This window comes from Caretta caretta, chromosome 4, assembly GCF_965140235.1.
Source record: "Caretta caretta isolate rCarCar2 chromosome 4, rCarCar1.hap1, whole genome shotgun sequence".
In the NCBI taxonomy this organism is placed as follows: Eukaryota; Metazoa; Chordata; order Testudines; family Cheloniidae; genus Caretta; species Caretta caretta.
Genome location: NC_134209.1, coordinates 92789409 through 92933587, shown reverse-complemented (window position 1 = coordinate 92933587; position 144179 = coordinate 92789409). Strand labels below are relative to the sequence as shown.

Here is a 144179-nt window from a genome sequence, read left to right as displayed (position 1 = left end):
ACTGAGAAAGCGGGATGATCAGCGAGTTATCTCAAGTGCCTATACACAAACGCAAGAAGCCTGGGAAACAAACAGGGAGAACTGGAAGTCCTGGCACAGTCAAGGAATTATGATGTGATTGGAATAACAGAGACTTGGTGGGATAACTCACATGACTGGAGTACTGTCATGGATGGATATAAACTGTTCAGGAAGGACAGGCAGGGCAGAAAAGGTGGAGAAAGAAGTGGTTCGGGACTATTTAGAAAAGCTGGACGTGCACAAGTCCATGGGGCTGGATGTGCTGCATCCGAGAGTCCTAAAGGAGTTGGCGGATGTGATTGCAGAGCCATTGGCCATTATCTTTGAAAACTCATAGTGATCGGGGGAGGTCCCGGAGGACTGGAAAAAGGCTAATGTAGTACCCATCTTTAAAAAAGGGAAGGAGGAGGATCCGGGGAACTACAGGCCAATCAGCCTCACCTCAGTCTCTGGAAAAATCATGGAGCAGGTCCTCAAGCAATCAATTCTGAAGCACTTAGAGGAGAGGAAAGTGATCAGGAACAGTCAGCATGGATTCACCAAGAGCAAGTCATGCCTGACTAATCTAATTGCCTTCTATGACGAGATAACTGGCTCTGTGGATGAGGGGAAAGCAGTGGACATATTGTTCCTTGACTTTAGCAAAGCTTTTGACATGGTCTCCCACAGTATTCTTGCCAGCAAGTTAAAGAAGTATGGGCTGGATGAATGGACTATAAGGTGGATAGAAATCTGGCTAGATTGTCGGGCTCCACAGGTAGTGATCAATGGCTCCATGTCTAGTTGGCAGCCAGTATCAAGTGGAGTGCCCCAAGGGTCGGTCCTGGGGCCGGTTTTGTTCAATATCTTCATAAATGATCTGGAGGATGGTGTGGATTGCACTCTCAGCAAGTTTGCAGCTGACACTAAACTGGGAGAAGAGGTAGATGCGCTGGAGGGTAGGGATAGGATACAGAGGGCCCTAGACACATTAGAGGATTGGGCCAAAAGAAATCTGATGAGGTTCAACAAGGACAAGTGCAGAGTCCTGCACTTAGGATGGAAGAATCCCATGCTCCGCTACAGATTAGGTACCGAATGGCTGGGCAGCAGTTCTGCAGAAAAGGATCTAGGGGTTACAGTGGACAAGAAGCTGGATATGAGTCAACAGTGTGCTCTTGTTTCCAAGAAGGCCAATGGCATTTTGGGATGTATAAGTAGGGGCATTGCCAGCTGATCAAGGGACGTGATCGTTCCCCCCTATTCAACATTGGTGAGGCCTCATCTGGAGTACTGTGTCCAGTTTTGGGCCCCACACTACAAGAAGGATGTGGAAAAATTGGAAAGAGCCCAGCGGAGGGCAACAAAAATGATTAGGGGCCTGGAACACATGATTTATGAGGAGAGGCTGAGGGAACTGGGATTGTTTAGACTGCGGAAGAGAAGAATGAGGGGCGATTTGATAGCTGCTTTCAACTACCTGAAAGGGGGTTCCAAAGAGGATGGCTCTAGACTGTTTTCAGTGGTAGCTGATGACAGAACGAGGAGTAATGGTCTCAAGTTGCAGTGGGGGAGGTTTAGGTTGGATATTAGGAAAAACGTTTTCATTAGGAGGGTGGTGAACACTGGAATGTGTTACCTAGGAGGTGGTGGAATCTCCTTCCTCAGAAGTTTTTAAGGTCAGGCTTGACAAAGCCCTGGCTGGGATGATTTAGTTGGGGATTGGTCCTGCTTTGAGCAGGAGGTTGGACTAGATGGCCTCCTGAGGTCCCTTCCAACCCTGATATTCTATGATTTTGTGGGGGGAAGAAGTTAGGTGAGAGGGGCTGGAGCTGGTGGTGTTGCTGTCGTTGTTAAAGTCCGATCCTGTTTCATCCCAGGTGGTGGTTAGGATTCATCTGGAGCTGATAGAGGTGGCGGTGTCATCTGGGTCCCTCTTTGGCCCTGTCTGGTAAGGACATCTCTCATGATTATGATGATGAAGGCCCAGGGCCCTAAGACATGATGAAGGTGGCAGCCAGGATGGTGAAGTTTTCTTCAGTAGACTCCGTCTGTTCTTTTTATTCCCCTCCGCCCCCAAAATCTCTTTCAGGACCCAAAAAGGGAGTGGAACTTGCACTTACTTTTTAACAGTTGAATTTGCAATTAGGATAGGCTCCATTATCACTGCAGTTTGTTCTGAGCATGCTCCACTCCTCTTTCCACAGACTAGGCGATGGCTATTGAGTAGGGAGACCAGTTCTTCAAAACAAAAAATTCTCTCTGTTCCTTACTCCTTCTGTCTCTATATTCCTCATTGCTGCCGTGTGTTTTCACTTGCGTCCTTGGCTGACTTTCTTCTCTGCTGGTCACCCTTCTCACTTTCCTTTTAACCTAATGTGACCCGAAAATGTTCAGATACATTCCCCTCCTGCTTCTCCCTTCCCCCAAGTCTGTCACCTCTTTCTTGCTTCTTCTGCTTTTGCTTCTTCTTATCTTTACTCCAATTTTCTTTTCCTATATTCCCTGTATTTCTCCTCCCCCCGGTTCTTTTTACCCCCCACACTCTTTTCAGCATCCTTCTTTCTGATTTCTTTTCCTACCCCTTGTTCTCCTTTCCTTCTCCAGTTCTCCTTGCCCCCTTTCCTCCCCTCAACATATTTTCCCACTTCAGAACTTCAGCTCTCTTTCTGAGGCTCAGAATGGCCCAAAGATTCTCTCCTAGCACTGGGCCAAAAGTGGCTCAAAGATTTTCTAGGAGCACAGGTGTAGCTTCAAGATGCTTTCTATCTAGTTGCCAGAGCCAGTCTTAGGAATGTAGAGTCCCTCAGCTCTCATGCACATCAAGAAGAATGAATTGACTTTCCCCTGGCCCCCACCCCAACAAAAATTGGCATAGTTTATAGGAACTGAGTAGTATTCCTTTAAATAATTTGTGAGCCCTCAGATAGCATCCACTGTGGTCTGTGTACATACACCTGCCAGAGAAGCAATGTATATTGTAGCTGATCCTTGTATGTTGTACAGTAAAACCTCGGAAATGGAGGTTGTTTGTAACTCTGAAATGTTCGTAACTCTTAACGAAATCTTATGGGTTTTTCTTTCAGAACGTTTACAACTGAACATTGACTTAATACAGCTTTGAAACTTTACTATGGAGAAGGAAAATGCTGCTTTTAACCATTTTCATTTAAATGAAAGAAGCACAGAAACAGTTTCCTTACCTTGACATATCTTTTTTAAAACTTTCCCTTTATATTTTTAGTAGCTTATGTTTAACACATTACTGTACTGTATTTGCTATTTTTTTGCTCTCTGCTGCTGCCTGATTGGGTACTTCCAGTTCCAAATGAGGTGTGTGGTTGACCGGTCAGTTTGTAACTCCGGGGTTCTACTGTATATAGTTAGTAAATATGGTTATTTTGACCCCACTGTGCCTGTTTGAGTCCTTCATATTATATTTATTGTGTAAAGAACAAAAGACACACCAATTAGTGACAAGGATGGGATCCTAATCCAGGAATACAGTGAAACTGAGAGTGCCACTAGAGGGCTCACACTTTATTTAAGGGGATACTACCAAGTTGCTATATAAGTGGAAAAGTGACAAAAATCACAGACTGAAAAACACCACCAAACCTAATCAATTCTCTTCCTCTCCCCATGAAGTCAATCAGTTACTGCTGCTTCTTTGCTGGGCTTCTGCTGCCCTGCTCCTACCCTGAGTATGCCCCAGCTCCTCTTGAATTTTGGCCTTGTGTGCCTGATTCCCCTCTTCTTAGAGCTACTGCTTCTAGCTCCTCATGTCCCTCTGGAAAACCAGTGCTAAGCAGCTTTACTGTCTGCCTCCTTCCTCTGATCCATGGAGCGGGCTGAGAGGAGAGGTGACCAAATGTCTCCAAAATCTATTTCACTAAAGCTGACCAAGCAACACAGAACTGTTCTGGTCATCCTGGACCCATCTGGAATGGCAGATTGAAATCTGAGACTTCTCTATTAGCTGATTCCCTTTCTCCCTCCCTCCCTCCCTCGCTGCACCAACATGGCTCCTCTCCCCATTTGAAATGAATTTGGCATCAAGCACATTTCTCTACATACAAATAGTCCTTTTGAATGAATTTGGAGAAGGGAGGACTCCAGATTTTAAGAGTAGACTTCTTTGAAACTGGCTGGACAGGATCCATCATTCTTTTCCTCTTCTATACTATTCCATGTCACTTTCAATTGTTGCAGCATCTGCAGAAGAGCCACTTGTGATCTGCACTCCCAATCTGCTTGAATTGGCCCTGCCTAGAACTGCATGTAATATATGTATATTATAACTGAAGGGAAAGGCATGTTGCATTCTTTATTATCTTTATAATATTTGTCCTGTATTTTACCAGGTAGTTTCTGAATGGCACCTAAATTAATGTTGTTTCAGAAATATACACACATGTTTAAAATCACACTCACATACTGGTGTTGTAAAGAAAAAGCTCATGCCAACCAAACCAAGGAAGTCAGAGGTGTATGGTTAAATTCCAGGGCAAATTCTGTGCTCATTTAGACGCTGTCCAGTCCTACTGACATCATAATGTCAACAGGGTTTCCCAAGATGCAAATCAGTGGAGAATTTGTCTTTGTCGTTAACTCAGCCTGTTTTAACAAAATATTATCACTCATATGGCCCTCTAGCTCTATGTCTGGGGAGACTACAGGGCATTAGGAAATCTTTCATAATATTCCAGATGCACTTAATAATAATGTAGGCTAATAAGCACAATAGAATGAGTTAAATTAAAGGCTTTCAGGTTTAGAATCATAGAACTGGAAGGGACCTCAAAAAGTCATCTAGTCCAGTCCCTTGCACTTATGGCGGGGCTAAGTATTATCGAGACCAGTGGTTCTCAAAGCCGGCCCGCCGCTTGCCCAGGGAAAGCCCTTGGCGGGCCGGACCGGTTTGTTTACCTGCCGCATCAGCAGGTTCGACCAATCACGGCTCCCACTGTCTGCGGTTCGCCGCTCCAGGCCAATGGGGGCTATGGGAAGCAGTGTGGGCCAAGGGATGTGCTGGCCACCCTTCCCACAGCCCCCATTGGCCTGGAGTGGTGAACCACGGCCGCTGGGAGCCGCGATCAGCCGAACCTGCAGACGCGGCAGGTAAACAAACCAGTCCGGCCCGCCAGGGGCTTTCCCTGAACAAGCAATGGACCAGCTTTGAGAACCACTGATCTAGACCATACCTGACAATTGTTTGTCTAACCTGCTCTTAAAAATTTCCGATGATGGAGATTCCACAACCTCCCTAGGTAAGTGCAGTGCTTAGCCACCCTGACAGTTAGGAAGTTTTCCTAATGTCTAACTTAAACCGCCATTGCTGCAGTTTAAGCCCATTGCTTCTTGTCCTATTCTCAGAGTTTAAGGAGAACATTTTTTTCCTTCTTGTAACAACATTTTATATACTTGAAAACTGTTATGTTCCCTCTCAGTCTTCTCTCCTCCAGACTGAATAAACCCATTTTTTTAAATCCTCCATCACAGGTCATGTTTTCTAGACTTTTAATAATTTTTGTTTATCTTCTCTGGACTTTCCTGAAATGTGGCATCCAGAACTGGACACAATACTGCAGCTGAGGCCACAGAGTAGAGCAGAAGAATTACTTCTTGTGTCTTGCCTACAACACTCCTGATAATACATCCCAGAATGATGATTGCTTTTTTGGCAACAGTGTTACACTGTTGACTCATATTTAGCTTGTGAGCCACTATGATCCCAGATCTGTTTCTGCAGTACTCCTTCCTAGGCAGTCATTTCCCATTTTGTAAGTGTGCAGCTGATTGTTCCTTCCTAAGTGGAGTACTTTGCATTTGCCCTTATTGAATTTCATCCTATTTAATTCAGACTTTCTCCAGTTTGTCCAGATCATTTTTAACTTTAATCCTATCCTCCAAAGCACTTGCAATCCCTCCCAGCTTGGTATCATCCGCAAAGTTCATAAGTGTTCTCTCTACGCCTTATCTAAATCATTGATGAAGACATTGAAGAGCACTTTGCATTTATTAACATTGAATTTCATCTGCCATTTTGTCACCCAGTCATCCAGTTTTGTGTGTAACTCTTCGCAGTCAACTTTGGACTTACCTGAGTAATTTTATATTGTCTGCAAATTTTGCCACCTCACTGTTTACCCCTTTTCCAGATCATTTATGAATAGGTTGAATAGCACAGGTGCTAGTACAGATCCCTCGGGGACACCACTGTTTACCTCTCTCTGAAAACTGATAATTTATTCCTACCCTGTGGTTCCTATCTTTTAACCAGTTACTGATCCATGAGAGGACCTTCCCTCTTATCCCATGACTGCTTACTTTGCTTAAGAGCCTTTGGTGAGGGACCTCATAAAAGGCTTTCTGAAAGTATAAGTACGCTATATCCACTGGATCACCCTTGTTCACATGTTTGTTGACCCCTCGCCCTTCAAAGCATTCTAATAGATTGGTGAGGCATGATTTCCCTCATGAAAGGGCTGGCCAAAATTCCAGCTTCTGAACATAGATGAGAAGATCCTTAGTGAGGTGTAATCATCACTCCTTGTATTGCACATCAAAGGAATTGCAGAAATGTTCTGTCTGTCTGAGACACATTGTCTCTGGACGATGCTCCCCAGGTGCGCCTCCACACCATTACTTGCCACAGGCTGTACCTATGAAGCACTGTTTTTCCCTTACGAAACAATATACCAGCACTTCAAAGTATATGTTACACAAGCACCTGGGCTGCCAAAATAACACTTTGATAAAGCAAGTACAGTAACGGTGTTTTCCCCATAAATGAGTTTAGCAAAAAGCTGTATTGCCTTTGTATAGCTGTTAGAATGAGTCCACATTTCTGGGGCATCTTGGAGGATTCTGTAGCACATGGAACCGTACAATGTACTTATGTGAGAGGAAAATCTGTGTTGTTAAAACCAATGAATGAGTCACAAGGGATGCTGTGTGCTAAGATCTCTGAATGTTGTCTTGTTAGTCGAGGAAAAACTGGAAAATGTTGAACTTTCAACCCAGCTTTAAAAGCTCAGTGTATATGGTGATTAGTCAACAAGCAGGACAGAGTTGAGCAATTTAAGGAAGGGAACTCTCACCAGTAAGAACAAACTGGAAAATTTCATTGCTGTTCTGAACCTATGTGAAGTAAACATGGAAAGAGGCTTTCTCTAACAAGCTAGTCAAACAAGGCGATTAATTAGGGTGAGAAAGACAAGCCTTCAAGGATAATGTGTTATTGTTGTAGCTTATTATTTTGTGAGTGCCCAAAAATATGCAAGTAAAACCAAACAAACAAACAAATGTAAAGACATGGTTCCAGTCCAGAAGCGAATACACTCTAAATTCAGCATGACTATAAAGGAGACTCAGAACTCGACAAAGGTTATAGACAGGTTAATAAGGAGAAGAGAGATGGTAGCATTATCCTGTAGCTACTGTGTGAGATGTATACACAACGTGATGGCTCCATAATAATTTTTTATTTTAAAATGTTATGAATCTATGTATTTAATATCCCTCTCCTCCCTCACTTTACACAGGTGTGATGGCAGAAGTGAATCATTGAAGGAAGGATTTGAATGAGGCAAGGAAGATAGCTTGGACAATAGATTTAGGGAACACATTCCCAGCGCAAGGGGCAGCATGGAAGAAAGCAGGGAGACATTTGCCGAGGAGGAGATGAAAGAGGCATCAAGGCTGTCATCACTGCTGAAGAAGATAGCGTGACAGGAATGCAAAAGGGGACAAGACCAGTGCTGTAGGCAGGGCCTGTGTGGTGTGGGACCATGGAAGCAAGGACAAGAAGTTTGAAATTGATCTACAGTATTAGAATGAGCTAGAGGAAGGTGTCAAAGAGATGGAGGATATGGCTGAATCAATGGATGAGAAAGATGATAATGGCAGCAGCATTTTGGATGGACCAGAGCAGCAAGTTTAGTTTACAAATGTAAGAAGAGAGATTTTAACTCTCTTTAGTAGGGTATGGGGATGAAGGGGATTAAATCTGTAATACTTTTACATGTTCTAAATAGTTGTTGTTTAGATGGTGGTAAGAATAGTGTAAAGGCTTTGAGAGATCATGGAGGCATCCATAGTAGCTATTAGCCTCTCCCTAGTTAGCATTGTGTTGCAATTTAATGTTTAGAGGTAGAAAGAGAGAGAAATTTAATGTTGCTTGAAAGTTTAATCCCTTGTGATACTCTGCAATATCTATTGTGTCATACGAATGTTTGACTTTGTCAATATCTCTAAATAGTAAATATTATTATATCATTTCAAACCTTCGCCCTCCTTTTCTGCTCACACTGATGCCAAATCCTGTTAGTTTTTTCTCCCCATCATCTCCAAAAATCCACCTGCTCCTTCCCATTCTTACCATAGCAACCCTTGTCCAAACCCTGATCATCTTTCTTATATTATTACAATCTTTTCATCTCCGGCCTTCCTGATTCCTACCTTGTTCCATTCCACTCTTCCCAAAATGCTATTGCAAAACTAGCCACCCCTCTCATCCTGGTTAGCCCCTCTTCAAATCACTGTCTAACCAACTCATGAGTGTTTTTCTTCCACTCATGCTTTCTTCCAAGCAGCACAATACACCTGAAACTCCTTCCTTCACCTAGTCTGTCACACTCTCTCTCAGATCCCTGCTCAACATCCACATATTCTATATGGCCTATGAATTCTAACCTGGTTTTCTAGGACAGGTATCAAAGGGGACATATACCAAACAAAATCATGAAACTACCAAAGATACAGGCTTAACACAAGTTCTCTCCTCCTTTTTGCTTGTCCCTTCTGGGTGCCATATGAGTGATAAATTACCATAGTAATTAATTATTTTTATTTCACTTGATAGTTTTAAGTGATGTATCCTGTGGTTTGACCCTTGTTGGTTTTTTAAATGCCTGATTCTAACCATCCCTCATGGAGACAAGATTACATGTAATGATCCCATGACTATGTTATGCCATTCTGCTTCTGCTCTAGTTTCTCACCACTATGAAGAATCTTCCAGCCACATTGACCACATAGGCTAGGGACTTCTTGTTTTAATGGAAATAACCAAACATGTAATGCCACAATTAATGCAATTTATTCCTCAATATAATTCTATCTTCTTCCATGCAGTTCTTTCATGGAGATCCATTTAATTGTCTAGACTTTATCTGAGCAGTGTAGTACTCAAAGAAAACACTGTCCAGTAATCCTAGTCTTTATCGGGGTAGACTCTGGATACCTATATATCATTTAACTCATTTTGCAGACGGTGCTAAGCACCAACAGAGAAGTAGAAGCAAAAAAACAGATGTAGTTCCTTCACTTCCACTTTAAACCTCTGTTCTGGACGTCTGACACCACAGCTGCATCCATTCCCAAATTATCTCATAGTTAAACAACATTGTTAATTGTCTTTGGGTTAACACTTTAAGCTTAGCTTGGACCAGAAACACAGAAAAAGTTCCCAATAGCCTATTTCTTCTGTCAATACCTTTTCTGTCCTAGATTCTACATTTCTGGAACAGCTGCATTTCTCCCTCACGAAAACAATACCTGCATCCTCTTGAGTTTTCATTTATTTCTCTCTTCCTCACAGCGGAAAGATTTCCTCCCTACTTGATGCACCAGGCGTCCAGCACTATCTTGCTGTATCACTTGCAGTTTCACTAATTCAGAGTGGCATGCCATCTGCACCATCTATTTAAGGGTCAGCTCAGACATTACTTGTAATTCTGTAACTTCCAGGAGTGCTGCTTGTCCCTGCTATGAACCAATCCCCTGTGTACTCTGTTGAAGCTGTTGTAATGTCCAATTAAAAGCATCTAGTTCTCTGCAGTCTGAGGTGATAGCACGTGTATCAATGAATTTGATGGGTGTACCTCAAAACTTTAGGTACTTCTCCAAAGCTCACCTCTTTTTCTTTGGTCCTGACATGGAACTGGAAGTCTCAGGAGTGCAAACTGTCTCACAGCATTTCTGATATATTATCGTTTGTCCTAGTCAGAGAATTCCAGAGGGATGCCCTTTCACTGTATTCCATTGCTTCTGCTTCCAGCCCTGGCCCAAACCAGAGAGGGTAGTGGTGCATGAAAATGAGGAAACAAACGATAGCTGGACTTACTCGAACTGCAGTAAAGGTTTGATCTGAATTCTGAGGAAAGGTGCAGTCCAGTTCTTATTACATCCAAAACTGGTTTGCCTATCCCTCATTTTTATGTAGCAACATTTGTATCAAACTGTTTAAGCTCAGAACTGATCCTCTTTCACAGCACAGTTAAATAGTATAAAACTGTCTTCAGCTTCATTTCCTACTGCATAGTTACTGATATCATCTGTACATCCCAGCTAGGCAGCTTGTTTCATTATGATGCTAAGGGCCAGGTCCTCAACTGCTGCCAACCAGTGTTGCACCACGGACTTCAAAGGAAGGCCATCAGTTTACACCAGCTGAGCATCTGGCCTTAAGCGTGGTTATACATGGTTTCCATACAATCTAGCCTGCTGGCTTGTTAAATCTGAGGATTTAAATGGCATTTTCGTTATCCAAAAATTATTATTTTCTCTGCTTTGCCAGAGGAACTCAAAATCTGACATTGCAGAACATGCCAAAGACACAGAATGAATACAGTCCCGTTAATTCTCTCCTATAAATGAGTATTAACAGTCTCAAGAAAAAAAATGAATCGCTGGGTGGCAGAACTGTTTTCTTCCTCTCCAGAGCTATGTCTACACTACAGCCTTGCAGTGGCACAGCTGTACTGCTGCAGCTGCACTGTTGTAAGGTTCCCACACCGCTCCGTGCTGGCAGGAGAGAGCTCTCCTGCTGGCATACTTAAACCACCCCCAACGAGCAGCGGTTGGAGAGTATGTCTCCCACTGACATAGCACTGTCCACACCAGCACTTTTGTCAGTGAAACTTAGGTTGGTCAGGGGCGTGCTTTGGTTTTTTTTCCACACTCCTGACCGACAAAAGTGCTAGTGTAGACAAAACCTTAGATTTGCTCAATCCTTCTCTGGCTCTTTCTGCTTCACTTGCTGAATAGGGCTACGGGAAAATTCTCAGGGCAGGGAAACCAATGGGATAGAATGGTAATGTTTTCTTTTGTTCAACCTAGAACATGTATACATGTCTCTTTATCAATACTCAGAACAGATGTTCTGTATATTCCAAACTCAAACTTAAGTCCTTCAGCTTCAAAAATGCAGCCCTTTGTTCAGTGCGGTGGAGGAGCTGCTTCAGCATGTACTACACAAGCGAGTACATCACATGAGCTTCAGTCTTGAAAACTCTTGCAATGTTTTCCTAAATCCATGAAATTTGGTGTTTTTTCTTAAAGCCCTGGTCCCTGGAATCAGGTGAATGCATGAAAACCTCAGTTCCCATTTTTTTAAAGTACACTGTAGCCCTCATGGCAACACAAAGAAAAGTTTGAAAAAGTAAAAGGCTAAAAACAGAGAAGGCAAATGCAAAGAACCCCAACATTATTATTTTTAAACCAGAATCCAGGGGTGATTATGGATGCTGTGATCCTTGAACAGTTTCTACAGAGCCTCCCTCAGAACACCCATGTATGGGTCAGGACACATCAGCCTGCCACACTGGAGGGGGTGTTAAACTGACAGAATCCATAGGGGCAGCCGTCCCCAGGAAACAAGGCTGACCATTTCGGGGGGTGGGAGGGGGCAGACCAGGGGAGTAAGGCAGGGGAACTTGCCCCCAGAAAAGGCCTGGAAGGAAAAAAGAAGAGCCCAGAAGAACCCCCAGCGGGGGCTTGGGTCATCCTGCTACCAGTGTGGGCATCAGGGATACATAAGAAGAGACAACTCATCCCAGCAACATTGCATGTATGAGCAATGTGGTTGTGCTGGGACCACTTGGCAGGGAAAGCAAAAAAACTGTCAACCACATCCATCATAGTGGGGAAGAGGAAGCTAAGAGACTTAGTGGACACAGCCTTGAGCTGTTTACTAGTCCAGCAGGAGCTGATGAAACCCCACTGGATGATTCCAGGATGGGGATTAGAACTGGAATGTATCCATGGGGAGAAGTGGTGCTACCCTTTGGCCCAGCTACCCCTGGAGATCCAAGGAAGGTTTGGGTGGAAACAGCTTGGGGTAGTAGACAGGTTGCCCTCCTCACTGTATTGGGCACAGATTGGATCCTATTCCCATTTAGGGCACAGTGTGGAACCAAGGAGCCCAAGCAGTGGAAAATGAAACCAAGGTGGGAGGAAATAAAACTGAGAAGAAGAAATACCAAAACTGAAAGTAGGTGGATGGGCAAACAATGGGCGTTAGGACAACAAGCCATCAGGAAGGGAATGAAAGCAGCGTCCCTTGAGAAACAGAGAGGGAGGAGAAGAAAAATATGGTATTTGAGGCAGGGGTAGTAAATAGCCCAAGACTGGTAGCTGGGGTTGAGTGGTCATCAGAACCTCCCCCACCCCACATGGCAGAACACCAAGGAGACCGAGCCCAGACAGTTTGGAGGGTTTGGAGAAACATGGACCCTGCGCGACCAGGTGGAGGAGGAGAGGCCTCAGGCCCCATAACAAAGTGAATGGGTCAAGAGTAGGGAGGCTGGTCCCCTAGGTTGCCCCCAAGTGTGAGGACTTGTGGGCAGAAACAGAATTGTGGGGGTGACCTCCACCCACCAAACGTGATTTCTGTGGGTTAGACCCCCACAAGGGGACCCCAGATGACCATCCTGGGGTGAGAAGAGACTCAGGTGGCGTAACACCTATGGCAAGGGAGGGAGAGCCCAAAGAAATTAAAAATAGGATCAACAGGCAAGACACGATGGTGTGTTACAGAGTGCTGGGAACTAAAAGCTGAGCCAGCATTCTGGTCACAAAAACACGAATTAATTCCCCCTAGGGTGGACTTGATGGGGCCTAATTAGTGTGTTAGAATGGGCTGGGGAAGGACTAATGAGCAAATTAGTCCATGAACACAGGAGATCTAAGAAGGCATAGGAAGGAAATACAGTCTTCCAGAGTTAGACTATGAAGGATCTCTGGGAAGAGAGTGCTCATCCCGGTCTTTGGCAGAGAACTTAGGAGAAAGTGGAAATAGTTATTGTGTAAGAACAAATGTAAGCCAACTTCCCTGGGCTGTTTAACAACTGAAGGTCTCTGAGTCTGTGAAGACAGAAGCAGGATGTCACCCTGTTGCAAGCCCCATGATTTTGCAGCCATAATATTGGCTTCTTGTGCTTTCACAAGAAGTTCCTGGCAGCTCAGAATTTCTGCATCAGCTGTAAGAGATGTTGCAATTCTGGCTGCAGCTACTAGAGGCTCTGTTGGGAGCAAGAGGGTAGGCATTGGGCTGTAGTTCTGGATGCAGCCTGGAAAGGATGCTGCTGCACTGGCTGCCTCCTCTGTAAAGCCTGGGAGCAGCAGCCTAGGGTGATAGAGACAGCATTGGGATGTCAGTTAGTGGAAGAAGGCAGCAGGGGCACATGAGCAAAGGGGTGGAGGAGTTGGGGAATCCCAGGAGTGTCTGCCCCCTTCCTCTCTGGCCTGCAAAGACTCAGCTCCAGCCCACTTGCACTCTCCTCTGTGTATCCCACTGCTACTGAGCTGCTATATGGAAGAGACATATCCAGAAGATGGGAACTAGGAGGACAATTGGTCAGGGAAGTATCCAAGGGGAGAAAGCTGGGTGAGAGCCAGGGGTAATGGCTGGGCAGGGATCAGCAGTCACTGTGCCTGGGGTGGGTGTGGAGGGAACAGGGGGAGATGTTGGGGAGAACCAATGTCCAGATTTGGGGGGGGGGGAAGGGAGGATATTGGTTGGCAGGGGAGTGTATCCATGGGTGGGAGCTAGAGGGGCAAATATCCATGTAAGAAGAAAGTGCAGTGTCGGGGGAGACTGTCAGGGGAGGGGGAGTCATTCCTAGAGCTGAATTTGGAATTTTTCAACAAAAAAGGAATGGGTTTTTGTGTGTGTGAAAAGTTTAATAAAAATGTTCCCATTTATTTTAATCAGCCCCATGAGTGTCCATTGGAGGTGCTGCAGGCCTAGGGCATAGCTGAGAGAGGAGGGGGGATCAAGGAAAGATATTGAGGAAGTAAAAGGGAATCCTCTCCCCGCATTTAAAAGTATTATTTTGTGCATTTTAGACTGAGTTTTCTGAAATACAACCAGGAAAATCAGAAAACAGACCAAAAAATGAGAATTTAAAATAAAAAATAAATCTCATAATTTGCAAGCCAGTTTCACGATTGGCCCATAATTTTTGAGCAGGGGGAAGGGGTTGGCAACATTGCTTGTTGCTCTTGCCTGCTGTCCTGAAATTGCTAGTCCTTCACTTTCCTGGGCCCTAAAACTCACATAATTGAAATACAAATGTAAGAAGAATGAGAGTGGACCAAATTCTGCCCAGGTATAATTCCACTGGCAGTCAAAGGAGTTGCACCTGGAATGGATTTGGCTCTGTGTATCTAGATGGAATGAAAAATTTCCCTGAGTGCTAAACGAGTTTCTCTAAATAAAAGCTGACAATTAATGGTGTTTGGAATTGACACTTTTGAGAAGTGTTTGGAAATAAGCAACTTCAGACCTTAATTCTTCTATAATATGTTCCTGCCTTGGTAGTATAAATAACTGTAAAATTAGTTTTTTCAAGCATATTCAGACTCTGCAGACTCAAGACCTGTGGCTTTGGATAATGAGCTTCAGATTGTAGAGCCTGACACCATCTTTAGTTATGCTGTCAATCTGTGCAATAAATTTGTAGCCTTAGACATGAGTGGAATGGGAGAAAGAATAGAGGTTTACTAGAGCTGATATTCTAGGCAGAGCAAAGAGCCTTGAAATTACAATTAAAGCTTTGCTACAAATAGCTAAGCTTTTTAAAAATGAGGAACTAACAAGGGAGGTGCCAAACATGAAGAAAGTCATTGGTTCTGTGGCATCCTCCCTTCCATTGCCTGCATTATTTCTAATTTAGATGCTAAGCTTCTTGAGGGGAGGGTCTGTTATTGGGGTGTCTTGTTGGTTTTGATAGCCAGGAAAGTGAGGGCAGCCTTATGTTATGGGACCTTGCAAGGCTGTTGGCATTGGGATAGTGTGGCTATGAGATATGCAGAGGTGTGGCTGGAGAACTGTGTCAGGAAGGTGAGCAACAGCAAGGGAATTTGGGCAAATGGGAGAGTACTCTTCCCTGGGATTCTTGCAGCTGGTATGTGGGCAGCTGGGGTGCCTGGCTATGAGTGGCGGGTGGGTTTTGGCAGCTGGGAGGAAGTTCAGTTAAGAGTAGCTTAACACTGGAAGTTGTCATAAAGTCATAGTGTTTAAGACCAGTGTTTAAAACATCTAGTTTGACCTCCTGTATATCACAGACCACCAACACCCACATAGGTTGTAGGATGGATTTTGGCAATAAGGGTGTTTGGGAATTTGGCAGCTAGAATGGAGGTCATATCAGGTCATGGGGTAGCTTTGGGAGCTACAAGTACTGTTGGTCTGAGTGGTTGGCATCTCAAGTAGTAGGAGAATTTTGGCATTTGGTTAAGGGTATTTGTCACAGGATAGAGGTCTGAGGATTTGGAGGCTAAGAATGATGTATGTGGGTCTTCCTGAACAAGGAAAAGTTTACTAGAGTGATGAATTGGCTGAGCAGTGTTGGAAAGGGCAGAATGATGAACCTGCTAATGGTGATTCAGTGGCTGCTCTTTTCCTCCTGTGGGGGGTGGGGAAGGATACGTCTCTGACAGTTAGGAGCAGGGTGTTTGGGGCCCTGGGAGAAGCATGGTGTTGAAAGATGTTGGGAGATGTTATTGGAACACACCAGGTGCTAGAGGCAAAAAGACGTTAGCTGCTAAAGCATATACGATACTTGCCTCAGCTGTGGTCTACCTGACACTAGGGACTGACTAAGTGAGGTATGGAATCCTGTTAGCTGGGGATTCCACAAGAGACCTACAGTTATGCTAGATGTTGGGAAAGATGGATGGTCTGGAATTGCTCCTTGACAATGGGAGAAGCAGTTGATGTTCAGGTTGGTGGTCAGGCTCTTTGTCTCTCTGTCCAATTGCACTGGTGGTACAAGAACCTGCAAACTCCAAGTTTGAAAAAGTCCCACTGACATTTGATCCCAAACTACTGAACCTATTTAATGTATATTTTGAACATAATTACTCCCAGAAAAATTTCAAAGACACCATGAGGAACAGATGCGAAAATTCAAGCATCTGCAAACAGCTGAGTAGCTCTTCACAGTGGTGAAGTATTTATCTAGGTGCCTGAGTACTTATCCGAAAAGCTGTTAACATGCCCCTTGGCTTTTCCTCCTCATGTTGCAATGTTTCTAGGAATAATCACAGGGCCAGTTGTCAAGTACTGTAAGCAGAGGACACGTTATTTCATGTAATTTCACTAGAAGGAGAAATAAAAGTATTCAGCCAAGTCACTGGTAACCTATTTCATCCTGGAGTGGCGGTGTAGCTTGTACAGTACACCCACACAGTGTGAGCTGAGGGGGAAAAGATGTGAACGCAGCAATACCTGCTTGTAATACCAACACAAAGAGGGACCAGGGAGAGGATGCTGTGGGAATTCCTTGTACTCTGGTGCTGCACACCAAAGTGAGCAGCTCAAGAATAAAAAAAATTTTTTTGTGGGGAAAAATTACAAAAAGTCGCTGTTAAGTACTTAATAACCTAAAATCGTCCTAATGGGTCAGACCAAGGGTCTATGTCTCCTGACAGTGGACAGTGCCAGATGCTTCAGAGGGAATGATGAGAACAGGGCAGTTTCGAGTGATCCATCCCCTGTTGTTCAGTTCCAGCATCTGGCGGTTGGAGGAGGTTTAGAGATGCCCAGAATATGGGTTTGTGTCCCTGACCATCTTGGCTAATAGCCATTGATGGACCTATCTGCCATGAACTTATCTAATTCTTTTTTGAACCCAGTTATACTTTTGACTTCACAACATCCTCTGGCAATGAGTTCCACAGGTTGACTGTGCATTGTGTGAAAGAAGTACTTCCTTTTGTTTGTTTTAAACCTGATGCATATTAATTTTGTCAGTTGACCCCTAGTTCTTATCTTATGTGACGGAGTAAATAACACTTTGCTATTCCCCTTCTCCATACCATTCATGATTTTATACACCTCTATCATATCCCCCTTGGTCATCTTTTTTCTAATCTGAACAGTCCCAGTCCTTTTAATCTCTCCTCCTGTAGAAGCTGTTCTATACCTCTAATCACTTTTATTGCTCTTCTCTGTACCTTTTCCAATTCTAATATCTTTTTTTGAGATGGAGCAACCAGAGCTGCATAGAATACTCAAGGTGTGTGGGTTCTGTAGGTTTATATAGTGGCATTTTCTGTTTTATCTATCCATTTGCTCGAGGTTCCTAACATTTTATTAGCTTTTGTGACTGCTGCTTCACATTGGGCAGATTGTTTCAGAGAATTATTCACAATGACTCCAAAATCTTTCTTGAGTAGTAACAGCTAATTTAGATCCAATCATTTTGTGTTTGTAGTTGGACTTGTTTTTTTCCTGATGAGCATCACTTTGCACTTATCACCATTGAGTTTCATCTGCCATTTTGTTTTCCAGTCACCCAGTTTAGTGAGATCCCTTTGCAGCTCTTCACATTCAGTTAAGACCAAAGCACTTTTTGTCGTCCTGCACATTTTGAAATCCTTATTTGTGCCGTAATCATTTTGCACTTTAACAATTGCAATTCCTTCTTTAAAATAACATGTCAGTTATTTCAGAGTTAAGAACATTTTAATGTTTTACTTTAAAAATATATTTTCTGGTAAGGATTGATAACAATTATGGATAATCAGATCCTCAGCTCATGTAAATCAAAACAGCTCCACTAAAATAAATTTACACCAGAATAGGTACATAACTATGATTAAGGGACTAACAGTAACTGGTCCACATGCTATTGCACAAGGGACCAAAGGGGGTATAATAATGTATAAGGACAGACCCTGCTCAACACGGAACTTCTAGAGGCGGCACGCTTCTTTTCCAAAACAGAATATAAAGTCCTAAACAGAATTTAGATTTCCGTAGCTCAACCTGGGTTAAATTATAACTAAAATGCGTAGGTTGCCACTCTCAATTATTCTTCAAGGGCTTCACTTTCTCACTTAAGGTTTTATTTTCTTTCACGAATGCTAGTGACAAAGATCTATGACTTTGAAGTGCATTTTAAATAGATTCTCTCATCTGGTCTCACTGTAATGACTGTGAGGTTCTGATATATTGACTGTGCCTTTGATTTCAATGAGATCAAGATTAGGCAATCGCTTCATTAGGGACAGAAGGCGATCCAGTGTCCAATTTCCACAACTTAGAGGTAAGAGTATCTGTTAGTCTCTGTGGACAAATTCTCTGATGTCTGTTACTCCTGGAGGAATTTTGTGTAACTGTGCATGAACAGAATTTTTGCGTTTCCCCCTCCCCCCCCCCCGCTGCAGATTTCTTTGTTTCCCTGAAAAAAAAAAATGAATTCTGATGGGGAAGCAAAGGGAAGCCACTAGAGTGGTCACGCGCCCCTCTCCAGCAGCGCAGAAAGGTCGGTTCAGGTATTTGGAGCAGCCAGTAGAGACGTAAATCATTGCTGGCGGTGGGGAGGTCTGGGCAGTTGTGCGTGTATGAGAGAGACACTCTGTCCTTGCTTGCTTGCTTTTGCAGCATGCTCAGCATGGAGGAGCAGGGCATCAGGGTGTTTCTGAGGAGATAGGTGTGGAGCAGACTCTGTCCCCTCAGGCGGAGCAGAATATAGCAGCCTGCCTGCTTAGTAAATTCTTCCCATTGTCTCTGTGAATTTCCTCAGGAGTATAAAACAGGTGTAAAAGTTTTAAGGCTCCTTTACATGGCCAGAGTGGTGAAAAGAACAGTGTGGCCTTATAAATGCTTATGATGCTTTAGTGATTAGAAATGAAATAAATTTTTGGACTGAAAAAATTTCCTATCAAACTCTGCTCCATGAACTGTTTGCTACTGACCTTTCTGGAGGTGGTGAGCAGCCAGTATAAATTGTAAGTTTGATTCCCCATTTGCTCTTCAATTTCTGTGCTGTAACACTGAGCATATGGCTGCATCTATCTGTTGACAAATAACTAGAAATAAAGGGTCAAACCTAGCTACATTACTATTCAGCAAGGGAATTTGCGGATTTTCTCCAATGCTCCCCACTCCCATTCTACATCCATTGTATTGTAGTTTAAATAAATTATCAAAATAATTGAAATTAGCATGATTATATTGCATTATTTTGATAAATAAAATATGCAGAATTTTAAAATATTGTGTGCAAAATTTTTAGGTACCAAATTTTTAATTTTTTGGTGCACAATTCCCCCAGGAGTAGTCTATGCACCATACAACCTCTAAGTCAGTAGGAATGAACAGTGTAAATCAGTAAAGAATTTGGCCCCCAGGGCTCTACATACAGCGGGGGAAAGGGAATTGCAGGATGATCTCAGGCCCCAAATAGATTAAGTGTTCTCTCCGGGTCCCTCATCTTGTTTAACTGGAGTGATGAGCTCTAAAGGAAGACTGTTTGGTGGACACTCCTTCCCCAGTACTGAGACACATTAACTTCAGGTACCAGTTAATCACCTGAAGAGTTTTTGCCCTCTTGGATATAACACACACACACACACACACACACACACACACACACTCTCTCTCTCTCTCTCTCTCTCTCTCTCTCTTTAAAGGGAGTCACAATTCCTTACAAACACAGCCAAGCTGGCTAAATAAATCATTATCAGCTATAGATGGGGAAATAAAATCATGGGAGGCTGAAAAAAGCCTCTGTCTAAAGGCAAGAAAGCACTTGGGCTGAGAAATGTTTAGCAGTAGACCGTAGTGTAACTGTACAGTTCAAATGGTGGAGCATTGCACCTAACATTCTGTTTTTAAAGTAAATTTAGTATAAGATAAGCACAATGAAACAAATAACAAGAGTGCAAATTCCAGCATTCATTACTTCCTTAAACTCAAAAGTACCACTTGTTTTCTCCTTCAGTGTGCAGGATATCCAAGAAATAAAAAGGGAATTCTACTGCAAAAGAAGCTAATTGTGCATCGTGTGAGACTTGGATTTAAGTGTCTCCTTTTTTCTATGTTACAGCAGAGCCAGGCATATAGCTAGAAGGGGCTATGGGTGGGTGTTTGGTTTGTTGACATATAGCTATGGATGGGCGTTTGGTTTATTTGACATTTTTACTGAAACTGGAAAAAGTTTTATATCTGAAAAAGCCAGAAATGATATCTGTTTACGTATTAGTTTTGGGTACTTTGTTGTTGTTGTAAGGGAGTGAATCCTTGTTGCTCCGTTCATTTCAACTTGACTTTTTTCATGGAGTACAAAAGAGTTGGTATTGGCCTGTGTGGTTTCAAGAGCTCTAAAGATTTCTGAGAGCTGTAAATAGAAGCATTTTGCCATATTAGAGGAAGAGGGTTTTTAATTCTGTAAATGGATTTATTTAAATAACAGTATAGGAACTCAATCCCGCTTACACATGTGAGTAATCTTATGTGAGTATTCCCAAGTATTTTCAGGATCAGGGCCTCTGAGTACAGTATTCTTCTGTAAACAGCTGGAAATTAACCTTCATGTGAACAATACCCAGTGCTAATTGGGTCAAATCGTTCAAAATTAATTTGGAATCAGTGGGGTTTTTGTTGCATTATTTGTTTTCACCGTTGCTTTTTGCTGTTTGCATTTCATAATTAATTCCTTTGTTTTAAAAAGTTAAGTAGTTATAAAGAATACAGAAATGTGGACTTTAAACACAAGGATTGCTTCGGACATGTTCCTTGTAAAACCTCTAATCTATTAAACGTAATTGGCCTATGCTTAATGATGATTGTATTCATTGTGAGTGGTAGTTAGTGACTTATTAGTTGTCTTTACACTTCTGTGTTGGTTTTAATGTATTATCTTTTGCTGTGACATTCATCTCTTCTGTACAGATTCGAGTGGATCGTTTGCTGACAGTCTAGGGGGACTAACATGAAAAAATAGCTTATGGAGGAGTAGAGAGCCCTAGATAATCATTGATAATATGTGGCATTTATATAGCACTTTACCAAAACACTAATCTACATTCTTATTACGTGCCCATCACCATTGAATCTGATCACCAAATCCTCATAAACTTGTGCAGTAGGTAAGAAAGTATTTTATTGCCATTTTGCATGTAGGGAACATGAAACTGAGGTTATACGACTTGGTTAAAGCCACCCTGCAAATCATTGGCATAGCTAGAATTAAAACTCAGGAGTCCTAATTCCCAGTCCCATGTGAAGACTTTCACCTCTAGTTCACCTTTTCAAATTTAGCATAGGTCAGTACTGTCCAAAATTTCATAGCTGATTGATGGCTAGTGTGAACTGGGAGAACTAAGTACTCTGATCTCAGATTATCAGCATGGTCTAAGAACCTGAATAGAATAAAATAGATTTATCTCCTGGCAGATCCGAGCATACCACTGTTCATTTCAATATAACCACTATCACAATTTGTAGTTTCAGCAGAGATGCCAAGGGCTGAATCAGCATGGAGACAGAACTACCCTCTCATCCCTATAAATTGTCCCTTTAGTAGAAGTTCAGGCACATTGACAATGGAGTCTGTACTACTACCCACTGTGTACACTGTATCTTTTCTATGTATAGAAGACTTCAGTCTTCAGAACTGTCAGTGAGGTACCTTTAAAGAGCACTGAATTCACTTTACAAAGAAAAGGATCCTTTGATTACTGAGCACTGCGGGATGTGGTGCTTCCATTTTGAAGTCACTCAGGTGTGTTATTTGTGTGGTCACTTGGTGAGACGCAGATGAAGATTTTTGACCTTGAGCCACTAAAAGATTTAATAACCATTCCAATGTTTTTCTCAGCTGATGAGCAGAGCCTACTTTGTGGTGGTGCTTTACATTGTCCCATGGACTGCTAACTAGCAGAAGGGGTATTACATAAGAATAACAACAAAAACCAATGCATTGTATTGAGGAGGAGGTGATGAATAGGTTACTGAAAGAATTGTCATGAAGCCTGGTTTTATCTGACATCTTTATTAGTGATCTGGAAATAGCAGTAACTATCAAGAAAATGAAATGTGTTAACAGAGACATTAGGTAAAGTATGTGGAATAAATTACCAAAGGCAGCAAGAAAGTTGTCAGGAGATGATCAAGTACTTGGAAGAAAAAACTCTGAGGGGCACAATTGATATCTTTAGAAAACTGACCTACTTGGGTTTCCAAGCTTCCATCTGTTCGTACAGATTTTCTGTTCTCTTAGGAAAAGTTTAGAAAATGCTCACAGTAGTATACCACCTGTCTGAATCTGTAGAAATTGTGTGCTACGCATATGGTTATTTTCACAGGTGCAGCGTGAAAGGCAAAACCACCCATGTGAAGCTTTACACCCATTTTCAAAATTTATCCTGGCCATATGGTATGTTTATTTTAAAGCCAGTAGTGTCTACTGTCATAATAGGTTCAGTCCATGCTAAAATCTAAGGTACACTGTAGACAAGGAAGATGTAGGGACAGGATTTTATAATTGTACTATAAAAATTGATGTAAACTTTGAATTAATTCTGCCAGCCACCCTTTTTGAATAAAAGAAAGGAATGACTGTCTGAGACTGAGATCTTGTTTCCTATATGCATTATAAACTTCCCTCTAGTCATTTCTTTGGTTTAAGATTTAGTGAGTAAAAGACAGGATCTTGTGTTGTGTCTATGTTAATTAGATTAAAGGAATGTTAGAGACCTGAGCCACAATGTAAACTGTTTTGACCACAAGATTTAGTGAAGTTTAATTTACAATGTATTCTGCTGAATATAAAATACTGCTGTCTTCTCTGTGAGAGATGGTTTGTGTGAATGAGGAAGGCATGCATCAGGAAAAGATAAGGTGTGAAAGCCATCACAAATGTCCAGATGGTCAAGAAAAAGTGAGAGACTTGGAAACACCAGGAGACAATCAGAAAACATCCATTGTATCAGATGCTAAACATGTTAGCAGCATTGATGGCCTCAAAGGTGAGGCAACCACCCCCGAAGGAAAGACAACAAATGGGAGATAACGATGGGAAGCCCGACAATAACCATCAAATGATAACAGCGGAAAACCGCAAGATTACCACCACTTAAAGACTAATGATTACAGGATGACATTGCAAAATGATGGACTCAAATGGGAATTTACAAGTATAAAGCTGGGGTGTTTTGACATGAAACTCTGGGTTCAGTCCTGCCAAAACCTCGGAGCATCGTGACCGACAGAGCCCAGCTCCTCAACTCGTATTCAGTCTAACTGGCCATTAGATTGACTCAAGCTACAACAGAATCGTAACTATAAAAACATCAACTGGCAGGACTGTGTGCATGATGTGTATGTGTGTCTGACTGAAAAGCACATGCTAACTGTTGTATTCCCAATAAATATGGTGTATTTGCCTTCTCTCTTATAAAAGATCCCATGTGCTTTGTATAGCATAACAAAGATATTATTAAAGCACCCTTTACTGATGAAGATATTCTAAATCATGCAAATGGCTCAGCATATGTTTGCTGGATGAAGTTAAAAAAAGCAGCCATGGCATGGTTTCCTTTTTTGCTGGGTTCTGTCAAAGGTTGGTTAACACATGATGCAACCTCAGATGATTTTAATTCATATTTTCAAAATCTGTTAGTGATTTTTCTACTACCATATTTGTTTACATATTTCTTGTCTCAGTAATGTCCAATGCTAGATATTCTATAGATTTACTTCCAAATAAACAGAACAGGCCTGATTCACCACAGTTTTACTCCAATTTTATGCCAACGTACTTCCACTGAGCTCAATGGTGTATCGGAGGCATAAAACTTAAATACTGCAGTGACAACTTAGGCCCTTTGCATCTCATCCAGTCTTAAATACTACTATTTCCTTCTCTTTTCCTGCTGACTGATATTCTCATCAAACTTGGTTTGAGTCTTATCCTCCCAGATCTTCCCATTCTCCCTCACTACCTTCATATTTCCTTCCCCATTCACTTTACTCTGAGCCAATATCTAATTTTCCACCCTTCACCATTGGATGGGAAATTGAACTGGCTGAATTTTGATAGCTAGTACCAGTTGCGTTAGCAATCTCTTTCCATTCAGTAACCTTCAACTCTAAACACGGTCCCCTGGCTCTTCCGCAAAAGCACAAAACTCAGAAACTAGTAACTGGATTGAGTAAACAGCTTCCATTGAAAAGAATTCAAGGAAAAACAAGATGCTGTTGCAGTTTCTGAGGAGAAAGAAGACTACCACTGAAAGAAAAATAAAAAGGCAAGTAGTAAAGAGAGAACTTGCTGTTGCTGAATTCAATAAAATTGCTTAGCATGTTTCTCCTGTTATGAAAGGAACGGTTCTGGCCCTAAATATATCAGCCTCTTGCCCCAAATCACTTACTCCTTCCCATGAGCAGCAAGCCCCCTGCATCTGGTCACACACAGGGAGAAAACTAGACAATAAATCTGTGAGTAGGAGGCAGTATGCACTCCAGAGTTTATAAGGTAGCAAAGCTAGATACTCCTAGGCAGGCAGCAAAGCAGCCTGATAGGTGGATGGGAGAGTTAATAAACTAGACGTGTTGGGACAGAGAGAGTTTCAGTTAGGCTTACCAGATGGTTAAGCTGTTGATTCAGTACCTTAGCTTCCACAGTTAGTAAAAGTGGATTCTGTGTGTTAGGGTTGCACAACAAGCATCCAGAACTGCCACTGTAAAGACCATATCTGGCCACCAAAGGAGGACATGTCATGACATCAAAGAGATGCCAAGTCACCTGAAACCCCCATTGATATCTTTGTAGGGTGTCAAATGGAGAATGCAGGAGGTGGCCAAAAGATCACAGCAGCATTACTGTAGGGTTCCATCAACTGTTTCTGACTATAACCACCGTAGCACACAGCGATACATGCTACCAGGTATCCAGAACCCTTGGTTCATCTGGACTAAACAACAAGCTTACAAGTCCCAGTAAACTACAATCAACTCCTAAGGGTGGACAACAGGAGCCAGTAACGTGTAGGAACACAGTACACAGATATACACAGAGCAGGCTCACAACTCCAGGTATCACACAAGTTGGTTATTTAGATGGGTAATGAAATAAATGCACTCTGTTTATTTAAATCTCTTGTCAAATAGAATAATGTAAGTTCTGCCCTTGACATAGACCATTGAAACAGTAAAGTTGTGAATAATGTTGTTGGTCTTTCAACAGCAAAAGAAAAGCATTATATAAGGAAAGCTTTTTTTATAATTGATTTTTAAGAACTCCACCAACGTCAGTGGAAACAAGGTGCTGAACATTTCTGAAAATCAGGTACACTTCATCCTTGTGACTAGATTTTTCAGTGTAAGCAACTATACTAGGACAGAGTTCTGGAATCATCCACCTGAAATGAAAGATCAAAGCTCAGAGAAGACCACGTAGCTGTAACTCTAGAGCTGGGCCCAATTTTTCAGTGAAAAATACTGATTCAGCAACACCAAAACATTTCATGAATTCATGTCGGTTTTTCTGAATTGTTTCAGTCAAAAGAAACATTAAAAATATCAAAATACCTTCGTTTAACACCTTTGAAATGAAAAATGCAATGTTTTTAATTTGAAACTACTTTTTATTTAACAATTTTCTTTAATTTTATTTAAAAGACTAAATATTAAAAATGCTCAAAATCAAACATTTTGTTTGACCGGAAACCATTTTTTTGGGTAATGACCAAATACTAAAACATCCATTATTCACACAGATCTACATAATTCCTTCATCCAGTTATCATGCCCTCTATCCCAGGCAGGGTCAGAATGGTCATATAGAACATAGAACTATTTATTCAATCTTAAGCTTAAAAATATTCCAGGTGCTAGACCACTGCTATGTTGATCCTCTTCTAGTGCAGTGGTTCTCAAAGCCAGTCTGCTGCTTGTTCAGGGAAAGCCCCTGGCGGGCTGTGCTGGTTTGTTTACCTGCCGCATCCGCAGGTTCAGCCGATCACAGCTCCCACCGGCTGCGGTTTGCCGCTCCAGGCCAATGGGAACTGTGGGAAGGGCAGCCAGCACATCCCTCGCCGCTTCCCGCGGCCCCCATTGGCCTGGAGCAGCAAACCGCGGCCAGTGGGAGCCGTCATCGGCCGAACGTGCGGATGCGACAGGTAAACAAACCAGCCCAGCCTGCCGGGGCTTTCTCTGAACAAGCGGCGGACTGGCTTTGAGAACCACTCTTCTAGTGTACTCACATTTTGTTGTAAAATGATGGTGGGAGTTATACAAGATACTTCCTTTTTCACCGTAAGGGAAATTATGTATAGTGCAGTGCTTAGGAGACTGTGGTTCAATACTGTGCTCTTCATTTCAGAAAATTTGTTTAAAAAAAGGTAAGTTTTGTTTGGAAACACAATTTTCACTTCAAAATGTTTTACATTAATTTACTTACTTATATGTTGAACATTATTTCGACACATCATGAGTAGTGGATAATGTTATATGCTACTGTTATACCAATAAAGTAAAAACCAGCAGGATCTTATTAAAGGGGAAAAGGCAAAATACCACATTTATTGTGAATACAGAAAGAATCAAAGTAAGTAGTTAGTTATAGCTATAACATTCCATTCAATCTCATATTTATTCACACACACACACACACAGAGGTTCTGCAAGGTTGTTACCATAGTTACCAGCCTTAGAGTTGCTCATGCCAAGCCACTGGCCAGGTATGAGGAGGGAGAAGGGCCTTGTCAGATGCACATCTGATGCTCCTGGAATTTGGTTTGCAGAATTAGCCCCCCAAAGTTCTTACTTTCTAGAGTCCATTTTTATAGGAATTTCTTCCTATGCCAGTCTATTGAATTGCTTCATCATGCTGTTGCTGAATCAATCAGCAGATGGCACATTCCTGACAGCTCCGTGCTGCCAGATGTTATCTTGTTCTTTGGTTCTCCCATTCTTGAGGCTGTTGGGTGGATTCCAGTCTGCCCTCCGGGGGTCCTCTGGTTATTTCCACTTGACGCCTTCTTCAGCCAATGGACACTGGATTCTTAGGCTGGCACCTCCCTGATTATTCAGTTATTATCCACACCAAGCATCCATCCACATACATCCTTTATCTCCATTTTAATCACAATTGTTAACACAGCGAGATGAATACAACAAAATGGCGGGGAGTCTCTGGGTGCTGTTTCTATTGTTACAGAGTATTGCTCTGAGTCTCTCTCTGTGTGAGTAGTTGTTGTTACAAAGAATTGCTTTGAGAACAGACTCTGTCTTAGAATGTACTAACACAATTAGCAGCTTGCAAGTTTCACACACAGAGGGAGAGAAACAGTACCAAAAACCAAGAGTCCTCTTAATTAGTAATACCCTGGAATTTAAACTATGGGGAATCAAACTCATTTGTGATTTTAATACAGAACTTCTTTAATATGATCCAACACTACTACTGATGTGACATGATGAGACACTGTAATCAAAACATTTTATTTTTAAGGTTGTCAAGGCGTTTCAATCTGTACTTCATATGGATTGAAATGCCTTAACTTATTTCCTAGATCAAAGTGTCTCCTGTTTGTATCATAATGAAACAGTTTGATACTTTGATCTAGGAAATAAGTTAAGTACTGTGTTCTAGTGAGAGATGCAGCTGTGTTCAATATCCTTATTAGCCTGGAATCATTTGTCTATTTACTGTTCACTTTCGTTCTACCATTGTACAGTAACTGGAAAAATATTTGGTTTTGTTCTGACTTGGAATGAAAACAAATTTCCTGTAAAATGAAAAGTGGAATTTCCTATCAGCATCTCTGAAAGTAGGGCCATAAGGGCTCAATCTTGTAAGGTGCTAACACCTGTGAGAATTGCTAAAGGCACTCAATCTCACAGGATGTGTTCAGTGTCATGTGGGAGGGAGTATTTATCAATGGACGCTATGCTTTTCAGAAAAGCAGCCACAGACTCACTTCTTTGCTATACAAAAGGCAGAACAGCCCCCTAACTACTACTGTATAGTATTATAGACCTATGCATAATTCCTTGTCCTCTTTATGGGCCCAATCCTACAAGCCTTACTTGCATTTGACTTGATACTGCATAACATAGTGATCAAAAAATTAGAACAAAATAAAATTAACCATGGCACACATTTAATGGATTAAAAACTGGCTAACTGACAGGTTTCAATATGTAACTGTAAACAGGGATTCATCATTGAGAGAGTGTTTCCAGTATGGTTCCACAGGGATCGGTTCCTGGCTCTATGCTGTTTAACATTTTTTATCAATGAGTTTGAAGAAGCCATTAAAGTTTGCAGAAGACCCAAAAATTGGGGGCAGTGGCAAATAATGAAGAGGACAGGTCATTGATTCAGCACAAACTAGATCGCTTAGTAAACTGGGTACAAGTAAACAATATGTGTTTTAATATGGCCAAATGTATACATCTAGGAGCAAAGCATGTAGGCCCAACTTAGGGGACTCTATCCTGGGAAGCAGGGACTCTGAAAATAATTTGGGGCCTGTAGTGGATAATCAGTTGAACATGAGATCCTAGTGTGATGCTGTGGCCAAAGAGCTAATGCCCTCCTGGGATGCCAAAACAAGGAAATCTTGAGTAGGAATAGAGTGGTTATTTTACCTCTGTATTTGGCATTGGTGTGACTGCTGCTGGAATAGTGTCCAGTTCTGGCGCCCACAATTCAAGAAGGATGTTGATGGATTGGAGAGGGGTCAGAGAAGAGCCAAACGAATGATTAGAAAACATTCCTTAAGTGATAGACTCAAAGAGTTCACTTTATTTAGCTTAACAAATAAAAGGTTAAGGGATGACTTGATCACAGCCTATAAGTATCTACAGGAGTTTGAATATTTAATAATGGGCTCTTCAGTCTAGTGGAGAAAAGTATAACATGATCTGATGGCTGGAAGCTGAAGCTTGACTAATTCAGTCTGGAAATGAATAAATTTTTTACAGACTAATTAACTATTGGAACAATTTACCAAGAGTGGATTCTTCATCACTGACAATTTCTAAATCAAAATTGATGATTTTCCTAAAAGATATGTTGTAGGAAATATTCTGCAGAAGTTCTTTGGGCTGTGTTATACAGGAGGTCAGACTAGATGATCACAAATGGCCCCTTCTGGCCTTGGAATCTATGAATCTACTCACAAGTTACCTCATCATGTGTGTAGTCTTGCTGTAATAAATGGGTACATCACCTGCCAGGGATACTCGGGCAGCTTCATTGACCTACTTTTCATACACCAACAAGTCAAATCAGTGATATTTATGACGTGTTATTTAATGCATTAAAACAAAATTGCCAAAGGCTTGGTTCTGACCTCACACTTATTAAATGCATTGATCACAGTGTAGCTTGTCCTGATTTGCACAAATATAAGTGGAAGAATCAGGCTATAAGTAAAAATCTCAAACCTGATTCTCTCAGTTATGCACTTTCACCAACCATTACTGTATCACTTCCTTGTTACTCATTTCAAGTCTGTCTGTACTTCATTAGGTCACATTGTGGAAAATCACAAATCCAAAATGCAAAACTGATTTAGGGGTGGTAAAACAGAGAGTTTCAGTTTTCCAAAACACTAACTAGAGAGGTTATAAAAGGACAAGAGCAATGCACATGATGTGGTTTGTTTGGCAGGCAGAAATCATAATATCACATGCACTGTCCATGATACTGCCTGACTTGTGTTTTCAAACTCTTGTGAATTAGAGAGTTTTTATTTTATTTTATTCGTGACATTTTCATATACTGCTTATCAGGTGGCATCTAAATGATTTGTCTGTCTACAACCCTCCAAGAGTAGCAGTAACAACTTCTGAAGGGTGAGATGTCCTTCTCAAAAACTGCCACCTCACAGCAATGGGAATGAAAACAAGTGTGAATAGGAATTTCTGAGATGAGCCAGAGAAACCTCCAAAATGGCTCCCTGTTGAGATCAAATGGGGGTTTGGGGCCAGTAACTATGGAAGACTAGAATTTGCACCCAGAGATTTTCCACTGCAAATGCTTGAATATGTATGTTCAAAGGCCACTCTGAAGTGAAGTCGAATCTAGCAGTAAGTCCCATCCTGCTCTTTTTGGAAGGCAAGGAAGTCAGCCCCCAGCAGCCTCCTGAAAGGATCTGCAGCTTCGGGCATACAAAGCTGCCCCTTAGAAGATACCTACTGCAGCAGAGCATGCAGGCACCTGCCATTTCAATAGCTCTTCAATCTATCCATTTAATCTTTTCAGTGGTGTCTACTGGCCAAGACACTCAGATCCTTAAGCGCTGAAGGATAGTAAGATAAGGACATCTTTAGTTCTCTTTTTGGATGTTGTCCTCTGAGCAATTCTCTCATCAACTGTTGCATTTAATACTGCACTTGCATTTGGTTAGCAGGAGGAGAATGCTCCCTTCACTTTTTCAGTGCAAAGTATTTGCAAGCATTTGGCCAGGCCTAAAGCACTATCACCTGTGTTGCATCTAGAAAAATCTTACAGTGCTCAGTGGCTGGGATCCACTTTTTTTCTTTAGTTAAATACCAGGTCAGTCCTAACCTCAGTCTAACATTCTTAGGTCTAGTCTCCAGTGCAGACTTAACTCAGGCTGAACTGCCAGTTTTTTCTCCTTACTATGTTCTGTGTTCATACGTCCACATGCCTCTATACGAGCTACATTCTGATGTAGCCACTGCTGCCTATGCTATGGGGCAGACCCCGAAGCAGCTACAGTGAATAAGTTCAACTAAGGGCCATCACAACACAGACAGGATGTCCTCCAATCCCTTCCCGTAAGCCCTCTGACCAGAAGTGGACTAGAAGTGGCTCCTGGGAAGCCAGGATGGCTTACTGGGCTCTCCTCACCCCTGTCCCCTCCCACCATGCATGACAGAGCTATGAGAGGCAGGAAAGAGAATGGGGGATGGGCAGGGACATTTGCAGGGTTTGGAAATAGTGATGGGGGATTTTCCAGATCCTAGTGTCTGGAAACTAAGGGGTAGTGAAGCCTGGTACCCTGCAGGACATGTATAGTTTGCGCTGCAGCCAACGGAGTGGGGGAATCTTCTACAGGCACCATGTTACTGATCAGCCAGCTTTGATCTAACTTGGAGAGGAAATTCAGGGCCAAAGGCCATTGAGAGTGCAGCCCCCCTGCGTGGAGAAGGTGTATGGTGTGGCAAGTGCCCCACCAGGTAGGAGTCTCAGTCTCCAGTGTGGCAGGTTTAAGGAAGAGTGGTGCTTCACACAGATAATACAGGGAAGGTGTGAGAAAGCTTACCCAAATCCCAGTAAGAGGTAAGACAACTGCCTTCCTTTACCAGGGAAACTGAGGCACAGTTAAGTAGTGCAATGGAAGACCCCAGGCAAAAGGAGGGAAGCCAAAGCAGATACAGACTACTGCATAAGATGTGATATCTATTGCTTCACATTCTGGGTCGTGCCCTCAGGATGGGTATTTTGTACTTGGCAGTCAGCTACTTCCTCAGTCGCAGCCATACTCCATGAACTAAGGGCAAATTAGGAGATGGAGAATTTATTGAGGGGTGGACAGTCCCTTCATCAGTGAAAGAGGATTCTTGGAATGGATGATTAGATGCCAGAGTCAGACTTAAAACTTGAAAGGAATGCAGTGGGAGGCATCAGGTCTGGTACGAAACAAACAAACAAAAGTTGCCTTCAAGTAAGGCCAGCAGGATTTTAGCCTTAAACACGATCCACCACAGAATTGTCTCTAGGGCTTGCTCCTCTCAGGTGTTGAGCACCCTCAGCTCATAGGAACTTCAATGGGAGCCAAGGGTTCTCAATGGGATTGCACTCTAACAGCTTTTGCAGCTCTGGTATAAATTAGTCCAATCTTACTCCAATGGAAGTCAGTGGGAGTTTTGCTATCAGACTTCAGTGGAAGCAGGATAAGGCACCTGTAGCTTTACTGTTGAGGTTTTTAATGTGAATATCTGTCAACATTATCATCAAAACATTTTGAAAAACAGGGAGTGAATTTTCTACCATTGGATTCTATTTTTATTTTAATTTCTTCATAAATGAGGGGTCACAATCTGGCAAACAAAGGCTACCTAAAACATTGCTTATTTTAAGGTAACTTAGTTTCCGAGTAAAATATATGACTCTTTGTGACTGAAGTGGTTTATGGATCCATAATTACGTTGCTACTGCTCAGCAAGGACTTCAAAAAGTGCACATTCCATTATAATCATAAAATCATAACCAGCACACTATCAAATGCAGAATATTTAATGCAATTTGAAAACAGCAATTTCCCAAATTACACAAATAGAACTAATGACAGTTGTCATTCTTCACAATGTAACTTTGTGTAGAAGACTTTAGGCTTCCATCATCTCTTCCCCCGCTCGATTTCACGTCCACGAAAGAGACAGCTCCCGGCTGAAGGTTTCAAGATAAATTTCAGGGGCTGGCGATCGTTCATGGCTGTTTGAATAGTGTAAATACTGGGTTTGAGCCACTACTGTGGCATGGCATTTATCACAACACAACGTGAATTACCATTTTCAATCACAGCTGATAGGTCCCGAATAGAAGTATGATTTCTAGGACATTTTGTGCAGATCAGTTTTCTCGGGTTATATATTTTAGTCTCATGCGACATACCATCACATAAACGAGGTATTTCAATACAGCGATTGACATTCAGCAGAAAACACTTTCTGGGGGCTGAGAAGTTCCTATTATAGAAGCCAATGTAACTACGCACGATAAACAACACGTTCACTAAAATCAGATCCTCGCTCTCTTTTTAGCAACGGCACCTCGTTTTGTCTGTCGTGCTTTTGGGGAGCGGCGAAGGCAGACTGTGTCAGATTCGTATATTTGCCCATGCATTCCCCCCCCCCCTCCGCCCCGAATCACGTTTTGGAAAGGAGATGAGGCTGCATTGCAAAAGAAGAACCGTCTCCACTGTGTATTTTCATGCAAAGCTGAGACGGTCGGGTGCCATCTCTCGCTCTGTCTCGCTTTTCTGTGAAGCAATGGCATGTTCTGCTCTGGGGATTCGGGTCCTGAGGTTCCCCGCCTCTTCTTCCCCACCCCCCAGCCAGCAGCTTCGCAAAGAGCTTTTCATAGCTCCCAGAGCAGATCCAAGCTCTCCTCGTCGGCTTCACTTTCGTGGCTGAGTTCGCTTGTCCGTCAGTAAAGGGTGCAATTTAGTACGAGTGCAATTACCAAGAGCTATTAACGCAACCGGTAAAAAAAAAATAAGTAAATAAAAAAGCAGCCCCAAATACTGTCACACGGAGCTCGAAGGGCACCGACCTCGGCTTACAGCGCCAGGGGAGGAAGGACGGGTGCCTACGCTTGCACCGCGCGCGCGGCGTTGTCCAGAGGAATCAATGAAGGAATGAATGAATGGGGAGAGCCGGGAAAAGAATGAATGGGGCCCGGCTGCGCAGCCACACGCCGCCCGCTCGCAATGAATGAACCGCCCCTCGGCCGCGGCGCCCCAGCGCCGCACCGGGGCGCTGTTGCCCCGCCGCGGCGGCGGCGGCTGGTGGAATCCCCCGGCCGCGCACGTGGCCGGGGCGGAGGAGGCCGAGCGCCGCCAACGCTAGATGTCACCTGGAGGCAGCGGTGGCGGAGGCCGCTGCTGTGGTGGGGGTGGGGGCGGGGGCGAGGGGAGGCTATAAAAGTAACTCCGCGGCACGTGCAGACTTCAGGGAAACTTCAGAGCCCGGCCGCGGCCGTAGAAGGCGCTGGGGCTGCCTGCGGCGCGCCGGGCACCCTCCCTGTGAGCCGGGCGGGCGGATCCCCGAGGGCTGCAGGCGAGCCCGCTCCTTGCCCCAAGGTGGCCCTGGGATGTTGGGCGAGTGAGGCGGGGGCGAGGAGGAGCAGCAGCATGAGCGGCAATGGGAGCGGGCTGAACGCCTCCCACCCGCCCGCGGAGCTCAGCCTGGACCGGCCCGCCTGGGTGGCTTCCACTTTGGCCGCCATCCTCATCTTCACCATCGTGGTGGACGTGCTGGGCAACCTGCTGGTCATCCTGTCCGTGTACAGGAACAAGAAGCTGCGGAACGCTGGTAAGGAGAGGGGAGGGGTTGCTCAGTGGTTTGAGCATTGACTGGCCAAACCCAGGGTGGTGAGTTCAATCCTTGAGGGGGCTATTTAGGGAGCTGGGGCAAAAATTGGGGATTGGCCCTGTTTTGAGCAGGGGGTTGGACTAGATGACCTCCTGAGGTCCCTTCCAACCTTGATATGAGTCTAAGGGCAAGGGGGGGGGGCAGTGTGTGTGTGGGGGGCTTGCCAGCTCCAACGCCTTCACCCCAGCTGACCAGCTTCGCTCAGGCGTCGGGCGCTGCTAGCCCGCGGCTGTCTCACGCCAACCTGACGGGCACGGAGAGTTCGGGCCCCGGGAGGGCTGGTCCTCATTGCCTTGGCGCTGCGGCGTGGGAAGCTTGTGGCAAACGCGTCCCGCTCCGCAGCGTTGCAGAACGCGAGCCTCCGGTCAGCCCACTTCTGCAGAGCTATTTTTAACCGGCCTCGACAGGAGCTTTTCTCGCTGTTGGAGCCTTGCTCGTTTGTAGATAAAACTCGGGATGGGTATTCGGGGGGTGGGGGTTTAAAAGTCCCTGCAAGACCGCGGATACAGTATGCGACAGATGTTTCACGGCAAATCGGCGCTCAAGCTCTGTGATGTGTATTTTTAGCAATTGCAACCAAACCGTGGTGCTATTTAAAGCTTTCGTTCAGTAAAAGTGTGAGCCGGTATAACAAACAAGCTTTGCTTTGCAAAGAATGAAACGTGGAGGGAGGATGCCGGAGCTTGTAGTAGTATATGAACAGACCAGATGTCACGCTACCGATCTCTAAGTTGAATATTACTTAATACGTCTCTCTGCATAAAATAACAGGGTTGTGACATCTGACAAAGTCCAAAGGTTTAGTTATGGCTGATGCATAATTCAGAATAAAAGCACAAAGTTGATCAGCATCTCTCTTTATTCACCAACTACTTGCTGTTTACTTCTGTTAAAGACTGAAGCCATCTGACAGAAAATCAGATTTAGGCATGCCTCAGAAAAGTGGATTTTTGACAGGATAGGATCTGTGACGGGCTATTGGGTAAATCCCTCTTAGTTTACTGATTATTGGTCCGACAGACAGGAACTTCTCCTTCAGAGGCTCTGCTTTATCAGGTCAGACCAGCTGCTGCGCACGTGTACCAAATCTGTGCACTCAAAACCGTTTCGAAACTGTCATTGAAAAAAAAATAAAGAGGGAATATATGCAGGGAGCTGCGGTGCTAAACAAAACAGCTATTTCTGTGTTGCTATTTTTTTCCTCCCCCCTAAACCAGAGGTCTCCAAACTTCATGAGAGGAGGGCCATATTAGATTTTTTGAAGGGGCTTCTCAGGCTGAAGTAACTGTGAAATAAATTAAATATTTGCAAAATCATTAAGAAAAAACACTACTCTACTCTGTGTCAGTGTTGCATTAAATTCTAAATCAGGTGTAAAAGTTAATCAATGCAGGTACTGTGAAATCACACAATATTTGTTGATAGGTTAAAAATCATTTCACATTTTTTTTATTTCTAAAAACTCACATTTGTATCATACAAATACACATATTCAAAAATAAAGAAATATTATTTTAGAATTAGTGAGAAGTATGGGACTGATGTTTTTCTGACAACACTGCATTTAGCTGTGGTTCAAAGTTAGCGTTCCCTAGCACCAAAATTGATTGTAAATATTCATCAGACAAGGTCGATCTGTAGTGGGATTTCACATATTTCATCATTGAAAATGTTTTTTCGCACACATAAGTAGTGCCAAACACTGACATTAATCCACAGAGTTTTTTACATGAGCGTATTGGTCACTTGACAGGCATTTATAGAACTCTACCAGACTTCCTTCCTTATGTTTGTCCTTCAACATGTCCTAGGATTGCAGGTCAGTCACTTCCATTTGAAGTTCAAGTGACCACTCCGCGTGCCTACTCAGCTGCAGCCTGCCTGCTTTGTGCTGATGGGAATCTGTGCCCGCCTGTTTGCTTCTCCTGCTTGGCTGCAGCAACAACTCGCCCCTAAGTTGGCTCCCAGAGGCACTCACCCCTCTGCACAGCTCAGCTGTGCTGCCCTCACCCCTGCATGAGCTCCTGCCGCGGCCGCTCCTCCTGCCTACTCAGCTGTTCGCCGCTTCTCCCCTGTTGGCCGAAGGGCGGACAAATGGAAGCCTGGGGCCGCAGTTTGGAGACCCCTGCCCTTAACTGTTGTAAAGGGCTGGTTCCGGTTATTGATGAATGGCCTGCAGAATTTTCGTGTTCACGCCACAGAAGTCAGCTGAGTTAGACTGGCTTGAGACTGGTGTTAGAGATGAAGCTTGGTTTTGAATCTAGACAATTGCCATGTAACTGTTCTCTGTTTGTATTATAAATCTAACTGACACTGCATAAAAGGTTTCTAAGGTCACTTTCTAAGTAAGGTAATTAAAATCGTTTATAGTTTTCATTTCAAGGAATAAAGAAGAGGACGACTTGTGGCACCTTAGAGACTAACCAATTTATTTGAGCATAAGCTTTCGTGAGCTACAGCTCACGTCATCGGATGCATGCTGTGGAAAATACAGAAGATGTCAATAAGCATGATTAAAATGAAGGCAAACTTCTTTTCTTATGTAGTTATCACTGATCTGAGCCTTCTGTCACTTACCTTGATGTAAATAAGGAGTACTTCCATCAAAACCAAAAGTGGTGTGAGATCAGAATCAGATTCTAGAATTCCAAGTCAAGCTGAACTTTGTCTTACCATTTTTTCTCATTTAGACCTTTCTTTTTATCTTAGGGATTTTTTGTTGAAGTAGGTGTATATTTTTAATGGGTCTGTGGGTGAGAGTTAATGGATTTAGATAAACCCCTCATGTTAATTCACATTCCTCAGTTCTTCTCTTGGGAATTTGAAGACTAGAGATCCATAGTAACAGACCCACAAAATATAGTGATGTGTACCCGAGAGTAGAATTGACTCCTTAGACTCTTATATCTATATTTGTTCTGCTTTAGCTCTCAGCACATCCCACTCATATTCTTTCAAATGCTCACTTTTCACGTTTCTCACTCTCTGCCTTTTTCTTTCTCAGTGCCTATTGAGAACTGCAGCAAACTATAATAACATAAAGTTAAGGCCAGAGAACGTTTTGGGGATATTGAATTGTATTAGGCTAGGTTGTGGGACAGATACTGCTGTAATTTAACTAAGAAACTGGTTTATAGTAGGAAATAATTCATATTGTGTTTTAGGATATAATTTACTAGTAAAACAAAGTAGTTTCCTAGGAGATAGATTAAAACTTCTGTCCTGTAAGAAAAACTTTGAATACTTTGATGAAAGAAAATGTATGGACTTCAGGATCTTGGGAAACATAGAAAATGGTTAAACGAACAAATTTTATAATCCTGTAACTTTTTAGGCCCCACCCAGCGAAAATTTAAGCTGATCCGTAATGATGTGAGTAGCCCCATTGAACGTTACACTGAATTCAGTGGGACCACTCATGAGTAAAGTTATCCATGTATGTAAGTATTTCCAGGATCTGGGCCTAATATTATTTTGATTGGGGAAAGGAGGATTTTCTTTAATTTTAGTGCTGTTAAATCAGGATATTTAGTAACAGGCTAAATTTTAAATGCCAGGTTATTGATACATCTTATTTATAATTTGTTAATTATAAGGAAAGTTGCAACTAATTGCAGAGCCATAATGAGAAAGAAACTTCTGATTTTGCAGCATCATATATTAATGAGTCATTTGCTGACCCATTCCTTGAGGAAAAAAGGACATGGGCTGAAAATTCCACCTGAAACAGGTCATGGAGGAGCAGAAGATGCCTTCTGAAGAATATGTATTTCAGTGAAGATTACTCTTCCTTCTGAAAAAGAGGACAAACTGAACTATGGAATATTTAACATTGTACCAAAATAGGTGGATGTGGTGGGGGAAAATATCTTGCATCTCCATCTCTCTATTATATATATATATATATATACACACACATACGTACACACACACACACACGCACATTTTTTTGGAAGATCACTACAACGTCAATCTGTGGACTTCTTTTATTGCTAAAATATGCCCTGGGGAATAGTAGGAAAACCTAGAAAAACCTTCACAAGAAGTGGTATCACCTGCCTGCCAGTCAGAAGGTTAGTGAGGTACTGTGATCAAAGCAAAGGAGTTAGTATCTCAAAGAAGCTTTGTCTCAGCACGCGAGGAGTGTCTGATACAACAGACTCCTTCATAGTCACAGACGTGGCTTCAGTAGATGCTCTTCTAGACACAGAAGCCGATGATGCAACTGGTAGGATCCTCTTTTATTTAATGTACTTGACTGTAATGAATTTCATAGTTCTGACCTAATGTTATGGTGATTTTTACGATCAACATATTACTAGGCCAAGTTCAGTCTTGGTGCAAGCAGCTGTGATCTAGGTCGCATTGGCTTACACCACTGCTGAATTTGGCTCCTGATGTCTTTTAACTTTGGCACAGATTTAATGGGAAACATTCAAGGCATAAGGATTCTGATGTTTTAAGTCTTGACCTGATGTCCAGGTCAGTGAAACTTAAGAAAGCAAGCACATGAATGGCTTACTAATTTTTTTATAAAGAGGTTCAGTATAAATCATGGAATGTATTTCATGGTTCTTTGTTAATGCTTATAGCTCTGCCTGATAAATTCTTTTAACAAAAGTCCTCAGTTGAAAAATTAAAGACACAGATTTTTGCTGAGTTGCTCTGCTCAGTGTTGCAAAGGCTAAAGTGACTTAGGCTCTTAAGTGCGTAAGGCCCAGATTCTCAAAGACATTTAAATTCTGAAATCAGGGGGAGTTAGGTGCCTAAATAGCTTTTGAGGCTCTAGCTAAATCACTTGTGAATATGAGACTTCGACTCCTGAGTCACTTAGGCCTTTCAGCACTGAGTAGAGCAATGCCTAAATAGTTTAAAAATCTGGGCCAAAGTGACTGGCCTCAGGGAAGGTAAGTGGGGAAATACAGATAGTTTTCAAACCATTGCATAATGTTATTACTAAAAAAGCAATATATTAGAGCACCTCAGTGAATGTAGAAAGCAGGTAACTTAAAGAAGTTTATAAAATGGTATAAGTAAGAATTCATATGATTGACTGTCCTTATGCCTTCATTGTTCTCCTTGTCAAGAAAACAATGCATCAAGAACAAGGCGATGAAGCAGTTGTAAAAATTAGCTTATTACGTGGTAAGTTAAAAATGATTTCTCCCCTATTAGGGTCTCATTCTACACTCTTTGCACATGCACAAAACGACCATTGTAATCACTGGGAGCTTTGCATACACAAGGACTGCAGGTTTGGGACCTTACTAGTTAATGAAGGGAGCTGCTTTCAGTCTTATCCCTCTTGATCTTCCTCTTCCCCTTCCAAACTGTATTATTTTGGCCAAGTTAATTGTTTTTGCATGGCTACTTGGAGGAGCCAGCATAAAGGAGTCATAAAGTGGTCTTAAGAGCCACCCACTGAATTCCTGGGGAGCTAAATTGGGTTCAGGGAGCATAGTTTGTAAAGACAGGACCAAGAATGTCAGTGTGTGAGGTTGAGAGCAGCCCCAAATTAAATTTGTATGTTCATTTGGGACATCTAGGAAAAAACAAAGGAGGACAGCTACTTATGTGAAATGTGTTTTTAAAAAGTCCCTTTAAATAAAAAATAACCTGAAGTATTTTTATTAATACTGTTGTATTTTTAGAATCCGGGGCACAGTCATTTGGAATCCTGCATGTGGAGGGCTTACAGAATTGGGCTCTTGCTTTTTAAAAATTAAATATGTTGCATAGCAGCATATTAATCTGGTTGGTGAAGAGACTTCTTAGTTTCAGTATTTACATTTATTGGAAATATTATACACGGGGGTTTTCAGATGATCAGAGAGCAGCTTTCATTCAGCCTTTTCATTCTGTTAATTGTTCTTGATGATCTGTTTTTTTTATGTCAAGACATTCTTCAACAGAGTATTTGTCATGTTCTGTTTACAAAAAGAAATGAAACTTCTTCTGTTGTGAAACAGACTAAAGGAATTATTGTCTTTATTACAGATTTCCCTGGATGACTTTTGCATACCCTGGGAGAAAATGGGTAGCCCAAGAAATGTTTGGATCATCAGAGAGAACAGCTGTAGAAGACCAAATAATAGCACGTGAAATAAGGGTCTCGAAGAAAATTGACTGACATATTGATGGCAGTAAACATTGGTATTTCAGACTTGAGTTACTTCAGGTAGCAAAAATGGTAAGCCAATTGGGGGTGGAGGGGGAAATGTCTAGCTGAGTTGTTGAACTTGTCCACCTGATGGACAGAATTACAAAGCAAAATGTACAGTTTTGGACAAAGCAATTCCTTTAGAGTAGTAAATGGTGATTTTTGGTTAATAATTTGTTCAAGCTTAGGGTTCACTTCAGAAACTTGTTGAAGTGGGACCTTGTCCTTTCAGTAACCAAAAATTAGGGGTAAGCATTTTAAAAAAAAGTGTGGGGTTGGTTTTTTTTTTTTTTTTAGTTTTTGTCCTTCCTTACTCTTCCTGCCAGTTTTTAATTTTATGAACTGGCTTACCTTTTTGGAGGCACTGCTTCTTGTCTCTTGCTGTCATGAAACACTGTTTCTGGTTGGAAACACTTTTCTTTGTCTCTTCTAGATTTTGGTTCACCCCTTTTCTGTTTTTTCTTCGGGTTTTATTTTTCTGTTCTTCGTCTGTTGTCTCTAGTCTCTTTTCACTTCCTCTCTGCCTCCACTCCCCCCCAGTACTCTGCTTCTCTTTTTCTTTTACTCTTTGCTGTTTTTTCTTTTCCTTCACCACTATACATGTTTCTAGCATAATGACAATTCTAGTTTCTAATGATAGAAATGCTACCAGCAGTAGATATCAGATACCAGTAGGACCACTAACAAACCCTCTTAGACATTGTGGCTTGCTTTCATAGGGAAATAAAAATTCTGCAATGTCAGACCAGGATTCAGAGTAGCAGCCGTGTTAGTCTGTATCCACAAAAAGAAAAGGAGGACTTGTGGCACCTTAGAGACTAACACATCCAGAGTGCAATTTTGCAGTCTGAAAAAACACCTTGCACCCTTTCTGTTGACAACCTCTTTTTCTTATGTACTTGCTTCAGAACTTCCTGAAATATCTCACTAAAGTTCCACTTTTGAGTAATGGAACTCCTCCAGGAGGACGTGATTACTAAATGAGCTCTTTTTTGGAATGAGACACAAATGTGTGTTAATAGCTTTTAAAAAAAATGTATGGGTCTTTTGTAAACTAATAAACATGTATTTAATATGTTTGTAAATAATGCTTGAGCCTTTATTATATAAATACTACCAAGAGAATAGTACCCTTTCAGTAGGGTAGCCCTTCCAAAGTCCACCTGCACTGGGGGCAATGATTGAGCTGAATAGGGTTGTAAAGCTGTGTATCTTTCATGCTGAAATGAGTCTCCCCATTCTTTTGAACTATGTCATTTTAAGGATGGAAAATACAATGAAACAAACTAAATAAGAATCCTATGGTATGCCAGAGAACAGATTTGTCAACCCTGTGGGCATGCTGCAAACCCCATCTTCCTCTCCTATGTTAGGCTATAGAGGAGGGTGTGGGTTGGAAAAAATATATTTAGGGGCAATCTTTGATTTATATTGTGATTTGTAACTTATGGGATGGGTTACTTTGAGCACTGGATGGACACCTTTCATTGTGCAGTAATATGTGCAGTAATAAATAATACAAAAGCTCCAAGTTCAGTATTTTTTTAAAAGCGCAAAACCATGTCAGTTTCCATTTAAAAGCAGTTTTCCACCAGAAATGTCTCCAACCAACTCACCCCAATAGCTAGAAGACTGAAACAAAGAAATCATACCTGACTATCACAGCTTCTGGTTCCACACTCTTTCAGGCAGGGTTAGCACCTGCTCAGGAATTCTGTTCTTGATTCTTCTGTGCTTACTGCCTTGTTTGGCGTACCTTGTAAAGCCACAGTTACAGAAATACGGAGATACTGCATTACTTTGTTTGCATACTGCTACCTTCTTTTCCCTTCAGCCCCAAAGATTTCCCATCATCCTCCCTTTCTCTGTCTCTCTCCTCAAGTTTCTTCCTCCCCAACATCCATGGCTTGTTTTTCCCCATTCAGACACTCCTGTTTCCCTCCATAACATACTAACTATATAGACTCTTCCTAAGGCATGGTCCCTAACCTACACATGATTACGGAGATGTGGCTTTAGTGATTACTTCACACTATGCAGTGCTACATCCATGTGATTAGATTAGGGACCATTCTCCAAACTCCTGGAGGACTCTGAACAGTCTTTATAACTTAGAGTCCTAGGACATACCTAAAGGACTCAAAATATAGAGATTGCAGCTTGGAGCACCTCTCCCTCACGCCCGAGCTCTTCCAGCAAAAACAGGAGATAAAGGCAGGGCCGGCTCTAGGCACCAGCAAAACAAGCAGGTGCTTGGGGCAGCGCATTTCTAGGGGCGGCATCCTGGCGCCGGCCATGCCGCCCCTAGAAATGTGCCCCCGCCGCCCCAGCTCGCCTCCACTCCACCTCTGCCCACTCCCCTGAGCATGCCGCCGCCTCTCCGCTTCTCCCCCCTCCCTCCCAGGCTTGCCGTTTCGCACGGGGGAGGCAGCGGTGGTGGAGCGGAGGTGAGCTGGGGCAGGGAGCGGTTCCTCTTCCCCCCCTCCGTTACTTCCTGCGCTCTCCCCCACCCCCGCTCCCCTCGGCTCCGCCTGCTCCCCTGAACGCGCTGCCTCTCCCTCGCCTGAGAGAGAAGGGGGAGAAGCAGAGCAGCGGCATGTTCAGGGGAGCAGGCGGAGTGGAGGTGAGCTGTTGCGGGGCGGAGCCACAGGAAGCAATGGGGGGGGGGAATGCGGCACGCCCAGAGGAGGAGACAGCGTGGGGATTTGGGGAAGGAGTTGGGGTGGAGCCAGGGGGTGGGGGGACACGAAATAAAAGCAGGGGCGGCCAAAAGAGTTTTTGCTTGGGGCTGCAAAAATCCTAGAGCCAGCCCTGGATAGAGGCATATGCTCATGAAACCAATAGGGAGTGTCCTAGCGGGGTTCAGGAAATTGACCTCTGGTTTGGTAGTTTCCACCAGTACAAATAAAATGAGATTAAAATGCTATCAGTTTAGAATAGGGGCATTTCCCCACACTTTGCATGTGTGTGACTAAGTGACTGTACATGTTACATGACAGTGGAGAAATAGATCTTCCGCCTGTTGGTTTAGAAGTTGAAGTCCAGGTACAAAATTTGAAGAGGATGCACGATCATTTTCTCTTCTAATGACAAAAAGGAGATCCAAAAAGTAATTGTATTTCAAATGTACTTTTTATGGTTTATCGGCTTTTCAAAGTTTTTTTTAAATTTTTATAACATACTTCTGTAAAGCCAATGAGTTTTAAACAGCTAACATTTGGAGCAACTCAGAATTGAAAAGTTTATTTTGATCATAAAATCATGTTACATAGATATTTTATAGAGATTATGTATGTACTATGCATTAAATGTATAACATCCATTTTTCAGTCATTAAAGATGACATTCCTTGCAAAGGTAGAAAACAGGATACAAACTATTCTTTCCTTTGACTCATGTCTCCACATTTACTCATAAGATTCTCATTGATATTAATGAATGAATGAATGAATGAATGAATTAGCTAAATCCCCTTTGGCAATGCAATGTATGTGGTTGACGGCCCTCTTCCCCCTTCACTTCACTTAACTGGCCTATATGACAATCAGATTTATGGGAATAGTGCTTCATGGTGGCTGAAAGGCAAACAAATCTGGGACTCCTATAAAGCTATTCAATTGGGTTGCCATCTGCAAGGCCCAAGATTCATGTGTATACTTCTCTCTGGACCCTACATCTTCACCCTTCTTCAAATAACTCTGCCATAAAAACAGGGGGAAGGTTTGTGATCCAGAGGGTGAGGTCCAATTGGGAATTTGATCAAAATTAATGTGTTTTCCCAGGGGACTCAGTTTACGTCCACAGAGCTCTCATTCCATACCACGGGCACTGGAATGTGAATGGTAAACTGCATTATCACCTTAGCCTGTCACTGTTGGGATGGAGCGCACTTCAGCTGCAGGTTTAGCAGTATTTTCTGAGCAGGACTTCCTTGGGTTAGGACTTTCCAAGTAAATAAATCCTCCCCATGTCCTAACACAGGAATCAGTTCTTATCTTGCTGATTGATATTCCATGTGACTAATCAAGAACATAGCTTTTGTTAGTAGGCCATGTCAACTAAACCTGAATAGGAGTACAGTATTACTGTACAATCTTGTATTAGTCAGCCACAGAAAGCATTTAGGGCCTGATTTTCAGACATGCTGAACACTCAAACTCCATTTGAAGTCAATGGGAACTCTGATAATTCGTTACCTTTGACAAATAGGTAAAAAAGCCCATGCAGGTCTTTCCTTGTCTGACCACTCAGGAGCTATTGGTCAAGCAGATGGAGGGGTAAGTGCCATGTACAGTCTTGAAGATTTCCATGCAGTCTTTATATGGGAGATGAAGGTAAAGAGTGTGTGGAGGAGGAATACTGGAAGTCCCAGAAGCAGACTGCTTATGTGAATAGTAGGAAATTTGCTACAGTAAATTTCAACAAAAGTGGGGTTTTTTTATCAAAATTTTCCCTGAAGTGTTTTTTGTCAAAACACCAAAAACTGACATATTTTGTCCAAAATGAATGTTTTTCCATCCAAAAACTGCAATATTTCAGTCCAAAGCTAAAAACTTCTTGCCTTTCAGGCATTTGTTTCCTAAAATTTTCCCCCAAAAGCAGGTGCTTTTCATGAAAAAATTTGTTTAATGCAAACCGCAATTTTCAACTGAAAAACAGTTTCAGTGGAAAACTTTGAGCAGCCCTTGTGGGTAGTCTCCTCTCCATTGTCAGCAGCAACAAACTTAATTAATGCCTCTACTGTCAACATCAATAAGGTAGATTGAGTGAGCCTTCCTACTTCCAGCTAATTATAAAGACCTGTTCCTTTCCCAATCTGTCTTGGGGGCAAATAAGTGAATTTACTTCACCCCTAGAGTTGACAGAGTGGTATGACCCAATTGGAGGTGGGGAAAGAACAAGTTTAGCATGTACACCTGGAAAGCCTGAAAGGACAAAAGTTACTTCCACGTTCACTTCTCATTACATGACACCTTTCACCCCTTCACTCTTTGAGCAGCTCTGTAATTCCTGGCTGTTGAGCTAGAGCGGTGTATTAGCATTTTTGCTTTTCTTCAGCTCCCCTTGGATAGGTTAGCCTGTGTCAATATCCACAGTCTTATTTTGAGACAGTGGTGATGCTTTGCTAGGATAGGACCCTAAGATCTTTTAGGTTTGGTGAAGAGCTAGACACTGGCCATTAACTTTAAATAAATGTTCTCTGTATAAATTCATATGGATTAAATTCATTCCTGGTACAACTTCATTGACTTCAAAAGGAGTTTCTCTAGTTTAGGCAACTTTCTAATACTGAATGGGGAGCAAATTAGTATGGGTGATCTACAAATAAAATGTTTTTAAACATTGTTTTTATTTTATTAGTAATGTGCATGCATTTGTCATGGCTCAATTATGGGAAATCTTTACATAGAAAGTATCTCTTCAGATTATCTTTTGTTGAATTCATTTTTACTGGGATTCCATCTGATTATAATACTTCAGCAGTGTAATACTGTTAATCTAACATTCAGGTTCATATGATTATGATTTACTAACAATCTGTGTTAATGTTTTAGTAATGCAGTGGTTAATAATAGGGCATTTAGATAATTACAGTTTTTAATATGATTCAATTTGCAAATTGTTTTTAATTACTGATATATTTACAGGCTGGAAGTGTAAAATTTTTGTAACTGTGGGATTCCAGGATGGCTTTTTCTACAGTTAAAACATACCAACCCAACCTTTTGTTGTTACCATGTGAATGGTTTTAAAGAAACAAAATAAATGTTTTTCCATATTCCAATTGAGCATGCGGATGTTCATTAATCTGTTTCTTTAAACACATTTTTTTGAGATCATGAAATTTGAATATTTTTGGCTCCGAGCTAAGTGAAACTAAAACTACATGGCATGGAGCAGAGCGGACCTCATCAAATCATGAAAATTATGCTACAAAGCAGGGGAGTGGACTCTTGTAGTGTGCTTTCCCGGCACCTGAGCTGTGAAGCCCTCCACACGAAGAAAACGTGTTTGGGGCTCTGCAGCTTTTGGGAGGTACTGTGACTGGCTGAAATATCATGGGTCTGGGGAACAGTTTCTCAACACAGAATGTTCCCCTTCAGAACCTGTAGATTTTCCCACCGAAAGCTCAGCAGAAGTTAATAGTATTCATTGGAGCCTTGAATTCCATTGTTTCTACCTTAGATAGAGGGACCAAAGCAACGTGGCTGCTCAGAGATGCCAGCATTTCAAAAAATGATCCTGATAACAAGCTGGGATAATCTGGAGTCTGCTCAGGGGAAGTGGGAGGGAAAGGGTACGTGCATGCTTTCTGAAGAGAATTTGAAGTGATTTGCAACATGAATATTTTAATTCTCAAGGCCTCAACTGGCTTTGAGTTCAGCTAAGCAGCCAGAACCCATGAAGATCCCACTTCACCCTTTAATTAAAAAAAAAAAAAATTCTGACTCATAACTGGTGCCCCCTCACCTACAGATGATTCTCTTCTTGTGGGGAGGCCCAGTGACCTTCAATTCCCTCCTCAACTGGCATCATCAGCAACCAGTTTCTCACTTTGATATCTAATTAATCTAGCTTCTGCATTCTTTTTCTCCAGTGGAGGGCTGTGTGCGTGATGTCTCTGCTACTTTGGTCGTCTTTTTCTAGGGATTGGAAAGGTTTGGGGTTCCCCTATTCTTGTTTTATTACGGTCTCCTCTCCCCCCTCAGTATGTGCCCATCTGCCCAGCTCTGTGTCCCATGAGTATTCTGGGAAATGAGTACTCCCTGGGAAATATTTTCTTTACAAATTCCCCCATCCCTCTTCACCAGTCCCAGCAAACTCAGGGTGAAAACCTGGCTACAGTGAAGTCAATGGGAAAACTCGGAGTTCAAGGTTTCCCACTCAACATCTATATGGGGCAATAATTGGTCTATGAAAGGCAGGAATCTTGATCTGCCATAGTCAGGATCCAAATACTTACCAGGCACTGGGGATCCTGCCATCACTGCCCTTTTTATGCATGAATAGTAACTGCAATAAGGGACCAAGACATAACATCTTTCTCCCCATCCTTTGTGTGCCCTGGGACCATCTTTAAAAATGTAGAACTGTCCTGGCTAGACTATCACCACCAAGCCAGCTGTGCTTTCTGGTCCCCCTTCTCCTTACACAGCTCACAGTGGGGCTGATGGTCAGTGCAGATGCCCAGAGAGCTATATAGTTGGGACTAGTACACTTAGTGGAAGTACATGGCTACATACCTAGCCATATATACTCTAGCTGTCTATTAACCCTTCACCAATCCCTTTACCCTTTGGGCAGTATATATTGGAAAGTCAGTTGAAATTTCATATATGTTAGACAAACAAATTATGACTCAGATGTTGATGATTCAAGATTATCTCGGCAGGGAGAAGACCACAGACTATTGCAATACCTCCCTTGTCTAACCATTTCAGTAAGTGGATTTTGTGTTCAGTGGATCAAGGACAGTTTGCCTGGCCCATGTTGTCTGGATGGATAACATCAATCTGTTCTTGATGTTCTTTGCCCCCCTCTGCTTTCTACTCACAGGAAATGCTCCAGATTATCAAATTTTGCAAATGTATGAGCTGTTTGCATAAAACTGCTGGTGTGAGTGTATATGTACATGATCTGCATATATATATGCATTTGTGTTTGCATGCATGTGTGCACACAGAGTCTATCAGGGATGGGCTCAAGAATGGGTGCTGTAGAGCCAACAAGGATAATTTCCAGATGGCTGGTTTTCCATCCTCTATGCATAGCTTGGACAGAGTGGAGTGGAGCAGGGCCAAGGATGTGTCCCAGTATCTGGTGTTAACTGATGTAAAGCTCATAAGATTCTCGCACTTGCTGTTTCCTACAAAAAAAATGTGTTATTTTAAACATTATTTTTAACGAGCATTATTTTTAGTTTCAGAGGAACAGCCGTGTTAGTCTGTATTCGCAAAAAGAAAAGGAGTACTTGTGGCACCTTAGAGACTAACCAATTTATTTGAGCATGAGCTTTCGTGAGCTACAGCTCACTTCATCAGATGCATACCGTGGAAACTGCAGCAGACTTTATATATACACAGAGAATATGAAACAATACCTCCTCCCACCCCACTGTCCTGCTGGTAATAGCTTATCTAAAGTGATCAACAGGTGGGCCATTTCCAGCACAAATCCAGGTTTTCTCACCCTCCACCCCCCCACACAAATTCACTCTCCTGCTGGTGCTAGCCCATCCAAAGTGACAACTCTTTACATAATCAAGTCGGGCTATTTCCTGCATAAATCCAGGTTTTCTCACATCCCCCCCACCCCCATACACACACAAACTCACTCTCCTGCTGGTAATAGCTCATCTAAACTGACCACTCTCCAAGTTTAAATCCAAGTTAAACCAGAACATCGGGGGGGGGGGGGGAAACAAGAGGAAACAGGCTACCTTGCATAATGACTTAGCCACTCCCGGTCTCTATTTAAGCCTAAATTAATAGTATCCAATTTGCAAATGAATTCCAATTCAGCAGTTTCTCGCTGGAGTCTGGATTTGAAGTTTTTTTGTTTTAAGATAGCGACCTTCATGTCTGTGATTGCGTGACCAGAGAGATTGAAGTGTTCTCCGACTGGTTTATGAATGTTATAATTCTTGACATCTGATTTGTGTCCATTTATTCTTTTACGTAGAGACTGTCCAGTTTGACCAATGTACATGGCAGAGGGGCATTGCTGGCACATGATGGCATATATCACATTGGTGGATGTGCAGGTGAACGAGCCTCTGATAGCGTGGCTGATGTTATTAGGCCCTGTGATGGTGTCCCCTGAATAGATATGTGGGCACAATTGGCAACGGGCTTTGTTGCAAGGATAAGTTCCTGGGTTAGTGGTTCTGTTGTGTGGTATGTGGTTGTTGGTGAGTATTTGCTTCATTATTAAGGATCTACAACCTATCCTAAAGGATGACCCAACACTCTCACAAGTCTTGGGAGACAGGCCAGTCCTTGCCTACAGACAGCCCCGCAACCTGAAGCAAATACTCAATATACATGAGGCCCTAAAAAAAGATGTTGGACCTGATTAATGTAGGTATGTTGGTTGAAGTTAAGGTAATGGTAAGTAAGCTGTGTTCAAGGATCTAAGGAAAGGGTGAATTGGCAATCCAAGTGCCTGTATGTATTTGTTTTCTCTTCAGGATATCACTCATTTGTCACAGCCCTTTTACATGACTTCATTGTAAGTTTTTGTTAGTGGGTGTCCCTCTTACTTCCCTCGAGCTCTAGCAGCTACAGCATGGCTGACAGCATGCTGACTGGAGTCAATGTCTCTGAGCATGTTACTCTTGTGTTGAGAGAATGTCACAGATTACCAGCAGATCTTCTATTATATTTGCTTATATTCAGAACTCTCCATTATCTTTTCCTACCATATTTCCTCATAAAACCTTCTTAATCATCATTCCATTATGTTCACCTGTCTCTATATTGAACTGCTGACAATTCCTTGTGATAGGGCAAAAATATTTGTGTCTACATCTTTTGCTTACCTTATTTAAAAACATCAAACCTGCTTCCTTCACAAATTGATCTTCAAATCATTTACTCCTTCAGAGCTGTTCTTTCCTGCTACATCCTTAATGGATATTCAATGGAAATTCAGGAGCTACTATGTAAGTAACATGGGGCAGCAGTTGCATCATGTGGTTAAGTTTAAATATGGCTTTTAAATTTTTATTTCTTTTTTTATATTAGAGTGCCTGTATGAAAGGTGCTTTTGAAGTATGAAGTATGTGACTGATCGTTTCTTCTATAAACTCTCAGAAATATGTATGCTTTAGCATGTTACTAAAAATAGAGGACTCAAACACAAATATCTTAAATATATAAGCACTGCAGGCATTTCATACTTGTTAAATAGCAAAAAATCTGAATTTACAGAGAACACTTCATGATTGACATTACACTCCCAATTTAGCTGATTAGTAAGGGCTAAATTGTGGCTTAGATTACATAGCCACACAAAGGACTAAGGCCTAGATCCTCAAACGTCCAAATCCATTGACTCCAATGGCTAAATACCTTGGAGGATCTGGGCCTAAGTGAACTAGGAATTCTGTTTACATCATTTTGTGATTACCTGGACCTTGGGATTTGATGCCTATATATAAGTGCACGCCTGCATACTCCCTTCCTGGAACAGGTGGGCAGGGAATGGGTAAGCGTTGGTTCCATCTCAACCCTCACTGGGTAGAGAAGTTGACCTAGCATGAGTAGAGATATGGGAGGGGGTAATCATTTAGTGCTGGGGCAGGCCAATAGTCAGTTACTACCCCCACTGAACAAGGAGGAAGCAGGAGAAGAATTGTGGCTCAGAGGTGTGTCTGAAGAAATACTGGACACTCTTCTCTTAGGTTCTTGTTTTCACACTCATAAGATTTTTGGCAGGTTGATAAGGCGGGTTGTGATGCAACTTTAAATGTAACTAAATGTAGTTTTGGTTTATAACAGAAACCACTCATTTTGCACTTACTCAATCAAGACTATAGGAATACATGTCCTTAGGACTAAAGGAAACACTTAATTAAACCTAAAATACTACTTCAGAAGGGTAGGCAAGTATGTCAACTGTTAGTCTGGGAGCCTGAAAAATTCACCCTGCTGGAAAGGTGACATTAATTGAATTTGCAATGGGTTCCTGCAAAAAGACACTTTCTTCCTGCAGGACACATTGGGCCTGATCCTCAGCTAGTGCAAGTTAGAATAGGTCCGCTGAAATCAATGGAGGTGTGTCAGTTTACGTCCTCTGAGGATTTGGCTTAACATGGTTATAATCATCCAAATGCATGATTTTTTTTTTCTTATGACATTGGGTTACAGTCCTCAACAGAGCTAGATAATAATTCCTATGCCCTCCTTGCATTTGCCCTTTACATCATTTGCCATTGTCAACCATTCCATATTTAATGGATCTTTCAGTGTCTTACTGCAATTCTCATGCCTGTTGTAGAAAAAAGTCCTCACTTGCTTACAAATGTTCTACCTCCATCCTCTTTCCCTTTGTAAGACTTTCTCTCTCCTTACTTAGCAACCTCTTTGATTATTTTCTGTCTTGATTTTAAATCTACTTCTTCTAGTGGTTAATGATTTACTTTTGCCTTTAAGCATGAATTTCTTAATTTCCTACTTGTTCTCAGTGCCACCTTTTATAGTATATGGCTCACACTATCATGCTTTGAGAACCTCATTCAAGAAGCCAGTTTCTCCAGCATTCTCCTATCCTGGCTTTAATCCTATTTACATAATCCCTTTCACTTCTAGTGGAGATTTTAAATTGTTCCCTAGCTGTTCTCCTGTGCAATGCCTCAGACTCCCTGGGATGTCTAATTTTTTTGGTGGTTTCCCACTTGACATTCAGCTCTATTATCTCTGTCAACTCATCCTCCCTATCCCTTTGTCTCCCATCTACAGCATTTACATATATTGTTTTAAACATTTGACATCCTTTCTTTAGGTAAAAAAGTTCTTCTTCATGCATGTTGCTGCCTTTGTTAGTTTCCTTAACTCCAAAAACATAGCTCCCAAGGCTAGAAATCTCAGGAATTTTTTACCTTGAAAATTCTCTATTCCCTGTCCTCTGCCACATCTCCTTGTCATCACCTCTGGTTCAGTACTGTAATTTCTTTTTAACTTAGTTGTGCTTCTTGAAAAAATTCTCATTCGTGCCTTAATGATTTTCTATTATGACTTCTTCCATTAACTCTTCTATGGTCTTCCTGCAGCCTTACTCTGTTTCATAGAGTCCAGAATTTTACAGTGAGATTTCCTGCTCCCTCCAGGAAATGGGACCATATCATTGTATCCTTTATAATCTTCATTGACTTAACTATACATACATCTCAAAACTGAGTTCAAAACTATCCTCTTGTATTTCAGGCTTCTTTGTGGACCTGTTGCATCTTATAATTCTGACCTCCCACACACCTGGAAACTCTACTCCTCTCTCTCCCCCTGTGACTTTTGATTTTTGGGGCAGTTCTTTCATTTTTGATGTTCCATCTGTCTCAATTGCCTTTACATTTTCCTTCTCAACTAATGCTCTCTTGAGTCATTCCTTTTCTTTAAATCTCACCTTTAAACCTTTTTTCCTTTTTTGTCCTAATTTTCACTCTGTACAGCATTTTGTGATACTCTGCATGAAAAATGCTGTATTAAAATACATTGTATTGTAATTTTTGATTGAAGAAAGTTACTTTGACAGAATTTTGTGCACTGGAAAAGGTTCATTTCTTATAGGACTCTGCTGCTATACTTAAATTAGCTCAGTATAGAAAATAGCTAAACATCACAGGCTCCTTTTGTTTTCTGCATTTTTCAATCCATTACTTCTCTATGCAGTACACAGCACTACAAAATTTTAAAGTGTGACTACAGTTAGAAAAAAGTGACTTTATGGAATGTCAAAGCTGTAATTTTTATATATTCTCCTTCAGTAACTTCCATATCAAATCTCTTCCGTTTATAAGTCCGTGTAAAGCGCCCCCAGATGTTCAGCCATTCAGATCAGTCTTTTCTATGAAGACAATATTTTTATTATTTCAGTTAATAGAATAATGAAGGAAACAGAAAAAAAGAAACAGCAGTTTTTATATGACAAAGGAATGTCAGAAGGAAAAACACTTTGTGTTTCTCTCTCAATTTACTACCAGTCTATCTTAAATATGGTATTGTTGTGCAAGGCTCTTGAAGAGATTTAATGAACAGTGTTCTTTGCTTCTTGCTCCTTTAAATTAGTTGGATTAAGGATTCTTCAAACCTTTTGGAAAAAAAAGCTGCAGCAGCTAAGCTGTTTAATGCAGTAACTAATGCTTTGTTAGTTGTCCGAACAGATCACTTCCTTTAATGACTTCATTTTGCCTTTAAGAGTTCCCAGGATAGTGGCAATGTGTAAAGGGAAAATATGAATCTTGAAAATGAGTTTGAGCTAAGTGATTCAATTAAAGATATTACAGATACGAACTTGCAGTCCCTGTGCACTAAAATTCCCATTTACTACTTCTGTGAATCCTTTCAGAAATGGTCATTGCAAGTTTCCTGTGCCACCTCTGACTCACACTTACATACTATGCACTATTTGAGTCTGTATTCTTTTCTCTTCATCTTAGACTGTACGCTCCTTTGGGCAGGGGCAATTTAAGTCCCAATCATACTTTTGGTACTCAAAAACAGATATCAGCAATAATGACTATAAAGGGCAGTAGGACTATCTTTGAACATGGATCTAAATGATCCAGCCTTGTCAGATTCGGTTGTTTTTTTTTTTTTTCCCATGGGCAACTGCTACTTATAGTAAACCTGTCAGATGTAGGTTAAAGATACTGAAGCTCTTCAAAGGGATTTGATATAAATTATAACTGATTCAAGATGGGAGGGGATAGGGAGGCTGCAAACTCCTCTGGGAAATATGAGGATGGTGGAGGTCTTTCTGACTGGCTCATCAGACCTATCTACATTCATTCTCTACTATTGATCTCAGTCTAAACCAACAGTTGTGGGGAGGCTGAGTTGGCAGCACCAGGAGGACTGATAGATCTTACTTCCTTAGGTGGCGATTTTCAGTAAGGAGACATCTGTCTAGCCTATTTGGAGATCTGCCCTTTGGTTCAGACTCTAAATATTGCCGTACCACAAAAGCCAAAGGAACCCATGTCTACATGATGATGGAGAGGTCCAGAAAGCCTCCATGAATCTGTATTACCAGAGGACTTAGGCCTGGATAAAATAGATGCTGGATTAGGAAAAGGAAGTAAGAGGATAAGAAGACTTAATTTAATCAGGATACTCATAAACCCTAGCAATGGCCTTGAGCTACGTTCCTGATGGCAGTCCAAAGACCTAACGGCTCCCAAGAGAGGCACTTGGAGCAGATTAACAAAAGGATCTCTGCTTGAATCAACCAAGGAGAAGAAAACAGAACCAGTCTTACTGGTACTAAAGGAGGTATGGCTGGCACTGGCTCTTCCCAATGTTGGAAGGTGTATCATGAACGTTGTTGCTTGATGTCCATGGTCACAAACTGGATTCTGACTTCAATTGAGGACTAAACCTCGGGAGCAGATGAAAACCTAAATAATAAACTTTTAATGCAAATTTGCCTAACAAAACAAATAGGAAGAGAGGTCAGAAAATATGATAAAATGTTATCTAAACAAAATATTTTCTGATGAGTCATTAACAGATCTTTAGGATATGTTATATAGCAAATGAGATAGGTGTTGAGGTACATAAATTCTAAGGCCCCAAACTTTGAAAATGTCTTTTTAAACTTACAGGAATCTTAGTGGATTATAATGTTCTAGAATGAAACATTACTAAAATGCTTTTGTACCTTATGTGAAAACAAACCAAGGGATATATAGGACCTGGTTCAGAAAAGCACTTAGTCATATGTTTACCTTTAACCATGAGTGTTGTCTCACTGATTACTCCTATGTTTAAAGTTAGATGAGTCATGAAGTACCTTACTGAATCATGGTGTGAGAATGGAACATGGAAAATAGAGACATGAGTTCATACTTAAAATGGATTCCAAAAAATGTTATGAAATGCAGTGAAAGAAAGTTGGATCCATCCTACTTGACATAATTTAGGGAAATATCTGAGTGTTCAGGGAATAGCCCGCAGTATTATTTTCAAGTTTATTTTGTTAAGTTTATTAAGTTCTGCCTTGTAGAAAGTCAGCAAAGCAGTTTGAATAGGATGCTATTATGGAGTATGACATAGAAATCAAGAAGAAGGGTATCACTGAGCAAAGAGTTCTGTTAAACAGTTTTGATAAAAACATCACTGTAGCTCATGTGTGGCTGACCTACTGATGAGAGCATTAACTTGAAAGACAATTCTGAAGTTTTACAGTGGATGTTAGGTTTCAGAGGAACAACCGTGTTAGTCTGTATTCGCAAAAAGAAAAGGAGTTCTTGTGGCACCTTAGAGACTAACCAATTTATTTGAGCATGAGCTTTCGTGAGCTACAGCTCACTTCATCAGATGTATACCGTGGAAACTGCAGCAGACTTTATATACACACAGAGAATATGAAACAATACCTCCTCCCACCCCACTGTCCTGCTGGTAATAGCTTATCTAAAGTGATCAACAGGTGGGCCATTTCCAGCACAAATCCAGGTTTTCTCACCCTCCACCCCCCCACACAAATTCACTCTCCTGCTGGTGCTAGCCCATCCAAAGTGACAACTCTTTACATAATCAAGTCGGGCTATTTCCTGCATAGATCCAGGTTTTCTCACACCCCCCCCCACCCCCATACACACACAAACTCACTCTCCTGCTGGTAATAGCTCATCTAAACTGACCACTCTCCAAGTTTAAATCCAAGTTAAACCAGAACATCTGGGGGGGGGGTAGGAAAAAACAAGAGGAAACAGGCTACCTTGCATAATGACTTAGCCACTCCCAGTCTCTATTTAAGCCTAAATTAATAGTATCCAATTTGCAAATGAATTCCAATTCAGCAGTTTCTCGCTGGAGTCTGGATTTGAAGTTTTTTTGTTTTAAGATAGCGACCTTCATGTCTGTGATTGCGTGACCAGAGAGATTGAAGTGTTCTCCGACTGGTTTATGAATGTTATAATTCTTGACATCTGATTTGTGTCCATTTATTCTTTTACGTAGAGACTGTCCAGTTTGACCAATGTACATGGCAGAGGGGCATTGCTGGCACATGATGGCATATATCACATTGGTGGATGTGCAGGTGAACGAGCCTCTGATAGCGTGGCTGATGTTATTAGGCCCTGTGATGGTGTCCCCTGAATAGATATGTGGGCACAATTGGCAACGGGCTTTGTTGCAAGGATAAGTTTCTGGGTTAGTGGTTCTGTTGTGTGGTATGTGGTTGTTGGTGAGTATTTGCTTCAGGTTGCGGGGCTGTCTGTAGGCAAGGACTGGCCTGTCTCCCAAGACTTGTGAGAGTGTTGGGTCATCCTTTAGGATAGGTTGTAGATCCTTAATAATGCGTTGGAGGGGTTTTAGTTGGGGGCTGAAGGTGACCGCTAGTGGCGTTTCCACGGTATACATCTGATGAAGTGAGCTGTAGCTCACGAAAGCTCATGCTCAAATAAATTGGTTAGTCTCTAAGGTGCCACAAGAACTCCTTTTCTTTTAGTGGATGTTAGCACATTGTTGTCCAGCATGATGTACAGAAAATGTTTCATCCAGTTACATTTAATCTCCTGCCTTCCAGAAATCATTATGCTTTCTAACAAAGTGAGATTTTTTTTCTGGTAGTAAATGATGATAAACCCCATGATTTATAGAACTGCATAGATTATTCTCTTAAGAGGTTTTTATGCATAAGGATTGAATTATAGGCATTTAGCTAGACCAGGGGTTCTCAAACTGGTGGTCGGGACCCTTCGGCATCGTGAGGTTATTACGTGGAGGGGGGCCCGTGAGCTGTCCGCCTCCACCCCAAACCCTGTTTTGCCTCCAGCATTTATAATGGTATTAAAACACTTTTAAATATATTTTTAATTTATAAGGGGGGCTGCACTCAGGCTTGCTATGTGAAAGGGATCACCAGTATAAAAGTTTGAGAACCACTGAGCTAGACAGTTACGCGTAGGAGACAAGGTTGGTGACAATTAGGAGACATGTTCCTGTGTCTGTCTGTCTTAGGAGATAGTAAGTGATCTTTGAGGAACAACCATATCTTTTGGGCTGGCTACTTTAATTTAACAATCTGTGAAGCTATATAGTAAGCTTCCCAGAGACATAATATGAAGAATTTTTGCCTTCTGGATGCCTGGTGGTACAGCAGGATAATGCTTTTGCCTTTCATATCTGTAAACCTCAGAGCTGAATTAGATTACAAGTCGAATGAGTTTACAGTGTGTGTAGTTCCTCAAGCATGGCCAGAAACAACATGGCATGATTCTGCTTTAGGTAACCCAACGGAAGCCAAAGCTGAGCTATGTAGGTACCTTAGAAATTGGCAATATCAGTTATGAAAGATTCCACAGCACTTTAATGCTCTGTGACTGGTTATAGTGTGTGCTGAAGTTCAGCATTGTATATTATTAAAGTAACGCTTAGTTCAACCACTTTTTTTTTTCTTCCATCAAACAATTGGCAAGTGAAACACAGTAGCAACGCTTCTCTTTCCCATTAAAGGTGTGTGTGGGGGGGGAGGGGAGGGCGGATATTGGAGTAAATGTGTTCAGTCCCATAACTATTGCATTTGCTAGGGCAAATTTGTCATGTTGATCATCTCTCCATTGTTTAGATGACATTTTAAACTTCTTTGGAAAACCTTCAGATTATCAGACAGTATGTAAAAATATTTCTTAGTTTAGTGGGCCAAAGAAAAATGATTTGAATGAGGGACATGCAAATACTGCAAAGTATCTGCATAGAAGAGCAACGGTGACAGTAAAGTGGTTCAGTAATAATCAGATAAGCTGTCGTCATTACTTGTTTTTGTGACTACAGTGTACATAAAACAGAAGCTCCTATGTGATCAGGTTAGAAACTTTTAAAAAATGCTCTAATCAGTAGATGCTTAGGGAGCAGAACAGCTTGGAACCGCATATCAGCTTCTCTGGCAAAACCACTTACGGTGTCTCTTCTCCTAACTTTTTAAGCTTTCATTCTGTTTTAACCTTCCGAGATTTAATGGAGCTGAAAGTGAACATTTAAATTAGGGAGCACCAAGTGTCCTTATCCTCAAAAAGTCTGATAATTTTAATAATCACTGGAATCCTGGACACTGAGATGTGGAAGGTTTTATTCTGTCATTTTAATATTGGGAAGGGACCACATGGGAGAGAGCGTTGTAACTGAAACAGAACACTAGTCCAGGTAGACTTTTCTAATGCTCCCCTTTCTACCTGCTTTGAGTTTTCCCCCTCCTTCTTTGTTCTTCCTTCCCTGGGTGTGTTCACACTTTCTCTCTCCTCTATTCTTCCTCCTCCTCTCCCTCCTCTGTCTCTCCCCCTCTTTTGCTGCTGCATAATACTTCATTTGAACTGGTAGCAAAACAGAATGAGTAAAAATCCTGATCTGTAGAACGTTCCATGTTCTGCTTCAAAGTGAGAGAGATTTATTGCTTTCTTTCTGCTTGCTATTAGCCCAGGTGGTACTGAGAAAAATATAAGCAAAAAACAGAACAGGTTGAGGGTTTCTCTGTGTGGGGCAGTGGGACATTACTTTGCTCAAGAGGAGGAAAACTGGTATTGTAAGGATAATATGGAATGTACTGAGCAGCTTCAAAATACATCTGTACTGTATTTTGCCCTCTACACATATTTGAAAGATGCAAGCACTAATATATGAGAGGATTTGTTTAGGGTGAAAATGTAATTGTAATGGGATGTAATTAAGAGAGGGGAATAGTTAGGGAAAATATCAAGAAAAGGAAAGACTTCCTAGCAGTGTGATCTGTGTCAATGTTGAACAGCCTTGTAAAGGAAAGTGATATAAGTGAGTTATTTAACAGTGAACTGGAGAAAGCACTAGAAAGCCTTCTCTGAATATCGTCCTTCACTGTTACGAGAGTGAACTAGCTAACCTAAACAGAAAAGGAGTACATGTGGCACCTTAGAGACTAACCAGTTTATTTAGTTAAGCTTTCATGAGCTACAGCTCACTTCATCGAATGCATTCCTAGCTAACCTAATTGGTGTTTTTCATCTCTAATGACAAAGCTCTCATTGATTTCAATGGGATCAGAAGCTGGTTCAAGGTCTGTATGAAAATCAGGCCTGCATCTCTATGTGCAGCTTGTTTAATAATAAACAAAGAAGTAAATACTAGTTTTCCCTCCCTTTTTAAAAAACAAAAAAACAAAAAACAACCAGTTATTTATTCAAGTATGGTAGCCTGGTAGTCACTACAATGTGATGTACACGTGGCATGGCTTGTTTGAGATACTCAAGATTTTTGTTTTGTTTCCGCTGCATATCCACTGGAATTTTGTCAATTTCTGGTGGACAAATTCATTATCATATTTTTCCATAAAAAACAAAAATCCCCTAACAATTTGTAGAAGCCATCCTTGGGCTTGGGAAGTATCATCCTTGCACCAAGCAGCTTTTTGCACAAAGTTCTAAGATTTTATTATTCACACTGTTGCCACATATAGAAGGTTTTTGTGCCAGCAAATCAGATTGTATTGTCATGGCCAGGGATTTTAAACTTGAAAGCAGCTTTTTCCTTCTTTTGAGAGACTTCATTTTGCTGTAAAACTTGGACAAATAAATCTTGCAAATTTAATTACTAGGATTCCATGATGCATGTTGAGTAAATCAAAATGTTGAGCATTCTGTAAAACGGTTCTAGTCGAACTAGAGCCAAGAGAAGCAGACTTTGGAGAGGGTAATTTAGCTTCTTGGAAGGTAGTCTTTCATTGGTAAAATCGGGCCAAATTGTACTAAATAGCCCCTGTAAACACGCGAGGACTGCTTCCTCCTGCCTTTTTGGGAAAATAAGTCTGAAGGAGTGGTCTAATGTGAGACCCAGGTTTGTATTGCTGTGTAAAATGTGATATTGTGTGGACAAGATACTGACCTCAAGAATACCCTGGGCTAGGGTGACCAGACAGCAAGTGTGAAAAATCGGGGTGGGGGGTAATAGGTGTGTAAGCAGTGTCAGAATGAGCTCCACCCTGACATCTGGTGGTGAGGTGTGGCAAGTTGTGAAAAAGAACTTCAGGGGCCAATATCATTTGCATAGGCACACCCATCCCACCTAGAATGAGGCCATAGCTGCCCAAATGTCACTTTGGCTGCTGTGGGATCCCCAGTGTCTCTGTTATTGGGGCAGGAAGAATAAATTGTTATTACCCTGATTATGGGAACTGTGCTTGGAACTGTACTGGGCCTTTTGTTATGATGGAGGGACTCACCATCAACTAAGTAGCACTCGCTAGGCAAGGGTCATGGGTTCCAAAACTGTGTGAATTGAGAGAGGCTGGGAACAAGTATTAATACTTGGTGATATGGGCCCCTTGGTGAGGGCCTTACATGCTATTGCACTTCCTCCTCTCTCCACTGTGGAATATCAGAGCTAATTTTGATTCCATTAGGAGTCTAGTTACAGGCTGCTGAGCTCCCTTTGGGCTAATGGTGTACCAGCACTGAGGCTCCCCTACTACAAGCTGAATTCACTTAAGAGCTGAAATCGCTGAGCGTTGTGTTAAGTAGTGGGGGATCCTGAAGATATATTGTGGAGCGGTTTCTGGGACGGCTGGAGTGCCTTGTGGACCGGCTGGTGGAGCAGTTCGTGGGACGGCGGGAGCTGCTTGTGGGGAGCAGAGCAGAGCCGAGCAAAGCAGTTCGTGGGGCAGCTGGCGGAGCGGAGCGAAAGCCTATGGAGCTGTGGGGTGGTCACCTTACCTCTCCCCCTTCCCCCCCTGCCCCCATCTCCACCCAGGTTGGGAGGTAAAGCTCTGCAGATAAACTTTTGAACTCTGCGGCTGTCCTGACCAGGGACAGAGACTTTTGGGTCATTGGACTTTCGGGACTTCGGGTGATCTGGGGTTGCTGGACTCAAGAACTAAAGGGAAAGGGCATGCCCCAAATTTGCTTGGGGTGGGTTTTTGCTCATGGGTTGTGATATGAATCCTGTTGGTGGTATTTCCCCAACATAATGCCATATTGTTTCTCTCTGTTATTAAAAGGCTTTTTGCTACACTCAGACTATGTGCTTGCAAGAGGGGAAGTATTGCCTCTTGGAGGCGCCCAGCGGGGGTGGTATATATTTGTCCCAGGTCACTGGGTGGGGGCTCGAGCCGGTTTGCATTGTGTTATTGGAATGGATCCCCTAGATATTGAACCGGGCCCTTGTTGCTGCCAACTCTGACAGGCAGAAGGATTACAGGTGCCTATATCAGGCAAAGCCCCAAATATTGGGACTGTCCCTATAAAATCGGGACATCTGGTCACCCTACCCTGGGCAGGGATTATAAACTCACTCATCAGTCAGTAATTGTGTCTCCAGAAACCAAAGAGAATGCTGTTCTAAGTGATTTTGCTAGGCAATTAGCACAATGTAATGGGGACAGAGAATTGATTGGTGTGTTTAGAATTCTGCTGTGTCTGACATTCCACTTTAATCACTGGTTTTAATCATACCACAAACCTTTTAACCCTTTGAGATTCACCTACCAAGACAAGGAGGCTAAAAATACTTAAAGCAATTTTGCTTGTACTTTTATCTTCCTTTCCTTGTGTTTTGTGTTCCTTTTTTAGTCAGTTATGGGACAAAAGGGATTATTCCACTCAGATGGTTCATCTGTTCCTACTGCTTAGGCTTCCTCTGACGTGTTAATTCATTGTTTCACATTCTAAGCATGTTTACAACAATATAGTGATGTCAAATCAAAGGGAGCAAATATTTATTTTTAAACATTCATAAACTGAAATTAAACTGACCTGTGAAAGTCAGGTGGATTAACTTGTAGCAGTTTTTAAACATCACTTTTCTTTGAACAGCTTCAAAAGTGAATATTGTCCTTGATTTGTCCTTCAGATGTTCCCACTAAAAGATTTCCATGAAACCTATTTACAGTGAGAAATACAGCGATTCTTTAGTTTAAGAATCATTTTAAGCATTTGATGAAATTGTTTGTATTCTTGTGAGCAGGATAAAATGCCAGCTAAGGGTCAGTTACTGCCCTCAATCTTTGTGTGAAAATCCCATTGACAACAAGGGAGTTCAGTCATGGATCAAGGACATGGCCTGGCACTAAAATTGTAGCAGGTAATGATAGTAATACATGTTATTTAATTCTCATCCTACTTCTTCACACCATCAAAAGCAGTTAGAGCAGTTCATTATATTATGCCGTTGCTATTACTTTGCTAATTTTAACAGACAATGAATATTCTGATTTAAAGGAAATCACTGAAGAATTTACACTCTTTTGAGGTTACAGTGTTGATACAGAATTAGTGGCAGAATACCCTGCTAAATTAAACCACCTCTGTTGCATTAAAAACAATATACAATTCCTCTGCCTACTGAAATTACCGACCTGAGATAGCAAAATTGAGGCCACATTTGGGGGGGATTGGAGATGCACAGAAAATGTTGTTCTTGGTATACAACTTTATTTATCAATGTCTTCAAATTAGTTTCAGCAGACATTTACTAGTGGATACTATTTTAAAAATAAAGGGCTCGTTCCTCAGCTTCTATACACTGGCTTGATCAATGATACTGTTCTGATTTTCACCAGCTAAGTGTCTGGTCCCAAATCTGGGAGAGAAGACTGTTATTTAAAAAACCAAAAATCCATCACCCTCAAAGCAGAAGTTTGTTTAGGTTTTTTGTCATGTTTGTGTTTTTGTTTCTTCTACTCGGCTGTTTTTGTCATATTCTAATTTTTAATGCCTGCGATAAATTCAGAACTTTTTGTACTGATTTTATATCATGCAATCCTATTGGTTTAAATGGGGTTTCAGAGTGTGAACAAGTGTAGAGTTTGGCCCTCAATCTCCAAGTAAGAATCTGCTCTTAAACTGACATTCTATGCTTCATCCACACACACAACTCTCTTTTCTCCTCCTAGCATTTGGCTATTGAAGAGTGTGCAAAGAAACTGGTGCAGGCAGGAAATGAGTTGAATAACATGGCAGTGATGCTAGAACCACCAGTATAGTAAAGGTCAAACACAGAGAGCCAGACTCGCTCTTTGTTGGATAGGAAGGAAGTAAGGGCATTGTGTGGCGTGCAATTGTAAAATTCTCCTGTCTAAGCAATGCTGCTTAGTACTCATTCAGCTACATTCAGAGGTGAAAGTGGGCCAGTACAGCATACCAGTAAGAAGTGGCCACCGGTACTGGCCCGTTCACAGCCGACGTTAAAGTGCTGCTCTTTAACATCACCGCCCCTTTTGCCCCCCTCCCCCCCCCTCCCCAGGGCAGCCGACGGGTAGGCACCCTACCAGCAGGCCCGCTGATGGGGTGGGCAAAAGGGGCAGCTGCCCTGGGGCCTGGTGATTTAAAAGAGCCTGGGGCCTGCAGCAGTGGCCGGAGCCTCGGGCTGATCAAATCGCCGCCGGAGCCCCGAGTGGTGCGGGCAAGGCAGCATGGGAGGACTGGCTGGGGGAGGCTGACCCCCCCCGCCACTTGTGCCCAAGGACCTGCCTCCATACCGGTAAGTCTTTTATCTTACTTTCACCCCGGCTACATTATGAGCAAGCTGAAGGTTCTTGAAATATGTTCACACTGCAGTGTAAACTAGGATTCAAACTCCGGCTCTAGTCTAACCCCTCCCCCTTCCATTTACAGACAAATCGCGCTTACCAAGGGCTCAGACTCAGGGTCCCAGGACCCAACGGGGGATGGAGAATCGAAGTCTGAGTCAAGTTAGGGTCCAATCCATATTGCTTTGCAGGGAAAATGCAGGCCCACCTGACTCGTGCTCTGGACATCCGCCAAAAGTATCCCATAAGCTCATAACTGTCCAGAGGACAAAGAAAATCAGCCCAAGTTTGGTGGATAGTCAGGTTTCTCCACACTGTACCCTGAACAAAGGGGTAGAGTGGCCACATTTTGGGAGTGCGCTAAGAAATCTGGGATATGAGTGGTTGGACTCATGCCGCATTATGCAGGCCCGGGCATTGGAGCCACTGGTTGGGACCAAGAGTTTAACTATTCCTAACCTGGGGTTACAAATGAATGGAGATGCTCAAGCTCCACATTAACAAATGTAGAATCTGCTAACTCAAGTTCTACTAATCCTGGGCTCACATTGCATTGTGGACATACCCTTAGTGCAGTGGTTCTCAAACTATTGTACTGGTGACCCCTTTCACATAGTAAGCCTATGAGTGTGACCCCACCCCCTTATAAATTAAAAACATTTTTAAATATATTTAACACCATTATAAATGCTGGAGGCAAAGCGGGGTTTGGGGTGGAGACTGACAGCTTGCGACCCCCACCCCCCATATAATAACCTTGTGACTCTCTGAGGAGTCCCAACCCCCAGTTTGAGAAACCCTGCCTTAGTGGTCTTTATGCATACTCCATGTATGCTCATTGCAGTCACTGTGAATGTGATGAGTACAATCCTGAAAAAGCATATACATGTACTTTACTTTAAGCATGCAAGAAATCTTCTAGTAAATAAAAAATAAACACTGTGATGATTTGGGGGAATTGTTTTGTACAATTTATGAATTTTGTGAGAGGTTGTGAACTCAGTCTGTGTGTCTTGACCAAGCTGCAAACTCCATTTTAAAGGTGCAACCTTTTGTCTTCTCTGTTGTCCTTTTACCTCCATATTAGACTAACGTTCCAAAGGGTTATGATATAGGGCTGACAAAAGAGGGTTATTAAATCTCGGTGGCCCTTCATTCAAATACAAACATACTAAACAATAGACTGGCTTCCACCCAAGAGCACTGGTTTATCAAAAATGAGGTCACGGGGCAAAGAAGTCACATGGTAAATATCTGGGATCACCTGAGCAGGCTTATCCTGTAGACAGAGGGACTGGAAGGTTACAAAAGGCAGGAGCTGATCTGTTCATAGTCTTTAGCCATTTTCACCAGATCAAACAGATGGAAGCTACTGTAGGAGTCTGATGTGGCAGGGAGGAACCCTGCCTTGAATTCAGATGGTCCCTCAAAGGAAGAATGAGCTAGAGTCAGGGGCGTTGTGTTCAGAATGTTTGTTGTTTTTATATATACTCTGTGTATTTCTTGTGCTTAAATAAAGAGCAGTGGTGTTTTAGAATCCTGTGCAAAGTCTATCGTGTGCATTTTATGTCTTATGCTTACTGTGTGCCGTTCGAAGAGTTAACCTGCGGACCTAGAACATGCACATGGCTGGAATTCTTGGAGCAGGTACGTTTGAGCTAAGGAGGAGTCTGAGAGGGTCAGCACTGGTAAAGGGCAAGACAGAGGTTTCCGCTTTCAGAAGGGGATGCTCGGTAGAGGATCTGCACCCTGAGAGTGTACCCTTAGATAGGGTTCAGACTCTGGAAGTTTAAAACTGTTTGATTCCCCTCCCAGCGTCTGGTGAGTGGCCAAGATGAGGTACTTGACTGGATCTGTGACAGACAGACTCTATATTTTTCGTCCACACCTAAATAATGTAAAATGTATGTCATGATAGCTGTAAATACTCCCATTGTCTTGACTTAGCTTTGGGTCAGGCCCCAGGTCAACATGTTTCTCAATTTCCTACAGCCTTGAGATTAACATTTCCTTCTTGTGTGTTTCCAACTAATTCTTCCTCCTCGGTGTCATCATAGAGTATGAGACATTCATAATGGTGGGTTATTTTGAGAATCTCATTTAATTCTTTAGGTTGTACCTACTCAGTAAAAGATAATTTTGTCATAACAGCAGTTGTTTCAAGTTCCTCCTTAATTTCCTTCTTAGAAACTTAAACCTATATTAAAAAGCAGAAATATTTGTTACTCTCCACATATTACTTTTTAGTTTTTCTTCTCCGTATGTATAAAATTCTGCGTCTAAAGACAATGACCTTAAGAAGCCTTTAGGCTAATTCTGTGGTTTAAGTTCTTTGCTTGCCCTTCATTTGCTTTTTAACCTTCAGCTCTCTCGGGGAGGCCAAAATGAGCTGCCTCTTCTGTTATGAATGCCAGAGATGTTCCAGGCACTTGCCAATAGTATTTAACGCAATTCATTAATCCATGTGTTCTTTGTGCACAAGTAGAAATCTAGCAGTTACAAACAAGGTGTGTGCCGCTCCACAAGGGAATCCTATTGAAAGGCCAGAGGAGCAGTCGGTGTCTTGCTTGCAGCATATAAAGTATTATAAACCAAATAATCCTTTTCAAAGCAGCAACGGGCAGAAGGGGGAAAACTAAATTTGACACTTTTTTTCCTCCGTGGTGGGTTGGGACAACAGAGTCACAGGCCACAGACTTGGAGCAAAGAATGGTCCCTATCATTTTTGTAGAGCTCAGATATTTACAAGGAACCCTTGTACTAGCCCTGATGATTCCAGGGTTGCTTTCCCTTTCTCATGATGTTGTGGATCCCCCTCTTGCTGCACAGCTTGCTCAGTCTCCCCTCCAACGTCTCCTGAGCTGTGCATTAACCCCACAGGGATAAAAAGTGCATGGAGTTAATGATGCTCTGAGCAACATGATTTCTGTGGGATTCAAAGAGGAGCATGTAATCCAGAGCAGCTGCCCTCTGGCTCCACTGCCTTACATGTAGATGTGCCATCTCAAAATCCCACAGCTCACCAAATGAATATTGTTCCCTTCTTTGCTAGTGGCAAGGATCAGCATTTGGCCAGAAGTCCGAGTTCAGAACAGAGTAATTTGCAATGCTTGTTGTGTCCAGTCCTTACCTCTTCAACTCTCAGTGCTTTGTCCCCGTGGGAGCTAAAGTACAAAGGTCACCACTAAACAGAATCCTCCATAGCCACACAATGTAGGGATGTCTTACACCTCATCAGCTGCTGACTGGGTGCTTATGCAGAAGTGAACAATGTGCAAACAGGTTTTAGCCTTGTTTGTTCGTGTTGTGTTTTTTAGGTGAGGCATTTCAAATATGTTCCAGCTGCTTTGTGTGACATTTAAAAGTGCAGAAGCTTTAGTATCAACACTGACCACGGGTTACACTACAGAACTCCCTCAACCTGACTTTTGCCTTTGTTTGGCCTTGGTTCAGGTCTCTGGCAAACTGAAGGTGTAAGGCAATTTAAGTTGTAGTTACCAGTCGGAGAACACTTCAGTCTCTCTGGTCATGCAATCACAGACATGAAGGTCGCTATCTTAAAACAAAAAAACTTCAAATCCAGACTCCAGCGAGAAACTGCTGAATTGGAATTCATTTGCAAATTGGATACTATTAATTTAGGCTTAAATAGAGACCGGGAGTGGCTAAGTCATTATGCAAGGTAGCCTGTTTCCTCTTGTTTTTTCCTACCCCCCCCCCCCCAGATGTTCTGGTTTAACTTGGATTTAAACTTGGAGAGTGGTCAGTTTGGATGAGCTATTACCAGCAGGAGAGTGAGTTTGTGTGTGTATGGGGGTGGGGGGGATGTGAGAAAACCTGGATTTATGCAGGAAATAGCCCGACTTGATTATGTAAAGAGTTGTCACTTTGGATGGGCTAGCACCAGCAGGAGAGTGAATTTGTGTGGGGGGGTGGAGGGTGAGAAAACCTGGATTTGTGCTGGAAATGGCCCACCTGATGATCACTTTAGATAAGCTATTACCAGCAGGACAGTGGGGTGGGAGGAGGTATTGTTTCATATTCTCTGTGTATATATAAAGTCTGCTGCAGTTTCCACGGTATGCATCCGATGAAGTGAGCTGTAGCTCACGAAAGCTCATGCTCAAATAAATTGGTTAGTCTCTAAGGTGCCACAAGTACTCCTTTTCTTTTTGCGAATACAGACTAACACGGCTGTTACTCTGAAACCTATTGCCCATAGTAGTCAGGTGTCTGTATTTTGTACCAGCTGGAAGCATTCCAGGTTAAATTTTTGACACACTCACTGAACTGACCTTTTCAAATCTGGATACTAGTAATTCAGTTTGGTGGATAGTAATGCTTCTGTGAACCATAAGATACATAATTACCCCAAGACTAGTGGCTCATCAAAACAGTGAAGTTAGTTATGAAGTGTTCTAGAGAGAATTACAAATGTCAATAATTAATTTAAAAACAAAAAAACCCAAGAACCAAAGTATATAATATAGTTAATTTACACAGCACTTTATTTACACATTCGTACTTGATTGTTGTGCAACCCGAGCAAGCTTGATGCTGTTCATGACATGGAAGGAGACTCAATTCCTGCCCCACAAAGCTTAGTCTTAGGAGAATTTTGCAATTTAACTATGGATTTGCAAACAACAAACTGCATTTAAAAAGAGTTAAGGTTCAAAACATCTTTTAATGAAGCTCCACAGGCATCCCAAAGTAATGTTGTTTACAAAAAAAAATGGATACCCTATTAAAAACCCTAAGCATTACACTGAAAATTAAAGCATGAGGTGCATAACCTTTAGTGCAGGAGAATGAAGTGGAACATATATGATGAGCTTATGTCATATGAGGAAATAGTTCAATTATTTCCCATGCCCATATTACAGAAATAATTCATAGGTGACAGTAAAGCAGAAAGGCCTAAGTAAATGAGAAGATGCAAATAGTGCACAATCATTGTTTAATCTGTTAAAGGTTTACAATAAAATTAGTGAAAATATACTTTTTGGCACAATATTAGGTGATATTACAGTATTGGGTATCCAGGCCAGAAAGGTAGTGCTGCTCTTATATTTATATTTTGATTACTGGCATTTAGGATATACCATAGTCCCTGATTAAATTCTAGCCTGTATTTGAGTCAAATAAGTCGTATGTGTTAAATCTTAAAAACACAGCTTGAGTACTTTAGGAGTAAAGAGTGGAGTAAAAAGACTGAATAATGGAATGTGTATTTAGTCTAAGGCAGTGTAAGTTATTTATAAAATGTGTTTAATTATTAAAAATTAAAAATCTCTTGCTGGAAGGAGAGTCCTAGAGTCTAAGGCTGGAAGGGACCATCTAGTTATGTAGATCATCTAGTCTAACCTCTTGTATATCACAGGCCACCAACAATACCCAGCAACTAAAAACTAAATCCAACACTAAAATTAGAATAAAGTGTTACAGCTCTAAAGAGACTAAACTGTTATGTGTCACAGGCAGAGAATAAGAGGGACTGAGGTACACCAATATGTGCAGCCCCTGCAATAGCAGGGAATTGACTAAGTGGGATACACTGAGGCAATCCTGGCAAGTGACCCACAGCTTCACACTGCAAAGGAAGGTGAAAACCCCCCAAGGTCACTGCCAATCTGACCACTGGAAAATTCCTCCCCGAACCCACATATAGGGATCAGTTAGACCCTGGGCTCATGAGCAAGAACCAGCCAGCCAGCCCTGAGAGAGAGAATGCTCAGTGCCACCTCAAAGCCCTAGCCCTCCCTGTCCATTGCCCAATCTCCAGCTGTGGCCATCTGTGATGCTTCAGAGGAAGGAGAACAAACCAAGCCAAAACAAAATAACTTTAGGGAGAATGTGGGGAGAGAATGCTTTCTGGACCTCTGCAGGTGCATGGCTGAACTGAAGCTTGAGCTTTAATAACATAAGACGGGGTGGCCAACCTGAGCCTGAGAAGGAGCCAGAATTTACCAATGTACCTTGCCAAAGAGCCACAATAATTCAGCAGCAGCCCCCATCCACTCCCCAGCGCATCCCGCCTGCCGGCAGCCCCCACCAATCAGCACCTCCTCCCTCCACAATCAGCTGTTTCACGTACACAGGGGGGTATGGGGGAAAAGGGGAGGAGCGAGGGCATGGCAGGCTCAGGGGAAGAGGCAGGGACCTTGGACGTGGTGGAGTGGGGGCAGGACTTGGGGCAGAGCAGGGGGCTGAGCAGTGAGCAACTCCCAGGACATTGGAAAGTTAGCACCTATAGCTCCAGCCCCGGAATCAGTGCCTAAGTAAGGAGCCCATATTAACCTCTGAAGAGCCACATGTGGCTCAGGAACCTCAGGTTGGTCACCCCTGACATAAGACAAACCATAAGGGATCTCCAGTGCTACTGCTCTGCCCCCTACCATCACAAGATCACTGTCAGAGAATTCCACTCATACATTTCTCCAGCTCTTTCTTAAAACTAATTTGTTTTGCCCTCCCCATCCCCCCTCCACCCCTCATAATAAACCACATTCTAACTTCCATCCTTAATTTGTTCAGGGCCAGTTTACTCATTTCTTCTTCTGCCAACATTGTTCCTTTAGCTTAAATAGCTCTTCAGCCTCCCTAATGTTTATTCCCCTAATATATTTATAGAGCGCAATCATATCCCCTCTCAGCCTTCATTTTGTTTAGGCTAAACAAGCCAAGCTCTTCCATTCTCCTCTCATAGGATAGGCCCTCTGTTCCTCTGATCATCCTTGTAGCTTTTCTCTCCACCTGTTCAAGTTTAGCTTCACCTTTCTAGAGATAGATGACCAGAATTGTATGCAGTATTCCAGATGAGGTTTTACCAGTGCCATTTACAGTGGCATTAGTACTTGTCTGTCACGATTGGAAATGCCTTGCCTGATACATCCTAGGATTGCATTTGCCTTTTTCACAGCTGCACCACACTGGTGGCTTATAGTCATCCTGTGATCAACAAGCGCACCCAGGTCTTTCTCCTCCTCTGTCACTTTCAACTGATGAGACCCCAGTTTGTAGCAGAATTTCTTATTAAAGCGCAAGTGCACGGCCTTTGCGCTATTGAATTTCATCCTAATTCTGTCACTCCAGTCTTCAAGGTCATACAGCTCTTCCTGTGTAATATTCTGATCTTCCTTTGTATTGACGATGCCTCCTAACTTTGTATCATCACCAAATTTCATGAGCACACTCCTACTTTTTGTGCCAAGGTCATTAATGAAAATATTAAATAATATAGATCTCAAGACTGATCCTTGAGGAACTCCACTAGTAACTTCCCTCCAGTCCCATAGTTCACCTTTCAGCACAGCCCATTACCTTCTCCCCCTTAGCCAGTTCTTCAGCCACCTTACAATTCTTATATTAATCCCCATATTCTCTAGTTTAACTAATAATTTCCGATGTGGTATGATGTCAAATGCTTTACTGAAGTCCAAGTATATTAGATCTACTGTGTTTCCCTTATCTAAAAGATCCGTTATTTTCTCAAAGAAGGAAATCAGGTTAGTCTGGCACGATCTATTTTGGTTGCATTACTTCCCCTTTACCATTTACGTCCCTTAATTTAATTATTCTTTTCTTCACAATTTGTTCTAAAACCTCTTCACTGTAATAGCCCAGATCACTTCCCCACCCCCACTTTCTTAAATATATGTCTGATGTTATCTATTCTTCAGCCACCACCCCTGCCCAAATAGATAGATAGATACATGGATTCATGAAACATTCTTGCTACCAGACTAGCAATCTCATGTGCCAATTTTTTCAGCATTCTGTGATGGGAAATTATCCTCTTATACCCAGTTGAGCTCATTAAGCTCCCTTAAGTTTTTCTCCCACCTCAGATGTGGTAATTTCCATTGCTATATACTCATTCTCCTGTGAAGCCAGACATGGAGATTTCCTGACTCTCTCTCAGTCTTCTCCCCTCATCTCCTAGTTTTAATGCTCTTCTTATCAATCACAGTGGTTCATTATTAAATTCCCTAATATAAGACATCTTGTTTCCTGTGCACAGCTGAAACAATGTAATACCCATGACAGTGGAAAGATAAATTAATATAAATTATTACCTCTACTGTTGCCTTGTCAGTGATTTTAATTTTGAAATCTTTTTTACTTATTTTTCTTTTAAAGTGAAATGGTATAATGATACTCTACTGCGTAGTCAGTAAGAACCTGATTAGCAGACTCTGACCTCCACTTATATGTGAAACTTTTCAAGTTTTAAACTTTAACATTTCCATGTACAGATGACAGACTTTTCTTTAGTCCCATTGGGTTTTGTGTGTAGAAATTCCAGGGTATATTCTGAGTGCTATGGTATCAGGTGCAGGTTGATGTAGTGCTTCCCCATGTACAACACGGGAGGGTTGAGGATCTAGACTGTCAGATTCCTGTACGTATATTTATTTGCTCTGTTTGCTGTACAGATATAAACACATACAAAACTCACCAGGATGAAAAGCTCACTAGATCTAGACCTCTCCACTTTCCCAAGATAAAACTTCTTCCCTTCTCTCCAATCCCACTTACGTGAGTGTTTAGAAGGAAGAATGTCTTGTTTTTTATTTACTCTTTTTTTGTTCTGTTTTTCATGAGATTGTAATATACTGTAGTGTTCAGAAAAAGGTGAAAAAAAGAGGACTATGCTTACTAGGATAGAATGGCCTGTCAAGGTTCCTTCCCCACTGAACTCTAGGGTACAGATGTGGGGACCTGCATGAAAACCTCCTAAGCTTACTTTTACCAGCTTAGGTTAAAACTTCCCCAAGGCACAAATTAATTTTACCCTTTGCCCTTGGATTTCCACTGCCACCACCAAACTTTATCTGGGTTTACTGGGAAAAGTAGTTTGGACACGTCTTTCCCCCCAAAATCCTCCCAACCCTTGCACCCCACTTCCTGGGAAAGGTTTGGTAAAAATCCTCACCAATTTGTATAGGTGACCACAGACCCAAACCCTTGGATCTTAGAACAATGAAAAAGCATTCAGTTTTCTTACAAGAAGAATTTTAATAAAAGTAAAGGAATCACCTCTGAAAAATCAGGATGGTAGATACCTTACAGGGTAATTAGATTCAAAAACATAGAGAATCCCTCTAGGCAAAACCTTAAGTTACAAAAAAGACACACAGACAGGAATAGTCATTCTATTCAGCACAGTTGTTTTCTCAGCCATTTAAAGAAATCATAATCTAACACATACCTAGCTAGATTACTTACTAAAAGTTCTAAGACTCCATTCCTGTTCTGTCCCCGGCAAAAGCAGCATACAGACAGACACAGACCCTTTGTTTTTCTCCCTCCTCCCAGTATCTTGTCTCCTCATTGGTCATTTTGGTCAGGTGCCAGCGAGGTTACCGTTAGCTTCTTAACCCTTTACAGGTGAGAGGATTTTTCCTCTGGCCAGGAGGAATTTTAAAGGGATTTATCCTTCCCTTTATTTTTATGACATGGCCATTACTATTATTATTGATTATTTGTATTGTACTAGTGTGTAGGAGCCCCACTCATGGACCCGGGTCCCATTGTGGCAGGCACTGGACAAACACAGAACAAAAAGTTGGTCCCTGTCCCAGAGAACTTACAATCAGTTAATTAGAAATTAGCTAAATGAGTATTCTGGGTCTGTCCTACATTCTAGGTCTATGTATTGCAGCCTTAAATTGTATTTTACGTATGTTAGAGGATGGCAGACTGCAAGTGAACAGGTTCATAAAAACATCTATATATTATTAATCATCAGAATATCATTTGATCTTAATTAACACATTCACACCTTTAATTGCAGGTTTTTGGAATGGCTGTCCTCACAATACATGCAACTCTACTGGTATATTTATCTTCGAACAGGATTTAAAAGAGATTCCTGCTGAGTCTCTCAATCTGTTCTTTCACTTCACTGTATTATTTCATCTCTATGATGGAAGTTCAGTGTAGTCTGCCAAACTATGTTCAAGCCTGCTGAATTTTTACACTTAACTGTGTAAGTAATGCCTGCATTGCCCATAGTTTGTTGTGTGATAATGGAGTTTCATGTGTCATGACAGACTTAAGCAATTCTTCCCTTTAACCAGTTGATTAGTATCTTGAGGGCAGATCCTCAGCTGGTGTACATTGACATAGCTCCATTATCTATGACAAATTACATCAGCTGAAGATATGCCCCCTTGTAATTATTTTTGCATGTTCTAATCGAGGCTTTGGCCCCAGACATTGAGGCTCGGGCACCAGCAAGTCTAAGCCAGCCCTGGTGACACCATTAAAACTGGGTTGTCACCCACTCTGGGGTCCCAATCCACAGTTTGAGAACTGCTGTTCTAATCCATCTTTAAGAAATAATAGGCTATTGTAGGTTCCTTCTCCCCTTAAAGTCAGTGGTAAAACTCTGACTTCCATGGAGCAGGAACAGACCTTAGATAACCACTTCACTGGAGCACATGCTTTTGGGAGGAAAATTACACAAAACCTTTGAATCTTGTTCTCTGGCCCTAGGATTAATTTAAATACGGGTTTGCTTTGTTTTTTTTTTTCCCAACCAGAGATCAATTCATTTAGTTTAAAAGAATAAATCTTTCTCATAAGATTTAAAAAAAAAAAAAAATCCAGGAACAGCTTTGGTGGTATTATCATTTATTATTTTATTGAGTGCCAAAATATGCTAGGTGCCTCACGTATATAGAATTAGACAAATCCCTGCCTCAAAGAGTTTAGGATACAAATAGAAAATTGAAAAGGTTTGAACAATGGAAAAGGGTAGAACAAAGGAAACAATGGACATACACAAAACATACTAGCAAAATGACTAACACCAAGGGTGAGGCATGTCTTGTTAATGCCATGATTTTTCCTTTCTCCAGTTGCTTCCTATTTTATGTCCTCTTGCTATCTGCCCCTGGTCAGCCATCTCCTCCGAACCATTGCCTTCCGCCTTCCCCAATCAAATGGCACCATTCTTCTGCTACTCCTTGTCTCCCTTATCATTCATAGACTTGGGACTGAATATTAAAATATGAGGTGACTAAAACAAAATCCAGCCATCAATAGTCCAAAGGGCATAGAGTATCTAACAGTACCAGTGTGGGATTTCCTACAGATGGGAGTAGGGCTCTTATAGCGTCTTAATTTTTCACAAAAGTTAATCGTTGCAACTGCATTTAATCAACATACAATTTGTGATACCTTTGTTTGCTTGCTGGGTGGTCAAAACTCACTTTTTCCATCTCATTCAATCTGAAGTTCAGGATGGTCTCTGGAGGTTAGATTACCTGGTTGTAAAGTCAATTTCTGGATGATTTTAGTCCATCTGTCTCAGTATGCATTTCATTCTATCTTGGAATAGTTGTCATCTTAAGAACTCTATTTGACCCTGATATAGGCATCTTTTTCCATTTTCAGAAAGTATTACTAAGGTTCATGTAATAATAGGTCAGATTTGATCACTTCGAACAGATAAACTGCTTCACTACTGCATCTGATGACTTAATGCTTTGATTGTGTCTCACGCGCTAGGTCACACAGCTACTTTTTTTCTAAGAGGTTGGCCATCATGATAAAGTAGTATCTGTCTGGTGCTCATTCATTTTTGGACTTCTGAACTAAACTTTCAAGAAAGGAATGCCTCTTCCGGACATGGATAAACTGTCTATTACTGTGAATGATACCCACACTGAATGGGAACCCTTCTTACATTCCATCTGTCATTATACTTAGGCATTCTAGTTATCTAACTAGAAACATGTTTCACATTAGCATATTTGAAGAGGCTGGAAACTAAGTGTACATATGAGTTGTTTTCTGGTTTCTAGCTGATAGACTGTAATGAGCGTAATGTGCTTTTTTGGTTGCAAACAGTGGAGTAGGGCTATACTGCACCTGTAATATAAATAATAATGATGAAGAATGGATGAATTGCGTAATTAAAGGCATTAAGGCATTTGTCATTCACTAAGGCATATTAATTATGTCATTTGCTTTTGGCAAGAAACTCTGATTTGCCACATCCTCCTGTCCTGCATCTTGTTAATCTTTGTATTCTTTTAGGATAAACCATGAAGGGCCCTCTTACATCTTCAGGCTGGATATATCTCCTACTTCCAGTCCATCACTTTCTCTCACAACCTGTTAAATTAATTCTGTGTACACTGTGGAGTTTAGGAATAGCAGAGATCAGCTTTAAGTCTCTGAACGTGGTACCCATTTTCTCACTCTCACCAGGAAATTGTCTGTTATTTGCCTAGTCTCCTTCCTTCCTGTTTCTAGTGCAGTGCTTACAGTGATCATAATCTGGAAGCAGCAACATTGGCAGTTCAGCTTTTGCAGTGTACCACTCAGTCAACCTGCTCTGTTTTTTTATTTTTGTTTTCTTGGCTGGAATTGCTAACCCTCACCTCCACTCACCCATACTTTAAGAAATGCTCTAGTGACAGCAATGCAGAGGAATGCTGGGTTGGTCTCCATACCTCAATAAAACCTATTCTAATCTATCCTTGATGTGCCTTGCACATCAGTATCTGTGACTCTAATACAAGGATTTTAAAAAAGCATAACTGACTTCTAATTAATAGAACTGATAGAAAAATATGAAGAATATATCACCAAAAGGTATGCCATTTCCCTCTATTTTCACCCATAAACGTTTAATGAAAATTGCCCAAACAGTTCTACCAGTTAAAGACCATAGACTTGATCCTGCAAATTTTAAGTGAGCTCATAACTTAACTCACATGAGTAGTCCCATTTAAACCTATGCATGTTTAAGTGTTTGCAGGATTGGGTCAAAAATTCTCTGCTCCTTTTAAAGTTATGTTGTATTTATATGGGGTGTGCTTGGTGATAGATTTCTCTCTGTAAAGGGAAAAATGTCATTGACCTATTTTACAATACTCCTTATTGAGAGAAAGAAGCAAGTTTTGTGTCATGTTTTGAGAGTGGCAAGTCACAACGCAACCTGATTGCTGGCAAGGTAGTGTTTCAAACTTGAGAGCTCTCCATTGAGAAAACCCTATCCTCGAGTTCTGTACCCTGAGAGCTCTCGCTGGGCTTTGTCAGTTGCATCTTACTGATGTTAGTACTTAATACCTCTTGTGGTAAAAAGCACTTTTATCAGCACTTTTAGTCTCCTGTGATTGACTCAACTTGGCAAAACTATGTGGTCACCTTATTCTATTCAGATTCTGTCTTGGCTCTAGTATGACCCTGTGGAACTTTCAAACCTTTTCTGTGGTGGATAAGAAGAACTCTTTGCATTGGTTGGCACCTGAGCTGTGGTTGTGGGGAGATAGCTTTTGTTGATTATACAGCTCACTATGTTTGTCCACTTCTGGGTCAGCCAAAAGTCAATCACCATTCTCACATATCTCTTTTATATTTTTTCTTACATATAGTCTTGCTGACAGCAGCCCATTACTTTACAAGCACCAAATTGTGCTTTTCTGCTATAAGTTAAATTGCTCAACAATTCTTTGAATTAGTGGATTGTTGTTGTTATTATTATTGTAATTCTTCAACTTCTGCAGTCCGATTCAGGACTTATCTGTGTTTTTGAAAAATTATTCTAAGGAATGGTTGTGTTCTGATGCAGTGATGATAGAATCTCTATGCTGAACTGAATCAGAGAGATGTTTCAGGTATTCTATTAGAATGCCTAAATATAACTATATTTGTGTGCTCACACTTAGAGTGAAGAGGTGAATGATACCATGAGAATAGAGGCAATGGTGAATTACACAGTGATGAAATAAACATAAAGTAGAGAGTGCTATTTTTCTTGAATTAGATTAATACTTTAGTAAGAAAATTGAACCTATGCAATTGAACCCTTAAACTGAACACATAGTTCCTTTCGACCCAATTCTAGGATATGGGGTTTTGTTTTGTTTTCAAAATCTTAACCTTAATCAGCTTCTGCTTTACAGTCAGTGGACTGCTCAGCCCATTATCTTTGCACCATTCAACCTGTCAGATTTCATTAGCTTGCCATACAGAGAAATCCCTCTACAACCAATTGCTTGTTAATTCATCTACAGCAAACTCTGAGGGATTTTCTTTAAAAGCCATTTTAGGCAAAGTAGTTGATTTATACTTCCTTTGGCACCACTTAGCCAAAGGTTCAACAAACATCAGATTTTTACAGCTCACCAGAGCTTTATAAGATTTTTTTTGCTGCTTGAGATTTTGAAAATAATCTGTTGGCGGTGCTTTTGGCAGTAGTTACCATGTTAAAAATCTGTTCACTTTAATAATATTGAATGGAACACTCCTTGGAACTTTTTTTTCCCCTAGGGCAGTTGTCTTCATTAAAGTACATTAGAAATAATATGATGCGGCTTCTTTTAGTTTCAACATCTAGTGACAGAAGTTATTGATGCACATAGAGTATATTTATGTTGGATTGTCACAAGGCATTGGAACTTGCTTCAACAGGTATATAATTTCTTCTTATTTTTAGTAAGTTTTACATATCACTGCAAGAATGTCTATATTGCAATTACTGAGAGTCTCTTAAGGAGAAAACTAGCTGTCAGACTGCAAAGCTGATCATATCCATTCCCTTATTAGAATTATGAATTTCAAGTAGGTGTTACTGTAGTACAAATAATGAATAGTAATGATAACTGGCTGAATATGTTGATTATCTTTCCCAACATGCTTTTCTGATCGTTGGCCCTTTCCATTAGGCAAAGATAGTGTCCATTTGACAGCTCTCTGCTACATTTCTGTTCCTTCCAGCTGGTAAATATTCCTGTTTTTTTTTCTTTTTTCTTATCACAGAGGTAATGGCATATCCTCACAAAAACAGTGCATGCTTGAGTGACTGGGTGCATAAGGAAGGGATTGTCAGTGGTGATGGAGAAGGAGGCAGAGGAGAGAGTTAGCAGGAAAGATGAGAAGTTTGTTTTTTCTCCAGATTGATTTTTATGGAGCTGTAAGAAATCTTTGAGGCGATATAAGAGCAACAAGTAGAGATGGGAGTCTGCTCAGGGCAAAGAGGTAATAAGGAGAGAAAGATCTGAGAGTAATTAGCGCAGAGCTGATGAGAGTGGGAATGGATTAGGCCACAAGAGAGCTAGCACAGAAGGGAAAAAAGGAGGGAACTAATGACAGACTGACTGGGAAATTCAAGTGCAGAGTAAGAGGAAGGAGGAATGTAGAAGTAATGATGGAGCTGTCTCCAAGATAGGTGGAGAACAAGCAAAGAACAGTCACAGAAGCCTAAGGAAAAGAGGGTTCTCCACAACATCAAATACAGGAGAGTGATTGTGAAGAATGAATATAGAGAGGAGACTTGGAAAGGAAGAGTTATGAGTAACTTCACGGGCAGTTTAGGTTGCATGGAGAGAATCAAGGAGAGCACTAGAGAAGATTAAGCTGAGACTCTGGAAGTAGGCATCTCATTGATAGAGCTTGGAGAAAAGAGAAATAGGGGGTGGGTTGAGTAAGGGTTTTATTAGGATCGGAATAATAACAGCATGTGTAAGTGCAGAAAGGAAGAAGCAAGAAAAGAGAGAGAAGTTAAAAGCCATGGAATGAATAACTGAGAGTGCAAGGGAAGACAGGGAACATGGGCAGAAAGAGAAGGAAAAGAAATGGAAAGGAAACAGGATTTAAGGCGCTGAATGCATGAGCGTAGATAAGAGAAGCAGGATCAAAGGAATGAGGCTGCATCAGAGAAGAGTGGAACTTGTCCAGTGGAACTGAATGAAGAAAGGACAACTGTATACTGGGAGAAAGTGTATGGTAGAGGACTTACTCCAGTAGAAGCTTTTGTGAAAGCAGTCAGAAAGTGAGATATATATATCTATTATTAGCAACCACAGATGGTTTTCTTCTACAAAATTCTGAATGCAGATTTAGGTTGTGTCCCTTTTCAAAACTTAACCCATTAAAATCAAATATTTTCCATACTTTAATCCATATTTTTTAAATAAAATACAGTAGTTTACTCTTTCAAATACATTAAACCCAGCATTAAAACCTACTTCAAAATTAGTCTTCCTTTTTGTATACTTTAGAACACAAAGATAACAGAAAGAAAAGAGGAAAGGTAAGGTTTTTGATAATCTAGTTGGGAGGATGGTATCCTTTTATTCATTCATACTGAAAATGATCTCTCCCACTGCTGGTGTTACTTGAAACCCTGCAGAGCTAATGCAAGTCTTTTTGTTACAAAACAGATGTTGGGCAGGGATGTTGGGAATGGGCAGAAGCTGGGAATGGGCAACAGGGGATGGACCACTTGATGATTACCTGTTCATTCCCTCTGGGGCTCCCGGCCTTGTCCACTGTTGGAAGACAGGATACTGGGCTAGATGGACCTTTGGTCTGAACCAGTCTGGCCACTCTTATGTCAATATGGTCTTATGAAATAAGAAGCTAGGTTTTTAATTTTCATTTGATGGCACTTTTCCTAAATCCTTTGCCTCTTTACATTTGCCCCATATGGTACATTCAACCTGAGATCAGTAAAAATGTTTGGTTTTGAAGTAATGCACAATGGTTTGGATGTATTCAGCAGAAAAATAAAATAAAAGTAACATTTATTACTCTCCTTTCCAGTAAATAGTCCATGTGTACCTGTTTTGCTGTTTGTGTTTGTTTGTTTGTTCATTGGGGTCAGGTGGGAAAGCAAGGCTTAACTGCAGTAGAAACAGTGATGCATATTCTTTGTCATACAAAGCAGATAATATTGTATATATTGAAAACAATTCTCCCATCAGCTGTGAAGGTTAATACAAATTATAATTAACCATCGCCAGTTTTAGAGTGTAGGCATAAATATTCTAACAAATTTTTCAATTTGTTTTGAATTTTCAGAAAAAATTATTTAAGCCTTTGTCAGCAGATGATATTCCATGGTCACGGTAAAGTAAATATTTTGATGGAAAGATTGAGTTACTAATTCTTTTTCTTGTTTTCAATTCCAACAAAAACCCATGTTTCTATGGTTTCAGAGTAGCAGCAGTGTTAGTCTGTATCTGCAAAAAGAAAAGGAGTACTTGTGGCACCTTAGAGACTAACAAAATTTTTGTATGTTTGTATGTTTTGTATATTTGTATGGTTTGCTTTGTTTTTTCCCCTGGAGGAGGTAAATATCTTCCGGGTATGGATGTAGATATATACCTAACAGATTGTATTGTGACTATGTGCACTACTAAAGAGCAAAGGTTTCGTTCTGCTTATTTTGGTTCAGTGAAATGAAGTACATCATCTTGCTCGCTCTTTTTGACTATTGTGCATGAATGGTTACTTGCTTGAGAATAAAAAGAAACCTTAATATGATTTCCACTTCATCTAGAGGCTTGCCTTTTTTAGTCCAGTGCATCTTTTCTTACCTAGGGGACAGCAAAATCATATTTGTAATACTACAGATCCAATAAAAAAGTTGCAATAATGGTATTTGAGATTTTGGAAAACAGATATGAAAAGTTGATCAAAGTAAATAATAGAGATGACCAAAAGCATGGAATTTGATTCCAGAACTAGATGAGGTTCAGAGTAGGGTTCAGGTTTGAGACTGAATAGAGTCTGGGAATAGATTCGAAGTCAGATCAGGGCTAGGGGATGGGTTCAGAATCAAGGGCACAGAAATCTTATGAGCTGTTCTCCTGAGATTTAACTGGAGCTGTCCGAAACTCAGAATTTCTGGTGCTTAGAAGATATGGCTTAGAAAATTCCATGAACTGAAAATTCCCCCCAAAAAAAACCCAAAGAAAAAAAATTCATTTCAGAAGCACTAACATATGGTGTTTCTAAATGACATACGCTCCATGAAACTTTGGAACCTGACTGAAACTGACATGATTCTACACTAAATTGGAAAATCAGTTGGAATTAGTAAGTAAGCTTTTCATTTCAAGGAAAGTGGTTCAGATCAGGGAGTTGAGATTTTCATGCAATGTCTGATTTTATTATGAGGCTTGCAATGCTACTGTGAGAATAGCAACATTGGGACTAACACCTGACAACCTGATTGTGACTCAGTCCTACACAGCTGCAAGAAGTCCCTCTTCCACACTTCCCCTCTGTGTGATCGTTCAAGTCTTATTCAGATCATGAGTCTGGGTAGAGGGAGAGCAGTAAAGTTATGTGCCTTCCCCTCCCCCTCTCCAAAATCCTTCAAGAGCAAGAGAGCGGGGAATGGTGAGGAGTAGGAGGGAACCATAGGCCTGTTCTTTTCTCCACCTTCCTCCACATGCTGCTTCTGGAAATGGTCAGGCCCTTCATCGGAAAAAAATAGGAGTTTGGTCTGAAAAAAATGTGTGAGGAGTCAGATAGCACCACCAAAGTGCTGCAAATGCTACTTGGGCAAGTAAATTACAGAAAATGGGACTGTCCTGAGTGGCATTAATTTATGGGCAAAAATATGCAGAGTCCTGTGGTAAAATTTAACAGAGAAGTGAGTATCTTAAGCATGTAAGACCCATTGATACATAGTGGGGCTCAGTGGCAGGCTTAATCTCAGATTGCAAGGGGCTTGGGAAAGTATGTTGGCCATGTCTAGAAGCTATGGCCTTTTATTACAGATTATACTGGCATATGTAGCAGTGCACTGTTCTACATCTTCCCCTATTAAATTACCCACATTTTCTAGTCTCTCTCTGTGCAACAGGAGTTTCTTGCCATGTTCACTGCCATTTACTAAAATTTTATTGTTTTTATGACTCCATAGTATGATACAAAAATTAGCTGTGTACGTTAATTTGTAGTAGCTTCCCCCTCCCCCATTATTTTTATTATAATGAGGAATGTACTATCCATTGAAGTTAATGGCAAGTCTCTCCTTGACTTCAGTGGGAGGAGGACTGGGCCGATAATCTATAGTTAATTAGAAAATAAAGTCTAATAAATTCAAATTATAGCTAAACATGCTATTGACCTATAGCAAAATTTCATAATCTTTAGATATCCATTAAAATACTGAAATTGCTCAAAAATCCATTCAAGCAGTTGTAGTTTCACCTATCAGACACCAGAGGGAAAAATAGTCCACATTTTTGGAGCCTAGAGAAACAATCCAAAATGTACTACTTTTCACCTTACCCACCACTTTTCATAAATAGAATACTGTTACTTAAATAGGATTTGTTACTCACATTCTAGCACTTGTAACAATTGTTTGATTATACAGCAGTAACTTTGTAATAGCTTCTTGAATCAGCACTGTGCTTGAATTTCAAACAACACTGGCACCATAAACATATATTTATTTACTCAGCAGTCATTTGCAATCAGCCTATGACAAACCCCGATCTTGCAGTCCTTACTTTGGTAAACCACCACTGAATTCAGTGGGAATTTTGCCTAAGAAGTGCTGGATCAGTCTCATATTCTACAATGGTGTCTGAATTTTCCAGAAGCTCTGATCCTTTAAGGTACAGAATCAGAATGACTCCTGTACAGTGCTGAGTTCCCTCAACTCTAGCTCTCTTCAACAATTAAGGGACTTCAGCACCTTGTAGAATTAGGCCAAAAGAGAACTAGTTTAAGGGTATGTCTACACTACGGAATAAGGTCGAATTTATAGAAATTGGTTTTTTAGAAATCGGTTTTATATATTCGAGTGTGTGTGTCCCCACAGAAAATGCTCTAAGTGCATTAACTCGGCGGAGTGCTTCCACAGTACCGAGGCTAGAGTCGACTTCCGGAGCATTGCACTGTGGATAGCTATCCCACAGTTCCCGCAGTCTCCGCCGCCCATTGGAATTCTGGGTTGAGATCCCAATGCCTGATGGGGCTAAAACATTGTCGCGGGTGGTTCTGGGTACATATTGTCAGGCCCCCGTTCCCTCCCTCCCTCCGTGAAAGCAAGGGCAGACAATCGTTTCGCGCCTTTTTTCCTGAGTTACCTGTGCAGACGCCATACCACGGCAAGCATGGAGCCCGCTCAGGTAACCGTCACCCTATGTCTCCTGGGTGCTGGCAGACGCGGTACGGCATTGCTACACAGTAGCAGCAACCCCTTGCCTTGTGGCAGCAGACGGTACAGTACGACTGGTAGACGTCATCGTCATGTCCGAGGTGCTCCTGGCCACGTCGGCTGGGAGCGCCTGGGCAGACATGGGCGCAGGGACTAAATTTGGAGTGATTTGACCAGGTCATTCTCTTTAGTCCTGCAGTCAGTCCTATTGAACCGTCTTATGGTGAGCAGGCAGGCGATATGGATTGCTAGCAGTCGTACTGTACCATCTTCTGCCGGGCAGGCAAGAGATGAGGATTGCTAGCAGTCGTATTGTACCATCTTCTGCCAGGCAGGCAAGAGATGTGGATGGCATGCAGTCCTTCTGCACCATCTGCTGCCAGCCAAAGATGTAAAAGATAGATGGAGTGGATCAAAACAAGAAATAGACCAGATTTGTTTTGTACTCATTTGCCTCCTCCCCTGTCTAGGGGACTCATTCCTCTAGGTCACACTGCAGTCACTCACAGAGAAGGTGCAGCGAGGTAAATCTAGCCATGTATCAATCAGAGGCCAGGCTAACCTCCTTGTTCCAATAAGAACAATAACTTAGGTGCACCATTTCTTATTGGAACCCTCCATGAAGTCCTGCCTGAAATACTCCTTGATGTAAAGCCACCCCCTTTGTTGATTTTAGCTCCCTGAAGCCAACCCTGTAAGCCGTGTCGTCAGTCGCCCCTCCCTCCGTCAGAGCAATGGCAGACAATCATTCCGCGCCTTTTTTCTGTGCGGATGCCATACCAAGGCAAGCATGGAGGCCGCTCAGCTCACTTTGGCAATTAGGAGCACATTAAACACCACACGTATTATCCAGCAGTATATGCAGCACCAGAACCTGGCAAAGCGATACCGGGCAAGGAGGTGACGTCAGTGCGGTCACGTGAGTGATCAGGACATGGACACAGATTTCTCTGAAAGCATGGGCCCTGCCAATGCATGCATCATGGTGCTAATGGGGCAGGTTCATGCTGTGGAACGCCGATTCTGGGCTCGGGAAACAAGCACAGACTGGTGGGACCGCATAGTGTGGCAGGTCTGGGACGATTCCCAGTGGCTGCGAAACTTTCGCATGCGTAAGGGCACTTTCATGGAACTTTGTGACTTGCTTTCCCCTGCCCTGAGGCGCATGAATACCAAGATGAGAGCAGCCCTCACAGTTGAGAAGCGAGTGGCGATAGCCCTGTGGAAGCTTGCAATGCCAGACAGCTACCGGTCAGTTGGGAATCAATTTGGAGTGGGCAAATCTACTGTTGGGGCTGCTGTGATGCAAGTAGCCCACACAATCAAAGATCTGCTGATATCAAGGGTAGTGACCCTGGGAAATGTGCAGGTCATGGTGGATGGCTTTGCTGCTGGGATTCCCTAACTGTGGGGGGGGCCATAGACGGAACCCATATCCCTGTCTTGGCACCGGAGCACCAAGCCGCTGAGTACATAAACCGCAAGGGGTACTTTTCGATAGTGCTGCAAGCTCTGGTGGATCACAAGGGAAGTTTCACCAACATCAACGTGGGATGGCCGGGAAAGGTACATGACGCTCGCATCTTCAGGAACTCTGGTCTGTTTCAAAAGCTGCAGGAAGGGACTTTATTCCCAGACCAGAAAATAACTGTTGGGGATGTTGAAATGCCTATATGTATCCTTGGGGACCCAGCCTACCCCTTAATGCCATGGCTCATGAAGCCGTACACAGGCAGCCTGGACAGTAGTCAGGAGCTGTTCAACTACAGGCTGAGCAAGTGCAGAATGGTGGTAGAATGTGCATTTGGACGTTTAAAGGCGCGCTGGCGCAGTTTACTGACTCGCTTAGACCTCAGCGAAACCAATATTCCCACTGTTATTACTGCTTGCTGTGTGCTCCACAATATCTGTGAGAGTAAGAGGGAGACGTTTATGGCGGGGTGGGAGGTTGAGGCAAATTGCCTGGCTGCTGGTTACGCACAGCCAGACACCAGGGCGGTTAGAAGAGCACAGGAGGGCACGGTACGCATCAGAGAAGCTTTGAAAACCAGTTTCATGACTGGCCAGGCTACGGTGTGAAAGTTCTGTTTGTTTCTCCTTGATGAAACCCCCCGCCCCTTGGTTCACTCTACTTCCCTGTAAGCTAACCACCGCCCCTCCTCCCTTCAATCACCGCTTGCAGAGGCAATAAAGTCATTGTTGCTTCACATTCATGCATTCTTTATTCATTCGTCACACAAATAGGGGGATGACTACCAAGGTATCCCAGGAGGGGTGGTGGAGGAGGGAAGGAAAATGCCACACAGCACTTTAAAAGTTTACAACTTTAAAATTTATTGAATGACAGCCTTCTTTTTTTGGGGCAATCCTCTGTGGTGGAGTGGCTGGTTGGCCGGAGGCCCCCCCACCGCGTTCTTGGGCGTCTGGGTGTGGAGGCTATGGAACTTTGGGAGGAGGGCGGTTGGTTACACAGGGGATGTAGTGGCAGTCTGTGCTCCAGCTGCCTTTGCTGCAGCTCAGCCATACACTGGAGCACACTGGTTTGGTCCTCCAGCAGCCTCAGCATTGAATCCTGCCTCCTCTCATCACGCTGCCGCCACATTTGAGCTTCAGCCCTGTCTTCAGCCCGCCACTTAGTCTCTTCAGCCCGCCACCTTCCTCCCGGTCATTTTGTGCTTTCCTGCACTCTGACATTATTTGCCTCCACGCATTCGTCTGTGCTCTGTCAGTGTGGGAGGACAGCATGAGCTCGGAGAACATTTCATCGCGAGTGCGTTTTTTTTTCTTTCTAAGCTTCACTAGCCTCTGGGAAGGAGAAGATCCTGTGATCATTGAAACACATGCAGCTGGTGGAGAAAAAAAAAGGGACAGCGGTATTTAAAAAGACACATTTTATAAAACAGTGGCTACACTCTTTCAGGGTAAACCTTGCTGTTAACATTACATACATAGCACATGTGCTTTCGTTACAAGGTCGCATTTTGCCTCCCCCCACCGCGTGGCTACCCCCTCAACCTTCCCCCCTCTCTGTGGCTAACAGCGGGGAACATTTCTGTTTATCCACAGGCAAACAGCCCAGCAGGAATGGGCTCCTCTGAGTGTTCCCTGAAGAAAAGCACTCTATTTCAACCAGGTGACCATGAATTATATCTCACTCTCCTGAGGATAACACAGAGAGATAAAGAACGGATGTTGTTTGAATGCCAGCAAACATACACTGCAATTCTTTGTTGTACAATGATTCCCGAGTACGTGTTACTGGCCTGGAGTGGTAAAGTGTCCTACCAGGAAGGACGCAATAAGGCTGCCCTCCCCAGAAACCTTTTGCAAAGGCTTTGGGAGTACATCCAGGAGAACCGCGAATGCCAGGGCAAAGTAATCCTTTCACATGCTTGCTTTTAAACCATGTATAGTATTTTAAAAGGTACACTCACCAGAGGTCCCTTCTCTGCCTGCTGGGTCCAGGGGGCAGCCTTGGGTGGGTTCGGGGGTACTGGCTCCAGGTCCAGGGTGAGAAACAGTTCCTGGCTGTCGGGAAAACCGGTTTCTCCGCTTGCTTGCTGTGAGCGATCTACAACCTCATCATCATCATCATCTTCTTCGTCCCCAAAACCTGCTTCCGTATTGCCTCCATCTCCATTGAAGGAGTCAAACAACACGGCTGGGTAGTGGTGGCTAAACCCCCTAAAATGGCATGCAGCTCATCATAGAAGCGGCATGTTTGGGGCTCTGACCCGGAGCGGCTGTTCGCCTCTCTGGTTTTCTGGTAGGCTTGCCTCAGCTCCTTCAGTTTCACGCGGCACTGCTTCGGGTCCCTGTTATGGCCTCTGTCCTTCATGCCCTGGGAGATTTTGACAAAGGTTTTGGCATTTCAAAAACTGGAACGGAGTTCTGATAGCACAGATTCCTCTCCCCAAACAGCGATCAGATCCCGTACCTCCTGTTCGGTCCATGCTGGAGCTCTTTTGCGATTCTGGGACTCCATCATGGTCACCTCTGCTGATGAGCTCTGCATGGTCACCTGCAGCTTGCCACGCTGGCCAAACAGGAAATGAGGTTCAAAAGTTTGCGGTTCTTTTCCTGTCTACCTGGCCAGTGCATCTGAGTTGAGAGTGCTGTCCAGAGCGGTCACAATGGAGCACTCTGGGATAGCTCCCGGAGGCCAATATTGTCGAATTGTGTCCACAGTACCCCAAATTCGAGCCGGCAAGGCCGATTTAAGCGCTAATCCACTTGTCAGGGGTGGAGTAAGGAAATCGATTGTAAGAGCCCTTTAAGTCGAAATAAAGGGCTTCATCGTGTGGACGGGTGCAGGTTTACATCGATTTAATGCTGCTAAATTCGACCTAAAGTCCCAGTGTAGACCAGGGCTTAATGTTTTCCTTTCTTCCCTTCTTCTCAGTACAATAGACACACTTGACTATAAGTGCTGCGGTTTTTTGTTTGTTTTTTTTTCTGAAAATGTCTACTAATCATTACTACTTAGTTATGGCCTTCCTTGCAGAGAACTGAAAGCAGTTTTAAAGCTATCAATCATCAGTCAGTTAAAATGAAGGAGCAGCCTACTATTGTTTCTACCAGAATATTGTGCCCTCAATGTGTGTCAGTCCTGATATTTTGGCACTCACTTTCTCAGAGAGATTTAGTTTTTGTTTGAATGTTCTTTCATTTAACAATGAATTACCCAAATTTCTACTTCCTTCTTTTTGCTATGTCTGCAGGGAACAATTTTTGTAATCTTGTTAATGAAATAGCACCTCCACTACCTGACATAGTAATAGCAAGTAAGGGAAGAAGACAGGGCCAAAAGTCTACTGCTTCAGGAGACAATACTTCTTCCTTTTGTTTTGTGTTGAGCAGAAAGTATGACCCCAGAAGAACCTACAGATTTTTTTTCTGAATCCAGCAAAGGTCCTCCACAAGCTGCTGGTTTTTTGTTGTTTTATTTTTCAATAAGAAAAGTGTTAGTACTTCACTTCTTGTTTTGGTAATAAGGACTTTGACTTGGATTCTCAGGAGAAACTTTCTCCATCTGACTGTTTTCTTCTAAAATTAATTTAGAAATTAAAGTTAAACCTAGCTGCCAATAGCACACGTTTCCCCATACTGCCAATATGCTGCCTCCTTTGATTGAGGACCTTTACAGGTGAGCGTGCAATTCAGATCCATTCACTACTTGGCCTCTCTGCTGAGATTGCCAATCAGAGTCATCATCTGGTGGTGGTTTTTGTGATCTGCAAACATCTCTTTGCTAGGAAATGAACAGAGGCCACAACTCTTTTCTAATCACACTTTTCTAAACAACCAAGAGACAGAATGTTAGGATACCTATCCTATATACACCTGTAGTCACTGCAGGGATGCTTACAATCCAGCTGACAATGAGCCTTCCTGCCCAGGGAGACAGACTCTCACTGATTACAAATAGTAACCCTAAAGAGGAGAGTTTCCTGACTTATCCAGTTTTGCTATGTGATTATTTTCAAAGGGAAGAGAGTAATCCAAACCTGGGAGAAAGAATGGCATTTACAACCTCTTCTCTTCAGTATGGCTCTCCCATGATGAACTTTATTTTACCTGAAGAGATTACAGTTTGAAAGGAGGAGTGCGTATATAGTACAAAATGAGTCCTTGTACTGTATAGGCAAACAGTGACGTGGTCGTATCTGGAAAGCCTTGCAGAACAGGATATGCAGCACCTGAATGTCTTGAAACTCAGCCTGAGCAGTGGCATACCATGACATTTTCAGTAAAGCACGCCACAACTTTTTCGCATACAAGGCGTAAACTACAAAATGGTGTCCTCTATGGGCATGCAAGGTCATGCTGTGGGGAGGGCACCATTTTGTTCCACAAAACTGGGTTACTAAGAAAGAAATCCAGAGTAAGGAAGATACGAACACTAACCACACTGTCTCATTTTATTGCCATCTAGAAGCAAATCTATTTCCTGAGCACCCTCAAAGATTTGGAACAGGGTTGAACGCTGATGTGAAAAGAAATGAAATAAGTAAAATAAGCAAGCAAAGGAAAAGAAAACTCAAAGCCAAAATTACACAATGAATAATGAGCTGGAGGCCTGAACCTTCCCCTCCAGAAAATCCTTCTTGTGGCAACAGAACTCATTTCAGTGGAATGAAACAGCAATGAATGGAATGAATGGAATGAATGGAATTCAGTGGAATGAAACAGCTTCATTTTATTCACCAACTCATGACTGACCGCTCTAGAGCTTTTCTGCACAGAAGGATGCAAGTCCATTGGAAGGACTGATGGTCATGTTATGTAAGAGAAAAGAAAATCTATAGGTAAAATCGTCCTTCCTGTTAATATGAAGTCATGTTTTCTGTTAATTTTTGAATACTTGAAAAGGATCGTTCCATTTATGTATGGGGTATTCCTACTTTTATTTTCCGACAATATCAATAGAACCACCGGCTATCCTTTTATATGGATTCTTATTTAGTTCTTATGAAGTCCAAGAAAATATGAAGGGAACAGAGTTCTTCTATAGATAATTTAAGACCATTTTAATAAAGTCACTCTTCACGGGCCTGATGAAAAATATACTGAACATGTTGCTAAATTACTCTTCATGGCTCTCCCAGTCCAAATTATAGGCTGTGATTTTCTTCAGCAATTTCAGTTTCTCCTGCTTGCCTTTACTTTGCATTGCTCTATGCTGTTCAGTTTTCTGTGGAGCAAACAGTTTTACAGGAAAAATTAGTATATTTTTTGAAAATGCAGTTGGAAATGACATTAACTATTAATTATTCCAAAATAATATACCAGTGTAAAAATAAGTCTGGATTTTGTTACGTGCTTGCCTTAATTACTATTTGCTGTAAAAAGATTTTCAAGGTATTAAGTTTCTTATAGTGGTTAATCTATATAGGACCTATTAGTGAATATTCTTACTATTGCCTAGTTTTCATCAACAGACTTAACTGTATTTCCTCTCACTATCTCACTGGTTGAGATAGCTGGCAGCCATTCAAAATGAAAATTACATGCTTCTTCAGTGCTAGCTTTTCTTTATTTTATATCCGTCTCTCCACAAGAAGCGGTTACTCATCTTCTTGTAACTAATGTTCTTTGAGATATGTTGCACATATCTATTATACTGTAGGCAGTGCATGTCACATGCACCAGTGCAGGAGAGTTTTCTTAAGCTGTACCCTTAGGGGCAGCCACATATGTACTGTGATGTCCCTCGTGCTCCGAGCTGAGAGTATCGAGGGTGGAGCCTAAGCGCTTATGTCCTGATAGTCAAAAGCAGCCAAATATTAATGAAAGGAGTTCTACAAGTTGATCAGTTTCCATAAGAAAGTGGACTGTTTTGTATATATTTAACCAGATTAGAAGTTTTATGTTTGGAGTTTTACAGTTAGTTTAAACTTCTTAAAAGTTATTACCAGACTATAATTTTCATTTAATCTCTTAGGAATGTGACTGTATGATGACTTTGAAACTTTGTTTCCTACCAATTATTTGCCAGTGCTTGGCTCTCTTGTATTATAATGACTTGACTAATATGCCTAATGAGAAGAACTTTTTAGGGTGCTAAATAAATTAGAAGTGATATAATTAATACTATGTAAAATATATCCAGGAGATGTTTAAAGTACACATTTTGAAAGGCATTATAAGTAATGGACTGAAAATATTTACAAAGACAGCAAGCCGTCCTACTTAGCATGATTTGAAAAATTGCAGATAATGACTTCCACAAGTACACAGAAGTAAGTGATAGGCTTGTTTCAGCACATATCCATGCAGTTGCTAAATGTCCTCTTCACCTCCCAATATGCATAAATCAGTCCAAGTAATATTAATGAGACTGATGTATGCTCAACAAGGAGAAAATATATCCCTAACGCATGAGTCCTGTTGCTGAGATTTATGAATAATATTAAACAATCAAGGAGCATACTAGTGTATCACACCGTTCTCTAACACTATTTATTTAACAATTTCTATATCAAATTACCAGGTTGGGTCAGATAAATGCATCTTTAAAAAATACCAGGCTGATCTGGGTTAATAACAAAGATGGGCTTGAGCCATACGTTTGGATATGGCTCTGAATTTACCTAAAGTTCAAGTGAGGGTTTAGTACCTCTTGCAGTACATAGTTACATTACCACCACTCACATGTCTACCAGCATTCTGTGTGCCAAGTTTATCATTTGGGTTACACTGTGTCACTGTAATTATGCCACTGATGAATTTGACCCTAAGTATATAATTTTTTAAAAGAGCACTAAGGGCCCCATTGACTTACGTGTGGGAACAGGAGAAGACCTTAAAAGATGAATTTCTTGATACATCAAGAAGCGCCTTTATATAAATGTTATTTTTCTGATTTGGCTGTGTCTTCATATTTCATAAAGAGTTTGCCAATGACAGTTAATGTTTTTTGTTCTAGCCATAACTGTAGAAGATCTGGATCTTGAGCTCCCATCTATGTTTACAGCAAGCATTTCTATATAATCTGCAAGAAGCAGAAATACACATTTTGTTAATCTAGTAACAAAGATTAAGTGCAATTCAAGAAGGATTAACCTGCATTCCACAAAATTGAACTCTGCTCTACTCAGTACCAAGCCTGTTGTTTCATTGCATTGCAATCGATCCTCAATGAAAGAAATTCTCATTGAGAAAATCAGTCATAATGAAACTGAAAAGTCGTACAATATAAATTAAAAGTACAATATTGATTTAGTTACTATTAGCACAATAGTATCCAGTGGTTTTTCTGCTGTGGTTATGTCATTTTTATGGCATGTATTTTCTACTTATTTTAAAAGATATGATTTTATAACTGTTTGGAACGGGAGAGAACTTTTTGTATTAAAAAAAAAATTAGTGCTAGTCAGTGGGTTGACATTATTTGTTTGGCTGTACCTTAAGTTCAGGTGACTTCTTTAAGAAGAAGAAATGGTTGTATAATAAGGCTTGGCATTCCCTCTGTAACCTAAGACGTATGGGGAAACTGAAACTTTTACAAAAAATTGCAGATTCTTAACAATACCAATGTTAATTTTTTTCCTAAAAAAAACCCAAGGTGGAAAAATGATTTGCATTCATGATAGTTTTGGAAAACCTGTTTGCATCTAATAAATGTAATGGTTCAAGAATTACTCATTGTGAGATGACATACCACTGCTGGATTGCCAAGGTCCTGGAAGCTCATGTTGACTCTCTGAGTAAGTGTTAGCCATGCTTGTAAAAGCTGTTTCAGGACAGTTTCAGTTTATCATAGAATCATAGGACTGGAAGGGACCTTGAGAGCTCATCTAGTTCAGTCCCCTGCACTCATGTCAAGTATCATGAAGATCATTTCTGACAGGTGTTTGTCTAACCTGCTCTGAAAATCTCCAATGATGGAGATTCATCAACCTCCCTAGGCATTCTATTCCAGTGTTTAACCACCCTGACAGGGAGTTTTTCTCTCAACCTCCCTTGCTGCACTTTAAGCTCATTGCTTATGGTCCTATCCTCAGAGGTTAAGGAGAACAATTTTTCTCCCTCCTCCTTGTGACAACCTTGTATGTACTTGAAAACTGTTATCATATCCCCTCTCAGGCTAAACAAACCCAGTCTTTTCAATCTTCCCTCATAGGTAAGGCTGTGAGTCTGTCATGGAGGCCTGGAAGCAGCCCTTGTCCCTCCCTTGGCTCCTAGGTGGAGGCACAGCCAGGCAGTTCTGCGTGTTGCCTCTGCCTGCAGGTACCGGAGCAGGCGATTGGGGTGGGTACAGCGTGAAGACTCCCCTGACTGCGCCTCTGCCTAGGGGCTGCAGAGACATGCTGGCCACTTCCAGGAGCCATGCAGAGCTGGGTAGAAAGCCATGTTTTTAGATCTTTAATCAGTCTCATTGCTCTTTTCTGGACTTCAACGAATTTGTCCACATCCTTGCTGAAATCTGGCACCCAGAACTGGTTACAACACTACAGTTGAGGCCTAATCAGTGCAGAGTAGAGTAAAATAATTACTTCTTGTGTCTTGCTTACAACAGTCCTGCTAATGCATTGCAGGATGATGTTCGCTTTGGGGTTTTTTGGGCGGGGAGGAGAGGGGGTTTGGCAACATTGTCACACTATTGACTCAGATTTAGCTTGTGGTCCACTATGACCCCCAGATCCCTTTATGCAGTACTCCTTCCTAGGCAGTCATTTCTCTTTTTTGTATGTGTGCAACTGATTGTTCCTTCCTAAGTGGAGTACTTTGCATTTATCCTTATTGAATTTCTTATGTCCTTATGCAACCAATTTTTTGAGAATTAAAAACAGAGACTAGACATATATACATCTATATGTACTTTACTTGTGTAGGTTAATTTCTCATTTTTCTCTACTGTCTCCATGACTTTCTTGGACATTCATCTTTCTTTTAATGTACTTATCAAGTTCCCTGAGATAAACTATGAGGAAAAAGAAAACAAAATATTGTTTAGCTGAAATTCTAGGCTATATGGAGGCATATGTGAAATCAAATTAGAAGTCATAGTCTTTCTGTGTCACAATGTATGTATGTATAGATAACTATACAGTTGGTAATAGTTTTAGCACAAAATACTGCTAAACCATTATTTTCACAGCAACTAAAACTATTTTCCAAATCCAATACAATTGACCCCCCGAGGACATAGTTAATCTCCCAGCAAACTTTCAAAAGCATGAGTTACATCATGTTCAATATAATTTCTCATATTACATATTAAAAAAGAAAACTTACATGGCCCAGCACGTACTTATTCTATGAATTTCACAGACGTCTGCCACTTACAATTATACTCATGACTCTGAAATTATTCTAAAAATACAGCCCATCAAATTCCATCAAACACATGATTTCAAATGGCTGATCCTGTGTGGTGTTTGAGTGCCCTCAATTCCCATCGTCTTCATAGTTATGAAGTTGTAGGTGTCCAACATACAGCCACATAAATGGAATGCAAAATCTGAAAAGATAGATCAAGAAAAAAAACCCTTTAATGTTCCACTCCAGCTTCAACTCTCAAGATTTATGTAGTCCTAATCCTTATTTATGCACCCAGTGATTAAAAACTCATTCTCTCACTGCATACAATATGGTATGTTGATAATTAATGTAACAAATAAAAGTGTGATATAAAGGTTAATTCTGAGTAAAACTTTAGTCTACAGTCTATGTGTGTGGTACTTCCATTTGTTTCTCAAAGACTGTAACATAAATGACCATTGGGAAACCTCAAAAAGTATATTTACATATTTCTGATAATCTTCTAAAAGTTTTATGGTACCAAACTTTATAGACTGCAACTTTAATACCTCAGGACATGATCAGATCATATTTCATGGTTATGAATGGTCAAACCCAAATAATAACCTCCGTAGACTTTTTCCCAAGACTGATGAGCTTTCAGCCTCTGGTGGCCCCCTTGGTGGGGCCTGTGTGGACGCTATTGTGAATCTGACCCTCGAAGTATTAAATGCACCTACTTTTGAATCATGTCCTTTTGGGGAGATTCAACATCAGAACATAAAGACCAGTTACGTTGTCTGCAAGAATAAAAAGGATTAACTCTTTGTCCTCCATGTTGCTTGTAGCCCATTAACATGTAAACGGTTCAAAATTTTGGAAATCTACACTGAAATTCTACCGGGGAAAAAAGCCCTTACTAAAGTAACACTGATTTTAATGAAACTATAAATGTGTGTATTGTGCAATGAACTAGGTGTATGTTCTTTAAACTCTGCAGATTTTATGCCAATTTTAATGTATTTGTCAATGTTTGTAGAAGAGATTCTATTGGAGATGAGTTCCCAAACATGAGTGGAAAATATTGTTTGTGTGTGTGTGTGGCAGGGGTGGTGGGGGGGGAGAGAGAGACAAAGAGCGGTGGGGGAGAAAGGTGGGTAATAACTCCAATTGTGTCTTAAGATTTTAAATGGTTAACACTTTTCTAATTTGCTATTTTCGGTAGGTATCTCACTTTTATACGCTTGACATTCTATGACCTTTTCTGTATATACAGTATACAGCTTGATAGTCAAAAGAGAGGTTTCAGAGTAGTAGCCGTGTTAGTCTGTATTCGCAAAAAGAAAAGGAGGACTTGTGGCACCTTAGAGACTAACCAATTTATTTGAGCATAAGCTTTCGTGAGCTACAGCTCACTTCATCAGATGCATAAAAGTGGAAGATGCAGTGAGGATATTTTTATACACACAGACCATGAAAAAATGGGTGTTTATCACTTCAAAAGGTTTTCTCTGGCTAAGTCATTATGCAAGATAACCTATTTCTCCTTGTCCGTCCGTCATCCATCCCCCAATCCCCCCTCCCCCCACCCCCTTCCTCAGACGTTCTTGTTAAACCCTGGATTTATGCTGGAAATGGTCCACCTTGATTATCATACACAATGTAAGGAGAGTGATCACTTTAGATAAGCTATTACCAGCAGGAGAGTGGGGTGTGGGGGGAGAAAACCTTTTGAAGTGATAAACACCCATTTCATGGTCTGTGTGTATAAAAATATCCTCACTGCTTTTTCCACTTTTATGCATCCGATGAAGTGAGCTGTAGCTCATGAAAGCTCATGCTCAAATAAATTGGTTAGTCCCTAAGGTGCCACAAGTCCTCCTTTTCTTTTAGTCAAAAGAGAGTGGCAACTTAGTTCAATCACGAGACTGATCCATACAGTATATCTAAATGTTCTGATAGACATGAAGTGAGTTTGTGAGGAAAGGGTCCCTCCTGAGCGATCAGACTATTTGGAGTGCAGTTTTTCATTCTATTTCTTGACCCGTCAGTTAAGAATGTGGCACAAGAACAGTTTTGCTGATTTGAATGATATTGCACGCGTGAGAGATGTATCCCAAGAATGAAGTGCTTCTAGTGGAGTAATTGAAATGGAGGGGGATGTTGGGAGGGTTTTCCCCCCACACATTGACATGCACAGATTCTGCTTTCACGTAGGAAGTATCAGAAAGGGGAGGGAGAAAAAAGCCTCTTGCAAACTGCAAGGTGACTTTTTTTTTTAATTGAGGGTCACAGCTGCCTCAGTTCTAACCACATAACTTAGAGGATAGAATGACTCTCCCTGGAAATCTGGCATGTTGCTAGTGTAACCAATTCCAGGATCTGGCTTTGGTATGGTTGTGGTTTTGTTCCCTGTCTTTTGCTGCTTCTCTTATTCTTGTAAGTTGCACAGGGGGCAGGGCCAGCCCATAAAATTTTGGCATCTGAGACAGGGAACTCAAACGATGCCCCGGTGCCCCCTCGCTTGGGCCAAAACTTTGAAAGGTCTCAATTCTGCCTTCTTCCTATTCTGCTCCTCTCATGGTATTGCTCTGCTACTTACCCCAATAAAGGAGAACTAACAACTTAAAATGCCTTGTTCAAAAATTTTAAGTAACACTTAACTTTCAAACGCCTGAACAGCAAATGTAACTTTTCTTGTCTGCATAGTAAACACTGGCATTTTTATCTGTTTGAATAATCAAAGTGGTGCTTTCCGTGCCATCTTGGTTGCAAAGATTTGAACTGCTTCGTGAAGGTCCACAGTCTGGGCCAGCTCATGCTCTAGTGAGATGGTTGCAAGGCCGACCAGCCTCTCCTGTGTCACTGTGGAGCGTAGATGTGTTTTTATTAACTTCAGCTTGGAGAAGCTGCGTTCTCCACTGGCAACTGTTACAAGAAGTGTTTAGAAGTATGCGCAGAGCAACAAAAGCATTTGGAAAGAGGGTGATCATCTTATTTGTGCACATATATTCCAGAACAGCCTTTGGAGTTGATCCTGCTGAAATGTATCTTGAAAGGGCTTTCAGTTCATCACCTAAATCACTCGAATCAATATCGTGCATGTCATCATGCGTCAACACTGTCTCTAGTGCCCTGCATTGCTGGTGTAGATCTTCTTCAGGTATAGTGAGGAGTTTGAAATATCATACAACATCCCAGATACACTGCTGTGTTCCTTGAGCTGCATGAGCCCCTCTGCCATGTACATTGGTCAAACTGAACAGTCTCTATGTAAAAGAATAAATGGACACAAATCAGATGTCAAGAATTATAACATTCAAAAACCAGTCGGAGAACACTTCAATCTCTCTGGTCACTCTATTAGAGACCTAAAAGTGACAATTCTTCAACAAAAAACCTTCAAAAACAGACTCCAACGAGAGACTGCTGAATTGGAATTAATTTGCAAACTGGATACAATTAACTTAGGCTTGAATAGAGACTGGGAGTGGATGGGTCATTATACAAAGTAAAACTACTTTTCCATGTTTAGTTTTGCCCCCCTCCCCCCGTTCCTCAGACGTTCTTGTGAACTGCTGGAAATGGACCACCTTGATTATCACTACAAAAGGTTTTCTCCACCCCCCACCCCGCTCTCCTGCTGGTATTAGCCCATCTTAAGTGATCACTCTCCTTACAGTGTGTATGGTAACACCCATTGTTTCATGTTCTCTGTGTATATAAAACTCCCCACTGTATTTTCCACTGAATGCATCCGATGAAGTGAGCTGTAGCTCACGAAAGCTTATGCTCAAATAAATTTGTTAGTCTCTAAGGTGCCACAAGTCCTCCTTTTCTTTTTCCAATTACAATTAATGTCAAATGTGAATGCAAATACCCAAGGTAGCTTTGAAAGTATCATTCAATGAGATTAAGGGACCAGGGTCCTTTCTGAAGGAGATTAACCTTCCTCCTGACACTCACCAGTTGGTGCTATGCCACTGGGGAACAGGCTGATGCTTCATTTGCAGTATATAACTGTATATAACCCACCAAGGAAGTGCTTTCTCTTGTTACTGGAGAAATATATATCATTGACTGCTTTTTATATTTCATTGCTGCATCAGCCATTAGCTCCAAATAGATAACTGATTGGTTGATACTGCTGTAATGGAATTCAGATTGACTTGCTTGATAAGCTGCTTGCCACATCCATTAGCTGCACTGGAGTGAAAAAGGCCATGAGATACTTCTGCTACATGTGACTGTTTCATATGGAGACAAACATGTGGCCTTTTGTAGCTAATTTTAATGCTGTTTTATCTTTTTCATCTAGTGAATCTTTATGGCTCTTCCTCAGCATTTATTTTGGCCTCATTAAAAGGGGTCTCAAAACGTGTTCCTTCCTTGCAACCCAGTTTGCTCCAGTGGCTTCTTGGTTACTGGCCCCAAATCAATACAGTAGAATTACTCCTTCTTGCTGTCTCAGCTGAGTTGCTGGCAGATTGGAGGTGAGAACCTAGTTTCTGTGTACTCTATGGCCCATCCCGCCCACCTGCTCAAAAGGGGAAGTTGCATGTGCTCATAATCCGCTTACCCTTATGCTCCCAGACCCAAAGACCAGGGATGCTGCATGGAAGCAGAGAGAGGGGTCTAACTCCCTCTTACCCCGCTGCATAGCCATGCAGCTTTGACCATGATTCGGAGCTAAATATTCATTAAAAACACTGAGATTGATTCACCTCTCTGAATAATGTTACATTGGCCAAACTCTATTGCCTTTAGTTGAATTACTCCTAATTTACACTGGGGTGAGTGAGAAGGGAATCAGACCCATTACCTGATTTGGCTATGACTTTTACTGCCTAGGAAATGCCGCTTACTAAACTTTTAATTCATTAGAAGTACCTGACAGTAGTTATGCTTTTCACTTGCTTTATACTTGTGGTGGATCACTGGCAGCATAATTTGGTCTCGTTATTACTTCAAGCAATTACATACGACATGTGTCCAAATTACAATAATTTTTCATCGTGCGTCCAGCTAGTAGGAAAATACTAGTCTTTAAATTACTGTATTTCAGTCATTTACTACTGTGCAGACCTTAATTTGTTCTTATGGTTTAGATCAGTGGTTCTTAACCTGGGGTGCACGCATCCCTTGGAGGTGCGAGATGCCCTTTCTGGGGGTGCGAGACATGCCAGATTTTTTTAGAAGGTAAATCATTGAAAACACAAATTAAGCACAGGCACATAAGTACAACTACTGTACTTTGTTTCATCAAACCTATGTATTTATTAACATTATAAATTTTTTAACGATTCCTGTAATATACAAACAAAAAATATATCTAGGTTTAAAGAACTGACCTACTTGATAAGGGGTGCAAGAACATATTTTGAGAACCAAAGGGGTGCAGGCTGCAGTAAAGGTTAAGAACTACTGGTTTAGATGATGATGATTTATTTGAATTTCTGTAACTGGGAGTACGTGCCTGTAATTAGATGCTGAAAGGCTCATCCATTGGAGCTGAATCTCATTTCTTCAAAGCATCTCCATTTCTTGTAATGCAGATGTACATCTCTAAAGATAATATGCTTCCACATATTACACTTTGTTGGCTTTCAGTTTGGTGGCTGTAGGTAATTCGTTTTATTACAAAACTGTCAGTAAATCTTTTGTCTAAAATGACCATTTAAAACTTGTATTTACAGTGCCAAATCCTCCAATCCGCCTGGAATGGGTTTTCCTGTTTATAAAATTAATGCATCTTGGACCATAGGAAAAAAACTCATTTAAATGTTTGTCACTGGATTCAGTATAGTCTATTATTATAATTATTTTTCTACAGAAAAGTTGTAATGAGTTGGCAGTTCCATTTCAATGTACATCCCAGAGCAGACAACAAAAAACAACAGTATTGAATCACACATTATAATGTATGCCTTATGAAACAGATATTTATCTTGTTTCAGATTTGACTAGAATTACAAATTTAACTATCAAGTTCTCTTTTAAATCAGTGATTACTAATTACACTCTATTTAAACTGTTGAGAGTGGCTTTGTGTGTACAAGACTAAAGGCTAGATTGTGCCTAGCCTTAACACACCCGCACAGGTCCTGCATTAGGGCTACCTTAACTGAAGCTCCGGTATTCGAGGGAGCATAATGGCTGCATGCCACGTTACCCCCTCCCGCTCAACATGAGAACAGGTGGGAAACCATAATGCTGCCTCCCTATGCACTAGCTTGAAGATGCAGAGGAGGAGTATGCTGCCTGCTGAATAGGAGGTTTGCAAATTACTTTCCTGCTCCAGCACAGCAGGGAGCCTCAGGAAGATTGTGCATTTCCTACTTGGGGTGGTATGCCTACCACTGTCCCTTACTGCTGGCAACATTCAACCTAGTCCCAGCTTTAAAAAGAATTAAGATACAGTGTAAACATCTACTGAGTTAGTTATCACATGCCAGTTGACCATGAATTCTGGAATATCATGGAAGATTTTTGCATAGGTGGTAATTTTTGTAGAAAAATGATAAAAATATTCAATATATTAAAAATTGTGTCTTTATAAACAAAAACTAAAAGATAATGTATCCAAAACATCCTTTGCCTTGTCAACAGCTACAAGTACATTCTAGATTTATTTTCCACTTTATATTTACTTATGAACCTATCCACCACCTCTCTTGTCTGTAATCCCACCTAGAGGGAAGAGACTAACTCAATACCCAAACATTAAGAGGTGAGAGCAACCTGACGGCTCAATTTTCAGGTCACTTAGTTCTACTTTTTAAAACAGATCTTAGATTCTATTCATGGAATGTATGTTTTAAATGGCTAAATTTACTGAATATTTGCCTAGAATAGATCCACTACTGCAATTTGGATACTCAACTGTTGCTCAAACAAAGCTTCTTTTTTAGGTACAGTATGTCAACATTTCTTTATACATAACTTTTTCTTTGAGCAAATGAATTTTGAATGCATGCCAGCTGTTAGTCTCACTTCAAATGAGTAGAGCTTGGCAGGTACATAAATACTGTACGTAATTTATTGCATGAGCAAACAAGTGCCTGGAAGAAGATGTTTCCATGTCTTTTAACTCACAGCACAGAGCGGTTTAGGATTTTTAAAATATATTACAAATGTAAATTAAAACTTTATGAAGCAGCAGGAATCTTCTTTAGGGGAAAATTATTCATTGAATTAATAAGATCTTTGAATTAACTGAGTGTATTCATAATGGTGGCTATGGTTGGCTCTATGCGGAACTTTTCCCAAGTAAATCTGTGCTCTCCAAAACTCCCTGGGCAAAATTTTGCTGTCAGATATGCGACTTTCTGTCTCTAAAAAATGACTCTTTGGAGCATTTTCACTCACAATAAGCCTTACTTAACTGAGGATCTTTGGGATTCTGCTAATTCGTTCCAGAGACATTTCTTCTGCATAGCAGATTAGATATGGGCCAGAACCAACCCCCCTCCCCAACCTAAGCTTGTGGGTAGGGGATTAGAATTCCAGGTCCAAATTCTCTGGGTTGGGCCCATTTATATTTCAGATAGAGCTAGTAGAAACTTGAAATTTCTGTTCTGCAGGATCTTATGACATTTCAAACATATTTAGTTTCAAATTGAAATAAAACCTAGACATTTTCGCAAAAAATGTCAAATAATTTTCATTTTGGAAAAACTGAGCTATTTGGTTCTCCCTCCCCTCGCCCCCCCAGAAAGAACCAGAGCAGCCAGCTGCCCCAATTCAGGGATTACTCACACTTCCCCCATGGCACTCCCTGTGCTGCTCCCAGAGAGCAGAGAACAGCCCAAGGAGTTCCCTGGAATTGCGGGAAGCCCTGTGAGGCAAGGGAGTGGGGGAGCCTAGAAGTCCACTCAGCATTTCCAGGACTGCCAGCCTCCCTGCCATGGACCAGGAAGTCCTGGGGTCCCCAACTTTGAGGCAGTCAGCATGTTGGAGCTGCCCCAGAACCAGAGACACTGAAACTCCGGGCTCCTCAGCAGCCCACTAGGCGAGGCAGCAGGAAACCAGGCAGGGTTCTGTCAGGACCCTGCCTGACTGTGTTTCAGCAAAAGTTCATCAAAACCGAAACATTTCTGCCAAACGTTTTAATGAATCTGCTTATCCTGACAAAAACCTGCTTCCCCCAAAAATTCCCATCCAGCTCTAAATTCACACATTGAGCCTCCAAAAGCAGGCATGCTGTGTCCAAATGTAAATGCTTTTTGGACATTGCACCACTTATTTCTTTTTGTATGTCTCCTTCTCCCTTCTTTTAAAGTTTCTTACACTGAACCATTCAGATTCAGCCAGGTAAGAAGCAGAGGAGTACCAAGATTGTTGATCACCTTCAATGTATAAGTCTTTGCGCTATCAAGTATTCATCCGTTCTTCTCCCTGACCCCTCCACTCCCCCAGGCATAATCATTGTAGATTAGCAGTAACAGCTGTGTAGTTCAAGTTGTGACTGAGCTGCCATGATAAGCCCTTTCTGCTTCTTTCAAGTAATATCAGTCTCAAAATTATAGGTTAACACTGGGGCCAAAAGAGAGTTTATCTAACATATATAAGGCCAGTATAATGCATCAAAAAGGTAATCATTTAGCGTTCAAAAATTCTTCTAACACTGATTTTGCTGATTTGTAGCAAGAGAACAACAGTAACTAAAAATATAAATCATGTTTTATGATTTATAATCATCAGCCCATGCCAAAGATTAGCTAATTAAACTTTTATTTTACAATTAACATTTTAAATAGGAAATTGAGCAGATGTCAGTTCATAGAATCATAGAATAGAATCATAGAATATCAGGGTTGGAAGGGACCTCAGGAGGTCATCTAGTCCAACTCCCTGCTCAAAGCAGGACCAATCCCCAATTAAATCATCCCAGCCAGGGCTTTGTCAAGCCTGACCTTAAAAACTTCTAAGGAAGGAGATTCCACCACCTCCCTAGGTAAAGCATGCCAGTGTTTCACCACCCTCCTAGTGAAAAAGTTTTTCCTAATATCCAACCTAAATCTCCCCCACTGAAACTTGAGACCATTACTCCTTGTTCTGTCATCTGCTACCACTGAAAACAGTCTAGAGCCATCCTCTTTGGAAGCCCCTTTCAGGTAGTTGAAAGCAGCTATCAAATCCCCCCTCATTCTTCTCTTCCGTAGACTAAACATCCCCAGTTCCCTCAGCCTCTCCTCATAACTCATGTGTTCCAGACCCCTAATCATTTTTGTTGCCCTCCGCCGGACCCTTTCCAATTTTTCCACATCCTCCTTGTAGTGTGGGGCCCAAAACTGGACACAGTACTCCAGATGAGGCCTCACCAGTGTCGAATAGAGGGGAATGATCACGTCCCTCAATCTGCTGGCAATGCCCCTACTTATACATCCCAAAATGCCATTGGCCTTCTTGGCAACAAGGGCACACTGTTGACGCATATCCAGCTTCTCGTCCACTGTCACCCCTAGGTCCTTTTCTGCAGAACTGCTGCCCAGCCATTCGGTCCCTAGTCTGTAGCGGTGCATTGGATTCTTCCGTCCTAAGTGCAGGACATTGCACTTGTCCTTGTTGAACCTCATCAGATTTCTTTTGGCCCAATCCTCTAATGTGTCTAGGGCCCTCTGTATCCTATCCCTACCCTCCAGCATATCTACCTCTCCTCCCAGTTTAGTGTCATCTGCAAACTTGCTGAGGGTGCAATCCACACCATCCTCCAGATCATTTATGAAGATATTGAACAAAACCGGCCCCAGGACTGACCCTTGGGGCACTCCACTTGATACCGGCTGCCAACTAGACATAGAGCCATTGATCACTACCCGTTGAGCCCGACAATCCAGCCAGATTTCTATCCACCTTATAGTCCATTCATCCAGCCCATACTTCTTTAACTTGCTGGCAAGAATACTGTGGGAGACCGTGTCAAAAGCTTTACTAAAGTCAAGGAACAACACGTCCACTGCTTTTCCTTCATCCACAGAGCCAGTTATCTCATCATAGAAGGCAATTAGATTAGTCAGGCATGACTTGCCCTTGGTGAATGCCATGCTGACTGTTCCTGATCACTTTCCTCTCCTCTAAGTGCTTCAGAATTGATTCCTTGAGGACCTGCTCCATGATTTTTCCAGGGTCTGAGGTGAGGCTGACTGGCCTGTAGTTCCCCGGATCCTCCTCCTTCCCTTTTTTAAAGATGGGCACTACATTAGCCTTTTTCCAGTCCTCCGGAACTTCCCCCGATCGCCATGAGTTTTCAAAGATAATGGCCAATGGCTCTGCAATCACATCCGCCAACTCCTTTAGCACTCTCGGATACAACGCATCCGGCCCCATGGACTTGTGCACGTCCAGCTTTTCTAAATAGTCCTGAACCACTTCTTTCTCCACAGAGGGCTGGTCACCTGCTCCCCATGCTGTGCTGCCCAGTGCAGTAGTCGGGGAGCTGACCTTGTTTGTGAAGACAGGCAAAAAAAGCATTGAGTACATTAGCTTTTTCCACATCCTCTGTCACTAGGTTGCCTCCCTCATTCAGTAAAGGGCCCATACTTTCCTTGACTTTCTTCTTGTTGCTAACATACCAGAAGAAACCCTTCTTGTTACTCGTAACATCTCTTGCTCGCTGCAACTCCAGGTATGATTTGGCCTTCCTGATTTCAATCCTGCATGCCCGAGCAATATTTTTATACTCATCCCTGGTCATTTGTCCAATCTTGCACTTCTTGTAAGCTTCTTTTTTGTATTTAAGATCAGCAAGGATTTCACTGTCAAGCCAAGCTGGTCACCTGCCATATTTACTATTCTTTCTACACATCGGGATGGTTTATCCCTGTAACCTCAATAAGGATTCTTTAAAATACAGCCAGCTCTCCTGGACTCGTTTCCCCCTCATGTTATTCTCCCAGGGGATCTTGCCCATCAGTTCCCTGAGGGAATCAAAGTCTGCTTTTCTGAAGTCCAGGGTCCGAATTCTACTGCTTTCCTTTCTTCCTTGTGTCAGTTCTGGCTGTGGAACAGAAGTTCTGGAATCCCTGAGATTGTACCTACTAGATCCAGTATGTTATGCTGGAATGGGGCTATGAAGTCATTGCTGACCTGTTCTTAGGTGCTTAATTGTTTGAGTTCTGTTTCATGCTTGTGTTAATAAATGGCCATTTATAATGGCAAGCTTCTCATATCAAGTTTATCCATCCAGGAGCAGGACCCTTTGGATAACTCACAGCATGATTGATAGGGTGATTTCAAGAACATTCATACTCATTGCCATGCCATCCACTGAGTAATGCGATTGAGGAATAGGCCCTAGAACAAATAAGTCATTCAGATGCTCTTTGTTTCTTATAAAAATGATTAGGGGACTGGAACACATGAGTTATGAGGAGAGGCTGAGGGAGCTGGGATTGTTCAGCCTGCAGAAGAGAAGAATGAGGGGGGATTTGATAGCTGCTTTCAACTACCTGAAAGGGGGTTCCAAAGAGGATGGCTCTAGACTGTTCTCAATGGTATCAGATGACAGAACGAGGAGTAATGGTCTCAAGCTGCAGTGGGGGAGGTTTAGATTGGATATTAGGAAAAACTTTTTCACTAAGAGGGTGGTGAAACACTGGAATGCGTTACCTAGGGAGGTGGTAGAATCTCCTTCCTTAGAGGTTTTTAAGGTCGGGCTTGACAAAGCCCTGGCTGGGATGATTTAACTGGGAATTGGTCCTGCTTCGAGCAGGGGGTTGGACTAGATGACCTTCTGGGGTCCCTTCCAACCCTTATATTCTATGATTCTATGATTCTATGAATTGAATGTTCACATCTATAACAATATTCCTAACAGACTGTTTTAGAATAGAATAACGGACAGGGTTTGGATGTTAATTTTTAATAAGAATTGTGTGTCTATCCTTCTTTGCATAGCGTTGATAATTTAAGGCTAAAAGTATAGATTAATTATTATTATTTATTATTTGTAGTACCACAGTGTCTAGGAGCCCTCGTCAAGCACCAGGATCTCTTTGTGCAAGGTGCTGTACAAACACAGAAAAATGGTTCCTGTCCCAAAAAGCTTACAATCTAAGGGTATGTCTACACTATGAAATTAGGTCAATTTTATAGAAGTCGATTTTTAGAAATCAATTTTATACAGTCTATTGTGTATGTCCCCACTAAGCGCATTAAGTCGGCAGAGTACGTCCTCACTACCATGGCTAGCATCAACACATGGAGCGGTGCACTGTGGGAAGCTATCCCACAGTTCCCGCAGTCTCTGCTGACCGTTGGAATTCTGGGTTAAGCTCCCAATGCCTGATGGGGCAAAAACATTGTCGCGGGTGGTTTTGGGTAGATGTTGTCAGGCCTCCCCTCCCTCCCTCCCTCCATCAAAGCAACGGCAGACAATTGTTTCACACCTTTTTTTCCTGGTTACCCGTGCAGACGCCATACTACAGCAAGGATGGAACCCGCTCAGCTCACCACTGCTGTTGCGTGCATTGTAAATATCTTGTGCATTATACTGCAGTATGTGCAGAGCCTGGCTAAGAGACAGCAGCACGAGGACGATTGTGAGGAGGACATGGATACAGCCGTTCCTGAAAGCACGGGATGTGGCAATTGGGACATCATGGCAGAATCGGGGCTCGTTGATACACTGGAACACCGATTCTGGGCCCGGCAAACTAGCACAGAATGGTGGGACCGCATAGTCTTGCAGGTATGGGATGATTCCCAGTGGCTGCAAAACTATCGCATGCATAAGGCCACTTTCCTGGAACTCTGTGAGTTGCTTTCCCCTGCCCTGAAGCGCAGGAATACCAAGATGAGAGCTGCCCTGACAGTTGAGAAGCAAGCGGCGATAGTCCTGTGAAAGTTTGCAGCGCCTGACTGCTACTGGTCAGTTGGGAATCAATTTGGAGTGGGCAAATCTACTGTGGGGACTGCTGTGATCCAAGTAGCCAATACAATCACTGACATTTTGCTGTCAAGGGAAGTGACTCTGGGAAATGTGCAGGTATTAGTGAATGGCTTTGCTGCAATGGGTTTCCCTAACTGTGGTGGGGCGATAGATGGAACGCATATCCCTATCTTGGCACTGGACCACTTTGCCAACCAGTACATAAACCGCAAGGGGTATTTCTCAATGGTGCTACAAGCACTGGTGGATCACAAGGGATGTTTCACTGACATCAGTATGGGATGGCCAGGAAAGGTCCATGACACTCTCATCTTTAGGAACTCCGGGCTGTTTGAGCAGCTGCAAGAAGGGACTTACTTCCCAGACCAGAAAATTACTGTTGGGAATGTTGAAATGCCAACAGTTATCCTTGGAGACCCAGCCTACCCCTTGTTCCCATGGCTCATGAAGCCATACACAGGCAGCGTGGACAGTAGTAAGGAGCAGTTCAACAATAGGCTGAGCAAGTGCAGAATGGTGGTAGAATGTGCCTTTGGATGTTTAAAAGCTAGCTGGTGCTGTTTGCTGACTAGATTAGACCTCAGCACAACTAATATTCCCATTGTTATTACTGCTTGCTGTGTGCTCCATAATATCTGAGAGTAAAGGGGAGACGTTTATGGCGGGGTGGGAGGTTGAGGCAAATCACCTGGCTGTCAATTTTGAACAGCCAGACACCAGGGCGATAAGAAGAGCACAGCAAGGCGCGCTGCACATCAGAGAAGCTTTGAAAACCAGTTTCATGACTGGCCAGGCTACGGTGTGACAGTTGTGTGTGTTTCTCCTTGATGCAAACCTGCCCCCTTTGATGGCTTGGGCCATCCTCTGGAGTGGAGTGGCTGGATGCCCGGAGTCTCTTCCCCGCCGCCCCCGGCACATTCTTGGGCATCTGGGTGAGGAGGATATGGAACTTGGGGAGGTGGGCAGGCAGCTGTACAATGGATGAAGTGGCAGTCTGTGCTCTTGTTGCCTTTCCTGCAGCTCCACCAGATGCCTGAGCATATCCATTTGCTCCCCCATTAGCCTCAGCATTGCATCCTGCCTCTTCTCATCGCGCTCACTTAATGCTTTCCTGGACTCTGCCACTGAATGCCTCCATGCATTCAGCTGTGCCCTATCAGTGCAGGAGGACTGCATGAGCTCGGAAAACACGTCATCGCGAGTGCAGTTTTCTTGCCTTCTAATCTGTGATAACCTCAGGGACAGAGATGATAGGGGGAGCATAGAAACATTTGCACCTGCAGGGGGATAAAAAGGGAGAGTAAAATTTAAGATGATACATTTCTGAGAACAAAAGGGAGACTCTTTCACAGTGAATCAAGCAATTCACAGCAGACAGCACATGTGCTTTAGGTACAAGGTCGCATTTTGCCTTTTATATTGAGCACTTGCCGGTATGGTGGCACATCACACACGGCTTGGCAACAGAATTCGGTTTCCAGGCAGCCATGGTAAGCCACAGGGTACGCGGGTTTGGCTTCTAACGCCTTCATAACATTTGTGAATGTTTTTCAAACTGCAGCATCCTCCTTTCCCATAGCAAGCAATGCCGGTTGGGTTTGCCATTTAAAAGGAGGGGCTGCAGTTTTCTGGTGGATGTGCAGCACACTCCTCCCCCGACCCCTCCGCGTGGCTATTTGGGATGATCCCTTCAGCCCTCCCCCTGCCGCATGGCTATGGGATCATCCCTTTTAGCCACGCGCAAACAGCTCAGTATGAACGGAGTCCTTTTACCGTTCCCTTACAAAAATTCTCCTATTTCAACCAGGTGACCATGAATGATATCACTCTCCTGAGGCTGACACAGAAAGATAAAGACCGAATGTTGCTTGAATGTGACCAAAACCCAGGACCATTCACTGCCATGCTTTGCGCTGCAATGATTCCAGAATACTTCCTACTGGCTTGGCATGGTAAAGTGTCCTACTGTGGAGGATGAAATAAGACAGCCTTCCCCAGAAACCTTCTGCAAAGGCTTTCCGAGTAGCTCCAGGAAAGCTTCATGGAGATGTCCCTGGAGGATTCCCACTCCATCCCCAGACACATTAACAGACTTTTCCAGTAGCTGTACTGGCCGCGAATGCATCCCAAGTCTTCAGGGCAAATCAAATATTAAACACTATTGCTTTAAACCCTGTACTGTAGTTACAAATGTGCACTCACCAGAGGTGCCTTCTTCACCTTCAGGGTCAAGGATCTCGCCTTGGGAGGTATTGGCTCCAGGGTGATGAAAAGGTCCTGGCTGCCGGGGAGAATGGATTCACCACTTGCCTGCTGCGCGTTCTCCTCCTCCTCTTCCTCATCCACAAAATCCTCCTCCGTGTTGCGTGAGACTTCCCCCTTGCAGGTGTCCACGGACAGTGGTGGGGTAGTGGTAGGGTCCCCCCCTAGAATGTCATGCAGCTGATCATAGAAGCGGCATGTCTGGGGCTCTGACCCAGAGTGACCGTTTGCCTCCTCTGTCTTTTGGTAGGCTTGCCTGAGCTCCTTAACTTTCACATGGCACTGCTGTGTGTCCCTGTTGTAGCCTCTCTCCACCATGCCCTGTGCGATTTTGGCATATATATTAGCATTTCTTCTTTTTGATTGGAGTTTTGCCTGCACAGATTCTTCTTTCCATACAGCAATTAGATCCAGTGTCTCCCGTTCGCTCCATGCTGGAGCTCGTCTGTGGTTCTGGGGGGACTGCATGGTCACCTGTGCTGCTGAGCTCGCCATGCTGACCAAACAGGAAATGAAATTCAAAAGGTCCTGGGGCTTTTACTGTGTACCTGGCTAGTGCATCGAAGTTGAAAGTGCTGTCCAGAGCGGTCCCATTGGAGCACTCTGGAGGCCAATAACATTGATTTGTGTCTGTACTACCCCAAATTTGACCTAGGAAGGTCGATTTTTAGCGTTACTCACCTCGCTGTGGAGGAATACAGGAGTCGATTTTCAGAGCCCTTTAGGTTGACAGAATGGGGTTGCTTGTGTAGACGCATTCGTTATAAAATCAACCTAACCCTGTAGTGTAGACCAGGGCTAAGACAACAGATGGATACAGGCTGACCAACCTGGATCTCCTCCTTAGAAGTAATATACTAAGTAGTACAAGAAAATAATGAGGCAGTATTGGTCAGCAGGGTAGACAGTGGTCTCAGCGCACCAGTGAGCTTACCATTGTCAAGTTTTTTGTAGTTATCCTAGCAAAGGAGAGTTTGAAGAAAGATAGTGAAGTACCTTTGTGAATGTTTAGGGGGAGCTCAGCCCAACCAGGAGAAGAAGCATGGGAGAAAGCATGAAGGTGTTTTATGCTGGTGTAATGTCATAGACTTCAAAGGTATTGCATTACAGTGCAGAGTTTGGGGCTTTTTTACTTTCATTTTCTGGCAGGTCAGTAGAGACTGGCTTTATTTTTTGTTACAGGGATATTGTCAAGGTTGTTTGGCCTAAAATTTGACCAAACTTAAACTAGCCAAATTCTCAGCTGTTGAAAATCTGCATAGCTTCATTGACGTCAATGGAATTACATTGATTTACACTAGCTGAGAATAGTTTGCAGCCAGTAACCGTTTTACAGCCTCAGTCTGAATTGATTATTGCCATGTGTTTAGAAAAATCAGGATCTCAAGTAAAGGACACTTACACTACAGTTTGTATAAGACTCCCAGTGCAGCTTTACGTGAGGATATCAGGAGTACAATCACAACCCCTTTAGCATGATGTAGGCCATTGGAAAAAGTTGTGTTCCCTCTTAACTGCCTGTATCATCTACAAATACTTCATGACAAGAATTAAGTTGGGACGTTCAATAATGTTCTGTGTCTGCCTAGTAGAAATGTGAATCGGATATATTGTTATGGAGAGGGTCTCCTTTAACTATTGTGACAAAGTTCCTCCTCTGCCTTGGTGGGTCCTGCACTTATTGGCGGATTTGCTCGCCTCAGAGGTTCATGGCAGCCCTCAGTTTGGCCACTTTCGTGGCTCAAATCTGCCATTCACTCAGTTAGCCTCATCACTGGCCAGCATGGGGAAAAGGAAGAACAACAATCCCCGCAGTCTCTACTGATTCACCTAGTGGATCGGGGAACAGGCCAGAGGCCTTCCCCTCTGGTGGAACCCACAGTCCAGGTCAACTCCTCCGGTATCAAGTAGGGAGTTGGGGGGATGGAGGGAACCCGGGCCTGCCCTCTACTCCAGATTCTAGGCCAGGGCCCTGTGGATTGCAGCTGTCTACAGTGGCTCCTGTAACAGCTGCGTGACAGCTACAACTCCCTGGGCTACTTCCCCATGGCCTCCTCCCAACACCTTCTTTACCCTCACCACAGGACTTTCCTCCAGATGTCTGATAATGCTTGTACTTCTCAGTCTTCCAGTAGTCCGCCTTCTCATTCTCAGCTTCTTGTGCCTCTTGCTCCCAGCTCCTCGCACGCACACCACAAACTGAAGTGAGCTCCTTTTTAAACCCAGGTGCCCTGATTAGCCTGCCAGTCTCAACTGATTCTAGCAGCTTCTTGACTGGCTGCATGTGTTCTAATCAGCCTGTCTGCCTTAATTGTTTCCAGAAAGTTCCTGATTCTTCTGGAACTCTATCACTCTCCAGTAGCCATCGGGCTGACCCTGTCACACTGTCTACAGCCCATCAGAGCAGAGCAGTGTGCCAGTGTGCTACCAAGAAAGAAGATCAAAATAACGGTCACCAATGCTAGGTACATATTCTCAGTTGCCTTCTGTCTTTTTGTCTTTCTTTGCTCCAGAATCATGGAGTATATGCTCCTGACACATGCTATTTCTGCTCCCCCTCCCCCGCAGCGTCTACTTGAAGGAAACGTCAGAAAGATGCAATGATAATAAGAACTGAAGAAGAAAAAAGAGCAGCTCTAAATGTTGATCAGTGTCAGATCTCGATCTAGGAGGCATTCACTGGAGCTGGAACATGCACCTCCTCAATTCTCCCCTCTATCATCCCCAGAAGAACAGAAATCCTTCCCCCATGTGCCTCATGTAATGTCCATTCTGGCTGCAATCCCTTCAACTGAACGTTATTAATAAGGGAATTAGTTCTAGTTTCTTCAGCCGCCGTACATCTAGCTTCAGACTCTGGCTGGTGGAGATGTGCAGTAGAAAGCTTTGCAGCTCTCTGATAGCCTTAGGGCTGGGGAGTTTCTCATTTCTCTACCCCTGAAAATGCCAAGGGGAGCAGTTTTTGCGGAAGAGGGAGTTCTGCTTCTTCCTCTGACCTTTTAGCAGAACCTACATTTCAGGCAGGTGTCTTAGCTCAGTGCTACCGCTTCACACCAAGTTCTCAACCCAGTCTAGTGTTCCTGCTGCTTTAAAACAAAAAAATCCAGTCCCTCTCCGTGGACAACAAGCAGTGAAAAGCAGGGAAAGTTCTACAGCCAGCACCTACCTCAGTATATGGGAAATATTCACAACCATGTCTGTTAGCTAAGAGCATTCAGCAACGAGTGACACAATCATGTACTATCATTCATTTTAAAGGGCTCTTAAAAGGGGCTTCAAATTAGTACCTTAGGGGTTTCACTATCAGTTATTTCTGTGAGCCATTATTTGATTCAGCCTCTAGACTGGAGGACTTGGGGACTCAGCTATATATATTTTTCAGAACTCTGAAAATCCACTTCCCAGCATTCTGTGCTTTCTGCCTATTGCCTCGAATTTGTTTCAAAAGTGAATGCAGAATTACATTTTAATGACCCTCCTGTGTTGCATTTATTCCTAACCTAAATTCAGTGCAGGTAAGTGAGCTCCATTCACAGAATAACTAACTTTTATGTGGATACAACAGAGAATGTCAGACTTGACAGGTATACTAATCTGGGGACGGGTCCAATATTGATTACAGCATTGGAACTTGCAAAGATCAATATCTTACCATTAATATGTAGTTATTTATTCATGCTCCATTTCAATTCAATTAAAAATAAAAAATAAACCTGCTCTTTATTTTCTGAACTGCATAAAAAAAAAAAAATAACCCAGAGCTACTGTCCACAAAGACAACATTTCAAGTAGCTCTCAAGAAGATGAATGACACAGATGAGCAAAAGCTAACATTTTAATTCTATTACTTCCAGGCATAGTATTCTAACAATAGAGCAGTATTCTGAAAGCTGTGAACTCCAGTCTTACTGCCTCTTGGTAACAGGGATGAAGAATCAAGAGTGAAAGGGCAACTGCAAACAAACATAACCAATGGAAATGTACATGTGTTCTGATCTGCTGACAGGGCTCGGTGTGTGGGAGAGGAGTGGTTAAGCACAAATATTTACTAGTGGCATAGGGCATCTAAGGGTAATGTCTACACTGCAATTAAAAACCTGTACCAGCTGGCCTGTTCCAGCAGACTCAGGCTTGCAGGGCTCAGGAGCTCTTTAATCGCAGAGTAGATGTTCAGGCTCCTACTGGAGCTCAGGGACTAGGACCCTGTGAGGTTGGGAGGGTCCCAGAGCTCAGGCTGCAGCCCGAGCTGGAATGTCTACATGGCAATTAAACAGCCCCTCTCTTTGTTAAACATTTTGATTGCTGTGTGAGAATAGCGTTATGTAAGAACTGAGTAGTATTATTCATAAAGGATAAAGTTTGTATTTTTTTTATGTATTGGTTCAAAATGTGATTGTTAGTTTCCTGGAAGTCCCTCACCCAACTGGCCAACAGGAGAACACAGCCTGGTGCAAGAGTCCTGTGGTTAGTCAGTAAAGATATACTCAGATTGTTAATGAGATAAAAGGTGGCATCAGGTCGCCCACTGAACTCGATATCTTACAATAACATCACCACATAAACACATACTTGAACATAAATTCAACAGGATAAATAATAATGCAAAATACTGTGTATTGTAAAATGTTGCTTTGGGAACTTATTTGAATTATCTGACGTCTAGCCATTTTCAATTCTCAACGTTACTGTTGTATTAGTATAGTACATTGCATTTAATATTCCAAATTTCACTTATGAATTGGAGACAGCAGTGATTTTATTCGATGTCATGATTCAGTTACTACCCAAAAAAATCTTCGTCGTTCTGGTCTTTAGAATTTAGATATAATTATTTCCGGGCAGTTAAGGGTCATATTTAAAATATTCTTTTCAGTGAATATGAATATGACTATGCCATTTATAATGCAACTGAAACATTTATTTATGTTCACATAGGGTTTAGAATACACACTCATACAGGCAAATCTGTATATGTATGGAAACCTCTGAATATGTCTACATTTTCATAGGGAAAAATGAGACAGGATATGTATTGTATGTTAAAATGACCAACTTAAACACCTGAAAGCATGGAAATTCAAAGCAAAGGAATATCGGTGTTGAAAATGGTCTTAAAGCATTGCAGTATCCCTGAATCTCATTTTGTAGAAATGTGAGGGTCAGGAAGAGCTAGATTCCAATCTGACCTAAATTAACAACAAATCAGTTTGGGTTAATATTTAGGCACCTGCCTCATAACAGGAATATGCCTGTCTCCCATTGATGACACCTGATGGGAAACCTAGATCTTCCTCATAGCAGAAGCTAGCAACTAAGTAACTAAGGAGAAGAACTAGCAGCTCTTTGGGGAAAGAGGGTTTAGGATCAACCCCTCCCACACCCGTGAAAAAGACCAGCAGTAATGGAGGCAATGGAACAGGACAGGCACATGTGACCCAATGCCCTCTTTTCCCATCTACATACAGCAGGTGGGTTGGTGAAGGGAAAAGAAACATTCCCATTTACCCAAAGAGAACTATTTTTATGGGAAATGGGGCCATATTTATCCCCCCTCCTCCACAAAAGAGGAAGGATGGACCAGCTTAATTGTCAGTGGAAGCTGATTGTGTTTGGATCCTCTCAGTTCTCCTTTGAAACTGTCTTTTAATGTGTATCTGTACAGCACCCCGTACACAAGTGCTCCAACTCTGGACTATAGTAGTACAAATAATAAAAGAAAGAGAAAGGTGATAAGCAAAAATGGCAGCTATATCATCGTTCTGATATACAGGCAGTGGTATAACTGAGCAGGGTTTGGTCTTTATTAGGGCTGTCAAGCGATTTTTAAAAATGTATTGCGCGATTAATCGTGCTGTTAAACAACAATAGAATACCATTTATTTTAAATATTTTTGGACGTTTACTACATTTTCAAATATATTAATTTAAATTACAACACAGAATACAAAGTGCACAGTGCTCACTTTATGTTTATTTTTTATTACAAATATTTGCACTGTAAAAAAAATTTTATATTTCAATTCACCTCATACAAGTACTGTAAGTACAATCTCTTTATCATGAAAGTTAAACTTACAAATATAGAATTATGTACCAAAAAACTGCATTCAAAAATAAAACAATGTAAAACTTTAGCGCCTACAAGTCCACTCAGTCTTACTTCTTGTTCAGCCAATCACTCAGACAAAAAAGGTTGGTTACAATGTGCAGGAGATAATGCTGCCTACTTCTTGTTTACAATGTCACCTGAAAGTGAGAACAGGGGTTTGCTTGGCACTGTTGTAGCTGGCATTGCAAGATATTACATGCCAGATGCGCTAAAGATTCATATGTCCCTTCATGCTTCAACCACCATTCCAGAGGACATGCTTCCATGCTGATGATGGGTTCTGCTTGATAAGCATCCAAAGCAGTGCAGGCTGATGCATGTTCATTTTCATCATCTGAGGCCTGGTCTACACTATGGGGTTAGGTCGAATTTAGCCACGTTAGGTCGATTTAAAAATGACTGAGTCCACACAACCAACCCTCTTCCGTCGACCTAAAGGGCTCTTAAAATCAACTTCTGTACTCCTCCCCGACGAGGGGAGTAGCGCTAAAATTGACCTTGCTGGGTTGAATTTGGGATAGTGCAGACTCAAATCGACGGTATTGGCCTCCAGGAGCTATCCCAGAGTGCTCCATTATGACCGCTCTGAACAGCACTTTGAACTCCGGTACACTAGCCAGATACCCAGGAAAAGCCCCGGGAACTTTTGAATTTCATTTCCTGTTTGGTCAGCGTGGCAAACTCAGCAGCACAGGTGACCATGCAGTCCCCCCACAATCATAGCCCGTAGAATCATAGAATATCAGGGGTGGAAGGGACCTCAGGAGGTCATCTAGTCCAACCCCCTGCTCAAAGTAGGACCAATCCCCAATTTTTGCCCCACATCCCTAAATAGCCCCCTCAAGGATTGAACTCCCAACCCTGGGTTTAGCAGGCCAATGCTCAAACAGACTGAGCTATCTCTCCCGCCCACTGAGCTTCCCACAGTGCACCGCTCCATGAGTCGATGCTAGCTATGGTAGTGAGGATGTACTCTGCCGACTTAATGCGCTTAGTGGGGACATACACAATTGACTGTATAAAATTGATTTCTAAAAATTGACTTCTATAAAATCGACCTAATTTCATAGTGTAGTGAGTCAAATGTCACCAGCAGAAGGTTGATTTTCTTTTTTGGTGGTTTGGGTTCTGTAGTTTTCACCCCAGAGTGTTACTCTTTTAAGACTTCTAAAAGCATGCTCCACACATCTTCCCTCTCCGATTTTGGATGGCAAAATCTGATTTCAGATTCTTAAACTGTGGGTTGAGTGCTGTAGCTATTTTTAGAAATCTCACATCGGTACCTTCTTTGTGTTTTGTCAAATCTGCCCTGAAATTGTTCTTAAAAGGAACGTGCTGAGTCATCATCCGAGACTGCTATAACATGAAATATATGCAGAATGTAAAACAGAGCAGGAGACATACAGTTCCCCCCCCCCCCCCCCCCAGGAGTACAGTCACAAATTTAATTGCTGCATTACTTTTTTTAACTATCATCAGCATGGAAGCATGCCCTCTGGAATGGTTGCTGAAGCATGAATGGGCATATGAATGTTTAAATATAACTGGCATGTAAATACCTTGCAATACCAGCTACAAAAGTGCCATGTGAATGCCTGTTTTCACTTTCAGGTGATGTAAATAAGAAGCAGGCAGAAGTATCTCCCGTCAATGTAAACAAACTCGTTTTTCTTAGCAATTGGCAGAATAAGAATTAGGACTGAGTGGACTTGTAGGCTCTAAAGTTTTACACTGTTTTGTTTTTGAGTGCAGTTATGTAACCAAAAAAGAATCTGCATTTGTAAGTTACGCTTTCTCAATAAAGAGACTGCACTTGAGTACTTGTATGAGGAGAATTGAAAAAGACTATTTCTTTTGTTTATCATTTTTACGGTGCAAATATTTGTAATAAAAAATAATAATATAAAGTGAGCACTGTGCACTTTGTATTTTGTGTTGTAATTGAAATCAATATTGAAAATGTAGAAAAACATCCAAAAATATTTAATACATTTCAATTGGTATTCTATTGTTAGTGCGATTAATCACTATTAATTTTTTTAATCATGATTAATTTTTTTGTTAATTGCATGAGTTAACTGTGATTAATTGACAGCCTTAGTCTTTATCGTAACAAATAGAGTAATTGCAGTTAAGAAGATAAAAGTTCAATCAGTGAGGAAATGGCTTGACCTAACTCGTATGTTGCCGGAGAAAACAAAACCTGCAACACTTAGAATGTTGCTATCATTCACTGAAGGGGTTGGAATTGGTACTTGTAATGAACTCTAGCCTATGGAGAAGAATATATAGAGATGTAGCAAATAGCACTCTCTCTTTTCAATGGCTGGCATTGACACCCCCAAGTTTTATAAAATGGATTTGAAGGAGCCACCTCTCCAGATTATCAAAAAGCCCTTTCCTTTTACCACCCCTGTAGCATCATGGGGGCAGAGCAATTCCACGAAGAATGCTAGTGGAGGTAAGTGATTCTGTTTCTTGTTTACAAGATTAAAGAACTAAACATGCTCATTTCTTTGGGCGCAACCTTTCTATTAACCTATCTGTTACTATCAAAGGCATTCATCTGCTTCTGCCTAACTGCAGACAGGATAGGGTCTTGTGTTCACCTGTGAAAATACCCACTATCACATTTAAGTGGCTCTCCAAGAGGCCAAAACTCTTTCACTTCCCACCTTGTGCCAGGGACCCCACTTCACTTAAAAATCTGGATAAAGAGATGTTTATAGAAACAAGGAAAGCTAGAAGGCCCTAGTAGGGATGCCAAGGGGTTACTGCCAAGTTTTAATCTTCAGCCCTCTTTAGAAGAGCTCAGCCAGTTTACGTGGACATTCTAAAAGACTTAAAGGTGATTGTCCCTACTGAAATGAGATTTCTCAAAGAAAACCAAATGGATGAGTTTAAAACTGGTCACTTTGGTTGGTCATTGGGGCCAGGCAGGAACTAAGGTTATATAACTTGGACACAATGCACTATTTAAATAATAAACTTAATGTTATAATGCATTTGTATCACAGTGGTGCCATTATAGTAGGCCTTAGAAGTACATACATTAGTTAGGCAGTACCTCTCCATTTTCTCAGCATTTTGCGATCATTTCAAGATTTGGTAATGGAATTTTTGATTGTTATCCATTGAGATAATTATCCCATCTTCTGTCAGCACCCTTTTTTATTTTTAGCTTCCTAAGTGAAGAATTTCCTTGTTGTTTTCTGGTTTGTTAAATCTTGTTAAATAATAAAGTAGGTTTGCATATAGATGTGTAGCTAAAAAAAGGATGGAGAACTCAAAATAAAGGTTCAGAGGGAGAACAGGCTGAGTGAGTTCTCATTGAATATTTAAAAGGAAACTATCTTTAGCTGTCTATATTTAGCTGTTCAGTTTCCTTAAAAGCTTTTTTGGGTGTAAGTCTTTATTCTTACATGTTTAAACAGAGATAAAAAACTGCATAAAACAGAAATAAAAAAGCAGAAAGGGCTCTTATCAGCAAAGTTATAACAGACACAATATTATGAGTCTAAAATGAGACAAGATTATATTGTAGGTATGATTTTCTATATTTATTTTCATTTTGCATAGGAAGCTATGTTCACATTTCTATGGCAAGCTCTGAACTTGTGATGTTGCAGTGAGTATTTTGGATTCTTGCAATGAGCAGATACCATTTCTGTATCATGAAAAAGAAGTCAATGATTACAAATATTTCAGCTGAGATAGTAAACTGAGATCCTTCTTTCTAGTCCTTAGAAACTATCCAGGTAGGACTTACACTAATAAAAATTCCAACAGCTATGGCACCTTTGTTTATTGCATTGCACCTGCCAGAATTGCTTGGTGCATCACAGCAGGTATGAACCGAGAGTAATTGAGTCATACCCATCAAACATTGAACAGAAGCTTCTAAAAAAATTCAACTCCACTACACATGGAGGAAAAGCCTAGATAAGTGTGCAAGATTACAGTTATCAAATCTAGGCTCAGGTGTATCAAAATAATATCCTCAATAATCACTTTAGGAGGGGCATTCAGGACATTGGGTTAGTTCAACTTGTTGAGTTGAGTCAGTGGAGTTAGTTGCATCACTTTAACAGAGAACAGAATTTGGTCCTAATTTCCCAGCCTGTTCTAAGCATAAGCTGCCATATTTGCCAATGCATGCATTGCACTGGTGATGTATAGCTTTGTATATTGTACAGTACCTTGTTCAGTGCTGATAGGAGGAAATGTGCACTTTCTAACCCCATTCTAATGTTACTAAATACATAAGTGCAACAAAGCCATGTATTATTTAATTAACTAACCAAAATACATTGACAAATGTTAAGACTGTGTGACAGAAGGTATTAAAAAGAAGGAAGTTTCTTTATGAGATGAAGGCTATGTCTACACTTACCATTTAGAGCGCAAAAAGTCCCTTTTTTGCAGTAAAAGCACGGAAGCATCTACACTGGTTAATGACTTTTTGCGGCGAAACTCTGAAGTTTCGCCGCAAAAAGAAAATCACCTTCATGAGAGGCATATAGCTCTTACCGCTGTTCGAGCTGTGCTGTTGTGAAAGCGAAGACACGTTCTACCAGCATAAACTCCTTTTGGCCTCTGAAGGATATTCCACAGTTCCAAAAGTGACCACTCTGGCCAGCATCTCGGCTGCTCTTACGCAAGGTAAACGGATATCTGCCCTTCCCCCTGTAGGCCCTGGGAAGTTTGAAACTCCCTTTCCCTTTGCTTGTAGATATGGCAAGGAAAGCACCCAGACATCAGGGGGTTTAAAAAAAAAATGCCACAAACGAAACAAGGAAGTAATAGGGCTGCTGGGACATGAAGCAGGGCAGCACGGGGCACTGAGCAGGGACCCAGAATGCTTTCCACTCACCCCCCTTCTCGCAAGCCCTATCGAGAGAGCTGCACTGTGGGATAGCTGCCCTACAGCACTGCTCTCATCGGCGATGGAAGTGCTGCTCGTGTAACTACTCTCTGCCGCCTGAGGAATTGAGTGAGTACACAAACCAGCGCTTTACTTTCACCGGTGCCTTATCACCGGTGAAACTTACAGCGCAAAAACTCTACAAGTGTAGACATACCCTAAGGCTGGAACGTCATTGTTTAAAAAACCACCTCCCCGGAGGACAAAAGTTTTACCAGTGAAAAGCGCCAGTCTGAACAGCACTTTGTCAGCAGGAGAGCCCTCTTGCCGACAAAGCTGCTGCTTGTTGGGGGTGCTCCTGCCAACAAAGCTTCTGCCGCTTGTTGCGGGTGGGAGGTTTTTGTCGTCAGGAGAGTTCTCTCCTAATGACAAACAACGGCTACGTTGCGTGCCTTGGCTGTAATGGCACAGCCCTGTCGCTAAAAGCTGGGTAGTGTAGACAGAGCCTGACTTCAAATGACCGAAGCACAATGGGGTGCATTATGGAAATAGCTAAGGAGTCACCCCATTAGGGCTAGGTACAGAAGGTCAATTAGCTTCTGTCACATCTTGAATGTTCTTTGGAGTATATTCATTGCTCCATAAATTTCTTTTAAGTAGAGTAAAAAATCCCCTTGGGTAGGAAGAAACAGAACTCTATATGAGCTTCTCCCATCAGTGTAAATACTTCACCTCCCCGAGAGGCAGGAGCAGTGCAGTGAAGCATTCCCAACGACAGATCGCTGTCTACACCAGGCATTAGGTCGATATAACTGCGTGGTTATATTGACATATGTTTGTAGAGTATACCAGGGCTCAGGGACTGATTCTGTTCCCACCAAAGTCTAAGGAAGTTTTATCATTCACTCTAATGGAGGAAGGATTATATTGGGAAAAGATATAATCACAAGCGTTAATGCATATTTCACATTTCCCCAAATAATAGTGCAGTTCTAATCCCCTATAATGAGCTCTAAAATAAGGAGGAGTCCATTGGCACCTTAAAGACTAACAGATTTCTTTGGGCATAAGATTTCATGGGTAAAAAACCCCACTTTTTCAGATGCATGGAGTGAAAATTACAGATATAGGAATAGATATACTGGCACATGAAGAGAAGGGGGAGTTACCTTACAAGTGGAGAACCAGTGTTGACAAGGCCAATTCAGTCAGGCTGGATGCGGTCCACCCGCAATAATTGATGAGGAGGTGTCAATACCATGAGAGGGAAAATTGCTTTTGTAGTGAGCCAGCCACTCCCAGCCCCTATTCAAGCGCAAATTAATGGTGTTAAGTTTGCAAATGAATTGTAGCTCTGCAGTTTCTCTTTGAAGTCTGTTTTTGAAGTTTTTGTGTTGAAGAATGGCTACTTTTAAATCTGTTATTGACTGTCCAGGGAGAGTGAAGTGTTCTCCTACTGGCTTTTGTATGTTACCATTCCTGATGTCTGATTTGTATCCATTTATTCTTTTATGTAGAGACTGTCTGGTTTGACCAATGTACATGTGTGACGGTGTTGCCCGTGGGAGCCAGCTGAGGTCACTCTATTAGGGTGAACTGCAAACAAAATGGGGCAGACAAATCCCAAAAGCTGGTGGATATTCCAATACTTAGATTTACCAAGCCAGTACAAAACAGCTCCTGTAGTACCTCACTGGTTACTCAGAAGTCCAAACAACGCAGTTCCCTTAAAGTAACCCAGCCTCAGGCCTCCATCCAGACACACATGTCATGTATGATGATGATTACTGAAAATCTTATCTCATCATATAAAATAAAAGGTTCTTTCAATCCCAAAGGATCAGCCACACACCCAGGTCTAATTACAACTTAGATCTTACCCAAAATACACGCTTATAGTCAATTCTTGTTAACTAAACTAAAATTTCTTAAAAAAGAAAAGAGAGAGTGTTGGTTAAAAGATCAGTATACCTACAGACTTGAATTCAGTTCTTGAGGTTCAGATACATAGCAGAGATGAGCTTGTAGTTGCCAAAAGTCTTTTTGGAAATAGTCCATCGGTTATAGTCCAGTGTCCATATTCAGGGTGACTCCAGTCAATGACTGCGGTTCTCAATCCTTATGGCTCAAGGTTTCCCCCTCTTGAAATCCAAAGCAGATCTGAGATGAAGAAGGATCGTGTCCCAAGGTTTTTATACATTTCCAGCAGCCTTTTGGCCTGAGAAAACAATAGGCTTCACTTTCCTTCTCCCAAACATCATGGCAATTAGCACAAGGTAATTTATCCATTAAACAGTTCAGATACAGGTTACCAAAACCTTCAAAGAGACATATAGACAATAATACTATTTCACTCAAGTGTCTTCCTAAATGTTAATATTCCTTTTTTGATCTTTGAATCAAAGCTATAGCAATAGACAAGAATTGTTTGCTTACATCAAAAGACCTGAACAAACATCTCTAACAATGCAGACTTGCATTTCAAAGCTCTATTCATTTACATATCGTCCTAACCAGTCTTTAAAGTTCGGCCCTGGGTCAGGTCAGTCTGGGAGTTAATTAACTCTTTCTGGCCCTGTCACCTTCAATGAGATATTATATTACACTCATAAGGTCACAACATGGCAGAGGGGCATTGCTGGCACATGGTGGCATATATCACATTAGTAGATGTGAAGGTGAATGAGCCCCTGATGGTGTGGCTATGCGGTTGGGTCCTCTGATGGTGTAGCTAGAGTAGATATGGGGAGAGAGTAGGCAACAAGGTTTGTTACAGGGAGCTGTCATGAGCTGTCGCTAGTCATATTGTATAAAGACAAGACACTCCAAATTCATATACCAGCTATCAATGAGGCTCTGATGGAACTATCCACATTGTTGTAACTACAATATCCTAGCCAACTGGCATTCTTTTAATTTTTGAAAAGACCTAATGAATACACTACCGTGGTGACCGATAGATTAATACATGTGCATTTGTGAAATTGTACATCATGATGTGATGCGGCATGAAAGTATTGATAGTGTACCCAAGACCAACTTTTTTTTTTTAAAAACTTCTAATTAAAAAAAACAACTCCTGAGTAGAGAGTTTCCCAAACTTTATGAAATAAATTACAATACATATTGGATTGAAAGTCATATTCTACCTTCCCCACTGCAAAACGTTGATTGCAGATACGTTACTTTTCTATGCCCTTACTCAGCAAGCTACTTAAGCACGTGCCTAATTTCAAGCTAATAACTGTTGCCTTGAGAGTCAGTGACACTACTCACATGCTGAAAATTAGAGACATGCTTAAGTACCTTGTTAAATCAACACCATGAAAAACTGCATTCTTCCCAAAATACCTTTATTAAACAGTTCTGTTGTATCACATCTTTGAATCTAGGGTTCTTGTAAGGGAGAGCTAAGGAGTCAAGTTATACAACTGCTGCAATGCTTTTGACATTACCATATTTGTCATTGCAATTACTTGATTTGCTTGCTTTAGGAGGAGTACTGCTTTCTTACACAGATTTTATAGACTGTCATTTATTAGCTAACATGCTATTCCTAAGCCAGGTGTCTGAAACATAAATTGTAGCCTTGACACATTCAAGTTTTGACTGGTACTCTGTATATGTAGTTCAGGTTAAACATTTTGTTCTGACATTTGTTAAAATAGTAAGGGGCAAAGCAAGAATCTAGCTGCTAGGATGAGTATTGGGCAGGGACATGTTGGGTGATAAACACCCCCATCCCCTCACCCGGTGTGTGCCTAGTTGTTTTGGAAAGGTTACTGCAGCTCAGTGTCTGAAGTAGATTCCGCAGACCCTTATACAAGCTTCTCACAGGGAAGAAGGTCCATATAGTAGTAAAAAGAAAAGGAGTACTTGTGCCACCTTAGAGACTAACCAATTTATTTGAGCATAAGCTTTCGTGAGCTACAGCTCACTTCATCGGATGCATACTGTGGAAAGTGTAGATCTTTTTATATACTTTCAGCCTCCAACTAAAACCCCTCCAACGCATTATTAAGGATCTACAACCTATCCTGAAGGATGACCCAACACTCTCACAAATCTTGGGAGACAGGCCAATCCTTGCCTACAGACAGCCCCCCAACCTGAAGCAAATACTCACCAGCAACCACATACCACACAACAGAACCACTAACCCAGGAACCTATCCTTGCAACAAAGCCCGTTGCCAACTGTGCCCACATATCTATTCAGGGGACACCATCACAGGGCCTAATAACATCAGCCACACTATCAGAGGCTCATTCACCTGCACATCCACCAATGTGATATATGCCATCATGTGCCAGCAATGCCCCTCTGCCGTGTACATTGGTCAAACTGGACAGTCTCTACGTAAAAGAATAAATGGACACAAATCAGATGTCAAGAAATATAACATTCATAAATCAGTCGGAGAGCACTTCAATCTCTCTGGTCACGCGATTACAGACATGAAAGTTGCTATATTACAACAAAAAAACTTCAAATCCAGACTCCAGCGAGAAACTGTTGAATTGGAATTCATTTGCAAATTGGATACAATTAACTTAGGCTTGAATAGAGACTTGGAGTGGCTAAGTCATTATGCAAGGTAGCCTGTTTCCTCTTGTTTTTTCCTACCCCCCCCCCCCAGACGTTCTTGTTAAACCCTGGATTTGTGCTGGAAATGGCCCACCTTGATTATCATACACATTGTAAGGAGAGTGGTCACTTTAGATAAGCTATTACCAGCAGGAGAGTGGGTTTGTGTGTGGGTGGGGGGGTGGGGGGGTGAGAAAACCTGGATTTGTGCTGGAAATGGCCCAACTTGATTATCACACACATTGTAAGGAGAGTGATCACTTTAGATAAGCTATTACCAGCAGGAGAGTGGGGTGGGAGGAGGTATTTTTTCATGCTTTGTGTGTATATAAAAAGATCTTCTACACTTTCCACAGTATGCATCCGATGAAGTGAGCTGTAGCTCACGAAAGCTTATGCTCAAATAAATTGGTTAGTCTCTAAGGTGCCACAAGTACTCCTTTTCTTTTTGCGAATACAGACTAACACGGCTGTTACTCTGAAACCTGTCATATAGTAGTAGATCATCTACTCCTCCTTCCATTGGCCCAGCCAGGCAACCTCCTGTCTCCCCTCTCCACTTATGCACTGATGAGCAGGGAGCTGTTCTCGAGAGGGACTAAATCCCTGTTTGCATCGCCTCCCTCTCCCTCCCATGCACACAATTAGTTTTCCACCCTCTTTGCACATCAGCAATGTTCCATTGCCAAAGTGCCCTCTGTAAAGTTACCGACACAAACAACTCCTACTAATTAATTTATTAAAACAGCTCTATTTAGTTATCTAGGGATGCCAACTGCCTTGCAGGTAGACAAAGAGGCAGCTGCAGGCCACTACACCAACTCCCCTCAGTAACAGCAGAGCTGAGCGCTCCTATCTAAGGCATCATGAACTTTTTTTTCTGAGGGGAGAAATAAGGACTGTTTCTTTCTGCTCCTCCCCACCTCTTTCAGGGACTCAGGGCAGTAAGAGGAACTAGGAGGCAAAAGGAGAAAAAGGATTTGAATGGAGAGATGAGGGAATTCAGAGGGAAGGCAGATAGGAGAGGAGGAGCTGTGGGGAAAGATAGAGAGGAGTGAGGAGATAGAATAAGTCCAAGCGTGAAGGAAAGGGATAAAGAAATGAAAGGGGAATGGGTTGGGGGGAGCAAGAGTAAACGCACACCACTCCTAGTCAGTTGATTTTTAATGTAACATTATTTTGTATTTCCCTGGTGGGTGTCCTACATAGCTGCGTTTAGGAGAAAGCAGTGGGGTGGCTATTTTAAGAACTCATGTTTAATTAACTTTGCTGGCTGTCTACCCTGGAACCTGTTGTTAAATGTTGGGATTGCTTTGATGGCTAATTATGCTTATATTACTTCTGATTTGTGTGGGGGGCTGTGGGAGGGATATTGTGTTGCTCTTTTTTTTTTTTTAATTTTTTCCTTCCCTGGGATAAATACCATGGACAAATTCAACCCATAAACCCCATGTGACACCAATGACTTGAATGTAGCTGCACGGAGAGCTAAATCTGGTCCTCCATGTTATTGGGCTGAGTTTTATACAACGGGTCAAATTCTGCTGTCAGTTACATGGCTGTAACTCCACATAGCAATCTCGGTAACTGTATGATTGGTATTATCTTTACCATCACCCTTTCTACCCCGCCCCCGTTGTCTGTTAACTTTTGTCATGCTGCGAATTAGATTGTAAGGTCTCAGGAAAAGAGGCCATTTCTTCCTATTTTTTGTACAGCACCTAGCACGCGTGGGGGGGGGCACGATCCTGGCGGGGCTCTATGACAATACAAATATAATAATAATGTTCAGGGGTCTCTCTCTATCTGTCATACCCTGCTTTTTCCTTTTGCTTTCTTTTAGTCTGTGGCCCCACCCTCATTTCCTTTCCCTCCCTTTGCTTGGACTTTACTATAGGCTTATCTCCTTACACTTCACTTTTCTGCAGTGGTCCAGTGCAGCAGTGTGTGGCACTAAGTAGTATTGTTATTCTAAGCAGTTGCATACAGTTTCTACAATTGTGATAACAACACTAGTGTTTTGAAACATCTAGGCAAAGAAATAGCACTGGAGCACAGGCTGGTCTGTAGGAATTTTTTGTAAATGGATGATAGAAATGAAAGGTGGAAATGATCAATATAAATCCATTTTGTGAAAGTGGATAAGTTACTCAGGTAAATCCATTCAGTTTCTGATGCATTTCTCTCTCAGGAGGAGGGGCTAGTGGACATTTGAAGAGGACAAACGGTGGTACCTCCTAACCACTCTTTGCCCAGGGATCCATAAAGAATTCCCATCCTGGCAGATGCCCTGAGAGCCAAAACCAGTACCACAGAACTCAGGCAATCTGCCTGCATGCCATGGTGTTTGCTTTGGACTCCAGTCCCAACCCCCATGACAACATGGCTCATACACAAGCTGTGCTGCTGCTGGGGCTTCTCTGTGGTTCACCCTATCCCTCAATCCCCAGTGAGGGGGTGGGTGTGGAAGCCACAGAATGCATCAACAGCATTAATCCTGAACACACTATTGGATTGGTGCCAGACACTCCACAGGTTTAGCCAGTGATAATGCTGCGTAAGGATTAGGTCCTTTGATCCAAGAGTGAGATGTATATGTGCCTTCACCCTCTCAGGGGGACAGCAGTTAATACGGCTTCCCACACTGTTTTTACTGGCCTCATTTGGCTTATTATTTGAGCTTGTTCGATCTCTTCCGTACCATGCATCAAAGGAGATCATATGACCTTGGGAGAGGGATAAAACTTAGGAACGCCTTGGTAATGTAGGATTTTTACACTTTATTGACAAACCTGAAACGTCTGTTAATCTGTACAGCTGTGAGATTCTCTACCCATTTTATAAAATGAATGGTTCAGATTATCATTGTGATACGATAAATTATATTGATTTTGATTATCATAGAAGATACTAAGTTTTATTTAGCATACAGTACTTCAAATATTTGTAAAATAATGATTAAATAGTAATCAGTTTTTTTCAATGGTTATTGCAGGTATGCAAACAATGGTAATGGATTGTTAGCCAATCTCAATTGTTGGCATAGGAAGATTTTAGAAATGTACTTGTTTAGTTAATTAGTGTGACTTTCTTCAATAGCTTCCAACGCATTAAAAATCTATTGATTTATATACCTCAGTTTTAATTTAATGCAACAGATTTTCCACCCCAGAATTAAAAAGCTAGAGAATATTTCTTATATGGATTTGATGCTGCTTTTTTAAGCAAAAAAACCTTGTACACCAACATCAAGCCACGTCTATTGGACGATCAAGCCAAAATATTTGTTATGGCATGATAAATTTTTAAAAACAGAATGATTATGTGCACGGAGGTTTTGTTTATTTTCAGTAGCCCAGATAACCTACCCTTTTCTCCTTCAAATCCTTCTTGAAAATGCATTTGTACAAAGCCTATAAAGCTGACCACTGCTAGATACTTAAACCCTTCCAAAATCATTTGGTACACTACGTAGTATTTGGGTGTGATCTGTTTTGTCTACAAGTGAAGTAGACTGTAAGCTACTTAGGATAGATAGTGTCTTATTTTTTATGTAAAGCATCAACTGCATTATATTGTTGCCCCATAAATACATTCAAAATAATAATAATAGCCTACGTTGTGTTTGACTAATGCGTTGTATGTCAACTAAGGCATGGAAAAGGTTAAGTAAGCAAGCATTTATTTACATTTGGTTTTTGCCCAGGTTCCCAATTGGGTTTTTCCATGTTCTCCCAACTCCAGTACGGCTTGATCATTTTCACCAAGTGAGGTCTGTGTTAGAAGAACAATACAGACATCAGAATGAGAAGTGTCCTTACGCATGTGTTACCCAGGAATGTAAAATTGGGTGACAGTTTTCGGTTCTCTGCAGCCCACAAGAACCTAGAATACTAGTATAATAGCAGGTTTCAGAGTAGCAGCCGTGTTAGTCTGTATCCGCAAAAAGAAAAGGAGGACTTGTGGCAGCTTAGAGACTAACACATTTATTTGAGCATAAGCTTTCGTGAGTTACATCCGATGAAGTGAGCTGTAGCTCACATAAGCTTATGCTCAAATAAATTTGTTAGTCTCTAAGGTGCCACAAGTCCTCCTTTTCTTTTTACTAGTATAATAGGAACTCTGTTTATACAGGTTTTAGTATTTAGAGTAGAGCTGGTCAAAAAATTTTGAATTTTGTAAATTTTTATGAAAAATAGGAAGAAATTTTTGCAAAACTGTTTGCAGAAATCTTCCCTGTTCACTAGCTCTAATTCAGAGATGCTGTCCTCATGATCAGCATTTCATATGTGTTTTTCTGTACAAGTCAAAGGGAGCTGCTGGCTGCTCAGCACTTTTGGAAATTGGGCAACTTATTTAAGAACCTAAATATGGACCATTGAACATAACTTTAGGCACCATTGTTGTAAACGTTATCCTTTATTTGCAAACTTGTTTTATTAGTCACTCTTCTTCATATGCACAACCTATTTGGCCAAGGCCAATCTGGAACTGATCCCTAATATTTTATTCCCTGTATTGTGGGAGTCCCTATTGTTGCTCTCCTCCAACCACTCTAATTTGCATATAATATCCTTGGCTAGAGGATGAGCAGGCATTTCAAATCAATTTGTTGCTGTTGCTTCTTTGGAAGATTGTGTATGATAACTCTGTTGTGCAGTATACAATTAAGTATAATCTAATCACAGTATTATGATCTTTCCTATATGCAACACTAGCTATGTATCTATTCTTTCTCATCTCTCACGTATAGTATATTGTTTCTGCTCACCTGGGGTCCAGTCCTGAGCACCCTGAGTTCCCATTGACTTCAATAGGAGCTGAAGAGACTCAGCTCTTTCCAGAATCTGAGCTGTACTGTGGTATTCAAAATATTTGCCTTACTAGACTTGTTATAAATGAGTGGAAGTGTAAATATTTAATACTGTCTACTGAGTGCTAACAAGCTTCCTGCCTGACATTATGGATGTGTCAAATTCTATGGTTGTAATAATTACACATTAGGCTTGGTTAGCCGTCACTAGGTGATATTTCTATGACAAGAGGACATGTGCCTGAAAGGTCAAGGATCACAATACTGGATTTTTCATGCCCTTCTGAACATTGTTTCTATTATGAGAAATTGTATAACAATTATAACAATGAAGCCCTAATGTAATATGAGGCCTCTTTTCAGATTAAAAAGAAAATTAGAGAGAGATGTTTTCATGCACGTGTTTGATGCTGAAATATACACACTGGGCTTAAAGCCATTCACATCCTCTTGCATGACCACCTGCGGTACCAGATTTAATTTGTTAATCAGGAGTAAACCCCAAAGGCCTCCGTCACGCAATTAAAATTGAATATGCACGTGGAATTTTTGATGCAAGCCAGGTTTAGAAATAGAGTCTTGATTTTAAAAATAGGCATTTCACATCTAAGGGAGCTGATATTATGATCTGTAAAATGAATGAAGTTCCCAAGAGTAACTGGAGTTTATACAATATTTATTTCTGCATTTCTTTTCAATGGTTTTTTACCATTTTGATGCAGAGTTGTGTAGACCATTAGTTTCTTAATCCTCTAGGACCTCTGCTTCAGTGAAACTGGGGACTGTCTGTGCAAACAATCTAAGCAAACTTATTTGGCTTTGAAATGGTGGCTGAGAAGTAACCCTGAAGGGAAGAAATGGTAATTGACTCAACTTGCAGGCTATTCCTCTCCATATAATACTTTTGGGGCACTTTAACCCTTGTGGAATTCCAAATGAGATACTTAGCTACTTAGATGTAGCAGTTTTCACATTCTGCATTGCCACCAGGAAGATACTGGACTGGAGCTGATCCTGCTTTCCTTGAACACCCTATATCAACTAATTGTTTGTGGGGGGATATCAGTGGGCACATGGAATGCAGGATCATCCCCCTACTGTGTAGGAAATAACTATATCAGAGACTGTAGCTGATTTCTAACAGCCCATCATAGTTGTACCAAGTAACAAACATATTGATACCTTGAAAGTAAATGGAGCATTTTGTAAATTACTTGTTTACAGGACCAGGAATGCAAAGAAGACTAGGTTAGTTAACTAGCACTGGACACTTAGAAAACCACTGGAGAGCAGTTATTAATTAACACATTTTAAAATTGAAGGAACATTTAGGGCATCCCTTGTCACACAGTATAAAGATAGCCTGTTCATGATTGCTCTAATCCTTTTGAATGCCGTTATGTGCAAACCAAAAGGGGACACTGACCTCACAAAACAGTGTGGTCACAGGGAAAATGGCAGCATGATATGCTTCCTAAGACTATGCACCATTCTATTTTACAAAACAAAAATGGCATCCAAAGGAAAGTAGCTCATGGCCTGTTCTGCAAAAGTAAAGGTGAATTCACTTTGTATTGTTTTTAGCTTTCTAGTCTTGTTTTCCATACAATCTGGACCAGTACTTTCTGGTTTCCCTGTGACGTACTGTAATCTGGAACTGTGGTCACTCCTAGCATTGTGTTGCTCTGGAGTAGGATTGCTAGTTTATTAAAGTGTTGCTAGTTTTTTACAGAATATCAGCGTGTTTGTATTTTTGGTTTTATGACTATGGAGCCCAATGTTTGACTCTTTCCCTTCTTTGCTGCACACGTGTTCGGTGAGCATAATGTTGAATTAGTTGTTTATGTCTATCTAATAATGCACAACTTTGGGTTTATCTTTTGAGCCTGTGCATTTTATAGCACTAAATGAGAAAATATCTAGACTAAAGGGAAAATATAGTTTTATGATTAAAATGATAAAATACAATGAGAGACCCCTGGACATAACCCGTAGAAATTTTAGCAGTTACCAGAAATCTTATAAGATGTCACTAGAAGAATTCAAGGTGCTTTACTATGAAGATATGCTGATAAGAGTACCAAGTCCTAAGAATCCTGGCAGTGAAGCATTTTAAACAAGTTATACCTCTAGAGAATTTGACCTACATTTATAGAAAAAAAAATCCCAATAATTAAGCCTAGCCTATAATTAGTTACATCAAGATCAGAAGCTAGTGCTTCGACATTCACATCTGGGCATATTTGAGAGGTGATAAAAAAGCAGTTAGGAATTGCATAGACATTCTAATCAGAAACTATATTTGACTTCATAATTGACCCTAGATTGTAAATGTTACATACCACTATCATTAGGGAGTGGGGAATTAATAAGTAAGCACTAAGGGCCTGCTGCAGCTCTTATTAAAGTCAATTGAAAGACTCCCATCGACTTCAGTGGCCATAGGATCAGGTCCTGCCTCAAAATAAACACTTATGGTAAAAAAGGAAAGGTTGAAAAAATGTCTCAAAGTTAGAAAAATGTAAAAACATGCTTGGGTCCCATCAGACCTAGGTGAATATGAGATGTGAACAGTCCATTAAAAGAAAGAGAACGCATTATTTACCTGAATGCAGTACAGTCTGTATTTGTGGCTCCTGGATACCCAGTAAACAACAGATGGGTATGGGAGGTCCCTAAGCAAGAAGCTAGAAGAAGGTTACAGATAATATGTTAAACATGCATACACATCATACAGGTTTAGAAGATATTGGGAATGGAGTCTTGTATCTTGTTAGAGCTGGAGCCTCTAGCTATTAATACCATACAAATACTAAATATGTCATTAAATTATGTTAATGATGCAAACTGGTCTTTTTTCAGGAAAATATTTTTTTCCTAAACCCCAATGTAAGCATAGGGGTTTAGGTGTAAAGAAGATTGAAAGGGAGAAGATCAATTACAGGTGTTTAATAACTTTTTAGGGGGGAATGCAGATGTTTGATTTGATCTATCTATTTAGGTGGAAAATATTTTCCCTCTTTCTAGCACAGAATAATTTGTGGCTGTTGACAAAGTGTGAACGTTCTGCTGTTCTATACATGTAAAATAATTACTTGCCTGTTTTTCTTTTCTTCTTCATTGAGATGATTCTAGATTTTTTGTTTCTATTCATATTTAAGTTATTGCTGCTTTGCTTGTGCTGGTTATTTGTTTGCTTGTTTCTCATAGCCAAATTTCATAGGGGCCAAAAGTGGTCCCTGAAAGTCAGAAACCAGATTGCTGTGTTCACTAAGGATTAACAACATGGCTAGACCATGAAGCCACCTGAAAATAAATTTAGTAATAAAATAATTTTATTCTTTGGGTGAAGAATAAAAAGTTAGCACAAGAAAGTGAAGAGTAGAAACAGCAAACTAAAAAATGTTAGTCTAAATAAATGTGTTGAAAAATAATAGCAATCCCTTATCACTGTTGCCACTAAAATAAGATCTCCAGTCCTCCCACTCTACTACTCAATTAAAGTTTTTCCATAATCCCAAAATCTTAAATAGGACTCACCAACCTTATAAAATTTAGTTATTTTGCATCATAGATCTAAAACTTCCAAAATTTCTTATTCTTACCACTCCTTCCAGCAGAGAGAAAGTCAACTCTGCCCCTGCCAATACCTGCCTCTTGACATTTAGGGAGCTCAGGTCTCCAGGCCAAAGTCTGCTCTCAGTTGTGTCAGCAAAACTGAGGGCAGAATTTGGGCTTCTTTCCCCTGGTAATGTGGCTGCATGGTGCTGAGTTCCCTGAACGTTAAGTCTGAGGTTTGGCATTGGCCATTTCTTCCTTTATTGGTTCTAGTCATATTGGGCTAGATTCCATTCCAGTCACAGGCAAAAATCTGATTACCTTCAGTGCTAAAGGATCAAGCCCAAATACAGAGTCTATGGGATCATTACGAGCATACAAAATACAATGTGTTACACAGATATCAATTACTGCCAGTACAACAGCCTGTGGATCTTCTGTGCTGCTTCTCCATCTATTTTGGCAATGGCATCATGAAAATTAATAGTATGAGTCTTTCCTACAACTTCCCTGTGTCACATTTATTCCATTCATTTTATGCGGTGTTTCCCTTTGGGGAAAGTGGAATTGTGTGGATCATTTGTTTTCTTTTGTAAAAATTGTAAGATGGCAGAATGGTCTGATATGGAACATGTACTGTGCATGAGCAGTCACACAGGTTTCTTCCGCATTCACAGCAATGCCAATATTTTTTGGAGCATTTCTTTGGACTGTATCTAAAAGCAGAGCCTACTGACTCTAGTCAGACCAGCTCAGCTTTCTCCACACTTCTTTACAAGTTTAAAGAACATTATTAAGGTTGCAAAGTCAAGCCCTCAAAAGTTAGGAAATACCAGAATTCAGACTGCATGTGAAACCTTAATTCACTCCCCTTGTGTGTATGCATTGCAATACAGTCTTTAATTACATGATGGCGTACTATTTTTTCCACAGAACCCCCTGCTCATTCAGTGCACAGAATGGAAGGTGCTCAATTAATGAACAGCTGTTTAATATTTTGTTTTCTCAGCATTTGTTCGAAGTGTAGCCACAGGGCTTATTTACTGCACAGCGTTCTCTCCCCTCCCACCAGCCTCCTTGCCCAGACTCCCCTCTGGCTTCTGCCCCCATGAAGTCTAGCTCTTGTGAATTCTGGATTCAAATCAGCACAAGTTGACAAGCTCCTTGCTCTCAGGTCTGGTGCCAGACCTCAGCCCAGCCTACAGGAGACCAGAGCTGCAGTTATAGGCAGAATTCTGCTCAGCCCCTGGATCCTGCCCAGTGTGGACAGAATCTTTTGGGGATTTAACGACTAAAAATCTACGCATGTTCTACTGAGCCCATGCAAACTGATTTTTCAAGAGCCTGTAATTTGGGCAAATTTGGACTGATTTTCACAAGGAAAGCAAAAAGCAAATCCTTGACACAGAAGTCCCCCCTGCTGCCAAATGTCAAGCCCCAGCTCTAAAGTCCGGGGATGCTAGCACATTTTTTTCATAGAAAAGATCAAAGTTTTTCAATATGGGCAAACCAGTTATTTTTCCCTCGTCTTGTTCTTGGAAGTGGCTGAACCATTGTGGCTGAAAGTTTTTTGGGAAAAAAAATCACCCTGCAGAAGAAACCAGCGTGGAAAATTTCAGCCCAAATAGTTAAAATTTGGCAAAGCTATGGGGAAATGAAACAGAGCCTTATAATAGGAAGTGACTCAGCCCCACCTGTAATTTATATAGTGTAGAATTTACACATTTACAGCATTCTGCAAACAATCTTCCAGTGGGTCATGGACAGATTTTGTGAGCAAAGACCAACAGAGGGAATGGATTTTATATTTTCCTTCTGTTTCTATTCAAACTTCCTCCTTTCATGCTGCCGCTGAAATTAATAGGACCTCTGCCACAGGCTTCATCACAAGCAGACTCTAGGATGGCATTAGACCTTCAGTCAAAAAGAGGAAACAATTTCACAAATCAACAAGAGAAAGGCATCTAGAAAACTAGGTACAAAACTTATAAAAACCAGTATATCTTAATCTTTTAAATAAGGCCATTTATCCCAGCTTCTGTTAGTAGGAACAGTTAATGGGCATCATGTGCCTGCATTGAATAAAATTAAAATACAAAAAAATACATACTATTCTGAGCCAAATATTTCCATGTTTCTGCATCTTTGCATGTGTCTTGAGATTTAGTATTTCCCTATGAACACTTAAAGCATGGGATTAGCAGGAGAAAATGCTTTTTTCCATGTTTTAATTAATGTAATTATATTAAAAGAAGTGGAGCACAATGTTGAGAATTGCAGCAGTGCAAAGGGCTTGATACTGCATTGGTATTTTCATTTTAAAGCTGATTTTCAGTTATAATTTAACAGTATGGTGCTTGCTTACATGCTGAAAAACTTGAATAAAACATTGTCCCAAAAAATCTGCTTTTAGTAAGTTGGCTTTTTTAAAAAAAATATAGAAAGATAAGAGAGAATATGTTGGGTTGTTTTAAAAAATATCCTTGCCTCGTTGAAGTCAATAGCCAATACCCATTAACTTCCATGATGCCATGATTTCATCCCTTATAATCAATAATCTGTCCACAATTCTTTTATCTGAATTTTGGTTCCATGTTTTGCTTGTCATTGTTTTTAATTTGCACTGTGATTGTAGAGGTGTTGGTCCCAGAGAGACAAGATGGATGAAGTGATATGTTTTATTGGACCAACTTCTGTTCGTGAAAGAGACAAGCTTTCCAGCTTCTACAGGGCTTTTCTTTTTCATGCTTCCCTACATTGTATAATATTCTGGACAATGAACACCTATTATTGTAGGGACCTCTTGATACCAACTGCTAGCAGTGCATTAGGGTTACAGGGATCCCCTGGTCCGGAATTTACATTCTAGTTGACGAAAAAGTGTCAAGTAAGGTCTCTAATGAAAGCCTGTGTCATACTGGTCATCTCAATGTATGTACAGGTGATATTTAAAGAGTTGTGTATGTATGTACACAAATTATGTTCTTAAAGCATATAAGGTGACATGTTTTAGAATGGTTCCACCAGACAGGAAGTAAGAAATGTTTAGCTGTCTGGCTACATGAAAGTGAAGTATTGTAAGCTTTACAGTGGAGACACATTTACATACTGAGTCAAATGCTAATGCAGGGATGTGAAATCAATGAAAAAAGCACACAGGAAAAAATGAGCTGTGCAGAATGATATCCTGATCTCAAACTAAAACAATGGTTTGAGAGACTATATCTAGGAGGTGCAGAGGAACCCCCAGTGATTACTTCAGTCTGTGAAGACAAGCTGCCAGTGGACTTGATCTCAAGAGCAAAGGTCTCAACTAAATTAGTTGAAAACACTGTGGAAAGGACTTGGGGTAAGCTGTTTTGTTAGTCTCTAGAAAACATGTTATGATTTTGTTTTATATGCAACCATTTGTTACCAATATTCTCACTCTCTATCACTTGAATTTCTGTTTGATAATAAACTTATTGTTTTCACTATATCTAAGCATTCTGTGTTAAGTAAAGTGGTGATCCCGAGTGGAATTTTACAACCTGGTGTACACTATTCCTTTGGGATTAGCAGAAGTAAGAGTTCTGTGAGTGCTCAATAGACCAGGGATTGAGCACTCTAGAGGAAAGATAGTCTCTATATGTGCAATAAGATCTCACATGTGACCTACAGTGTATGACGTAAATGTCTCATGAGAATAATAATCTTCGTGCTTGCAATATAGAGGCAAATAAACATGTAGATTGACTAGTGTTTTAAAAACGCATGAGGATAAACTAATTGAACATAAACTCATACATTTGTAAAATACTTGAAGGATTATGAGGTGCTCAGATGCTACAGTCTAAAATAGATTGATTCTGATTTACCTGCTTGATTGAGGGCCCTATCCAAAGCCCATTAAAAAGTCAGCAATACCTTTTCAGATTTCAGAGTAGCAGCCGTGTTACTCTGTATTTGCAAGAAGAAAAGGAGTACTTGTGGCACCTTAGAGGCTAACACATTTATTTGAGCATAAGCTTTCATGATGCATCCGATGAAGTGAGCTGTAGCTCACGAAAGCTTATGCTCAAATAAATTGGTTAGTCTCTAAGGTGCCACAAGTACTCCTTTTCTTTTAGTATCTTTTCAGCAAGTTCTCTTTGCTGCTGCATCTGCTGTGCTTACCTTTAGGTAGAGCAATCAGGAAGAAGGAGTAAGAGTACGTGGCATCAGTGTTCCATGCTGAAGATCTTTAAACTATCTTTGTCAGCCCTAGATGATTTTAAAAACAGGATGAAAAAATTGGGATTTGGGTTTTTTTTTTTTTAGGGTTTTAGAAACTCTTTCCTTGAAAAATACCAGAAGGATGTTGTCTCTAAATATTAATACAATTGCAGTATTGTAGCTGGAGTCTTTAAAATTTATTAAGGTAATATAACCCAATAAAGGCTTGAGATACAAACAGGAAAACAGATTTAAGTTTCAGAAGTAGAAAAGTTTGGGGATAATTTAAGGAAAAGCAATGGAGTTAAATGTGAAAAGAGAGTTTTAAATGGCACCATATTCATCGTCATATTATTTATGCTCATTTTTCAAGAGAGTCTGTTTTAATAAGACATGAATTCTGGATCTGTGTGATTAGGAGAAACCAAGTAAATGACATAATAAAAATAGAAGTTTTATGGTAACTAAACCCAATAAAACCTTTGTTTTAAAAGTACACCTTAGAATTGAACCATTTCCTCTTTAAAGAAAAATAAGTGTCTTATTTCTGATACATGAAAATAAAGTTTGGGGTTAATAGAAAGTAGAGTTTTCCTCTGAGACTGGCTGTTAAAAATCTGGAAACACACAAAGGAAGAAAGAACAAAAGAAAAAAGAGAAATAAATATTTTTTTTCATATTTATTTTGCAGGAAATATATTTGTTGTAAGCCTGGCCATTGCAGACTTGGTAGTGGCGATCTACCCATACCCACTGGTCCTGACATCTGTATTTCATAATGGATGGAATCTGGGCTACCTCCACTGCCAAATTAGTGGTTTCCTGATGGGCCTAAGTGTCATTGGATCAATATTCAACATTACAGGCATTGCTATTAATCGATATTGCTACATCTGCCACAGCCTCAAGTATGACAAGCTGTATAGTGACAAGAATTCTCTGTGCTACGTCATTCTCATCTGGATCCTGACATTTGTTGCTATTGTTCCTAATCTGTTTGTTGGATCTCTACAATATGATCCACGAATCTACTCTTGCACATTTGCACAATCTGTGAGCTCACCGTATACAATAGCAGTGGTGTTTTTCCATTTCATGCTTCCCATAGGCATAGTTACTTTCTGTTACTTGAGAATATGGATCCTTGTTATTCAGGTAAGGCGAAGGGTTAAACCTGACAACAAGCCCAGGCTGAAGCCACATGACTTTAGGAACTTCGTCACCATGTTTGTGGTATTTGTACTGTTTGCGATTTGCTGGGCTCCTTTGAATTTCATAGGCCTGGCTGTGGCTGTCGACCCAGACACAATAATCCCCAGGATTCCAGAGTGGTTGTTTGTATCCAGTTACTACATGGCATATTTCAACAGCTGCCTTAATGCTATCATATATGGACTTCTGAACCAGAATTTCAGACGAGAATACAAGAGAATTATTGTCACAATTTGTACAGCAAAGGTTTTCTTTCAGGATAGTTCTAATGATGCAGCGGATAGGATGAAAACCAAACCCTCACCACTGATTACAAACAACAATCAAGTGAAGGTAGACTCAGTGTGAAATTGGGATCCTCACCATTGCCAATCTACAACATTCAAACACTAGTTCTGTTTTATTAGCTACACAGTTGAAGTGCTGTACTGAAATACTAGTCCTATATGAAAGGTACTTGGACAATGTTCTGTGTACAGTATTTGTGAGCCAAAGTAACACAGCCTTGACATAAAGAGCCTCCTGTTGTACAATATGTCTTTCAAATAACGACTGACTTATATGCTTAAGGTATTACAGGGTTACAGAATTTTTTTAAATTTTCTGTTTAACATCGATAACTGAAGATGGATGGGAACTGAACTGCCATATTAACTGGCTGTTTGAAAAAGCATCAATCTGGACTCCCTAAATTGCAAGGCAGGTTATGGTACTGATCTTGACACCCTTAACAACTTCTGTTAAAGGAAAAATGGGAGCTATTTATTCCAGTGTGCGGGAACATGAAAAGAGGAGGGAAAATACTTGAAATGTTTCACTAAGAATCTCAGTCTATATATTTAAGTTCCTAGAGTAGTCATAACTTTGTGGCAAATAAGCCTTACCACTCCTTTCAGGTAACTACACAGCCCTTGTTTAGTTCTCCTCTTTAAAACTGTTTTTAGGAGGAAAAATATGCATGTCTGATTATCTCAAAAGCTACAAGGGCCTATAGAACAGCTTGGGGTATGCTGGGGGATGGCAGGGAGTACACATGGGTTCAGCAGGAACTCAAAGAACATGGGGGGGTTTTGAGGTATGGGAACTTCCAACTTCCCTAATGTCCAGGAGAAATACAATGGGAGAAGCTTGGAAGCCACCCAAAAGGAGAGAATGGGGCAGATATCCTCTGGAGATAGTAGAGAGAAGTGCCTGTTGCTCCTCTGTGACCTATGGGTGGCAGCGGGAATTGCCAGGCATGGACCAAGAAGCCAAATGCACTTATGAGGGCACCTGAGGGGAATGGGAGTTTGTTTTGGGGAGTGACAGGGCCTCCATGGGTTCTGACTGCTTAGCTGAACTCTCAACCACATGAAGCCTGGAGGATTGAGATAAGCATATCAGATTCACTTACTGCTTCCCAAAACGAGCCTGTGACCCTGTTCTAACCTCTAGAAGCCCTTAGAGCCCTGGCTGCTTCTCAAAATTGTCCAAAAAAGCTTTTTGAAATGTTGGTATCTAAACACCTCATCCATAGTTACCAGTGATGAAAATGGTATAAAAGCCTAGAGAGATTAACAGACCAGAATAATAGAGAAGAGAAAAGAGAAGGCACCACTACCCTGTGGTAGAGGGACAAAGGAATAGATGGTTCCCAGTATTGGACCAGCCACTCCCTATGTGGCCTACCCATAGATGTGTTCCATGCATGGGCAAGAGATGAAGAGGGTGGGGAAGGGAGGAAGTGCAGCTAGGCAGGCCTTGGCCTTCTACAGTGAATCTCCACTTACAGTGAACTCATTTGGTGATTTTTTTTTTTTACAAGAGTAGGTTTCAGCTTTTTCAGTTAATGGACTGAGATCCTTTCAAACACTATGCAAGGATTGTTCTCTCACTAACTCTCATTATCATTAAAAGGAGTGATCACTGAATTAGATCTGTAAGGGTTTCAGCTATCATAGCTTTCTAATCATTAGCCATCCTATCCTGGAATATATTTACTTCCCACAATCACTGATGCTTGAGTTTTTCCAAGACAGTTCCAGCCATCTCTACAAGACTAAAAGGTTTTAATAGTTTATCAGCATTTTATTATTATATGTTGAAATATATACTATATTGAAACTGGTCCATTAAAATAATTACATGATACACTAGAAAAAGATTTGGATTTCAACACGTTAGATGTCTTTGAAAACATTAAATACTCACTGTGTTCTATAATTCCTTCACTGTACACAGCCTTAAAAGTATCTCATGTCTTTTGGGCATATATTATTGTACACTTGACTTAATATAAATTATGAGCTAAACAGAACATTCATACATACTTGAAACCACACTAACATTTTGGCAACTGAACAGTTTCTTACCTTAAAAACAGGTGCCTCCTGTTGTCCTTCACTCACTTCAGGCTTGTAATGAACCTAACTAACTAATGATGAAACAATGTCCAGATGAACAGGCCAGTCAATGCATTATCAAGGTGTTTGACTCATCTTTGTTTACATTCAGATCTGTGTGGGCAGTCAAAACCGCTCTGTAAATAACCAGTTCTCTTCTATTGTGGTATCATCATGTGATATGATTAACAGTATAAAGTACATCACAGCTTCCTTCAGTGATTTCATCCTTAGAGGATGCTTAGCCGTGTACTGGCATTGCTTATAGTGTGTAGTTATAGCACAATAATGAGGGAGGCAAGACCACCCTATATGAGTCACATAAGAAATACACTATTTAAATTACTACAAAAAGTCTTGCCTTATTTAAAACAAATATTTTCACTTAAAACAATGTAATATTTTGTGGGGAATCTGATAAAGTAGTTTCAGTAGCCTAATCATCAGTGAATGTAGTATTGTCAAAGGTTTTTTTTCACTTGCCCGTTTCAAACTGGAAGCTTACATGTTTATCACTTCTACACACGTATAAGCCTTGAAACAGCCATTAGTGTGGGTTATCTGAGGACTTAAAATCCCTTTTAATTCACAAGTGCGAAAATATATTTTTGATTATAATAAAACTCATTTGCTAGACACAATAAATCATATATTATACCAAAGGTCTATATTTTGGTGAACAGGCCTGTAATTAAAATTGAGAACATTTTTCAGATCTGGTATTTTGAAGGATTTATATTAATATTAAAACTAGAGAAATTGTGTATGTTGGTGATGATATGAGCTGCTAAATAGAGCAATAATTGTAAAAAGACTAATCCCTTGCTCTTTTGGGGGGTATTGTTGCTTGTAGCTATTTGTTTGCCTCCAAATTAACACAGATGACCAGCTGGCTGGAACTTTTAGGAAATTATTTGCTGACCTCTTCAAATTTTTCTGCTTTTTTTTCGACCATTCCATAGTATGTTTTTAGGAGTGGTTTCCAAAGTCACTCCCAACCAACAGCACCTCCAAATGCAAAACAACTGCAAATTAAAACCAAAGTACTAGTGTTTAAGTTCCCTAGAACGATTTATGGCCTGATCCTGTGAGGTGCTTGCAACATGATGAACAGCCTTTGTTGGAAGTTGCTCAGCACCTCACAGAACTGGGCCATCTATAATCAACAAGTAATGCCTGGAGAACATAGGATGCTTCTTTCTCAGTAAAACTAGAACTAAGCTCCGGCAGTTGTGGGGTTTACCCAAACAAGTCTTGCAATTGAACTGTACAAATGGATGATCCCTAAGATATAAGTAAAGATATTTTTACCTTCAAAGTGATGAAATTCACCCCTGTGTAAAAGACCAGTATAGGACTGCTACACCACTTAATCCAATTAAACTGTATTTTGGAGGCTTAAGTGGTGCATAGGCCCTTTGAATAGGGGTGATTTTCACTCTTTAAGGACCCAGTCCTGCAATGTGTTACACATGGATAGACCTCTGCATTTGAACTTAGCCTCAGTGAAGCCAATGGACATCCAGGCATGAGCAGGGATACACCCAGGTGCAACACATTGTAGGATCAATGGCTAAATGCGTCTCAATTTTCCCTATGAAAATTCTTTTTTCTGTATGATCCTGGCTGTGCTAACAGTCAGTCTGTGTGTGTCATCACATCCTGAATAACACTATTGCTGTGTTTGGTACAGTCATTTTTTTGGTGGTGATTTTCAGTGCAAGCTTTATATAACACAAAAGTATAGCACTGTTTCCTTTTAACTAGCACAGAAAATATTAACACATTAATATTAGTTAGTGTTTATAGTATTTAAACAGTGATTGTTTGCAGCTATGTACATTAATTTTGAATAGTTTACTTATAGTGCTCATTGCAATATTTCTTTCGCTCCACTCTGCTACTAGTGTAACAACACGGAAAAACAGCAAAAAAATGTGTTATTTTGTATGGACATCAAAGCAACAACAAAGCTGTTATTTGTTTTTTCTTTATGTTTCAGAAGATTATCTTTCAATAATCCATAATAATCTATTCTATTCTAATCAGTCTGTGTAGAAACAAATAACCCATCCTGCTTAGATCAGTCTACACTGCACCTTTGGATTGCTTTTGAACTACTTTTGCAATGTTATTGTTGATTAGCTTCAAAAAGAATTATGACAGGTTTCAGAGTAACAGCCGTGTTAGTCTGTATTCGCAAAAAGAAAAGGAGTACTTGTGGCACCTTAGAGACTAACCAATTTATTTGAGCATGAGCTTTCGTGAGCTACAGCTCACTTCTGATGAAGTGAGCTGTAGCTCACGAAAGCTCATGCTCAAATAAATTGGTTAGTCTCTAAGGTGCCACAAGTACTCCTTTTTTTAAAAAGAATTATGACACAAAGGAATTCATTGGTCCATTGAAACTGCACAGCAAACAACATATACACAATATATGTTGCAGTCACAATGTAAAAAGCCTAGAACCATAGCCTTCAAAGTAGCTTGTTTCTAAACCAGTAGTAATGCAAAATAACAGATATTCTCTAATCCCTTTCCAATATGTGCACTTTCTTTCTGCTCATAATTAATAATTCCCAGCACTTTAAAAAGAATTAAGACTTGCTACTGTTTGCCATTTGCTGACTGAGGCTTTAGACTGGATATGTGCCAGCAAAGAAAAACTTGCTTGCCAATTCAGAACCTGTAGAAAAACACACTAGTCATGGCCTCACATGCCATGTAATATAGCTCAATTTTTTGCCTAATTTAAATGAGAACCCCATTTTGTGGTTCAGTTTTTTCAATTATAAGAAAAAAATCCTACCTTAATACTTTGCATGTTTCTGGGAAATTCTAATTATATAAAAAAGAATATAACTTGCCCACAGTACACACCTCTTAGATTCTATTCTAGAAGAAAGAAAGGAAAGGTGAAAGGAAGAGGCGCATATGTTAAAACTGATCTGGGATTACTTTAATACACATTGGCAATCCAAAACAGCCATATTACTGAATATTGACCATAATATTTATGATACATTATGTATAACATGCCTATAAACAAACTATGCCAATATATTAATATTAAAGATGAAAGACGAGCTCCTCAGCTA

At 41.3% G+C, this 144179-nt stretch overlaps 1 protein-coding gene and 3 long non-coding RNA genes across 7 annotated transcripts in view; 2 read left to right on the top strand and 2 right to left on the bottom strand.

Moving 5' to 3' along the window:
• LOC142071775 (uncharacterized) overlaps positions 1 to 8097 on the top strand; it is a 9016-nt gene extending 919 nt beyond the window's left edge. For 2 of the 3 annotated variants that reach the window (XR_012667969.1, XR_012667967.1), the window contains exons 2-3: positions 1881 to 1951; positions 3087 to 3346. This is a non-coding gene — a long non-coding RNA (uncharacterized LOC142071775). Of the gene's footprint in view, positions 1 to 1880; positions 1952 to 3086; positions 3347 to 7547 lie in introns of those variants that run through there. The other variant, XR_012667968.1, reaches the window with a different exon arrangement.
• A 24187-nt stretch (positions 8098 to 32284) lies between these two features.
• LOC125635440 (uncharacterized) lies at positions 32285 to 33504 on the bottom strand. The gene is made up of 2 exons (XR_007356271.1): positions 33339 to 33504; positions 32285 to 32498 (listed from the first exon to the last, which is right to left on the bottom strand). It is a non-coding gene; the product is annotated as an uncharacterized LOC125635440 (long non-coding RNA).
• A 184-nt stretch (positions 33505 to 33688) lies between these two features.
• MTNR1A (melatonin receptor 1A) lies at positions 33689 to 140843 on the top strand. 2 transcript variants are annotated; one of them, XR_012668151.1, is made up of 3 exons: positions 34008 to 34099; positions 40157 to 40349; positions 41039 to 41850. XR_012668151.1 is itself a non-coding variant. In XM_048848089.2 (2 exons), exons 1-2 carry the CDS (start codon positions 33919 to 33921, stop codon positions 139046 to 139048), a joined length of 1050 nt encoding a protein of 349 aa, XP_048704046.1. In that variant the 5' UTR covers positions 33689 to 33918; the 3' UTR covers positions 139049 to 140843. The 2 variants fall into 2 exon arrangements, 1 of the variants encoding a protein (XP_048704046.1); XM_048848089.2 differs by lacking the exons at positions 40157 to 40349; positions 41039 to 41850 and adding an exon at positions 138180 to 140843 and having other exon boundaries at positions 33689 to 34099.
• Positions 89691 to 132425, bottom strand: LOC142071914 (uncharacterized). The gene is made up of 5 exons (XR_012668152.1): positions 132342 to 132425; positions 122312 to 122554; positions 94204 to 94429; positions 91748 to 91957; positions 89691 to 90157 (listed from the first exon to the last, which is right to left on the bottom strand). It is a non-coding gene; the product is annotated as an uncharacterized LOC142071914 (long non-coding RNA).
• Positions 140844 to 144179: the final 3336 nt, after the last annotated feature.

Bases quoted from the DNA above. Each gene is read 5' to 3' on its own strand.
- MTNR1A (XM_048848089.2), top strand. From the start codon at position 33,919: ATGAGCGGCAATGGGAGCGGGCTGAACGCCTCCCACCCGCCCGCGGAG. The intron at 34,100-138,179 runs GTAAGGAGAGGG...TTTATTTTGCAG, and splicing joins CAAGAAGCTGCGGAACGCTG to GAAATATATTTGTTGTAAGC.